Genomic DNA, 144,179 nt, shown 5'->3' with positions numbered 1-144,179 from the left:
CTGAGTATTTTTCATTAGCAGATAATCCTGGAATTAAGAAAGTACGTACATGTGTATGAATTTGTGGGTAATTTTAATGTAAAATATACTTTACATTTATTAGTAAGATTAATTTCAGCTAGCTGAGAAAGTTATAGTTCCTTTTATAAATAAGGTTTCTTAACCTAAGCACAATTGATATTTTAGGTCAGATAATATCAGACTGATATTTTGTTGTGGTGGCCATCCTGTGAATTCTAGGAAGTTTATCAGCATCCCTGGGCTGTGCCCACTATATGACACTAACACCCAAATGCAACAACCAAAAATGTCTCCAGCCATTGTCAAATGTCACCTGGGAAGGGAAAAAATCCAAACCCTGCTGAGAATCTGAATCACTGATATAGATGGAAATAAAGAAAAAAAAAGAATGAATTTTTCATTTACCAAATCATCTTCCATATAGAATTATCTCTGCAAAAAAAATCACTATAGTTAAAAACTAAATTAAGAAGCCAATTATTTTAGATGATTTCATTTCATTAATATATTCTTTGTTGCTTTTAGAGAATGATTTCAGCTTCCCTTAAACGTGAAATTTATTATAAACTGCAAAAACTGAAGATAGACTATGACTATAATAGCCAACCTTTATTTAATATCAGTAGTTAAAACTGATAATGGTATAAAATATTGGCCAAAAATATAGAGGATCCATTACAAAAGAAAATTTAATGCAACAAAGCGTTTTTCCCCTTCATCCTAAAAAGACATGAACCCCTTCCTATACATGGAAGCCCATAGATTTAGGAAAACACCTTGAAATACTAGAAGAACTACAAATGTCTTTAAATACAGAGTTTAGCTGGCAAAAAAAAAAGAAAAAAAAAAAGTAAAATCATCAGGGGAAAGAACCAAAGTGAAAGAAGAAACTATCAATAGTAGGTAAGCACCTAAGCAAAGCCCCCTATTGGGCCCACACAAGATGAGGTGCTTAAACTGAACTTTCTGAATAAAGCTAGAACACCTGAAGGCTACAATATTAGCATAAGTGTGGGAAAGAAAAGTCTTATCAGCCAGCTAAAAGAAGAGGAATTGACAAAGTAACTGTCATTATGGGCCTTGATCACAGCTGGGGATAGAGCAAACTAGATAAAGAAAATTAGATAGAGCTGAGAGAATTAGCAAACTAAATATAGTTCTGAATGTAGAGTGAAAAGTAATGGTAATATGGAAGAGAGGCTTAGAAATGGAGAAAACAGAATAAAAAGTTCTAATATCTGAAATCTCACAAAGTTTCCATATAATAAAGGTAATGTGGGAAAGGTTATATTCAAAGAAATAATGCCTGAGAGTCTCCCATGACTCATGAGAGGAATAATTTTTTTTTAGATTCAGAAAGGACAAAGCGGAGTCCCAAAACAGATGCATACAAAGTAATCCACACTTAGATACAATTTAATAAACCTCAGAGTATCAAATACTAAAATAACCTTAAAAGGGACAGTGTGAAAATTCAGATTACTTACAAAAGCCCTAAAATCAGACTGAGAATTTTCAAAAAGAACATTAACTTCCAAAGGATACACAATGGATTCACATTATTCACAATCATTATGTATGTATCATGAAATGACTTCAAACACTGATTTAGCAAGTACAGAACCACTGCTCTAAGGGGAAATACAGGATTGGGTTTCTGCAAGGCTCTAGTCATATCATTTTCATCAACCTATTAATATATAACCTTGTTTTATGTGTGTTTCCATTTTTAAGTCTTTATTTAAATTCCAGGTAATATACCAGTGTAATATTAGTTTCAGGTGTACAACATAGTGATTCAAAACTTCCATACAACACCCAGTGCTCATCATAAGTGCATGAGTTAATCCCCATCATCTATTTAGCCCATCCCCCCACCCACCTCCCTTCTGGTAACCATCAGTTTGTTATCTATAATTAAGAGTCTGTTTCTTCATTTGCCTTGTTTCTCTCTTGTTTCTCATGCCTTTGCTAGTTTGTTTTGCTTCTTTTTTTTTTTTTAAGGTTTATTTTTATTTTTGAGACAGAGAGAGACAGAGCATGAACGGGGGAGGGTCAGAGAGAGGGAGACACAGAATCCAAAACAGGCTCCAGGCTCCGAGCTGTCAGCACAGAGCCCGACGCGGGGCTTGAACTCACGGACCGTGAGATCATGACCTGAGCCGAAGTCGGCCGCTCAACTGACTGAGCCACCCAGGCGCCCCTTGTTTTGCTTCTTAAATTGCACATGAGTGAATCACTTTTTCTGAATTTTTATTTAAATTCTAGTTAACATACAGTATAATACATTTTTCAGGAGTAGAGTTTACTGATTCATCAGTTATATATAAGACCCAGTGATCCTCAAAACACGTGCCTCCTTAATACCCATCACTCATTTAGCCCATCCCCCACCCACTTCCCTCCATCAATCCTCATTTTGTTCTCTATCTTTAGGAGTCTCTTATGGAGAGGGAGTTAAGATGGTGGAGAAGTAGGGGGACCAGGATTTTCCTCCTCCCTCAAACACAGCTGTATTGAGGTCAGATTACTTGGATTACAGATTACAGGAAATCAATCTGTGGAGTGACAGAAAGATCTCCACAGCTGGAGGGAGACAGCTTGGCAGGATTGAGGTGCATGTATGTGAACTGGGGGAAATAAAACAGCATAGGCATGGAGGGGAGGGAACCCTTTCTGTGGAAAGACACAAGGGAGAGAAAGAGAGAGGGGCTGTGAAAGGGCACCATCAAGTTAGCACAAGAGGAAAACCTCTCTGAACCATGAAAAGGGAACAAAAAATATGGAAAGTATATTTCTTTTTTTGAAAACAGCCTTAGGAGCTGTAACTCTGAAGTTCTGAAAGTGCCCAACTTTCTCTTGAGTGAAGCCAAGAGCCTTGGGGCACCCTCCTGTGGAGGAGAGATCCTGCCCTGGAGTGCATAGCACAGTGTAGCAAACTCAGGGGCACACTAGGAGAGACAGTCCCCTTCCAGGAATAATATGGGAAGAGCGTTTATTGCCTTTCAAGGACAAAACAAAACAAAACCCTGCAGGTGCGAGCCAACGGCCTTTCATCAGCAGGGCTGAGTGACTCTAGTTTGTAACAGGAGAGAGGAGCCACACTGATCTGGGTCCTTTAAGACTTAGGGTTTTGGGGGCACCTGGAGGGCTCAGTCAGTTTAAGTGTCTGACTTCGGCTCAGGTCATGATCTCAGAATTCATGAGTTCCAGCCCTGCATCAGACTCTGTACTGCCAGCTGAGCCTGGAGCCTCCTTGGGATTCTGTGTCTCCCTCTCTCTGCCCTTCCCCCACTCACACTTTTGATCTCCCCCCCCCCCCTCTAAGGAATGAATAAACACTTAAAAACAAAAGGACTTTCGGTTTTGAATCCCAGCTCAGTGCCTAGAAGGCAAGGCAGAACTGTGGAGAAGGGCAAATTGACCACCCTCACTATTCTGTGAGGGCTGCCTAAACAGTGTGGGTTGTTGGGGCGCCTGGGTGGCTCAATGGGTTAAGTGTCTGACTGCAGCTCAGGTCACGATCTCGCGGTCCGTGAGTTCGAGCCCCACGTCGGGCTCTGGGCTGATGGCTCGGAGCCTGGAGCCTGCTTCCGATTCTGTGTCTCCTTCTCTCTCTGCCCCTCCCCCGTTCATGCTCTGTCTCTCTCTGTCTCAAAAATAAATAAACGTTAAAAAAAATTAAAAAAAAAATAAACAGTGTGGGTTGATACACCCAGTTGGAAAAGAAGAGATTGGGGTATCGCCATTTTCCTGCCCCCACAAACACAGTGGGATTTCACACAGCAGCTCAGCAATCCCAGTGGAAGCAGGACACCAAACGCTGCCACTCCCAGCCTCACAACTGCTTATCTACAGGAAGAAGACTGGCCCAATGCAGGCATCCTCTCCTCCAGACCAGCACAGCACCAGTCCCAGGCACCAAAAGACGTTTTGCTTTGTTTTTCATTCTTTGTTGCTCTTTTTCTCTTTTGGAATCAGGGTCATAGTTTCTGATTTTTTTTTTTGGTCAATTCTTATATATATATGTGTATATATATATATATATATATATATATATATATATGAAACATATAAACATAAAACATATGTTGTTTGATCAGGCATTTTTATTCTATTCTTTCTCCACCTTTTCTCTTTTTCCTTCTTCATTTTCCTTTCTTTCTCTGCATTTAGCCTCATTTTTTTAAATGTTTTTATTATTTATTTTTGAGAGAGAGAGAGAGAGCAGAGCATGAGCAGGGAAGGAGCAGAGAGGGAGACACAGAATCCCTAGCAGGCTCCAGGCTCCCAGCCATCAGCACAGAGCCCAATGTGAGGCTTGAACTCATGAACCATTAGATCATGACCTGACCCGAAGTCAGATGCTTCACTGACTGAGACACCTAGGCATTCCAGCCTCATAGTTTTTTGATTCTCTGTTTAGTCTTCTTTTCTCCATTTTCATTTTTCTCTTTTTATGGGATCAAGGTTCTCCATGCTTTTCCTTTTTTTTCCCCAGGGTTACTTCAAAACACAAATCAATGCACAGGTGGTTGAAGGTCCAAAAACTCCACCACCACAAGCAAGGAGGAGCTCTGCATAGGACTGACCAGTGGGATGGAGCAGCCAAAATGCAACAACAGAGTGCACACAACATACACCAAGAACACTTCCTGAAGTGCCAGGCTCTGGACACTGTATGACCTCTTTTTAATATAATAGTACTCTCAGGTGCAGGACACATAACAAGCTTTTAAAATATGCAAAAGACAGAAACTTAGCCAAAATCACAAGACAGAGGAATTCTCTCCAAAAGAGAGCTCAAGAAGAAATCACAGAGTATTGCTCAAAACAGATAAAACAATATATCTGAATAAGAATTTAGAATAACAATCATAAGACTAATAGCTGGGTTTGAAAAAAGCATAGACACAACAGAGAATCTATTGCTTCAGAGATCAAATACCTAAGAACTAATCACAATGAATAAAAAATGCCATAATTAAGATGCAAAATAAAATATATACAGTGATAGAGAGGATGGAAGAAGCAGAGGTGAGAACAAGTGGAAGATAAACTTATGGAAAATAATGAAACTGAAAAAAAGAGGGAAAGGAAATTACTAGATCACAAAGGGAGAATTAGAGAGCTAAGTGATTCAATGAAATGAAATAATACACGTATTGTAGAAGTCCTAGAAGAAGAAAGTAGAGAGAAAGGGGCAGAAGGTTTATTTGAACAAATTATGACTGAGAACTTCCCTAATTTGGGAAGGAAACAGGCATTCAAGTCCAAAACGCACAGAGAACTCCCTTGACAATCAACAAAAACAGGAGCACCTAAGTGACTAGTTGGTTAAGGGTCCGACTTCAGCTCAGGTCATGATCTCATGGTTTGTGGGTTCAAGCCCATTATTGGGCTCTGTGCTGAAAGCTCAGAGCCTGGAGCCTGTTTTGGATTCTGTGTCTCCCTCTTTTCTCTGCCCCCGCTTGCACTCTGTCTCTCTCTCTTTCAAAAATAATAAACATTAAAAAAATCAACAAAAACAGGTCTATACCACAACATATCATAGTGAAACTGGCAAAATACAAAGATAAAGAGAGAATTCTAAAAGAAGCTAGGGACAAACAGGTCTTAACCTTACAAGGGTAGAAACATAAGGGTATTAGCAGACTTGTCCACTGAAACTTGGCAGGCCAGAAGGGAGTGGCAGGAAATATTCAATGTGCTGAAAAGGAAAAATATTCAGCCAAGAATCCTTTATCCAGCAAGGCTGTCATTCAGAACAGAAGGAGAGATGAAGACTCCCAGACAAACAATAACTAAAGGAGTTCATGACCACTAAACAAGCCCTGCAAGAGATCCTAAGGGGGACTCTTGTTAAGTGCAAAGCAGCAAAGACTACAAAGGACCAGAGTCATCACAACAAACATGAAATTTATAAATAACACAGTGGCACTAAGTTCATATCTTTCAATAATCACTAAATATAAATGGACTACATGCCCCAATCAAAATACATAGGGTATCTGGAAAACAGTGTGGAGATTCCTCAAAAAATTAAAAATAGATCTACCCTATGACCCAGCAATAGCACTGCTAGGAATTTACCCAAGGGATACAGGAGTACTGATGCATAGGGGCACTTGTACCCCAATGTTTATAGCAGCACTCTCAACAATAGCCAAATTATGGAAAGAGCCTAAATGTCCATCAACTGATGAATGGATAAAGAATCTGTGGTTTATATACACAATGGAATACTACTTGGCAATGAGAAAGAATGAAATCTGGCCATTTGTAGCAACGTGGATAGAACTGGAGAGTGTTATGCTAAGTGAAATAAGTCAGGCAGAGAAAGACAGATACCATATGTTTTCACTCATATGTGGATTCTGAGAAACTCAACAGAAGACAAGGGGGGAGGGGGAGGGGGGAAAAAGTTACAGAGAGGGAAGGAGGCAAACCCTGAGAGACTCTTAAATACTGAGAACTGAGGATTGATGTGGCATGGAGGGGGAGGGGAAAGTGGGTGATGGGCATTGAGGAGGGTACCTGTTGGGATGAGCACTGGGTGTTGTATGGAAACCATTTGACAATAAATTTCATTAAAAAATAGATAAATAAAATAAAAAACAAACATTAAATTAAAAAAATACATAGGTATCAGAAAAGATAAAAAACAAAAACAAGATCCATCCATATACTGCCTACCAAAGACTCATTTTGGAGCAGAAGATACCTGGAAATATAAAGTGAGGGGATGGAGAACCATGCATCATGCCAATGGAAAACAAAAGAAATCTGAAGTTGCCATACTTATATTAGAAAAACTGGATTTTAAAACAAATACTACAAAAAGAGATGAAGACTGGCAGTATATCATAATTAAGGAGCATATCCATCAAGAAGAGCTAAGAATTGTAAATATGTGTGCTCCCAAAGTGGAAGAACCCAAATATATAAAAAATTTAACCACAAACATAAGGAAATGTTTCGATAATAATACCATATTGTAGGAGACTAATATTCCACCTACAACAATGGACAGATCATATAGGCAGAAAATCAATAAGGAAACATTGGCTGTGAATGACACAATGGACTAGGTAAAATTAACAGATATATTCAGAACTTTTCTTCCTAAAGCAGCAGAATACACATTCTTCTCAAGTGCACATGGAACGTTTTCTAGAGAAGATCACATACTTGGTCACAAATCAGCCCTCAAGAGATACAGAATGACTGAGATCATACCATGCATATTTCAGATCACAATGTTATGAAACATGAAATCAACCACAAGAAAATATTTAGAAAGCCCTCAAATACATGGAAGTTAAAGTACATCCTACTAGAGAATGACTGGGTTAATAAAGAAATTAAAGAAGAAATAAAAAACATATATAGAAGCAAATGAAATTAAAAAGCCATGACAGTCCTAACCCTTTGGGACGCAGCAAAGGCAGTCCTAAGAGGAAAGTAGTTTGCAATTCAGGCCTATCCCAAGAAGCAAGAAAGGTCCCAAATACGCAACCTAACCTTATACCTGAAGGAGCCAGAAAACCAGCAGCAAATGAAGCACAATGCCAGCAGAAGGGAAATAAAAAATATTAGAGGAGAAATAAATGATATAGAATCCAAAAACACAGTAGAACGATCAATAAAACTAAGAGCTTGTTTTTTTTTTGAATGGATAAACAAAATTAATAAATCCCTAGCCAGACTTCTCAAAAAGAGAGAGGAACCAAATAGATAAAATCATGAATCAAAGAGGAGAGATCACAACCAACACCACAGAAATACAAACAATTATAAGAGAATACTATGAAAAATTATATGCCCACAAACTGGAAAATCTGGAAGAAATGCATAAATTCCTAGACACACACTCCAAGACTCAAACAGGAAGAAGCAGAAAATTTGCAAAGTGCCTGGGTGGCTCAGTCAGTTAAGCATCTGACTTGGGCTCAGATCATTATCTTATAGTTCATGTGTTCGAGCCCTGCTAACTGCTCAGAGCCTGAAGCCTGTTTCGGATTCTGTGTCTCACTCTCTCTCTGCCCCTTCCCTGCTCACACTCTGTCTCCCTCACTCAAATATATTTAAAAAAATCTTTATTAAAAAATAGAAAATTTCAGTGGAACCATAACCAGCAAACAAATTGTACAGTTATCAAAAATCTCCCAAAAAATAAGAATCCTATGACAGATGGCTTCCCAGGGAATTCTACCAGACATATAAAGCAGAGTTAATACTTATTCTTCTCAAAATGTTCCCAAAAATAGAAACAGAAGGGAAGCTTCCAAACTCATTCTATGAAGCCAGTATTACCTTGATTCCAAAATCAGACAAAAACCCCACTAAAAAGGAGAATCGAAGGCCAATATCCCTAATAAATATGGATGTAAAAATTCTCAAAAAGATACTAGCAAATCAAATTCCACAGTATATTAAAAGAATTATTCACCATGATCAAGTAATAAATCATGATCAGAAGGAATTTTCTAGACTTAAAAATTCACACTGGAAAGGGATACTGGGAAGATGGTGTAGTAGAAGGATCTTATGCTCACCTTCTCCCAAGGATATACCTAGATAAGAGCTAAATCAGTGAAACTAACCCAGAAAACAGGACTGGCTTCCATGGTTAATCCTAGAAAGGAAACCACATCTAAATCAGGAGGAAGGGTAGGAAAGGAAGATGGGTGTTGGAATATGAGGACGCTGGGTTTGTTTCAACCCATGAATACAACTAGTTAACTATTGAATCATCCTAAATATCCCAGAAATCAACCTGAAGACTGAGAGAACAAACTCCACAACTAAAGGGAGAGAAAAGGCCACACTGAAGAAGGAAGGAAGTATGGAGACATGGTTTAGGAGAGAAACAGATCATGGATGCTGTGGAGGGGAGAGAGCCATGGTCACAGAGAAGGGGGAGAGAGAGAGAGGGGAGCACACAAGAGAACATACAAGGAGAACATTTTCCCCAAACCATTTGAATGGAAAATGAGAGGGGCTAAATTTTGTCATTTCTTGCAACCACTGGGGCTTAAAGTGTATAGTTTTAAAGGTCAGCAGGCTTGGTGTGGACAGAGCCCGGTAGACACTATGCTGCTCCTATAGAGAAGGCAGGCAAAAAACCCCAGTCATATAGTGTGGAAACAGCAATCTGAAGAATTCCTGGGCCACACAGAGGGTAGATTATTTTTTTCTTCTTGGAGCACAACCATAAAAGGCAGCATTCATGAAGACTCATCTCTGGGAAAAAAGGAGCTGGCTAGCATCATTTGCCTTCCTTGCCCCTCAGCATAAGCACAGAGCCACCTGCAGGCAGCAGCACAGCACCAACAATGGTTGACTAGTTTACACCAAGACCCACTCTACTGTACCCTGGTGGGATTTCCCTTCTCAGTGAAGCTTACCTCAATCCCAGTGTGGAGGGCCCCTCCCCTAGAAGACCAACACAAACTCCTGCCCACACCATTTTCCTGACCACAGAGTGCTACAGGGCCTCAGTTCTGGTGGGAGAGGTGTCAGGTCTCATTTCATAATCAGACTAGAGCACACCTAGTTAAAACTCACCACATTCAGGCCAGGGAACAAATACTGCCCATAGCAGTCAAGGAGAGCTTCTGCAGATGACTGGCCTGAAGAGTAGATCAGCACAGTATCAGAGCATGCACAGGACACCAGAGACACACCCTAAGGTGCCAGGCCATGGGCATTATATGACCTCTTTTTCACAAGGCCATTCCTTTCAGGTGCAGGAAACATAAGTGGCTTTTCTAACACAGAGAGAAAGGTAGAGACTTAGACAAAATGCCACGACAGAAAAATTTATCTCAAATGAAAGAAGAAGTCCACATCTAGAGATCTAAGCAAAAAAATATATAAATAGCATGCCTGATGGAGAATTTAAAGCAACATGCCTGATGGAGAATTTAAAGCAACAATCATAAGGATGCTCACTGGGCTTAAAAAAGAATAGATGAGGAGGAAGTAGTGAAGATGGCGGCATAGGAGGACGCTGGGCTCACCGCACATCCTGCTGATCACTTAGATTCCACCTACACTTGCCTAAATAACCCAGAAAACCACCAGAAGACTAGCAGAATGGAGTCTCCGGAGCCAAGCGCAGACGAGAGGTCCACGGAAGAGGGTAGGAAGGGCGGAGAGGCAGTGCACGCTCCACGGACTGGCGGGAGGGAGCCGGGGTGGAGGGGCAGCCCACCGGCCAAGCAGATCCCCCAAGTCTGGCTTGCAAAAGCGGAGGGGCCGGACGGAGCGTGTTCCGACAGCAAGCACGACTTAGCATCTGGGAGGTCATAAGTTAACAGCTCTGCTCAGAAAGCGGGAAGGCTGCAGGACAAAGGGAGGGAGAGTTGCTGAGCCCCAGGACTACAGAGCTCAGTTTGGCGGGGAACAAAGGCACTCGCCAGCACCATCTCCCTCGCCCATCCCCCAGCCAAAATCCCAAAGGGAACCAGTCCCTGCCAGGGAACTTGCTTGCTCCCCGCAAACACCCAACGCTGTGCTTCTGCGGAGCCAACCCTCCAGCAGCGAGTCTGACTCCCTCCTGCTGCCACAGGGCCCCTCCTGAAGTGGATCACCTAAGGAGAAACGAGCTAAGCCTGCCCCTCCAGCCCCCGTACACCTTGCCTACCCACCCCAGCTAATACGCCAGATCCCCAGCACCACAAGCCTGGCAGTGTGCAAGTAGCCCAGAGGGGCCACGCCACCCCACAGTGAATCCCGCCTCTAGGAGAGGGGAAGAGAAGGCACACACCAGTCTGACTGTGGCCCCAGCGGTGGGCTGGGGGCAGACAACAGGTCTGACTGCGGCCCCGCCCACCAACTCCAGTTATACACCACAGCACAGGGGAAGTGCCCTGCAGGCCCGCACCACTCCAGGGACTATCCAAAATGACCAAACTGAAGAATTCCCCTGAGAAGAATCTCCAGGAAATAACAACAGCTAATGAACTGATCAAACAGGATTTAAATAATATAACAGAAAGTGAATTTAGAATCATAGTCATAAAATTAATCGCTGGGCTTGAAAACAGTAGAGAATCTCTTGCTACAGAGATCAAGGGACTTAGGAACAGTCAGGAGGAGCTGAAAACCGCTTTAAATGAAATGCAAAATAAAATGGAAATGACGACAGCCCGGATTGAAGAGGGAGAGGAGAGAATAGGTGAACTAGAAGATAAAGTTATGGAGAAAGAGGAAGCTGAAAGAAAGAGAGATAAAAAAAATCCAGGAGTATGAGGGGAAAATTAGAGAACTAAGTGATACACTAAAATGAAATAATATACGCATAATTGGTATCCCAGAAGAGGAAGAGAGAGGGAAAGGTGCTGAAGGTGTCCTTGAAGAAATAAGAGCTGAGAACTTCCCTGAACTGGGGAAGGAAAAAGGCATTGAAATCCAAGAGGCACAGAGAACTCCCTTCAGACGTAACATGAATCGATCTTCTACACGACATATCATAGTGAAACTGGCAAAATACAAGGATAAAGAGAAAATTCTGAAAGCAGCAAGGGGTAAACGTGCCCTAACTTATAAAAGGAGACCTATAAGACTCGTGACTGATCTCTCTTTTGAAACTTGGCAGGCCAGAAAGGATTGGCACGAGATCTTCAATGTATTGAACAGAAAAAAAAATATGCAGCCGAGAATCCTTTATCCAGCAAGTCTGTCATTTAGAATACAAGGAGAGATAAAGGTCTTCCCAAACAAACAAAAACTGAAGGAATTTGTCACCACTAAACCAGCCCTACAAGAGATCCTAAGGGGGATCCTGTGAGACAAAGTACCAGAGACATCGCTACAAGCATAAAACATACAGACATCACAATGACTCTAAACCCGTATCTTTCTATAATAACACTGAATGTAAATGGATTAAATGCGCCAACCAAAAGACATAGGGTATCAGAATGGATAAAAAAACAAGACCCATCTATTTGCTGTCTACAAGAGACTCATTTTAGATCTGAGGACACCTTTAGATTGAGAGTGAGGGATGGAGAACTATTTATCATGCTACTGGAAGCCAAAAAATAAACAAAATTGACAAACCTCTAGCGAGGCTTCTCAAAAAGAAAAGAGAGATGACCCAAATAGATAAAATCATGAATAACAATGGAATTATTACAACCAATCCCTCAGAGAAACAAACAATTATCAGGGAATACTATGAAAAATTATACGCCAACAAACTGGACAACCTGGAAGAAATGGACAAATTCCTAAACACCCACACTCTTCCAAAACTCAATCAGGAGGAAATAGAAAGCTTGAACAGACCCATAACCAGCGAAGAAATTGAATCAGTCATCAAAAATCCCCCAACAAATAAGAGTCCAGGAACAGATGGCTTCCCTGGGGAGTTCTACCAGACGTTTAAAGCAGAGATAATACCTATCCTTCTCAAGCTATTCCAAGAAATAGAAAGGGAAGGAAAACTTCCAGACTCATTCTAGGAAGCCAGTATTACTTTGATTCCTAAACCAGACAGAGACCCAGTAAAAAAACAGAACTACAGGCTAATATCCCTGATGAATATGGATGCAAAAATTCTCAATAAGATACCAGCAAATCGAATTCAACAGCATATAAAAAGAATGATTCACCATGATCAAGTGGGATTCATTCCTGAGATGCAGGGCTGGTTCAACATTCGCAAATCGATCAACGTGATACATCACATTAACAAAAAAAAAAGAGAAGAACCATATGATCCTGTCAATCGATGCAGAAAAGGCCTTTGACAAAATCCAGCACCCTTTCTTAATAAAAACCCTTGAGAAAGTCGGGATAGAAGGAACATACTTAAACATCATAAAAGCCATTTATGAAAAGCCCACAGCTAACATCATCCTCAATGGGGAAAATCTGAGAGCTTTTTCCCTGAGATCAGGAACACGACAGGGATGCCCACTCTCATCGCTGTTGTTTAACATGGTGTTGGAAGTTCTAGCATCAGCAATCAGACAACAAAAGGAAATCAAAGGTATCCAAATTGGCAAAGATGAAGTTAAGCTTTCACTTTTTGCAGATGACATGATACTATACATGGAAAATACGATAGATGCCACCAAAAGTCTGCTAGAACTGATAAATGAATTTAGCAAAGTTGTAGGATACAAAATCAATGTACAGAAATCAGTTGCATTCTTATACACTAATAATGAAGCAACAGAAAGACAAATAAAGAAACTGATCTCATTCACAATTGCACCAAGAAGCATAAAATACCTAGGAATAAATCTAACCAAAGATGTAAAAGATCTGTATGCTGAAAACTATAGAAAGCTTATGAAGGAAATTGAAGAAGATATAAAGAAATGGAAAAACATTCTGTGCTCATGGATTGGAAGAATAAATATTGTCAAAATGTCAATACTACCCAAAGCAATCCACACATTCAATGCAATCCCAATCAAAATTGCACCAGCATTCTTCTCGAAACTAAAACAAGCAATCCTAAAATTCATATGGAATCACAAAAGGCCCCAAATAGCCAAAGTAATTTTGAAGAAGACCAAAGCAGGAGGCATCACAATCCCAGACTTTAGCCTCTACTACAAAGCTGTAATCATCAAGACAGCATGGTATTGGCACAAAAACAGACACATAGACCAAGGGAATAGAATAGAAACCCCAGAACTAGACCCACAAACGTATGGGCAACTAATCTTTGATAAAGCAGGAGAGAATATTCAATGGAAAAAAGACAGTCTCTTTAACAAATGGTGCTGGGAGAAGTGGACAGCAACATGCAGAAGATTAAAACTAGACCACTTTCTCACACCATTCACAAAAATAAACTCCAAATCAATAAAGGACCTGAATGTGAGACAGGAAACCATCAAAACCCTAGAGGAGAAAGCAGGGAAAGACCTCTCTGACCTCAGCCGTAGCAATTTCTTAATTGACACATCCCCAAAGGCAAGGGAATTAAAAGCAAAAATGAATTACTGGGACTTTATGAAGATAAAAAGCTTCTGTACAGCAAAGGAAACAACCAACAAAACTAAAAGGCAACCAACGGAATGGGAGAAGATATTCGCAAATGACATATTGGACAAAGGGCTAGTCTCCAAAATCTATAAAGAGCTCACCAAACTCCACACCCAAAAAACAAATAACCCAGTGAAGAAATGGGCAGAAAACATGAATAGACACTTCTCTAAAGAAGACATCCGGATGGCCAACAGGCACTTGAAAAGATGCTCAACGCCGCTCCTCATCAGGGAAATACAAATCAAAACCACACTCAGATACCAGCTTATGCCAGTCAGAGTGGCCAAAATGAACAAATCAGGAGACTATAATGCTGGAGAGGATGTGGAGAAATGGGAACCCTCTTGCGCTGTTGGTGGGAATGCAAACTGGTGCAGCCACTCTGGAAAACAGTGTGGAGGTTCCTCAGAAAACTAAAAATAGAGCTACCCTATGACCCAGCAATAGCACTGCTAGGAATTTACCCAAGGGATACAGGAGTACTGATGCATAGGGGCACTTGTACCCCAATATTTATAGCAGCACTCTCAACAATAGCCAAATTATTGGAAGAGCCTAAATGTCCATCAACTGATGAATGGATAAAGAAATTGTGGTTTATATACACAATGGAGTACTAAGTGGCAATGAGAAAGAATGAAATATGGCCCTTTGTAGCAACGTGGATGGAACTGGAGAGTGTTATGCTAAGTGAAATAAACCATACAGAGAAAGACAGATACCATATGGTTTCACTCTTATGTGGATCCTGAGAAACTTAACAGAAACCCATGGGGGAGGGGAAGGGAAAAAAAAAGAGGTTAGAGTGGAAGAGAGCCAAAGCATAAGAGACTCTTAAAAACTGAGAACAAACTGAGGGTTGATGGAGGGTGGGAGGGAGGGGAGGGTGGGTGATGAGTATTGAGGAGGGCACCTTTTGGGATGAGCACTGGGTGTTGTATGGAAACCAATTTGACACTAAACTTCATATATTGAAAAAAAAAAACATAATGCTTGTTGTAGGATATTTAGATACCCTTTGTCAAATTAAAGAAGTTCCTCTCTGTTAACAGTTCACTAAGAACTTTTTTAGCATTAAAGGATATTAAACTTGAAAAAAAATAAAAAATAAAACAAAGACTGTGACAAGAGACAAAGAGAGACAAAAAACGAACTATATCATAATAAAAGAGACAATCCCACATGAAGATATAACAATTGTAAATATATATGTACCTGACATAGAGCACCAAAATATATAAAACAATGACAAACATAAAGGAACTAATTGATAATAGTACAATAAGATGAGGGGATTTTAACACCACACTTAAATCAACGGATAGATCATCTAAACAGAAAATAAAGAAATAATGATTTTGAAAGACACACTGGACCATATGGACTTAACAGCTATATTCAGAACATTCTATCCTAAAACAGGAGAATACACACTTTCTTCAAGAGTATATGGGACATTCTCCAGTATATATTATATATTAAATAAAAAGCAGGCCCCTGCAAATACAAAAATAACTGAGATCATACCATGTATATTTTACAACTACAACGCTATGAAACTAGAAGTCATAGAAGAAAAAAATTTGGAAAGACCACAAATACATGAAGGTTAAACATCATGACAACAGATAACGAATGGGTCAAACAAGAAATCAAAGAAGAAATAAAAAGAATACATGGAAATAAATGAAAATGAAAACAAAAAAAGGGGCGCTTGGGTGGCTCAGTTGATTGAGCGTCCGACTTCGGTTCAGGTCATGATCTTGCTGTCCATGAGTTTGAGCCCCGCATCGGGCTCTGTGCTGACAGCTCAGAGCCTGGAGCCTGTTTCAGATTCTGTGTCTCCCTCTCTCTCTGCCCTTCCCCCACTCATGCTCTGTCTCTCTCTGTCAATAATAAATAAACATTAAAAAAAATTTTTTAAATGAAAACAAAATGGACCAAAATATTTAGGATTCCGCAAAAGCAGTTCTAAGAGGAAATTATATAGCAATACAGGCCTATATCAAGAAGGAAGAAAAATCTAAAATAAACAGCCTAACATTGTACCTAGAGGAGCTAGAAAAAGAATATAAATGAAGTCTAAAGCCAATAGAAGGAAGGAAATAAGAAAGATTAGAGCAGAAATAACTTACAGAGAAACTAAAAAAATAGAACAGATAAATGAAACAAGGAGCTGGTTCTTTAAAAAATTAACAAAATTGATAAAACTCTAGCCAAACTTATCAAATGAAAAGAAACCCAAATAAATACAAATCACAAATGAGTATAACAAGCAAAATGACAGAACTGCAATTATGAGACTATTATGAAAAAGCATATGCCAACAAATTGGACAACCTGGCAAAAATGAATAAATTTTCAGAGACATATAAACTACCAAATTTGAAAAAGGAAGAAATAGAAAATGCAAATACACCAATACCAGCAAAGATATTGTATCATTACTCAAAATACTCCCAGCAAAAGAAAGTGTAGGACCAGATGGCTTCACAGGCGAATTCTGCCCAATATTGAAAGAAGAATTACTAGCTATGCTTCTCCAAGTATTCCAAAATAGAAAAGGAAGGAAAATTTTCAAATTCACTCTATGAAGTCAGCATTACCCTGATTCCAAAACCAGATTAAGAATCCACTAAAGGGGTGCCTGGGTGGCTCAGTCGGTTGGGCATCCAACTTCAGCTCAGGTCACGATCTCACAGTTTGTGGGTTTGAACCCCATGTCAGGCTCTGTGCTGATAGCTCGGAGCCTGGAGCCTGCTTCAGATTCTGTGTCTCCCTCTCTCTCTGCCTCTGCTTGTGCTCTCTCTCTCTCAAAAGTAAACAAACATAAAAAAAACTAAAAAAGAATCCACTAAAAAAGAGAACCATAGGCCAATATCCCTGATGAACATAGATGCAAAAATTCTCAACAAAATACTAGCAAACCAAATCTAACAATACATTAAAAAATTATCCACCACCATCAATCCACCATCATCCACCACCTGAGTTGCAAGTGTAGTTCAATATTCACAAAACGATGTGACACATATTAAGGATAAGAACCATATGATCCTCCAAATAAGTGCAGAAAAAACACTTGACAAAGTACATCATCAATTCTTGATAAAGACCCTCAACCAAGTAAGTTTAGAGGAAATGTAACTCAAAATAACAAAGGCCATATATGAAAAACAGATGGTATGTGCAATGTGTTGGAGAACACGAAGCTGGAAGCACCATAAGAATGTCCTGAAGGAAAGGGACAGAGCAGCAAGAAACTAAAAGAAGTTTCATTCCCAGGACGGAAGGCTGCCAGGACTGCTCGTTCTCTCCAGAAGGACATCACATGGGCTCCAGGCCTAGGGATAAGAATGTTTTGTCTGGCGCCAAATGTACTCATGATCCAGTATGAAATACACTGCAGGTGCATGACCTGTCAAGATGCCAAATAATATGTTGTATGTGCTTTCTGTTATCAGACAATTTGCAAAAATAAAAGAGGCTTGAGCCAGGGGACCGATGCTTCAGCTCCTGGAGAGTCTTTGTCCCCTGCTTTCCAATTCTCTCGTCCCCACACCTTTAGGACCTGTCTCTCTACAGCTGGTGCCCAAACAGGAACTTGAAGGTGAAAGTGTGTAGCACCGCTGAAGAAGTGCCGAGGGAACCGAAGGGAACTTTAGAGCTGGGGAAGCTCATCCTTCGGGATTTCTGCAGGGTAAGTATGGAGAATTCCACCTCTAGTTATAACTCATCTAGTTATAACTCATCTAGTTATAACTCATATATGTAGCTCTTGCAGACTTTATTAAAGAGCTCAGGGGTAAAAGTGAAACATTCTGCATTTGAGAATTTGTTTTATTTAGTAAAGAAACATTGTCATTGGTTTACGCCCTCTGGCAAAAATTCTTTGAATCAGAAACAATGGAATTTGGTTTTACATGCTTTGTGTCATGCTCATCAACATGAAGTAATCCCTCTCTCTCTGTAGGGTCTTTATGTAATTTAATTTCCCTGGCTTTACAGCCCTTGCAGTCAGAATCAGGGGAAGAAGGGGGTATTGGTCCTCACAATCCCTCACTGGCTGAAAGTGATCATGAGCTTGTGGATAATGAGGACTCAGAGCCTGAGCCCCTACCCCCACCACTGGAGGAATGGAAATCTACAGGGTCCGGGGTTAATGGCCCAGAGATAGTCACAACTCAAGCTCCCTGGTGGTCTAATGGTTAGGGTTCGGTGCTCTCACCGCCATGGCCTGGCTTTGATTCCCGGCCAGGGAATCATGTCCACTTAGGAATCATAGATGCTGGTTTTAAACATGAAATTTTAATAATGATTAGTACTTCTTCTCCTTACCATGTCATGGCAGGAGATCGCATTGCTCAACTATTGTTGTTGCCTTACATTGCTTTAAGTTCCCCGCTGATAAAACTACAGGGAGGGTTTGGATCTACCGGCAAACAGGTATTTTGGCAAACATTTCTAAAGGACAGAAGGCCTGAGATGACCTTACAAATTAATGAAAAATTGTTTACTGGCCTGGCAGACTCAGGAGCTCATGTCACCATCATTGCTTCTAAGTTTTGGCCTAAGAATTGGCCACTTCGACCTGTATCCGCAGTCTTTACAGGTGTAGGAAAAGCTACTGATATCCAACAGAGTGTTGAATTTTTTCTATGTAAAGGGCCTGAAGGCCAGGCTGCCACTATCTAGCCTTATGTTACTAATATAGCTATTAATCTGTGGGAAAGAGACCTATTAAGTCAATGGGGAGCATATATTAATATTCCTTATGTTTCTCCTGCTGCAATCAATATTATGTCCAAAATAAATTATAATCCATTAAAAGGGCTTGGACGACCAAAAAAATGGACATATGGAGCCAATTACCGCTGAAATGTGGCCTCCTTGTATGGGACTTGGATATCCTGTACAGAATTCAAATTTAATGTAAGGGCCACTGTTCCTGAACAACATTATGCCTTACCATTAAAATGGTTAACAACTGCCCCGGTGTGGGTGGAACAGTGGCACCTTCTGAAAGAGAAATTAGAGGCTTCTTATTAGTGCAAGAACAATTGGATGCAGGTCATATAGAAATGTCCACCAGTCCATGGAATTCTCCTGTGTTTGTGATAAAGAAAAAATCTGGGAAATGGAGAATATTAACTGACTTAAGGAAGGTAAACGAGGTTATACAACCTATGGGACCTTTGCAACCTAGGCTCCCATCTCCTACTATGATTCCTCAGAACTGGTCATTAATTATAGATTTAAAAGATTGTTTTTTTCACAATTCTCCTACAGCCAGAGGATAGAGAAAAATTTACTTTTTCTATACCTTCATACAATCATATGGTTCCTGTGCAACGCTATCAATGGAAAATGCTTCCACAAGGTATATATGCTTAATAGCCCTACTATGTGTCAGCATTTTGTTTATCAGCTGCTGTCACAATTACATATTCAGCTCCCACAGGCACTGATTATCCATTACATAGATGATATTCTTTTTGCTGCAGAAATGCCTACACAGGTAGAAGATCTTTATCAGGCCACTAGATTATTGTTACCCAAATACGACCTAATAATAACAGAGGATAAAGTACAAACCCAAGATCTCTTCCTTCATCTTGGTGCAAAAATTCACAAGGCAACCATCATTCCCCAAAAAGTACAGATTCGCTAAGATAATTTAAAAACTTTAAATGATTTCCAGAAATTATTAAGAGATATAAATTGGTTGCAACCTGCTTTGGGAATCCCAACTTATACCTCATCTCATCTTTTCCAAACATTAGCCAGTGATCCCAACCTTAACAGCCCTAGGGTCCTCACAAAAGAGACAAAAGCTAAATTACAATGGATTAAAAATCACATTCAAAATTGTCAGCTCACTCGTATTCAACTTAATATTCCTATTAAATTATTGATTTTTCCTACTCCACATTCTCCAACTGTGGTCTTATGGCAGGATGGGGGAATCATCGAATGGCTGTTTTTACCAAGTAAGGACACTAAAATTCTTACCATATATCTGGATAAAATTAGAAATATAATTTAGAGAGGCCAATCCCAATTACATATGCTTAATGGTTATGATCCCTCCTCTATAATTATTCCCTTAACATATCAACAAATTGATATGGCTTTCCAAACTAATATACAATGGCAAATAACTTTATCTGATTATGTAGGAAAATTAGATAATCACTATTGAGAGATAAAATTTTGTCATTTCTCAAGGTTACATCATGGATTTGGCCAAATAATTTGAGACTGGCATTTGGCAGATGCTGACACATATTTTACAGATGAAAATGGTCATAGTAAAGCTTCTATACATGGTACTATTTCTAAGGCCTGGCAGACACCCTATACATCTAATCAAAAAGCTGAATTAGCAGCCATTATAAAATTATAATGTTGCATTATAAAATTGTTGCATATTGTACCTGCCTCCCTCAATATTGTGACAGATTCACAATATGTATGGCTGGTTCACAGTCCTAAATATTGAAACTGCACATATTGTTCCACAAAATGAATTACATCATGTGTTTGGATTTACAAAAATTAATATGGCATAGGCAACACCCTTTATATATCACTCATATTCACAGTCATTCTAACCTTTCTGGCCCATTAGCCTTAGGAAATTCCATTGCTGATGATTTATTACAAGGTACCTTACAAATGGCACAACAGGAACATATGCTTCACCATACTAATGCTTGAGGACTTGCCCATAAGCACACTATAACATATACTCAGTCAAAAGACATTGTTAGTGCCTGTCCTTGCAAGCCCCTCACTGTGGCTCCATACACCTCCGGAATGAATCCTCGTGGACTACAGGCAAATGAACTTCGGCAATATGATGTTACCCATATCCCTGCTTTTGGTAAGCTCTCTTATGTGCATGTTACTGTGGATACCTTCTCCAGATATATCTGGGCCACAACATGTACCGGAGAAAAGGCTATGCATGTTATTGCTCATTTTCTTTAAACCTTTGCAACTCTAGGTATCCCACAATGCATTAAAACTGATAATGGCCCTGCATATGTATCTCATAAAGTAGCCTGCTTCTTTGCAACCCAAAAAATTACCTATCTTACTGGCATTCCCTGTAACCCTCAAGGTCAAGGGATCATAGAACACACTCATCAGGTACTTAAAAACATGTTAATTAAACAAAAAGGGGGAGAATAAAGACTTAGACCTACACCATGAGAACAATTACATCATGCTTTATATACTTTAAACTTCTTAGACATATGAGGTCCCCATACATGTTCTTCTGCTGAGGTACACTGGCACAAGCAAAAGGTCACCCCTGTTCATCAGCTGGTATATTGGAAAGATGAGATGGGACACTGGGAAAAGGGAGAGGTTGTTGTGTGAGGCAAAGGGTATGCTTATGTCTCTACAGATCAAGGCTACCAGTTGTTACCCAGTCGCTGGTCAAAACCCAGGCTTGAGCCGATCCAAGCAACCTCGGTTCGACATGACCCCACCAGTCAAAGAGTTTCACAGAATGTCCATCCAGAAACAGATAATTGTGCCCAATGTGCCACGCCCTATTCCGAGGCACACTAGGACCACTTAACCTCCTACCTGGGGACAAGTTAAGAGGCTGACATGTGATGCTGAAAAAATATTGATGCAAACTTGCAGCCCACAAACTCCTGCTCAGCTTTCCCTTGCGATGCTCGCGGTTATCACTATTATGGTAAGTGCCAATAACTATACTTACTAGGCTTATATCCCTCATCCACCTCTCAATCAGGGCATAAATTGGTATAACTCCCCCGTGCTGGTATATACAAATGACACCGAATAGACGCCTGGGCCATTTGACAGCAGAGGACCACATAGACCAAATGAAGAAGGTACTGTTATGGATAATTATACTATAGGGATTGAAGGTCCTCCTATATGTTTTGGTTATGGGAAACATTGCCTCAAAAGTAAGCCTCAAGCATGGCTATCTATTATTAAAAATGGGACCCAGCACAAACATATTTTCTTACTATCAGCCCATTCTTTGATTGGCTCCAATATTACAATTAATGACACTCCTCCAATGCTTCTGTCTTGTGCTACTCGCATATTGTCAGAATGGGATGGATGGGTGACTTGGGAAGCATGTAGAGGGGAGATAGGGTGAGTTCTTTTAAATACTTTCTATGGAAGCATCATTTATTGGAGCTCTATGGTCTCAGCTTGCCTTAAACGTTTGTTACAAAATCTACGATGGTGTGTTCATAATCATACTATCAAGCACCACTGCTAATGGCTCAATTGTTTGGCACAGTGGGGGATTTTCTGTGACCAGTCCTCATTTACAACAAAGACCATTACAAAAGCACTTATGAAAATTAACTGCTGCCCTCCACCCTTTCTGAACAATGGCAACATTGTTCAGAAATGTATCTGATGGAATTCTCTGTAAAGCATGATAAAGAAAAAAAATTTTAAGCAGCAAGAGCAAAGAAACCAGTTACATACAAGGGAAAACCCTTAATATTACCAGGGGATTTTTCAGCAGAAACTTTGAAGACAAGAAAGGAAGTGGCATGATATAGTCAAAGAACTGAATGGGAAAAATCTGCAGCCAAAAATACTCTGTCCAGGAAGGCTACTATTCAGAATAGAAGGAAAGAAAAAGAGTTTCTCAGACAAACATAAACTGAAAGAATTAATGTCCACTAAACTAGCCCAAAGAGAAATATTTAAGGGGACATTTGGAGTGGAAAGGAAAGAACATGAGTTAAGAGTATGAAAACTAGGAATCATGAAAGCAGTAAAAATATGCATACATCTGTAAAAATCAGCCAAGGGATTCACAAACTAAAAGGATGTAAAATTTGACACCATACACCTAAAATATAGGGAAGAGAGGAGTAAAGAATGAATTCCAACTTAAGTGACAATCAACATAGACGGTTATATGCAGAAGGTGTTATACACAAACCAAATGTTAACCACAAATAAAAAACCAATGATATGCAAAGAATAAAGAAAAAAGAATCCAAGTGTAGTGTATCAGTAAAGAAAATAAATTAAAAAAAACATGAATGAGAGCAATAGAATGATCAGAGAAAACTTTAAAACAACCATAAAATAAGAAAGAAAATTGCAATGAATATATATCTATTGATAACTAATTTGACCGTAATGGAGTAAATGCTCCAATCGAAAGGCATATGGTGACAGAGAAGATAAAAACCAAGCTCAATCTACATGCTGCTTAATAAAGGTGATTTTAGATGTAAAGACACCTGCAGGTTGAAAGTGAGGAGATGGAGAAACATTTATCAGGCAAATGGAGGTCGAAAGAAACTCAGGATAGCAAAACTTATTGCAGACGAAATACACTTTAAAATAAAGACTGTAACAAGAGACAAAGAAGTACACTATATAATAACAAAAGAGACATTCCAACAAGAAGATATAACACTTGTATATTTATGCACCCAACATGGGAGGACCCAAATACATAAGGCAGTTAATAATAAACATGAAGGAAATAATCAATAGTAACATGATAATAGTAGGGAACATTACTACTCCATTTACATCAATGGACAAATAATTCAAACAGAAAATCAACAAGGAAATGGTGGCTTTGAATGACACATAGGAACAGATGGATTTAATAGATATACCCACAACGTATCTTCCTAATACAGAAAAATAAAGATTCTTGTCAAATGCATATGGAATATTCTCCAGAGCAGATCACCCATAGGCCAGGAAACAAGTCCCAACAAATTCAAAAACACTGAAGTCATACCATGCATCATTTCTAAACATAACATGAAAACTAGAAATAAACCACAAAAAGATCTGGAAAGAACACATATACATGGAGGCTAAATAACATGATCCTAAACAATGAATGGGTCAACCAAGAAATCAAACAGGAAATCAAAAATAACATGAAACAAATGAAAATATAATGTTTCAAAATTTTGGGGATGTAGCAAAAGTGGTTCTAAAAGGGAAGATCATAGCAATATAACCTACTATGAGAAGCAAGAAAAAATTCAAATAAACAACCTACCCTTACACCTAAGAGAGGTAGAAAAAGAACAAACAAAACCTAAAACCAGAAGAAGGGAGGAAATAACAAAGATTATACTATAAACAAATGATATAGAAACTAAATAAACAGAACAGATAAATGAAAACAGGAGCCAACTGTTTGAAAAAACAAAATTAATAAACCTCTAGCCAGACTCAATAAAAAAAAAAGAGAAAGGACTAAAATCAATGAAATTACAAATGAAAAAGGAAAAATAACAACAAACTCCCCAGAAATACAATTGTAAGACAATATGAAAATCTATATGACAAAAATTTCATGACCTAGATGAAAAGGATAAATTCCTACAACATAAAATTTACCAAAATCTGAAGCAGCAAGAGGTAGAAAATTTAAATAGACTGATCATAAGCAAGGAGATTGAATCAGTAATCAAAAAGCTCCCAAAGAACAAAAGTCCAGGATATGATACTACATTTAGAAAACCCTAAAGACTCCACCAAAAAACTACTAGAACCAATAAATGAATTCACTAAAGTTGCAGGATACAAAAATCAATGAAGATAAATCTGTGGCATTTCTATACACTAATAATGAAGCAGCAGAAAGGGAAATTAAGAAAAAAAATCTTGTTTAAAATTGCACAATGAGGGGTGCCTCGGTGACTCAATTGGTTGAGCATCCAACTCTTGATTTTGGCTCAGGTCATGATCCCAGGATTGTGGGATTGAGCCCAGTGCTGGGCTCCACACTGAGCGTGGAGCTTGCTTAAGATATTCTCTCTCTCTCTCTCTCTCTCTCTCTCTCTCTCTGTCTCTCTTCCCCGCTCTACTGCCCTCCCCGATTTGTGTTATCTCTCTAAAAACTAAAATTAAATAAAAAATAAAATTGCACAATGAATAACAAGATATCTAGCAAAGAGCTTAAGCAAAGAGGTGTAGTACCTGTATTCTGAAAATTCTAAGACACTTATGAAAGAAATTCAAGATGACAAAAAGAAATGGAAAGACATTCCATGTTCATGAATTGGAAAAATAAACATTGTTAAAATGTCTACACTACTGAAAAGCAATCAACAGATTTAATGTAATCCCTATCATAACACCAACAGGATTTTCACAGAACTACATGAAATAATCCTGAAATCTGTATGGAAACAGAAAAGATCCTCAATAGCCAAAGCACTTTTGACAAGGAAAAACAAAACCGCAAGTATCATAATTCCAGACTTCAAGTTATATTAGAAAGCTAGAGTAATTAAAACAGTACAGTACTGGCACAAATACAGATAGATAGATCAAATGGAACAAAAGAGATAACCTAGAAATAAACCCACAATTTTATGGTCAATTAGTATTTAACAAAGGAAGAAAGAATATGCAAGGGGAAAAATACAGTCTCTTCAACAAATGGTGTTGAGTAAACTGGACAGTTACATGCAAAAGAATGAAAGTGGACCACTTCCTTACACCATACACAAAAACAAACTCAAAATGGATTACAAACCTAAATATAACACTAGAAATCATCAAAATCATAGAAGAGAGCTCAGGCAGTAACTTCTCTGACATTGGCCATGGCAACATTATTCTACATATTTCTTCTGAGGCAAGGGAAATAAAAGCAAAAGTAAACTATAGGGACTACATATAAATAAAGAGTTTATGTACAGCAAAGGAAACAACAAAATTAAAAGGCAACCTAATGAGTGGGAGAAGATATTACAAATGACCTATTCACTAAAGGGTTGGAATCAAAGATGTATAAATAAGTGATACAACTGTAAGTCCAAAAAACAAAATAATCCAATTAAAAATTGGGCAGAAGACATGAACAGACATTTCTCCAAAGACAAAATCCAGATGGCCAACAGACACATGAAAGATGCTCAACATCACACACCATTAGAGAAATGCAACTCAAAACTACAGTGAGACACCACCTCACCCCTGTCACAATGGCTAAAATCAAAACCAAAAAACAAGTGTTGGCACAGATGTAATCGAGAAAAAGCAACCATTTTTCACTGTTGGTGGGAATGCACATTGATGCAGCCATTATGGAAAAGAATATGGAGATGCTTCAAAAAGTTAAAAATAGAACTACCCCATGATCCAGCAATCACACTACAGGGTATTTGCCCAAAGAATACAAAAACACATTTAGATTACCAACAGGATACATACATTTGTATGTTTATAGGAGCATTATCAACAGTAACCAAATTATAGAATTAGTCCAAGTGTCCATCAATTGATGAATGCATAAAGATGTGGTATATGTACACACAATTAAACATTATTCATCCATAAGAAAGAATGTAATCTTGCCATTTTCGACAATATAGAGCTGAAGAATATAATACTAAGGGAAATAAGTCAGAGTAAAACAAACACCATATGATTTCACTCATATGTGGAGTTTAAGAAACAAAACAACTGAGCTAAGGGGGAAAACGATAGAGGAAGGGAGGGAGGGAGGGAGGGAGGGAGGGAGGGAGAGAGAGAAACCCAACACACTCTTAACTACACAGAACAAAATAATGGTTGCCTGAGGAGAGGTGGGATGGGGAATTGGCAAAATAGGTAATGGGGATTAAGGAGTACACTTATCTTGATGATCACTAATATATAGAATCAGTATATTGTACACATGAAACTAATAGAACACTATGTTAATACTGGCATTAATGTAAAAATTAATAGAAGAGTAAATGAATAAAAAGAGCAGACTAGTGAGCTGGAAGACAGTGACAGAATGCAACCAAGCTGAATAGGAAAAAGAAAAAAAACAAATGAAAATAGGTTAAGGTAACTCAGCAACAAAATCAATAATAATAATATTCACATTATAAGGATCTCAGAAGGAGAGAGAGAAAAGGGGGAAGAAAATGTATTTGAAGAAATAATAGCTGATGATTTCCAAATCTGGGGAAGCAAACAGACATCTAGATGCAGGAAGCAGAGAGAGTCCCCCCCAAAAATCAACCCAAGGAAGTTCACACAAAGACACATATTAAGATGCCAAAAGTAGTGACACTTTTAGAATTTTAAAAGCAGCAAGAGAAAAGAAAGAAATTATATACAAGGAAAATTCCATAAGGCTATCAGCTGATTTTTCACCAAAAATGTTGAAGGCCAGAAGGGAATGGCATGATACATTCAAAGTGCAAAAGGGAAAAAAAAAAAAAAAAACCTGCAACCACAAAAACTCTATCCAGCAAGGCTATCATTCAGAACAGAAGGAGAAACAGAGAATTTCCCAAAGGTTAAATAAGTTCATCTGCATTAAATAAGCCTTCTAAGAAACACTAATGCAAATTTTTGAGTAGAAAGAAAAGGCCATAATTAGGAGTAAGAAAATAAGCAATGAAAAAACATATTCACAGGTACATACAAACATAATTAAAATACTAATTTAATTAATTACAAAACCAGTACGGAGATTAGAGGAAAAAAACAAAAAACAAAAAACCAGTAAAACCAATTACATCTACTAAGACCAGTCAAGGGATTCACAAAGTAAGAAGTTGTAAAGTATGACATCATGTATGTAAAATGTGCATGGGGAGAGTAAACATCTAGGAATTCTAGAACTGATCAAATATTAAGTTACCATCAACTTAGTATAGACTGCTACATGCAAAGGATGTTATATACAAACATAATGATAACCACAAATCAAATGCCTGTAATACATATGCAAAAATCAAGAGAAAGGAATCCAAGTATATCACTAAAGAAAGCCATAAAAACACTATAAAAGCGCACAAGAGAAGATACAGTGAACTACAAATATAATCATAAAACAAGTGACAAAATGGCAGTAATTACATACCTATCAATAATTACTTTCAATGTAAAAGGGTACAATTCTCCAATCAAAAGTTACAGGATGACTTAATGGCTACAAAATATAGACACATCTATATGCTGCCTACAAGACACTCACTTCAGATCTATCACACATGCATACTGAACAGGAAAGATGGAAAAACATTTATCATGCAAACGAAAGTGAAAGAAAAGCTGGGGTAGCAATACTTATATCAAATATGCTAGACTTTAAAACAAAGATTGTGAAGAGATGTATTTGGGGAGGGAGGCACCATAGGGGAGAAGTTCCTGCCTCTCTCAAAGAAGTATTGAAGCCAAAGGACTTTGAACCCCAAGAGTCTGGGAGGAAAAGAAACTGAGTCACTACCAGGGATACACTGGGACAACCTGATGGGCCATAGGTGTGTGATCAAGAACTGGGAGAGATAAAATGAATGGAGAGGAGGAATCCCCTTCTGGGGAGAGACAAAAGGAAGAGAAAGAGAGGCTGGGGAAGCAAAAGACTGTATCTGAACAAGAGAGAAAGCTTGGTCCCAGATGGAGAAAGATCCAATCTCTAACTGCGGGGCTTTCACTGGACTGGGGTGGGCTGGCTGGCTGCCTGTTCACAGACCTAGGGAGGAGGGGAGCCAGCCCCCAGTCTCGGTGGCTAGGTCAGGGGCACAATGGGCAGGAGAAAGCGATCCCCTCCCTAGAGTGGTGTGGGACAGGACAAAGCCTGGCCCAGGACCACATATCAGGTGCAGAGCTGCGCTTCCCCCGTACTGGGGTGAACTGGGTGGGAGTTTGAATCCCAGCCAAGCATTGGGGAACAGGAATCGGTGGAGCGAAACAGACTGCCTCTCCTGTGCCTATGGCACAGTGAGGATGGCTCGAACAGAGTGATTGGGACACGGGTGGGTGGAGGAGAGACTGGCGGTTCGCCATTTTTCTCCCCACCACCACCAAGGTGAGGCCTCAGGGATGGGACCCCTGGGCCCACAGTGGAGGCAGGACCCCCTACACCAAGCCATACCCCTCCACACCTGGTAACTGCATACCTACTGAGCCCGATAGACACTGAGGAACCAGAGGGCCCCCTCCTCCACACGAGCGCTGCTGTATTGCCTGGATTCTCAGACAATTCGTGTTATATAGATATATTTTTCCTTCCTTTTCTCCTCCTTATCTCTTCCTTCCTCAAGTCTGGTTACTCTGGTTGTTGGTTTGTTTAAGCAGACATTAATCCATTCTCTTCATACATGTTCTACACCTCCTGCTTTACTTTCCTTTCTCTCTCTCTGTAATCATTAAGCTGCAAAGTTTCCCTGGGCAACTTTATCTTCTTTTCTTTTTCCCTACCTCCTTCTTTATTTTCCTTTCTCTCTCTGGATTAAGCCATTTAGTCTCTCTGCCTGGTCAATGTTTATTTTTTTCTTTTTCCCTGACCCTGTCATTTCTCTCTTTGTATGTGCTCTTCCATCAGCACCGCCTCCACCCTGCTCTTTACTTGTAGCTGGTGTTTCTGGTTTTTTTTTTCCTTTTAGTTTGTTTTTTTTAATTTTTTTAAAATTTGTTCATGTGTTTGCTTGTTTTCTTATTGTTTGTTTGTCTATTTTCCTTTCCAGGGCTACTACAAGGAACAAAGCAAAGCACACCTGGTGGGGGTCCAAAACATCACTACGAGTATGGAAATAAAATAACCAAAGTAACAACACCAGACAGCAAGTACCATTCTCCAAAAAAACACATGCTGAAGGGCCAGGTCCTGGACAGTGTAGGACCCTCCTTGAAAACAGCAGTGCTTGCAGGTGCAGAGCATGTAACAAGCTTTTAAAACACATAAAGGAAAGAAGCTACCCAAAATGATGAAATGGAAGAATTTTCCTCAAAAGAAATTCCAGGAAGTGACAGCTAAAGAATTGATCAAACAGATATAAGCAATATAACTGAACAAGATTGTGAATAATAGTCATAAGATTAATCACTGGGCTTGAAAAAAACATAGAAGACAGCAGAGAATCTATTCCTGCAGAGAGCAATGAACTATAAAATAGTCATGATAAATGAAAAAATACTATAAATGAGGTGCAAAATAAAATGGAGCCAGTCACAGCATGGAATCAAGAGGCAGAGGGAAGAATAGGTGATTTAGAACACAAAATTATGGAAAAAGACGAAGATGAGAAAAAGGGAGATAAAAAAAAATTCTGGATCATGAGGGGAGAATTAGAGGACTAAGTGATTCAAAAAAATAGAATGATATCCGTATCATAAGAGTTCCAGAAGAAGAAGAGAGGAGACAAAGGAGTGGAAGGTGTACTTGAACAAATCATAGCTGACAACTTCCCTGATCTGGGGAAGGAAACAGGCATTGAAATCCAAGAGGCACAGAGAAATCCCTTAGGACGTAATGTGAATCAATCTTATGCACAACATACCATAATAAAACTTGCAAAATACAAGGATAAATATAGATTTCTGAAAGCTGCTAGGGATAAACGGGCCTTAACCTACAAAGGTACACAAAAAAGGGTAGTAGCACACCTATCTACTGAAATTTGGCAGGCCAGAAAGGAATGGCAGGAAATCTTCAATGTGATGAACAGGAAAAATATGCAGTCAAGAACCCTTTATCCAGCAAACCTGTCATTCAGAATAGAAGGAGAGATAAAGGTTTTCCCAAACAAACAAGAACTGAAGGAATTCATCACCACTAAACCAGCCCTACAAGAGATCCTAAGGGGAACTCTGTGAGTGAAATGTTGCAAGGACCACAAAGTACCAGAGACATCACTACAATCATGAAACCTACCGATAACACAATGCCTCTAAAACCATATCTTTCAATAGTAACACTGAATGTAAATGGACTAAATGCTCCAATCAAAAGACATAAGGTATCATAATGGATAAAAAAACAAGACCCATCTATTTGCTGTCTATAAGAGACTCATTTTAGATCTGAGGACACCTTCAGATTGAAAGTGAGGGGATGGAGAACTATCTATCATGCTACTGAAAGTCAAAAGAAAGCTGGACTAGCCATACTTATAGCAGACAAACTAGACTTTAAATTAAAGGCTGTAACAAGTGACCAAGGGCATTATATAATAATTACAGGGTCTGTCCATCAGGAAGAGCTACCAATTATAAATGTCTATGCACTGAATATGAAAGCCCCCAAATATATAAAACAATTAATCACAAAAATAAGCAACCTTATTGATAAGAATGTGGTAATTGCAAGGGACTTTAATACTCCATTTACAACAGTGGATAGATCATCTAGACAGAGAATCAATAAAGAAACAAGGGCCCTGAATGATACATTGGATCAGATGGACTTTACAGTTATATTCAGAACTCTGCATCCCAAAGCAACAGAATATATTTTCTTCGTGAGTACACAGGGAACTCTCCAAAAAGATCACATACTGGGTCACAAAACAGCCCTGAATAAATAGAAAACAATTGAGATAATACCATGCACACTTTCAGATCACATTGCTATGAAACTTGAAATCAACCACAGGAAAAAGTCTGGAAAACCTCCAAAAGCATGAAGGTTAAAGAACATCCTACTAAAGAATGAATGGGTCAACCAGGCAATTAGAGAAATTAAAAAATATATGGAAACAAACGAAAATGAAAATACAACAACCCAAACCCTTTGGTTGCAGCAAAGGCAGTTCTGAGAGGAAAATACATTGTAATCCAGGCCTATCTCAAGAAACAAGAAAAATTCCAAATACAAAATCTAACAGCACACCTAAAGAAATAGAAGCAGAACAGCAAAGACACCCCAAGCCCAGAAGAAGAAGAGAAATAATAAAGATCAGAGCATAAATAAGCAATATAGAATCTAAAAACACAGTAAAGCAGATCAATGAAACTAAGAGTTGGTTTTTTGAAAAAATAAGCAAAATTGATAAACCTCTAGCCAGGCTTCTCAAAAAGAAAAGGGAGATGACCCAAATAGATAAAATCATGAATGACAATGGAATTATTACAACCTATTCCTCAGAAATACAAGCAATTATCAGGGAATACTAGGAAAAATTATATGCCAACAAACTGGACAACCTGGAAGAAATGGACAAATTCCTAAACACCCACACACTACCAAAACTCAACTGGGAAGAAATAGAAAATTTGACCAGACCCATAACTAGTAAAGAAATTGAATCAGTTATCAAAACTCTCCCAACAAATAAAAGTCCTAGACCAGATGGCTTCCCTGGGGAATTCTACCATACTTTAAAGCAGAGATAATACCTAATCTTCTCAAGCTGTTCCAAAAAATAGAAAGGGAAGGAAAAGTTCCAGATTCATTCTATGAATCCAGCATTACTTTGATTCATAAACCAGACAGAGACCCAGCAAAAAAAGAGAACTACAGGCCAATATGTCTGATGAACATGGATGCAAAAATTCTCAACAAGATACTATTAAATGGAATTCAATAGCATATAAAAAGAATTATTCACCAGGATCAAGTGGGATTCATTCCTGGGCTGCAGGACTGGTTCAATATTCGCAAATCAATCAATGTGATACATCACATGAATAAAAGAAAAGATAAGAACCATAGGATCCCGTCAATGGATGCAGAAAAAGCATTTGACAAAATATAGCATCCTTTCTTAATAAAAACCCTCGAGAAAGTCAGGATAGAAGGCACATACTTAAACCTCATAGAAGCCATTTATGAAAAGCCCACAGCTAATATCATCCTCAATGGGGAAAAATTGAGAGCTTTCCCCCAAGATCAGGAACACGACAGGGATGTCCACTCTCACTGCTGTCGCTTAACGTAGTGTTGGAAGTCCTAGCATCAGCAATGGGACAACAAAAGGAAATCAAAGGCATCAAAATTGGCAAAGATGAAGTCAAGCTTTCACTTTTCGCAGACAACATGATACTCTATATGTAAAACCTGACAGACTTCACCAAAAGTCTGCTAGAACTGATACATGAATTCAGCAAAGTCGCAGGGTACAAAATCAATGTACAGAAATTGGTTGCATTTTTATACACCAATAATGAAGCAACAAAAAGAGAAGTAAAGAAACTGATCCCATTCACAATTGCACCAAGAATCATAAAACACCAATCACAAAACCCAACCAATGATGTAAAAGATCTGTATGCTGAAAACTATAGAAAACTTATGAGGGAAATTGAAGAAGATACAAAGAAATGGAAAAACATTCCATGCTCATGGATTGGAAGAATATTGTTAAAATGCCAATACTACCCAAAGCAATCTACACATTCAATGCAATTCCAATCAAAATTGCACCAGCATTCTTCTCGAAACTAGAACAAGCAATTTTAAAATTTGTATGAAACCCAAAGACCCCAAATAGCCAAAGGAATAAAGAAGAGAAATAAAGCAGGAGGCATCACAATCCCAGACTTTAGCCTCCACTACAAGGCTGTAATCATCAAGACAGTATGGTATTGGCACAAAAACAGACACATAGACCAATGGAATAGAATAGAGACCCCATAATTGTACCCACAAATGTATGACCAACTAGTCTTTGACAAGCAGGGAAGAGTATCCAATGGAAAAAAAAGACAGTCTCTTTAACAAATGGTGCTGGGAGAACTGGACAGCAACATGCAGAAGGATGAAACTACACCACCTTCTTACACCATTCAGAAAAATAAACTCAAAATGGATGAAGGACCTGAATGTGAGACAGGAAACCATTAAAACGCTAGAGGAGAAAGCAGGAAAAAACCTCCTTGACCTCAGCCACAGCAATTTCTTACTTGACACATCTCCAAAAGCAAGGGAATTAAAAAGCAAAAATGAACTATTGGGACCTCGTGAAGATAAAAAGCTTCTGCACTGCAAAGGAAACAATCAACAAAACTAAAAGACAACTGATGGGATGAGAAAAGATACTTGAAAATGACACATTGGACAAAGGGCTAGTATCCAAAATCTATAAAGAGCTCACCAAACTCCACACCCGAAAAACAAATAACACAGTGAAGAAATGGGCAGAAGACACGAAGAGACACTTTTCCAAAGAAGACAACCAGATGGCCAACAGACACATGAAAAGATGCTCAACATCACTCCTCATCAGGGAAATACAAATCAAAACCACACTCAGATATCACCTCACGCAGGTCAGAGTGGCTAAAATGAACACATCAGGAGACTATAGATGCTGGCGAGGATGTGGAGAAATGGGAATCCTCTTGCACTGTTGGTGGGAATGCAAACTGGTGCAGCTGCTCTGGAAAACAGTGTGGAGGTTCCTCAAAAAGTTAAAAATAGATCTACCCTATGACCCAGCAATAGCACTGCTAGGAATTTACCCAGGGGATACAGCAGTGCTGATTCATAGGGGCACTTGTACCCCAATGTTTATAGCAGCACTTTCAACAATATCCAAATTATGGAAAGAGCCTAAATGTCCATCAACTGACAAATGGATAAAGATGTGGTTTATATATATAATGGAGTACTACTTGGCAATGAGGAAGAATGAAATCTGGCCATTTGCAGCAGTGTGGATGGAACTGGATGGTATTATGCTAAGTGAAATAAGTCATACAGAGGAAGACAGATACCATATGTTTTCACTCTTATGTGGATCTTGAGAAACTTAACAGAAGACCATGGGGGAGGGGAAGGGGAAAAAAAGTTACAGAGTGGGAGGGAGGCAAACCATAAGAGGCTCTTAAATACTAAGAACAAAGTGAGGATTGATGGGTGGGGTGGGGGAGAGGGGAAAGTTGGTGATGGGCATTGAGGAGGTCACCGGTTGGGATGAGCACTGGGTGTTACATGGAAACCAATTTGACAATAAATTATATTTAGTATAAAAAATAAATAAATAAAAGCATCAGGTTAAAAAAATAAAATGTTCACACTTTAAAAGCATAAAAGTACTTAAGGAGACATAAGCCAATATTTAAATGTTTCTTTTTGGAAAGACATTCTATGTAAACAGTTATTTTCCTGTATAATCAAATTATTTTTAATTCTTATCAGGAATATTTTGTTTTTGAAAGAATATGGAGCTTAGTAAATAGTCTATATCCTTGAGTACTTATAAATTAAGTTTTAAAACAGCTCAAATAATTGAAAAAGTAATTTTAGTTGTCAGGAGGAATATTTTAACTATGAGAATTACTTCATGCAATTCAACGACTAGTAAAATAAAGCATGAGACTATTAATTATATAAACAATTACTAAATTATTATTTCATTACTTATTTTAATAAATTCAGAGTAACAACTCTGTCCCACAAAAGCAGAAAATGCATGTGTCTACACACACACACACACTCTACAGTCAAGTTCTGTTCAATTTAAAAAATTTTAAATTTCAATTTAAAAAACATTAACTAACATGAGGCTAACATTTAGGGTATGTGAATTTTTACCAGTTCTTATTACAAATAGTTCTATACATTCAGAAATGAATAAGGAGATGAATTTCCTAACCTCAGTCTTACATCATACTCTGATAGACAAGATTACCAATAGTTTTAGTACAGTTTAAGTATATATAAATATAAGCACATGAATCCACAGAGAACTACGTATTTAGACTGCCATCATTGCCAAATATATTCATATATGTCTACATAACCCAGGCAACTTTTAACACCAGTGTTTTCTTGATGATGAATCTTTTTGCCCAAGGCTGGAAATCAAGACATTCCTGGGTCATCCCTTGCCTCTAACACCTAGATACTTTCTACAGGCAGGGTATGAGATCCTTAAATTCAGGTGTCTGCTATTCAAATAGTCACCCTCTGTGTATACTACAATAAGTGAACATCCTCTGTATTGAGTGGGGGAAACTGATTGCTGATATGGCAAATAACGGCATCAATTCAACTACTAAATTGAGCGACGAACCAGCTGACATATTGTGCAATACTTCGGATATTTTAGTTGACTATAAACCCCTGGAGTATTTTTCTATTTGGAAAAACAACATTGGCAGAATAATCTCCTTTACTGACTAATCACAAACTCAATTTGGCAAAGTAGTTGCTATTAAGACAGCATTTATTTTTCTTTGCCCACTGAAAGACAATGGCTGAAGTACTCTATTTTTAATGGACTGAAAGTTTAAAAAAAGATTGAACAGTAACGTTTATTAACGTGTTTATTAATGTGTACAGAATGATGCAGAAGGTCCTAAACTGGATGTTGGGTAATCCCAGGCTCCAGCACCTTGTGCTTCAGGGATGTTGGCCTCTACCAGTTACCTCTCTGCTTTTACATACAATTCCTTTGCCTAGTTTACCCTTCTTCCTCCCCTTTCTACCCTGTTCCTCTTAACTCCTATAAGGTTTAAGACATACCACCATGCTTGCTTTTTGGCTAACATAAACAATAACACTGACTCTGAGAAACTGTTCTCAAAGAACTCCATTAATGGCAATAGGTTTCCCTCCTACCGCCTAAATCCATGTAAAAACAAAAAACAAACTCGTGTGGCCCTTGGGATTGAATCATGTCAACATTTCAATTTCAAAGTTTCAGAAAGTAGTAATTCTCCTCCTTCCAATTCTACAAAATTAAAATGTAAAACATAACCTCATCTAGGTATATCTTTTACTAGGATATGTCTTCAAGACCAATCTAGGTTAGGCTTCTCTAAAGCAATTGTGTAGATTCATGGTTTCTCAAACTCTTTTTAAAGCAAAATCTCAAGTGGAATGTCATTATATAGAAAAAGTATCTCTGCATAACCCTAGGATTCCACCAAACATAACTGAATTGTGCTGTATGTGGAGGTACCATGTTAAAGTGAACACAACAGACACACTGGAGTCCAGCCCAGATCCTTTACACTGTGCTTATAAGTAATGTGGCTTTCTTAGCTTTAATTTCCTCTTCTATAAAATGATACTACCACCTGTCTTCCAGTGTTGTTTTGAGAGTCTAAGATAATATATACAAAATCCCTAGCACAAAATTTAGCACATTATAGGTGTTCAATAAATTTTCATTACCACCTCACTAAGTCACATATCTTAATTGGACAATATGGTTATTCAGGGAATAAAAAGTTCCATTGTCTCTTTAAAACATTCTCTGTGAGTTAATATATTTGCAATTACACTGCTGACAGGCAAGGAATGAAAATCACCTGTGTCTTATTATATTACTGCTTTAAATTTCAATAAATAAGAATCATTAGGGTTCAACATATTCATTTTGCATACATAATGAAGTCTTGCTTTAAGATTTCAATCTGCTACCTCAAGAAAATTGTTATGGTCAGTTTACTAGAAGAATTTCATAGTAGAAATCTCACGTCCTGTCTGCCTCTCTGAAGTGGCGGAGCAACACCAAGTAAAAGTAAATTATCCAAACACAGTAAGGCAGAAAGCTATTTGATTCCAAGTGTTAACAGTAGGATTATGAGTCCTTTGGGCAGAAAGAAGTAAAGGATGGGGAAAAAATGGAGGTAAGAGGAAGGAAATAAAAATATTCCACTAGCACCTGCCTGCTCTAGAACAAAGCAGTAATATCAATACCATAGATTGTTTATTCATACATTTGGAGAAGACGTGGCACTATGAATCCAATTTTCCTCTTTTTCAGCTCCCAGCATTTTGATCATCCCTTGTATATCTCTGGTAGGTAGAGTTTGGGATCCCAGAAATACAGGGAGATCATCAGAATTGAAAGGAACCCTAGGGGCACCTGGGTGGCGCAGTCGGTTAAGCGTCCGACTTCAGCCAGGTCACGATCTCGCGGTCTGTGAGTTCGAGCCCCGCGTCAGGCTCTGGGCTGATGGCTCGGAGCCTGGAGCCTGTTTCCGATTCTGTGTCTCCCTCTCTCTCTGCCCCTCCCCCGTTCATGCTCTGTCTCTCTCTGTCCCAAAAATAAATAAAAAACGTTGAAAAAAAAATTTTAAAGAATTGAAAGGAACCCTAAAAATCACTTGTCAACTTCCCTCTTGTTACAGATGTGAAGACTAAAGCCTAGAGCTAGACAATTGAGCAGTAATTACTGAATAAAAGAACAATAAGGAACCCAAATCCAGCATAACTCATTATTTCCCTCTTTGCATTTTAGCTTTCAGAGTGAATTACTCAGAATTGGTCCTTAAATGGCCTCAAATGATTAGCCGTAAGTAATCCTTACATGCAATACTTCTTGTAAAACACAACATTCTACTAGCTAGCAAGGCCATAAATTATGAGACCAGTGTCAGGTAAAGATATTTACAAAGCACATTTGAGGTATTATTAATATTTAGCCCAAAAAATATCACAACACTTTTGTCAATACTATAAAAGCCTCAAGAGATTCTGATATGTAATTAGTTCTGCTTTAGGATATAAAGCCATTCATAATGGCAAACAGGCATTCTTAAGGCAGCTGGTATTCTCTGCCTGTAACACAGTCTCATCTTTCTGGGTGACTACAACAGGAGACAATGATACCAGTCCAGTTCACTTATTTTTCTCTACTCTCAGAATGTCTATAGTACCTATTATCTACTTCATTACTTACCAACCTTTTTCAGGTTGGAACCCCTTGGAAAAACAGATGTCAGCTACATATATTTTCCCCCAGGAAAAGGCACATACTAACATAGAAAATCTTACATACGGTTTCAAGTTTAGCACACATATGATCAAGAATCACCGCTCAGGCATTCACCTCAGTTAGCATGGGCTACCTTGTATTGATATTTATCCCCACTCATGTATGTCCTGACTCAGATCAAAATGTGGTAGAGGGGCTCCTGCATGGCTCTGTCTTAAGGTTAAGCATCAGACTCTTCATTTTGGCTCAGGTCCTGATCTCACGGTTCACGAGTTCCAGCCCTGAGTTGGGCTCTGCACTTACAGCATGGAGCCTGCTAGGGATTCTCTCTCCCCTTCTCTTACCCTCCCCCACTCACTCTTTCTCTCTCAAAATATGTAAGTATTTTAAAAAGGTGCTAGAAGTTAGGAATAAGTCTTACAATCCTCTGTATCAAAAGCTGGGTGCAGGGGCGCCTGGATGGCTCAGTCGGTTAAGCGTCGACTTCAGCTCAGGTCACCATCTCGCGGTCCGTGAGTTTGAGCCCCGCGTCGGGCTCTGGGCTGATGGCTCAGAGCCTGGAGCCTGCTTCTGATTCTGTCTCCCTCTCTCTCTGCCCCTCCCCCGTTCATGCTCTGTCTCTCTCTGTCTCAAAAATAAATAAACGTTAAAAAAAAAATTAAAAAAAAAAAGCTGGGTGCATTCCTCAGCACATAGTATTGACTCAATATATGTTAATAATTCTTAACAAAAGGTCATTTACCCATTTTGTGTCCATTATGAGCCAAATACTGTGCAAGAAAATGAGGATTCAAAGATGAAAGACAAGGATCCAATCCTCAAGGAACTCACAGTCCAATGTAAGAGATAAAGAGGTAAAACTATAATTACAATAGTGGGAAAAAATGCTAAAGTGGAGGGGAAAACAGATGGGGAAAGGAGTACAGGAGAGGAACTGGTGCTCACAGATTTTTAGGTTTGTTGAGGATGGTGAGTTGGGAAATTACGATGACATCAAAAGCTTCCTGGATATGAAGCATGCTTGAGCCAAGTCCAACAAAAACAACAAAATGCCAGAAAAGGGGTAGACTTAGAGAAGGAAGGAAAAAAAGTGGGGCAGCTTGGAGTAGGAAGTATCCCTTAATTTCTCTTCTATTGTTTCATTCCTGTAAGTTAATCAAACACTACTGAAACACCTGTATTAATATTACACACATATTGCTCTTAGTTCTACACTTGTAAAACACCTATACAAACACATTACAACAACTATATTTGGCCATTCCATCAAGTTCTTTAAAGTGAAATTTAATCTAGTCCACCACGATAAATTCAGTGTGTTTAACAGAAAACAGAAGTCACAATTACCATGCTAATTCAACTGTTAGCACATTTGGTCTTCCTATATACTGTAGTAATGAGATTTTTGCATTTTATATAGGTGACAAATGTTACTCAAGTTTCAGCTCAAATCTTTTATTTATGGAAGACAGGCCTGAGTCCATGTCATTTTACTCCTCTATAAGGCAAAGGTCTGGATTCTACACTTCTTTTGATAGAATGAAGGGTAGTTAATAGATCATTTTAGGTATAAAACTATTGATAACAGTACTACTAATTTGAATTATAGTCAGGCATACATGCTTTTCAGTAAAGAAAATTAGTAACTAATTATCTTGTTATTGGAAATCACGTAAGGTGGGCTTAGGAAGAGCAAAAATAACTTGCATTATTCGAGTAGGAAACAAAAAGCAATTTTAGAGCTTTTACCTCAAATCCTTCCCAAAGTTCTGGGGAAAGAGATAGCAATCTGTACTCTATTTCATAATACTTAACTGTATGTTCAAAACTTTACAATTTATAAGCCCTTCCATTTCATTTTACCTTCACAGTAGCTTTATAAGGTTGGTAGGTTAGTATGTCTACAAATGAGTAAAGGTTGTCTTACAGAGGCTTTATGACTTGCCCTAACTCACTTCTTAAGAGGCAGAACTGGGATTAGAAATTCATCTTCTGACTCATAGTCCCGTGCTCTTTCCTTTATGATGCTGCTTTTAAAAACAATCATCTAACACAACTACACTTCCATAACTCATATCCTTTAAACTGCAGTGATAACTGGACCTTTCTGTTATCTACTCTGTTCATGAAATAGATCATTTTATTCTTGGTTCATCTTGATCAGTCTGCACAGAATAGGTTATCAATATTCTCAGTCTGGCTTATATAATTTTATCCTCCCAGCAGAAGTCTTCCTTTTTATCAGATTTACAAAGTAATTAAGACAAAAGAGCTTTAACATGAGCTATCAAACAATAACAATTACCCACATTTTGCCATTTTGCCAAGTTTCATTCAGTGGCAGAATACCAAGCTACTCTATTTTCTACAATGCCAACTCCTGGAAGAAGGCGAAATTACAGAGAAATGAAAATCCTGTGATGATATTTCAGTTGTAAAAAACGATTTCATCCTTCAATTCAGGGTGTCACACAGCTTGGTTCCTAACCCTCACCTGACCTTAGTGCTGAAGTGGAAACACCAGTTGCAACTGATGAACTTTTATAGCTTTGGGGAACTATGAGTTTCCTCATGTGCTAAATCAAATTATTAACAACAAGCACTCACTCAATTTAGTTTGCGGGGCCGCTATTAAGGACTTCACCTCATTACCAGTCACCTAAGCCCAGAAAAACGAAGAAATTCCACAAAAACTATTTGCCCTCGTATTGCATTCAAAACCTATACCTCTGCTCTAAACCTCTAGCAAACTCCTGCTGCCTTTTTCCATACAACTCCCCCTCAATTTCTAAGAAGCGGATAAAGTAACTGAAAGGACAGGTGACAGCAGCCCTGAACGACAAGGGTTCACGCTCAAGAATCATTTCAAGCCAGTCCCCCCTACTCCTCTGACTCTCGCGAAAGCAGTCCCGCTTCCTGGATAAAGGCGGCTACCAGGAAAACAACAGCAACAACAAACAAAAGTTACAGGCGCCTATCAACCAGCATCAGTGCCCCCATCCTTCCACAACTAGACCTAAAAGGTCACCAGGCCCTGCCCTTCTCCCATTCCCTAAACCCTGGCAGCAGCTTTTCAGACGGGAAAGGATACTCTCCATATTCGACATGGTCCCACAACTTTTCTCGTGAGGCGACAGCCCAAAGCAGTGACACGAGTTTCATAAGAAAGCGTTCAGGGTACCGCCCTGGGTCCGACCTGCTGCTCCCCAAGCTCCCAGATTCGCAGTCCCACTTCCTGTTTCCGCGCAAAGCCTGCGGGGGTGGGGGGTTGGAGCGGTCTGAGACGGAGGGGCGGAGCTTGTATAATGCCAAAATGGCTGCCTCCAAGAGAGGCTGTTAGGGTGGGCTGCAGTCGCTTGGGGGCGTCGGCGGGCTCTAGAGGTTCTGCCCCTCCCCCTTGTGTTCTTAACCCAGCCCCTAACGGATTTCGTCCTCCAGCTAACCGTCTAGCTCTTTCTTTTGTTGTACTCCGAACTCTACTTAATCTTCCACCCCAACTCTTTCCACAGATTTCACACTATCCTTGGCCCCTCACTTCTGTTTTCAGAGTTTAAGTCTTACGGAGGAAGGAAAAGGTATAGGGCTTTTAAAATACTTTAAAAATATGTATAACCGTATGAAATGAGGGCCTCCGGGATTAGCGGGGTTGGTAATTTTGATTTGTGAGGTTCAGTTGAACTTTTAAAAAGGATCATGATCCTTAAAGTTTTAAGTTAGAAGGGGGGACAAAATAAGTAAGCGCAGGTTTAAGAGGTGAAGCTGCTGTGAAGTATAAATTCGTACAAAATAGATTATTCTTATTTTTCACAGTAGATGGTGTAAATTACGAAAATTACTATGAAACCTTTCCAAAATATAATCGGTGGCGGGTTAACTGAACCACTAAGTGGTCGGCGGTATTTATATGCGATATTAAAATATCCAAAGGTAATTTATTAGACACCATCTCTAGATTTGTGGGAAGGAAGGGGGGATCTTTACCGGTATCGCTGCGTTTCGATTTAAAACTCTTGGAAATTCCAAGATCTGCTTTGGAAAAAAAATAGCTAGGATAATTGTTCTCTTTCTGAGGAATTTTATAAGTTTGGCTTTAATTTTTTTCTCATCTTTAAAATTTCAATATGTGGGAAAATAATGAATACATAATTGTCTTTTTATCTTTAGGATGGTTTCCTGGTGCACCAAAATGGTCCTATAAGGTCCAGACTGTTACCTAATTATAAATGCTCGATGCTGGAAAAACCTTTTTTGGGGGAATATATGGTTTCGGGGAAAGTACAATTTGGAAACCACTTACATAAATGAAACTGTATAAAGATTATATTTATTTTTTGATCCTGCTCTGTTTCTATACGTTTCAGATGAAGGTTTACCTTTATAGAGACAAAAAAAATGGCACATTTCGTCGTTGTTTCATCACTTTCCGTGCTAGATAAGCAATTGCATTTCACTGTTTGAGAACTTTTTTTTTTGTATGAAAATGAAAAATATTTTTAAATAAGTTCTTTCCTATATGCTTAATATGTATTAACACAGCTCTTACAATAAATCCACACGTAGACCAAAACAATTCACTAAAGCTTCAGGATTTCCATGTTTTGTGTAATTTTTAGTTATATGTGCATAGCCTATAAAATAAGCCTTTAAAAAAAAGTGTTTTTAAAGTGTTTTGCATCTCATAGAACTTCTTAAGAGAGGAATCTTTAGGATAGACTAGGGTTTTTAGTAGAATTAAGATATAAAGATTTTTACAATTAAGAAGTTTGTTATTGTTGTCCATGTTAAGTAAAAAAAATGCATATCCTGTATCTTTGATTGATTAACCACTTAGAAGATTAAGAAATTGTTATGAGTTGTGAACTAATGTTGATTCCAAAACTTGCCCGGTTTTTTGTTGGATATCTTATGTCTTAAAGTTAGCTTTATAATTTATTTTTTGATTTTAGACATAGTAATAGAAGTATTTAAAGTATATGTATAATTCCTGCTGCTGAAGCAAGGAATTGAAATGTCTTAAAATCATAAACTTCTTTTATTACAAAGAAATATAGAAAGCAAAGACATCAAATTTCAATTGTTTTTATTAAATATTGAATATGTATAAAATAATATTTGTAAAACATGAGTATAGAATAAACAAAAGCAATACAGCAAACATCTGTGACCCAATTTAAGAAAACTACCATTCCTTTTAAATTCCTGTGTGTACCCCTTCCCTAATCACATTCCTTTCCTTCCTTCCTTAGTGGCAACTGCTGTCTCAAATCTATATGTAATTTCCTTGCTTTTCTTTATAATTTTATCATAGTTTTTATATCCCCGAACAATAGTTATTGTTGTGCAAATAAAAAAAGTTATTTAGTTGTGCATAAACTCTGTGTAAATCATACTGCTTTTTCGTCTTTGACTTGCTTTTGTAATTCATTGTAATGTTGCTTGTCTGTATTACTGCTTGTAACCATAGTTCATTCATTTTCACTGCTGTAGAGTATTCCACTATATGAACATTTTGTAATTTCCCACTCATTATTCTGATGATGGATATCTGGGTTGCTTCCAGGTTATATAGCCTCTAATAATATATTAGCGTTATATTAACACATACTCTAAACACTTAAGATCCATAACTTACTTAACTCTCCTAACATATTAGGATGAAATCTGGCAATGTTTATTTTATTATAGTGATGATTAAAGTTAACCTTTTTAAAGTCAGATATAATCTTTAACAATATAATTTTACTCTCTCACCCTAGGAACTATTATTCATTTATTTTTTTTTAATTTTTATGTATTTATTTTATTTTGAGAGAGAGACAGAGTGCGAGCAGTGGGAGGGGCAGAAAGAGAGGGAGACACAGATCTCAAGCAGGCTACAGGCTCCGAGCTGTCAGCACAGAGCCCAATGCAGGGCTCGAACTCACAGACTGAGACCATGACCTGAGCTGAAGTTGGAAGCTCAACTGACTGAGTCACCCAGGCACCCCTCATTTATTGTTTATTGTATTTATATTTCTTATTATTTTGGGTTATCTTGGATCTTGGCTTTGGTTCTTCCACTCTATCAGATTAATACCTCCAACTCTGTCTCACCTAAATAGGCAACTACCTTGTTCTCCTTTCACCCTTTGAACAGGGCTATAATGATAAAGATGGCAAGTATTGGACCTCCCAAATTGTTCTTTTGGATTTTAGTTAACTCTAGATATGAAGGTTTAACTGAAGCAACATTAGTCACATATTGATAAACCGGATGTGGTAAATTTCATTATGGATACTTATATGTGTTTTAAAATATCTGTGCATTTTTACTATGATAATTGACATATAAAGAGCCAATATACTATCTTAACTCAGCATCTATTGAATATATTAAAATTTGATATTATTCAAATAAAGTTAATGTAAATTATACTGATTCCCACTGTAAATTGAGTTATATTCGTGGTTAATCAACTATGTTTACAATCTGTGTTAAAAAAGAACAAGCTTTGCTTTTTAAAGTTAAAAATATTTATTAAAAATTGCAGTTAAAACCTAAATTAGTTAATTTTTTTCAATTTAATTTTAGTTCTTTTGTGACTACACAGCATTTTTGTTATATTTTAACAAATGGTTTCAAGATGATCAGAAAATCAAATGGTAAATATGGTTAAACTTTCACTGAAGTATGAAGTAAACTCTCATACACTATGAATGAGAATGTTGTACTATATGTAGTATTTCTCAAAGTTTGGTGTTCTTGTTAAAAATACAGATGGCTGGGACTGATCTCTATAGATTCTGATAGAATAAATTTGGAATAGGTCTCAGAAGTCTGTATTTTGCCTCTGTTTGTGTAATTGAAATGAACATTTTAATATAGAGTAACATATATCCTGCATTGCCTAAAATAGCTCAATGTGGATGCAACTTCATAGTTTACAAAATGCTTCTTATACATCATTTCATTTGATACTTAAAAGTAATGTAAGGCAACCTCAGCAGGCATTATGATCCTCTTTTTACCAATTAAAAGAAAAAATTAAAAACCAAAGCTCAGAGAGATCATATGATTTGCCCAAGCAAGTTTTTTTTTTTTTTTAAAGTAAGCTCTACACCCAAGTGGGGCTTGAACTCACAGCCCCAAGATCAAGAGTCAAATGTTTGATCAACTGAGCCAGCCAGGTGCCCCTGTCCAAGCAAGTTTTGAGCAAATGGAGTCTATATTCAGTTCAGGACTCCTTGATTTCTAATCCAGTACTTTTGAATGAATATAGCAGATTGGCAAATAGGAATCATTAGACCACTTCTGTTTCTTGCTTTCTATACTTTAGGTGCCCATTGGGTATAGGATTAAAATGAACAGTTATTCCAGTTGGTCAGCAGTCTTTCTGGTTTCTATAAGAAGATTCAGTTTTTTAGAAATCCTAGAGAGGTAGAATCTAAGGGTTTTTTTTAGTTTTTGTTTTTTGTTTGTTTGTTTTGTTTTTTTTTTTTTAGTTTTTATTTAAATTCCAGTTAGCATAGTGTAATGTTAGTTTCAGGTGTACAATTTAGTGACTCGACACTTACATACAACACTCAGTGCTCATCACAAGTGTCTTCCCTAATCCCCATCATTTATTTAATCCCTCCCCCTACCTCCCCTCTGGTTACCATCCATTGTTTCTATATAGTTAAGAGTCTTTCTCGGTTTGCCTCTCTCTTTGTTTTCCCCCTATGATCATTTGTTTTGTTTCTTAAATTCCACATGTGAGTGAAATCATATGATATTTGTCTTTCTCTGACTGACTTATTTCACTTAGCATAATACTCTCTAGCTCTATCCATGTCACAGGGTCTTTCTTTGCTCACAATGGAAAAAGTTTTTCCCTAGGCTGGTATCATTTGTCTCCTGGGTTTCCTAGTCTATAACTCTTCAAGTGACAGAAGAAAGAAATTAGAGCACAGAAGAGGTAAAGTTCTATTAGCTGAGACATATAGAAGGTGAGGTAGGAACAGAAGTTTAAAGACAAGAAGATGGGTTTGAGTGGCTGCAATAGGTGACCTGAAAAATATCCAGTTTGTGATTAGCAAGTGAGAGATAAACATAAGAAGACCAGATAAGAAGCTGAGTGTAAGAGTCAACTGAATAGAAACAGAAAAAAGTCTTGGATAATTAGGAAAAATACATCCATTTATTTACCACCTTTATAAGTGATCATTCCTAAGATTTCATTGTTATTTTAGTAACAAATGGTGATATTTGGTGATTGTAGTATATAGTTATCAGAAAGAGAATTTTTCTGGAAAGCTTTGATTATAACAGAGCACTCAAGACATTAAAATTTGCTTTTGCCAGGAAACCTTTTTAAAATGTGAATAATCAATACAACTATATCTTATCATTAGATGAGTTGATTGATTCTTAATGAGTGACATGAGAAAGAATAAAGTATTTTCCATTATTATTAGAGATGCTTTCCCCTTTGGGATGATTCCAAAGTAGTTTTGAGAGCTGTATAATTCAGAAATTCTTTAATATAGGTATAAATGCTTATAAAGAAATTCATTTTTAATATGCCTTTTTCTTGTCTCTGTTATTTTACCATCCAGGAGCTGTTTGAAGAAAACTCAAGAGAAGAAAAAGCAAAAATAAGAGATTTTTATCAGAAGGACAAGTGAAGGCAAGGTAAAAAACAAAGTGCTTGCTCTCTTAAAAAGCTACTGTTCTGTACTCCTATATCCCATTTTACTGACCACGGCACCTACACACTTAGTTCTAGACACTGCTTTTATTTACTTTCTCACCATAGACCGGTTGTAGAATTTCAAGTCAAAATTCTGTCAGTCATTCCTATGGTTTTAGAAATTTATCTGGTAACTGGTTAGTACAGAGCATGCTTTGTAAATCCTTTTAGTTTTCTATATTTTAGTACACACATTCTATCTTTTAAAGTTTTTTTTATTTTAATTCCAATGTAATTAACATACATTCTATTATTTTTGCATGTTATTTTTTTCCCAAAATCATCTATAATGTGGCCCATAATTCTTAACCTCTGGGTCAGGGTTTCTCAACCAGCACTATGGACGTTTTCGGCTGGTTAGTTCATTTGTTTTGGAGGGCTGTCCTATACATTATAGGACTTTTAGCAGTATCACTGGCTTCTAGATGCCAGTTGCTTACTCCCACCAACAAAGTTGTGACAACCAAAAATGTTTCCAGAGATTGCCAAATATCCTCTGGAGGATAAAATCTCTAATTAAGGACCAGTACTCTAGCTCTAACATCAGCTAGTGCTGCCTTATGTATAAAACCAACAGACATACAACAGCAATAACCGCAAAACATCTTTAAGCTTACTCTTTTTTAGGAATAACTGTGGCAAAAGCAATGCAACAATAACATCTCTAGATTTTGAACTGTTTTACTAAAATTGCTAAAATTGGATCCAGGACAGGGGTTTTGAAGTCATTGTAAAATTTTTCTGTATGGAGGCTTTTGAAACAGCAGGACATTTAGAGTCATTCAGAGCTAGGTTTGAATTTCTGGCTCCTATATTTAATAGCTGATTATTTTGGACAAATTATTTAATCTCTGTGTTTCAATATCCTCATTCGCACAAACAGGGGTAATAATATTTATTTCCTAGGTTTATTATGAGGATTAAATGAGATTATTCTGAATGTTAAAATACTTAAAATAGAGGCTCTCAGAAATCATAGCTTAGTAATGTCTTCTGCAGCCAAAACACCCTAAATAAAGAGGTAACCATCAAGAAAGGTATTTGAAACAAAGGAGAAAATCATACTGATATAAAAGCATGGTACCTTGGTGCTTGGAAAAATTTTGGCATTTCTATTCACCACTTCTTGAGAAAGAATTAATGTCAATAAAGTGGTCAGAGGGGCACCTGGGTGGCTCAGTAAGTTAAGCATTCAACTTCGGCTCAGGTCATGATCTCCTAGTTTGTGAGTTTGAGCCCCAGATTGGGCTCTGTGCTGACAGCTCAGAGCCTAGAGCCTGCTTAGGATTCTGTGTGCCCCTCTCTCTGCCCCTCCTCTGTTCTCTCTCTCCCTCTCTCTCTCTCTTCAAAAAAATAAATAAACATTTAAAAGAAAAGAAAGGGGTCAGAGAAGAAGTTACAAAAAGTGTCAGAAGGGCCTTGATCAGAATGGACTATTTAATATTCTTCTGTCTAGAAAGAATGGGTACATGTTGATTGAATCAGCATAAATGGTGGAGTGTATGGGTAGAGTAAATATGAATTTTTTCCTAGGATCTTGAGCAGCAAAGAGTGGGCTATCTTCCTGTGACTCAGCCTACTCGATGATAGAGGGAGGTATTTATTTTTTGTTTGCTTTTAATAATTTTATAGTATATTCTCTCAATATTACATGATTCTCTTTGTATGTTTTATAAGAAAATTTTTTTAATGTTTTAATGTTCATTTATTTTTGAGAGAGAGAGAGAGACAGTGTGTGAGCAGGGGAGGGGCAGAGAGGAGACACAGAATCTGAAGCAGGCTGCAGGCTGTGAGCTGTCAGCACAGAGCCCAACATGGGGCTCAGACTCACAAACTGCGAGATCATGATGTGAGCCAAAGTTGGGTGCTTAACTAACTGAGGCACCCAGGTGCCCCAAGAAAATTTATTTATATGAGAAAATTTTAAAATATAAAGGTTATAAATAATAATATATTAAATATCCATGTTTCCACCTCCAAGAGTTTACAATAGTCAATATTTTGTCCCATTTGTTTCCAGTTCTTTTTAAAACCAAGTAAATAAAATATAGTGAAGTTGAAGTCTTCTTTGACCACGCTCACTAGTATTATTCTCTGCTCTCCCTCCTGGAGACAACTACTTTCATGAGGTACTAGGTGTATCCTTTTCCACGCATAAATATGCATTCAAGTAAAATTTACAATATTTTGGGGGCATCTGGGTGGCGCGATTGGTTGAGTATCCAACTTCGGCTCAGGTTATAATCTCACAGTTCATGAGTCTGAGCCCTGCGTCAGGCTCTATGCTGCCAGCTCAGAGCTTGGAGCCTTCTTCAAATTCTGTCTGTCTGTCTATCTGTCTCTCTCTCTCCGCCCCTCCCCTGCTCTCACTCTAGGTCTCTCTCAAAACTAAACATTTAAATAAAATAAAATATACAATATATTTATGTTTTTAAATTTACATAAATATTAGTATATGTCTAGGTTTTGTACCCTTTATCAAACATTACTTTTGATATCTACCCGTGTTGATGTATCTACATTTGTATATGTAATAATTTATTATACAAATATGGCTCATTTTATTTATCCACTCCCTCTTCATGGACATTTATAGGTTGCTTTCATTTTTTTCCCCAATTACAAGAAATGCTGCAGTAACTAACTGTATAATGCTGTACACATTTGCAAGAGTTATCTAAGGTATATACTGAAAGTAGAATTACTGGGTCATTGGGTAGAAATATCTATCTTAAGATAAGTGGACAAGTAGTTAAAAAGGTTTTGTATACTGGAAATGAAGTTTCAAAAAGGAGTTAAATTTGCATGCATTTGATGGAAGCATTTTATGGCTTTTATTTGGGATGCTTTAGAAGTCAGATATGCCTGCTTATTTCAAAAACAGTTTAATGACATATTGATTGCCTAGTATGTGCTTAGAACTGCACAACTGATATTATGAAAAACAGAATACTGAGCTGGATGAACTAATCCAGGGTGGCTTTTATTATGCTCTTATTCAGTCAAAAGGAAAGACTACAGGCCAAGATCAATGTACCACGCAAAAGTATACGAAGTGTGAGTATATCAGGTTCATTGCCTGTTTGATTTGCGTAGCTCTGGTCAAGAAGGTTTGTCACATGCTTTCCTCCTCTCTGAACCTCACATTTATAAGACCATTATTGATTAGTTGTAGCTGAGATATACTGAAAGTTAACATTTGTCCTAAGCTGAAGCTTAATCAGATCTAGGCAGTAATCCAGACTACATAAAAATTAATAGCCTGTTCCTTTTTTCAGATTTAATTCTTTATAAAAGAAATCACTGAATATTTCACATCTATCTAACTGAAGTTACCTTAACTGGAGGTAAGATACAAAGTTTAGAGAGGCACAAATATATGACTTGGAGGAAAAGAGAGAGGTTGTGGAACTTGCTAAAGATCATACATTAGATTGTTGTGAATTTAGCCTTTCATTTCTTATTTCACCTTTCAAATAACTCCTCATTTAATGTGTATTTATGAACAGGGTAGAAAGGATCATCTTGAAAATTCCCTTTGACAATTATGTTAATAAATAAAGTATGGTTTTAGTAAGTTTAACTTTGTATAGAGGGAAGGAAAGAAAGATTATGGGCATATATTTGATAAGCATATTTTCCATTATATTATTATTTTATAGTTCTTAATTTTTTTATTTAAAGCAGTAGTAGTTGTTAGCGTTTCTTTCTCCTTTTGTATTACCCTTTCCCTAATTTTTTTAAAAAAAATTTAATGTTTATTTATTTTTGAGAGAGAGAGAGAGAGAGACAGAGCGTGAGCAGGGGAGGGTCAGAGAGAAAGAGAGACACAGAGTCTGAAGAAGCTCCCGGCCCTGAGCTGTCAGCACAGAGCCCAATGTGGGGCTCAAACTCATGAACTGTGAGATCATGACCTGAGCCAAAATCGGATCAAATGCTCAACTGACTGAGCTATCCAGGTGCCCCTCTCTAATTTTTTATTTTTTATTTATTTTACTCATTCTCATATTCATCCTTAGTACCAACCCTTTGGAATACTTTAAAGTCATGCCTGATCAAGGAATCTCAAGCTCAACTGAGATTTCTATACTTAGACTCAGAAGGGTTTACTAGAATTCATAGGATACAGTGCAACTTTAAGGTGAAGATTTAGTTAACTAGAATTCATAGGATGCACTTCAATTAAGTGAAGATTTAGTTAATAGTCTTATATTAGGCAAAGAGGGACCACATCAGGTGCATGAATGTATAAATGTTCCAATACTTCATGTTTTTTAATATTTACTAGAAATCTATCAACTTCTAAAAAGTTACCGTTTAGAAATTCGGTGTCAATCAAAGTGATACAACCACTTCTAGTAATCACTGCGATAAACAACTTTGGTTACTATATAAATTGTTATTATCTTATTATCTGTGTGCCTATCTCTTCGTTCAGTTTATAAGCTTCTTTAGGACCAGGTCATTTTATTACTTATGACTTGTGACCCCTGGAACCAACTGATTTCCTTGCATATAGTTGAAACTTAGTACATTTTTAATATTGATGAGGTTTTATTAATTTTTAAATTAGAGCTATTTCTTTTATTCAGAGAGATGACTTCATAACCAGTTACATGTCTGTGATTGGGAAACATATGCAAATATTTGAGGAGTAAGAGATTTGTAAATGATTAATTAGCTGAGAGTAAGAGATTTGGAAAAGATTAATTAGCTGAAGAGAGAAGACAAGAAACTCTTATTTTCAGCAGGCAAACATGTCTGTTAAAATAATCTCTGTCTAAGTGAATATATCTGAAGTTGAGAACTGCCTGTTCAATACAAATAGCAGATTATTTATGTTTATACGTATTAGATGCTTTTGATACCAGTCAGTAACTGAGCATGAATGAGCTTCCAACAGAATTAGCAGTGGAAACTACTCTCTTATGAATCTCAGGTATCTCTGTTCTGATAATGATAAAAATTAACTAATTTTAGTGCTCGCAAAGTTGTTCCTGATTTTATGACCCTGATATCTTTATAAATGGTATAGGTTAGTTGATTGATGGTTCTGTAATTTTACAGTTATTAAATATCATATATTGAAGTGTCCTTCTGATTAGAATACCTTTCAAGAGAAATATATCCACCCCCACCACAAAAGATAATTTTCATTGTGAATGACTAAAAAAGAAGACCTTGTCAAATACCATGTAGTTAAGTGTTACAGGAAGCAAGTCCTGGTTTATTATTTTTTAACTGTGTCTGAAGCATTTTGGTCATAGAGATGTAGTAAGAACTTTTAAATACTTGTCTTCTCTAAAACTGAATGGGCAAAGAACTATCTTCAAGCTTATAATCATAGGACAAATTGATATCATTATACACAAAGAATACACTGATTTTATTAAATCAGTAGTTTTCTTCATGAAGCAGACTTGTGGTTTTAATTACTCTTTGGGAACTTTTTTATTTTTGGAGAAAGGTTCTAATGTCTTTGTACTAATGTAGTAATAGGAGATGTTTTTGTTGAATCTAATTAATCAATTAATGAATATTTTTGCATACCTTCTTTTTCCCACAACTCTGGATGAAAAAGAAATGTAAGACATGAATGTGTCCTCAAGGAAGTTATAATTCAGTTGTGGAAATCAAACCAGCATATATTGAACAATTAGAGAACACTAAGTGTTAACTTTGCAACACTGGCTTGATGTAGAAGATATCAATATTGACTAGAATGCTCAAGGTTTCATGGAAGACATCAGACTTAAAAGATTAGGGTAGACCATGGGAGAAAGGAAAGTAATTCCAGATAGGTAGAATGACATGATCGAAAACATAGGGATAAAGATTAATACCTATTTACCCTCCAGGGGTATGTCTGTGTTGGTATAGTCAGTAGCCCCACTTTAAATCCTAACTGGGAGACTATGAAACTCTAGTGTTTATGTAGTTAAGTAATGTATTTCTTGTTTCTTCCATGGCATGTTTTCACTGACTGAAAATGCTACCAATCAAATAAGCATATCAAGGGTAATATATTAGTAACATTTTCCTAGTTAACTCTGTCCTGTGTAGTAGAGATTAGAGATGTCAGTCTTTGAAAGATAGTTTAGAGAGGCGCCTGGGTGGCTCAGTCCGTTGGGCATCTGGCTTCAGCCTAGGTCATGATCTCGCCATTCCAAAGTTCGAGCCCCACGCCGGGCTCTGTGCTGACAGCTCAGAGCCTGGAGCCTGTTTCAGATTCGGTGTCTTCCTCTCTCTCTCTGCCCTTTCCCACTCACACTCGGTCTGTCTCTCTCAAAAATAAACATTAAAAAAATTAATAAAAAAATAAAAGATAGTTTAGAGCTGTGTGATATTAAAATAATTTTAGAAGGTCCAGAACCAGATGAGTGAGACTGAGAAATCAATTGCCCCTGGTTTATTGGTTGATATTTATGGCTTCATTAAACTATCTTACACATAAGCAAACACAAATGTACAGCTTTTACTATACTGCCTATAGCGACACCATTATTTTTTTTTTTAGTTTGCACTTAATATGATACAATAGCAATAATGCTGCAATAAGATCTTATTGCTAAATAACTCAATGGGCAGATGAATAATGAGATAATTTATAAGTTGTGAATAAAATTTTTGTTTTGGGTATTGAAAGATGTGTTCTTTTCTTTTGAATGAATTTTAAGCTAATATCTTATTGGATGGGCTATCAGTTACCACACAGTTCTAACAGAAGGGTGAAAAAATCCAATTAAGGCATTTGAACCAAAAGAAATACTATTTTGATTCAGGTGCATTTGGAGAATATCTTGATAGTTTGAATCATTAATTTTAGAATTTGGTAGTGTTGGTTCCTGTTCAGACTGGTTAACTGTACGTGATTTAAAGCTGAATTTTGGTATAAAAAATGAATTTTCAATTTGATATAAGCTAGAACTAGAAAATATGTTTCAGTAAATAGTGACTTTTTTTCTTAAAGTACAAAATAAAGTTCAACTCAAGTTCTTAGTCTGTTGAAGTTACTAGGAGGAATGCAGATTGTTGGTTGCACATGATATGGGAGAAATATCATTTGTGTGTGATATGTGATAGTGTATTTTCAGGGAGGTTACAGAGCAATAGTCAGCTTATTTGGATATTTGTGATAAAGGCATATATATTAGAAGAACCAAGGGAACTCTTCACTAATAGCTGTACATGTTGAAATAAAACTGAAAAAGATAATGAACAGAGTTCCAAATTGAGCAAAGTAGTTCTGCGCAGTGTCCTTAAGATAGCTGACCTTCTGTTTTTGTAGAATAAACTCATATAAAGTTAGAGATACTAAGGGTCTTTTTTTTAAGTTTACTTATTTTGAGAGAGCGAGAGTAGGGGAGGGGCAGAAATAGAGGGAGAGAGAGGGAGTCCCAAGCAGGCTCTGCACTGACAGTGCAGAGCCCAATGCAGGGCTCAAACCCATGAACTGAGAGATCATGACCTGAGCTGAAATCAAGAGTGGGACGCTTAACCAACTGAACCACCCAGGTGTCCCAGGGATGCTAATGTTATTAACCTAGTCCAACCCTTTAATTGCACAGAGGAGACTAAAGTTTCAAAGTGGTGAGGTGACTTGGCAAGTCCCACAGACAGTATTAGAGTCAATATTAAAATCTAGGTATCCTCCTTTCCAAATCTAGTCTTTACTATAACTTATTACCGATATGAGACAAGATATGATTTGAATGTTGCTGTTAAAAAACATGCTAGCCCTGGTAAATCTTATCATTATCCTCTCCTATACCAGAAATTCCTAATATTAGTGATTCTTATGTAATCCTGTAATCTCTCTCTCTTTCTCTCTCTCTCTCAAAATTAAATAAACATTTTTTTTTATTTTTTAATATATGAAATTTACTGTCAAATTGGGTTCCATACCAGACATTTAAAGCAGAGATAATACCTATCCTTCTCAAGCTATTCCAAGAAATAGAAAGGGAAGGAAAACTTCCAGACTCATTCTATGAAGCCAGTATTACTTTGATTCCTAAACCAGACAGAGACCCAGTAAAAAAAGAGAACTACAGGCCAATATCGCTGATGAATATGGATGCAAAAATTCTTAATAAGATACTAGCTAATCGAATTCAACAGCATATAAAAAGAATTATTCACCATGATCAAGTGGGATTCATTCCTGGGATGCAGGGCTGGTTCAACATTCGCAAATCGATCAACGTGATACATCACATTAACAAAAAAAAAGAGAAGAACCATATGATCCTGTCAATCGATGCAGAAAAGGCCTTTGACAAAATCCAGCACCCTTTCTTAATAAAAACCCTTGAGAAAGTCGGGATAGAAGGAACATACTTAAAGATCATAAATAAACATTTAAACAGATTTTTTGTAGGATCAGAAAAGAATTACCAGGAATTATATTTCCAAGTTTTTGAACTACTTTTTATGTTTGTTAATGGTAAAATGAGTGGTGTTCTTAATATTAAGAAAACATGTCTGATACAGAGTAAATATTCTCATTTTTATGTAAGAAACATCAGAATCATCCACTGCATAAATTTCCATGTCTTGGTTTTTATTTTAAAAATTTGTAAAAGAAACAAGATTTATGGTGTTTTATATATTTATTGTAGCAGTATAAGACAAATGTTCCCAGAGAAATTAGGAGGCAGTTTTAAAAACCATGGGCTTTATTTTTTTTTTAATTTTTTTTAACGTTTATTTATTTTTGAGACAGAGAGAGACAGAGCATGAACAGGGGAGGGTCAGAGAGAGGGAGACACAGAATCCGAAACAGGCTCCAGGCTCTGAGCTGTCAGCACAGAGCCCGACGCGGGGCTCAAACTCACGGACCGCGAGATCATGACCTGAGCCGAAGTCGGCCACTTAACCGACTGAGCCACCCAGGCGCCCCAAAAACCATGGGCTTTAGAGTTAACCTGTTTTTAAAAATATTTATTTATTTTTGAGGGGCACTTGGGTGGCTCATCTGACTTCGGCTCAGGTCATGGTCTCATGGTCAGTGAGTTCAAGCTCCACGTCAGGCTCTGTGCTGACAGCTCAGAGCCTGGAGCCTGCTTTGGATTCTGTCTCCCTCTCTCTCTGCCCCTCCCCAGCTCATGCTCTGTTCTCTCTGTCTCTCAAAAATGAATAAACATTAAAAGAAATAAAAAATTAAATAAAATATGTATTTATTTTTGAGAGAGAGAGAAAGTGCACACACACACACACACACACACACACACACACACATGCAAGTGGGAGAAGGGCAAAGAGAGAGGGAGACACAGAATCCCAAGTGGGCTCTGAAAATGCTGTCAACACAGAGCTGGACAAGGGGCTCAAATCCACAAACTATGCAATCATGACTTGAGCCAAAATCAAGAGTCAGAGGCTTAACCAACTGAGCCACATGAAAACCCTGAGTTAGACCTGGTTTTTATATCCTGACTCTGACAACTGTGCCTTTTGGCAAGTTAGTTTCTTTATCTATAAAACAAAGGTGGTTATACATTCTTCATACAGTTGTTGTGAGGATTAACTGAGACAAAATAGTTAAAGGTATTTAGCAGACTACAAGAAACCCAATTAATATTCAATAAAAGATAAGAGTCATTATTTTATTGTTAAGAGCAGCAGCAGCAGTAGAATAATTGTAATAGTAATTGTTGCTTTTGTCACCATACTCTGTTTTGTCATAGCAATATGTTGTGTCATAGCTAATGTGAAATCTCTTCAGGCAGACATTGGGTTCAATGATTATTTCATAAGTTTCACTTGCACTGTTTAATAGTTTCTCAAGGTATGTTAAGAAAAGTTGAAAGGATTGTCAGTGTCATTATTTATACTACTAAACAGATTGTCCCAGTGGTAGGAGGGGTGGGGGAGAAAGAGAGAGAGAGAGTGAGAGAGAATGAATGAGTGCTTTCCTTATGGAATTTATTCCACAAATGTATTATGAAACCTTAATAATAGTGTCAGTGTTTTTATTGAGAAAATAGTAAAATGTCTTATTTTTCTAGCTCTTTGGCTTTAATAGAGATCTTAATATTGTTTATTGTACAGATAACTTTAGAATTTTGTCCTTTTAGTAAAATTCATTTAAAGTAGTAGTACTTTACAAAACAAGGTTAAAAACAGCATTTTTGGCTATAGCTTATATTTCATTTTTTTGATAAGGACTTTCTCAGTTATCCTTTTGTATCACAGAAGACGTAAGAGCTAAATGTCTTTATTTTTTATGTTTTTATTTAAATTCCAGTTAGTTAATATGAAGTGTAATATTAGTTTCAGGTGTACAATATGGTGATTCAACACTTCCATAAAACACCCAGTGCTCATCACAGCAAGTTCACTCCTTAATCCCCTTCACCTAGAGCTAAGTGTTTTTATAGTGACATAGCAGATATGCAGTTTTTTCTTTCTCCAATTTTTTATTTAAATTCCAATTAGTTGACATACAGTGCAATATTAGTTGCAGGTGTACAATTTAGTGATTCAAGCCTTACATATACCACCCAGTGCTCAAGTACAGACAGTCCTTAATCGCCATCACCTATTAAACCCATCCCCCTCCACATCCCCTCCAGTATCCTTCAGTTTGTTCTCTGTAGTTAAGAGTCTTATTTCCTGGTTTGCCTCTTTTTTTCCCCCTATTTTCATCTGTTTTGTTTCTTAAATTCCACATATGAGTGAAATCATATGGTATTTTCTTTCTCTGACTTATTTCACTTAGCATAATACTCTCTAGCTCCATCCACATCGTAGCAAATGGCAAGATTTCATTCTTAATATTCCATTCTATTTTCTTAAGAGATAGCTATACATTATATTTGATTTTTGAGAAAAGGTAAGAGAATGAATGCTTTATTGAATGCTCACTGTGTATTTTCTTATTTAATCATTGAATAGCCATGTAAAGTATATTATCATTGTTGCCCTCACTATAGATGAGAAAACAAAGATACAAAGATTAGACGACTTACTCATGGTAACATAGTTGATAAATTATAAATACTCAGATTCAAGCCCTGATATATTAGGATTCCAAGACTATAATATTATTTTTCTACTAGATCATGCTGCTTTCAGTATTTATTGAACACTGTAATGTTTAAGGTACCACGATGGGTACTTTACATAGTACATTCTCTCTTTTTAATTTTCATAGCATCCATGTTTACTAAAATTAGATATTTTATAAATAAAAGATGTGAGACTTTATGAATTTAAGTAATTTAACCATGACTGCTTAGTTATTGAGTGGCATAGCTGGAATTTGAATCTGTATCAGTCTAATAATTCCCAAACCTAAAACCTGTCATACCTTTACACCCAGATAGCTAATGTGAAATAACCACAATCCAGTAATTTTTTATGTGATGTTAATAATAATGTAAGCTGATCCCTTTTGTTGTGAATTTTAAAATGTGTCTCATATTTACAGTTCAATTCTGATTAGAATTCTGATTTTATATTTCTTAGTTCATTTTGACATAGTACAGAGATTAATAATACCTCAAGAAAGTATGGTTCCAGAGGAGTCTCAAATATACCAAGAGGTTTTTTCGATTTACAAAATATTTTATTCATTATTTTAAAGTGTTTTCTGATGTTGTTAAATGTGCTATGCATAGTAGTTTAATCTTCTTTGTTTACAGGTGATGATGAAACACCCATTAAGCAAATCCAGCATAAAACTACAAAAAATTACAAAAAAAGTACGAGAGAGAATTTCTAATAGTGTTTATCCTTCCAAGACATGAAATAAAAAAGGCTAAAAGGACATCTAAGAAAAATATAAATATAAACTCTTTTAACCTGTTTTTTTAGATTACTGAGGATTAAAAAAAAACATTTTTTAATGTTTATTTATTTTGAGAGAGATAGAAAGCATGAGCAGGGGTTGGGGGGTGTTGCAGAGAAAGACACACAGAATCCAAAGCAGGCTCCAGGCTCTGAGCTGTCAGCACAGAGCCTGATACAGGGCTCAAACTCAAGAACCACGTGATCATGACCTAAACTGAAGTCAGTCGCTCAACAGACTGAGCCACTCAGGTGCCCCTAGATTACTGAGGATTTTAAAAGTCAGAATTTCTAGATAGTCCATCTAAATGCTAAAATATATCCAGTGCTTGGGGCGTCTGGGTGGCCCAGTGGGTTAAGTGTCGGACTCTTGATTTCAGACTAGGTCATGATCTTGGGGTTTGTGAGTTCGAGCCCCATATAGGCTCTACACTGACAGCATGGAGCCTGCTTAGGATTCTCTGTCTCCTGTCTCCCTCTCTCTGCCCCTCCTCTGCTTATGCTCTCTCTCTCTCAAAAATAAATAAAATATTTAAAAATATGTATATATATATATGCATTATGTGTGTGTGTGTGTGTATATATATATATATATATATATTCTGCTCTAGTATATCTAGTCCATCATGCCTCCTGATTTTCTAATATACTTGCTATTGTTGCATTGCACTATTTCCTCACCTAGTAATTTAGGTTTGAGATGTAAAAAAATTGCTCAAAGTCAGATGGTTATTAAGGCAATTTTTTTTTACTTCACAGTACAATATATTCAACTACAAACATAATTATAATAGCTAATAATAATAGCAGCTCAAAAGGGATTCCCAGACTAAATGTAAGCTTCTATAACAGTATTTTTGTTGGCTATCATTATCCCTTACTGTCAATTGCTTTTATTTTTTTTTAATTTTTTATGTTTATTTTTGAGAGAGAGACAGAGCGTGAGCGAGAGAGGGGCAGAGAGAGGGAGACACAGAATCTGAAGCAGGCTCCAGGCTCTAAGCTGTCAGCACAGAGCCCGACGCAGGGCTTGAACTCACAAGCCATGAGGTCATGACCTGAGCTGAAGTTGGATGCTTAACCGACTGAGCCACCCAGGCACCCCATACTGTGGATTGCTTTTAGAGAGTGACAGTAAAATGTGAGGATAGCAATGATTTGAAGGATACACTTGCTAAAATAAGACTTCCCTTTAAAAAAAAAGTAATAAGAGGAGTATTTTATTCACATTTTGTGGCAAGTTAGGCACCTAAATATTTTCAAAGTAGCAAAGAATAGTAGTAAAGATTGGTAATATCTAGAGAGATCCAAAGATTTAAAAATTTTAAATTGAAATCAAAGAATCCACTTATTAGAATAACAACAACAAGGGGTATTAATAGGAAAACAAGTATTCAGAAGTAACTAGGAGCTTTTTAACCATAAAGAATAAGACAGATACTAAAATGGAGAAACTCAAGCTGAAAAACAAAAATAATACTGGAAAATATGGAAAGTCTTTATCTTAGAAAGAATATGGAAAACCTAGGGTTCTTGGTGAAAAAGTCCAAGAGTTATAGGAATATAGATGCATATAATCTGCTGAATCTGAGATTTGGTTTACTAGATAGACCCAGGAAAGCATATTTCCAAAGTAAGGAGATAATAAAATGAGATATCTTGGAGAGTAATGGCCTTATGAAGAAGAGGTCCTGTAGTGCCCTGCCATGTAGTATCCCCTGTTCTCCAGGTCCTGGTGCTTCTGGAAGTGTCTCCAATGTGTGCTGCATGTATTCTGCCTTTTGCTCTGTCCTTCAGGGTAGTTATCTACAGAGGTACTCTGCCTGTTGTGGGCAGTGTTTGGTCCCTGCCATAAATGTAGTATGTTTTAACTAGACATGGTCTGGTCTGCTTTTGAAATGAGACCTGTTGCTACCACCGCTGAAACTGAGACTCTGCAAAATTCCCAAGTCAGGAGATGCACTGTGGGCAGGGGTTTGGGCCAGTCCTCTGGGGTAGGGGGCCTACCACATTGGGGGCTGAAGCAAAGGAGGTGGAGAAGGGCAGTTCCACCAGAATATGGGGGGAGAGGGCTTGATGTAAGCAAGTTAGATAGCAAGTTTTGGAGCTACACGTGTTCCCACAGGTTGCCCTGTGCTTATGCTGAGGGGCAGGGGAGGGAAATGGCACCTGCCAGTTCTTTTGTTCCCAGAGGTGTCTCTCCATGAACACTGCCTCTCTGCGACACACTCTGAAATGAGAATATAACCTCCCCACTGTGTGTCCCAGTACTCTTCAGATCACTGATTCCACACTGTATATCTATGGGTTGTTTTTTCTGCCTTCACCCCAGGAGCACCACAGTGCCCTCCGGCCCCTATCCCAGCCTGTCTTGCTGACCTTTAAAACTCCAAACTTTAAGCCCAGATGGTTGCCAGAAGTCACAAAGTTTGGCCCCTCTCCCTTTCCAAGCCAGTTTCTATGAGGATTTATTCCCCACGCTCTGAGCTCCCCTGTGTGTTAGTCTTTCTCTTGCCACTCTCCATGACTGCAGCTCTCTCGCCACCACAGTGGCCAAGATCTGTTTCTGTCCTAAACCATGTCAGAATTCCTACCTTCTTCTATGTGGCCTCTTCTCTACCTTTAGTTGTAGAGTTTTCTCTGCCAATCTTCAGGTCAATTTCTGGGGTATTTAGGATGATTTGTAGTTATCTAGTTGTATTTCTGGGACAGAGACTAGGGTCCTCCTACACTGCCACCATCTTCCAACCTGTCTATCCAATACAGCTTCATTTTAAATCTATTTCCTTTCCTCTTGTCATTTGTTAAGATGGGTAAAAATAAAGAAAGTAAAAAATAATCTAGGTTTTTGGTTTTCCTGGAGCTCAGCTGATTCAGGATTATGGCGTTTTGTGTGTGTGTGTGTGTGTGTGTGTGTGTGTGTGTGTGTAAATATAAAATCTTCTCTCTTCCTCCTAATTGAGAATATATTTCCTCTCTCTAACCAGGAAAATGGTTGCAAATTATTTCCTTAATTTTTTGATATTCCCCATTAAAATTATTCTTCTCCATTGTCCAGAGTATTGGTGAGATAGGCACCTACCCACATGGTAAAAGCAATATAAGGAAAGGCAGCCATGTTATTTTGCCCAGTATATGGTATCATGCTTGTCAAATGAAACATACTTAATAAATCACTGTTGAAGAAATAAAGGAATTTATGGCCCACTGGAGTCTAAATTTTCTTTTCCACTCCACAGAAACTACTTATTGTTATTTATCATTATAGTTATTTGTCTAATTTCTAAGTCTGATGAACATTTTAAAAATGTCTTATCTTACTAGATAGCACAACTTCATTCCACACTATTGATCACATTTTTCTCTTTGAAACTTTCTACTTCATAACACTCTTTAACATTTTTTGGCTCTCCTTGTGTATATTTAACTGTACTTTCTCTATGCTTTTCATGGACTTCTCTCCACTCTCTCAATGTAGGTGTTCCCAGGATTCTCTTACACATTTTTTTCTGATTTTGCACTCTTTCCTTGTGTGAACTAATTTATACTTTATCTTTGATTAATCTATATGACAAGTCCACATTTCTCTCACTTGAACATCATACTCACCACTTGCTCATCATCCAACTCTTGCTAGATAGCTCTGTCTCACAGGCACTTCAACATATTTAAAATTGACCTCAGTTTTTCGCTCAAAAGACTTCTTCATTCAGTATTTTCAGTCTCATTTGGAAACACCATTTTCTTCCCAGTTACTCAAACTAGGATTTATCTTTTACTTCTTCTCCTTTATATTTTACATTCAATCAGTCACTAGATCCTGCTGATTTGATGTAAATATTTATTGAACTGTTCCTTATTTTCTATTCCTACTACTATAGTCATAGTTCAAACTCTCACCTTCTCTTTTTGGGACTATTACAGGATTATCCGTCCATTAAATCATTTTATTCAACAAATATTTTCCTTACCTCTCTTCTTATCCTTTTCAAGTTCATCTACTCTACAGCTACCTGAAAGTTCTATCTAAAATAGAAGTCTGATTATGCCACATCTCAGCTTAAAACTCTTTAATGGTTCCTCATTATTTTCAGCATAAGATTCAGGCTCCTTTAACATAATCACATAAGGTCCTTTATGACTATTCTTCTTCCTATCTCTTTTATCCTTATATTCTACAATTGCTTTATATATTATTTTATAGGACCAATTCAGAGCTTTGTCTCCAAGTCCACATGATAATATCTATCACTTCTGTAGATTTGCTTTGGGCTTTCAATCAGCCTGGAATTCCATCTTCTCCTAAACCCCAGTAATTCCAATTCATCCTTTAAGACTTGGCCCAGTTGTCATCCATAGGCACCTTTTCTTGACCGCTTCACTATCTCCTTATCTAATTATATCATTCTTTGTACTGACTGATTGTATTTATAATTTTTGGTTAATGTTCCATTATATTAAACTTTTTGAAGGTAGGGACTCTATCTTTTATCGCCTGGGCCTGTCATAGTGCCTGGCACCTAGGAGGAACTTCAAAATTATTATAGTCAATTGATATACATTGTATGTATATCTTTGCCAAAGCTATACACTTTTTACTGGTGATTCCCTTGGGAATCGAGAGCTCTGTCATTGCAGGTGATCCCTGTTTTTATTTGCAACAAGAATTGACTATAGTTTAATAAACTTTCTCATTTACTTAAAAGTGGTACTTAATTTATGAAAGTTACTATTTTTATGTAGTTGCTCAGTCAGCGACACTGAACTTGACAACTACTGTTATGTGGGGTTCATGGAAATTTTTGGTATTAAAAAGAGGTCTTTATACTCAAAAAGCTTGAGGACCATTACCCTGTACTGTAAAACTTATAGAATTCAGGAATTTATTTCTTCTATTAATCTCTTTTTCCTCAAAACACCAGTTACTAGCACTAGTGAATGGTAATAATTAAATATGATAGTTATGCTGTTTTACTCAATGTTAATTAAGCTCTTATTTTTTGCCAGAACTTTCTTTCACTGGGTGCTATTAAGGGAACTCAGAGATATGTACTTGTATATACATACATAGGATTTTTGCTTCAGTTATCTGATAAGAACAGGTACAAGTGATTTGGAGCACTTGGATTGCTCAAATAGTATCCTATTTTATTTGAATGCTGTTTCCATTTCTGTTAGAAACATCTTAATCAAGAAGATTAAAAAGGAAGTTTTTCATGGTCATGAACATTGTTCATTCTTTATCCTGGTTAAAAGGAAAGAGATGTTTCATAACAAACACAAATGTTCTCAAATAGAAATTATAAAAAAAAAATCCAAATGTAAGGAGAATCATACTAAGAATTGTACTTAGATTTTACCTTTGTTCTGAAGAAATACTCCATTCTGGATGTCTGAAATGAAGGGAATTTTGAAAATACATCAATACACCCAGAGGCACCTGGGTGGCTCAGTCAGCTAAACATCTAACTCCTGATTTCAGCTCAGGTCATGATCTCATGGTTCGTGAGTTTGAGCCCCACATTAGACTCTGCATTGACAATGTGGAGCCTGCTTAGGATTCTGTCTCCCCTGTCCCTCTGTCCCTACCCTACTTGCTCTCTCTCTCAAAATATATACACTTTAAAAATTATTTTTAAAGAAAATACATCAGCAAAAGCTCAAGACAGAAATATGATAGACCCTTAACATTTAAAATAAAGTTATCTAGCATTTAAAAAGAAACTTTATATACCAGTTAATATATTCTAAAGAAAATGATTTTGGGATACTGTTCATCCTTATCATCTAGCATTATGGTTACCTAGAGTAATTTCTTCATAAACATTTATTGATCATAAGAAGCAAATAAAAACAGTGCAAAAATTTTTGCATTCAACTTCAATGTGATATACCACAACTAAACCTCAAGTTGATGATTAAATTATTATATACTTTTTATTGAATTAAAATACTTCTTATAACCCAAATTATATTGTATTACTTTTCTATCTATGTATATATTATGTATATCATATTTTTCATAATTTGCGTCATAGTATGTAACATTTTATATCCAATTTTAACATCTTGAGCATTTTCCAATACTATTAAGTACTCTTTTAAAATGATTTTATTTTATTTTTCATGATCATGTTCCATGATCACATACTGGGTCACAGAACAGTCCTCAATAAATATAAAAGAATTGAGATCATACCATGCACACTTTCAGATCACAATGCAATGAAACTTGAAATCAATTACAGGAAAAAAATTTGGAAAACCTCCAAATGCATGGAGGTTAAAGAGAATCATACTAATGAATGAATGGGTCAACCAGGCAATTAAAGAAGCAATTTAAAAAATACATGGAAACAAGTGAAAATGAAAACACAACAATCCAAACCCTTTTGGATGCAGCAAAGGCAGTCTTAAAATGATTTTAAATGTCTGCCTAACAGTCTGTTATCTATAATGTATCCAACCTTTCTTTTATTGAATGTTTAATTTTCATGGAATATCTTTGTGCCTAAATCTTTGCTTCCATCTCATTTTTAAATTACTACTTTAAGAAAAATGCTATCTCATTATTTTATTTTTCTTGATATGTTTCAGGAATTATTAGATGTTGGGAATGAAATAAGATGATCCTCTACCTCTAGTACTTGAGGGTCCATTGAAAGAGACAGACATGGGGCCCCTGGGTGGCTCAGTAGGTTAAGCGGCGGACTTCAGCTCAGGTCACGATCTCGCGGTCCGTGATTTCGAGCCCCGCGTCGGGCTCTGGGCTGATGGCTCAGAGCCTGGAGCCTGCTTCCGATTCTGTGTCTCCCTCTCTCTCTGCCCCTCCCCCGTTCATGCTCTGTCTCTCTCTGTCTCAAAAATAAATAAAACGTTAAAAAAAAAGAGACATGAAAGCAAATGATGTGATAATAAAATAGGAGGTGTTAACAATATTAAGTAATACATATATGTAGAAAGTGCTATGGAAACCAGAAGAAGCAACTATAACTCTATATGAAACTATAATTCTGTGACTTCATTTTCTCACGTAAAATTTTACAAAATGTAGTTACTTGCGGGTGCTTTCATGAGAACCATTCCAAATTGTAGTGTATACACATTCCATTTCGATGGATTTTTTCCCCATTTCCTAAACCAGGGATTCTCAAGGTAGGGTCTTTGGACCAGCAGTATTAGAATCACCTGCAAGTTGGAAATGCACATTCTCTGCCACTACTCCAACCTTCCCAATCAGATATTCTGGTAGTTGGGTCAGCAATCTGTGTTTAAGAAACCTTCCAGGTGATTTTAATGTAGGCTAAAGTTTGAGAACTACTGCTCTAGATAAAACGATGTCTGCCACCAGTATATCATTCTCCTTAGTCAGTCACCCAAGTTTGAAATCTTCAAGCTATTGCATCATGGAATCATTTTAGATTTGGAATGAACTCTAGAGAACCTTCTCATTATAATAGATAAGGAAACTGAGGCACAGAAGGTTAAATAATTTGACCAAAGCCATGTATCTAGTCCTCTTGGTTAATTCTTTTCTCCTGATTTTCTACTGTCCTAAAGACTTTATATATGACTCATATAATCCTCTTTACAGACATTGAAACCTATTCATAGGGCTGCAAATTAAACCTTAAGGCCAGGCAACTAGTAAGTGCTAGAACCAGGAAATAAACCCAGTTAGTGTAACTCCAGAGCGTCATACCTACTTTTATTTTTGAGTTTTTATTTAAATTCTAGTTAGTTAATAGTGTAATATTAGTTTTTGGTGTACAATACAGTGATTCAATACTTCTATTAAATACCTGCTGATCATCACAAGTGCATTCCTTAATCTCCATATATATTTAGCCTATCCCCCCCATGAAATGTGGGTTTACTTATGGACTCTTTATTCTGTTCCTTTGATACATGGGTCTATTTTTTGTGCCAGTACCATACTGTTTTGATTACCATAGCTTTGTAGTATATCTTGAAGTCGGGGATTGTGATACCTCCAATTTTGTTCTTTCTCGGGATTGCATTGGCTATCCAGGGTCTTCTACGGTTCCATAAAAGTTTTAGTATTATTTGTTCTAGTTTTGTGAAAAATGCTATTGGTATTTTGATAGGGATTGCATTGAATCTCTAGATTCCTTTGGGTAATATGGACATTTTGACAATATTAATTCTTCCAATCCATGAGCATAGAATATCTTTTCATTTGTTCTTTTCATTTGTTCTTCAGTTTCTTTCATGAATGTTTTATAGTTTTCAGAGTATATGTCTTTAAGTTCCTTAGTTAAATTTATTCCTAGATATTTAATTGTTTTTGTTGCAGTTGTAAATGTTTGTTTTTAAATTTCTTATTTTTCTGACTTCATTTTTTAGTGTATAGAAATTCTACTGATTACTAAGTATTAATATTGTAGCCTGCTGGTTTACTGAATTTATTTCCAGTAGTTGTTGGTGGAATCTTTAGAATTCTCAATGTATAATATCATGACTTTTGCAAATAGAGATATTTTAATTTATTTTTTTGCCAATATAGATGCCTCTTATTTCTTTTCCTTGTCTGATTACTGTGGCTAGGTTTCTAGTACTTTGTTGAATAAAAGTGCTAAGAGTGGGCATCCTTGTCTTGTTCCTGACCTTAGAGGGAAAGCTCACAGTTTTCACCACTGAATATGATGTTAGCTGTGTTTTCCATATATTGACTTTAATATGTTGAGGTATGTTCCCGCAACCCTATTTTGTTGAGTTTTTATCATGAATGGATGTTTAATCTTATCTATTTCTGTATCTATTGGAATGATTATATAACTTTTAACAATGTGGTGTATCACATTGTTTGATTTGCAAATTTTGAACCACTCTTGCATTCCAGCAATAAATCCCACTTGATCGTGCTGAATGATCTTTTCAATGTTGTATGTGGTTTGCTAGTATTTTACTGAGAAGTGTATGCACCTATGCTTATCAGGGACATTGGCCTGAAGTTTTCTTTTTTTTTTTTTTTTTTTTTTTTTTGTCGCGTCTTTGTCTGGTTTTGGTATCAGGATAATGCTGGCCTTGTAGAATGTATTTGGAAGCTTTGTTTCACTTCTATTTTATTTTGGAATAGTTTGAGAAAAGTAGTTATTAACTCTCCTTTAAATTCTTTATCAGGCATATTGTGTATTTCCATTTCATTTAGTTCTTTTTCTGAGGATCAACTCTTTCTTTTGGAATGCTTTCCTGTTTTCTCCCCATTTTGCTTGACTTTCTGTTCTTTTAATTTTTATAGATTAGCTAGAACAGCTACTTCTCTAAACTTGAAAGAATGGTCCTTTGTATGGTTGTACCCTATGTAGACTTTGTGTGCTTGGTGACATTTTCTGGCTGGTTGGATCTGTGGCTGGCATGGACTGAGGGTCCCAGGGCTCTCCACATAGTGGGCCTCCTGGTAGGATAGCTAAAGCTGAATTGGGTGCAAATCAGTGTAGTTCCTGGCCTTTCCATGCAGTGGGTGTCCTGGCAGGACAGCTAAAGCTGATGTGGATGCAAGCCAGTGTGTCCTGAGGCTCTACATATAGAGTGAACCTTGTCAGGATAGCTGGAGCCAAAGTGGAGGTTATGTGGGACATCCTGGGGCTCTCTGTGCAAAGGGTGCCCTAGCAGGTTAGCTAGAATTGATATCAGTATGGGCCAGCTGTTCCTGGGGCTTTCAGCATATTGAACACTTTGACAGGACACCTAAAGCTGTAGTGGGTGGAGGCCAGGGGTCTTGGTATTCCACATGTTGGGGGTACCCAACATGTCCTGGAAAGACAGCTGAAGCTGATGTAGGTGTAATTCAGAGGATCCTGTGGTGATCCACAGTGGGGGTGCCCCAGTGGGGCAGCTGGAGCTGAAGCAGTGTGCAGCTGGGAGGTCCCTGGGCTTTTTGTATAGAAGGTTTCCTTATAGGTTAGGTAAAGCTAAAGTGGATACAAGTTGGGGAGGGGGTCACAGGACTCTATGTTAATAGGGCACCTTGGCAGGGAAGCCAAAGCTGAAATGGGTGTAAACCAGGTTATTCTAGGACTCTCCATATAGAGTGTGCCCTAGAGTGCCAGTGTAGCTGAAGCAGGATATAGGCTGGGAGTTTCTGGGGTGCTCTGCACAGGGGGCACCCTGGCAGGACAGCAAAAGTGATCCTGGACCATTGCAGTTCCTGAGCTCTACATGAAATGTGCCTTGGCAGGATAGCTGAAACTGAAGTGGTTGCAAGCTGGATTGACATGAGGCTCTTCACACTGAGGGCACCCTGGTGGGACAGCTGAACCTAAAGTGAGTACAAACCAGGGTGGTCAGTTCAGGAGGTGTTATGCCTGGGCAACTGGATCCAGAGTTGGCATGGGTGGGGGTGTTCCTTGGCGCTTTACACAGGGAGCACCCTGGTGGGTTGGCTGAATCTGAAGCAGACATCAGGTGGGAGGTACTGGACCACTTTGCAGCAGTCGTACCCTAGTATGCTGTCTAAAGCCAAAATGGTATGGGCCTGGAGTGTTCCAGGGTACCTTGTACTTGTGTCACCTTGGCATGAAGACTGAAGCTGTAGTGAGCACTAACCAGGGGTGCCCTGTTGTACACAACCCTGTGGCTGCCATGGTAGAATAGCTGGTACTGGTGTGTGCTAGGGGCCCAGGGCTCATTGAGATGGCATACTGGTTTGGGTGCCTGGACACTGGTCTGTGATTTCAAGGTGGAGGAGGATTGTAGACTGTGTTTATCATCCCTTCCAACTCCAGAGAGAATTCCAGAACTCTTACCACTTGAAAGAGTTCTAGAGCTTTCTCTTTTATATAAGAGCTTGTTTTTTTATGCTGAGTGAAACAGGAAATCACTAAAGGGTTTTGAGTAGAAAAAGGGACATAATCAGACCTCTATTTTTAAAGGTTAACTCTGGGTTCTATATTGAAAAAAATGCAAGAAAGTAAAGGTAGAAGGAGGGAGACCAGTTAGAAGGATCTTGCGATAATCCAGGCAAGAGATAATGATTTGTTTAGGCCAGATTGGGGACAGTGGGGTGTTAAGAGGTGGTTTGACATCTGGATATATTTTGAAGGGACAGCTCACAGCTTTTGTTGATAGGTTAGATTTAGGTGTGCTGAAAACAATGAGCCCATGATGACACACACAGTTACTGAGATGTGTGAAACCTTGCATAGGGATATGTTTGGGGTTTTGAATACTATCATGAATTCAATTTTGGAAACATTAAATTTGAGAAGAATTAGCACTTAGAAGTGTTAGCAGTTAGATGTACAAATCTGGAATTCAGGATAGAGTTCAGCCTGGAGATTTATATTGAAGAGCCATAATCATAGATAATATATAAAGCTGTGAAACTGATAAGATCACTGAAGTAATAAATGTATCTTTAAAAAATTCCTAGAGCTTAACTCAATCCAAATTTAAAGAAATGAAAAAGAAAAGAAGAATATTAAGGAGTGACCAGAAAGGCAATGGAAAACCAGATAAGTGTGGGATTGTGAAAAACAAGCAAAAAGTGTTGTTGTTGTTGTTGTTGTTTTTAAATACAATTTATTGTTAATTTGGCTAGCATACAGTGTGTACAGTGTGCTCTTGGTTTTGGGAATAGATTCCCATGATTCATCACTTACATATAACACCCATCCAGTGCTCATCCCAACAAGTGCCATCCTCAGTGTTTTAAAAAGACAAAGGGATCAGGGTGCCTGGGTGGCTTGGTTGAACGTCCGACTTTGGCTCAGACATGATCTTGTAGTCTGTGAGTTAAAGCCCTGTATCAGGCTCTGTCCTGACAGATCAGAGCCTGGAGCTTGCTTCAGATTCTGTGTCTCCCTCTCTTTCTTCCCCTCGCCTGCTCATGCTGTGTCTTTCAATAAACAAACAAACAAACATAAAAAATAAAAAGTAAAATTAAAAAGACAGAGGGATCAAGTGTACCAAATGCTGGTAGGTAGGTTCACTAAGATGTGGCCTACAGAATGAGTATTGGATTTAACAACTTCAACATCATTAGAGAATGCTTTAGTGAACTGGTGTGAGGAGATAAAATGGAGATAAGACATACATACAGCTTACTTTAGAAAATGTATTTCTGTAAAGGGAAGAGAAATGGGATGATAGCTAGAGAGGGAAAAGTCATGAATTTTTATTTAATCTGCAAGAAATAACAGTAATATTCCATGGGGGTTTTAAAAATAGTAATAGGTTTATTTCATGAAAGTTAGGCATATTAACACTAAGGAAAATTCTATGTTGATGAGAATAAACTTAGTAAAGTGGGAAAGAATGATGTTCCAGGAAGGAGGATAGAATATCCAGGACAATATCCTTGAGTACTGGAAAGGATGGGATAGGATACTGAGGTGGTGGGGTTTGCTTTGGCCAGAAATGTGTGCAAATCATTCATACTAAACAGGAGAGAAAGCAGCATACATAGGCACAGAGACAGATATAAATGAGTAGAAATCAGTTGTAGATGCTTATAAAAATTATCTTTTGTTTCTGATTTATCATTGTGGTGGGAAACAAGGTGCTCTGATAAGCATGACAACTGGAGAGAAGGTGTTAAAAGATTTGAGAAGAGAGAATTATATATAGTTGTCTAGGAAAGTGGAAGAGAACTAGGGAAGTTCAGTATGATTGGCTGGCAACATTACAATTATACTCAAAATTGCTGGTTAATTAATTTTAAAGTGAGACTGGTCAGAATATTTTGTGTTTTTTTTTAACACATGTTCACTTGTACATGTTCAGGCAAGAAATAAGCAGAGAGTTGGCTTTATTTTTTTAACATGAAATTTATTGTCACATTGGTTTCCATACAACACCCACTGCTCATCCCAAAAGGTGCCCTCCTCAATACCCATCACCCACCCTTCCCTCCCTCCCACCCCCGATCAACCCTCAGTTTATTCTCAGTTTTTAAGAGTCTCTTATGCTTTGGCTCCCTCCCTCTCTAACCTCTTTTTTTTCACCTCCCGCATGGACGTCTGTTAAGTTTCTCAGGATCCACATAAGAGTGAAAACATATGGTATCTGTCTTTCTCTGTATGACTTATTTCACTTATCATAACACTATCCACTTCCATCTACATTGCTACAAAAAGTCATATTTCTTTCTTTCTCATTGCCAAGTAGTATTCCATTGTGCATACAAACCACAATTTCATTATCCATTCGTCAGTTGATGGACATTTAGGCTCTTTCCATAATTTGGCTATTGTTGAGAGTGCTGCTATAAACATTGGGGTACAAGTGCCCCTGTGCATCAGCACTCCTGTAGCCCTTGGGTAAATTCCTAGCAGTGCTATTGCTGGGTCATAGGGTAGATCCATTTTTAATTTTTTGAGGAACCTCCACACTTTTTTCCAGAGTGGTTGCAGCAGTTTGCATTCCCACCAACAGGGCAAGAGGGTTCCCAATTCTCCACATCCTTGCCAGCATCTATAGTCTCCTGATTTGTTCATTTTAGCCACTCTGATTGGCATGAAGTGATATCCGAATGTGGTTTTGATTTGTATTTCCCTGATGAGGAGCGACGTTGAGCCTCTTTTCATGTGCCTGTTGGCCATCTGGATGCCTTCTTTAGAGAAGTGTCTATTCATGTCTTCTGCCCATTTCTTCACTGGATTATTTGTTTTTCTGGTGTGGAGTTTGGTGAGCTGTTTATAGATTTTGGATACTAGCCCTTTGTCCGATATGTCATTTGCAAATATCTTTTCCCATTCTGTTGGTTGCCTTTTAGTTTTCTTGATTATTTCCTTTGCTGTGCAGAAGTTTTTATCTTGATGAGGTCCCGATAGTTCATGTTTACTTTTAATTCCCTTGCCTTTGGGGATGTGACAAGTAAGAAATTGCTGCAACTGAGGTCAGAGAAGTTTTTTTCCTGCTTTCTCCTCTAGGGTTTTGATGGTTTCCTGTCTCACATTCAGGTCCTTTATCCATTTTAAGTTTATTTTTGTGAATGGTGTAAGAAAGTGGTCTAGTTTCAACCTTCTGCATGTTGCTGTCCAGTTCTCCCAGCACTATTTGTTAAAGTGACTGTCTTTTTTTCCATTGGATGTTCTTTCCTGCTTTGTCAAAGATTAGTTGGCCATACTTTTGTGTGTCTAGTTCTGGGGTTTCTATTCTATTCCATTGGTCTATGTGTCTGTTTTTGTGCCAATACCATGCTGTCTTGATGATTACAGCTTTGTAGTAGAGGCTAAAGTCTGGGATTGTGATGCCTCCTGCTTTGGTCTTCTTCAAAATTACTTTCATTATTTGGGAACTTTTGTTGTTCCATACAAATTTTAGGATTGCTTGTTCTAGCTTCGAGAAGAATGCTGGTACAATTTTGATTGGGATTGCATTGAATGTGTGGATAGCTTTGGATAGTATTGACATTTTAACAATATTTATTCTTCCAAACCATGATCACAGAATGTTTTTCCATTTCTAGGTATCTTCTTCAATTTCCTTCATAAGCTTTCTATAGTTTTCAGCATACAGATGTTTTACATCTTTGGTTAGGTTTATTCCTAGGTATGTTAGGATTCTTGGTGCAATTGTGAATGGGATCAGTTTCTTTATTTGTCTTTCTGTTGCTTCATTGTTAGTGTATAAGAATGCAACTGATTTCTGTACATTCATTTTGTATCCTGTGACTTTGCTGAATCCATGTATCAGTTCTAGCAGACTTTTGGTGGAATCTATCGGATTTTCCATGTATAATATCATGTCATCTGCAAAAAGTGAAAGCTTAACTTCATCTTTGCCAATTTTGATGCCTTTGATTTCCTTTTGTTGTCTGATTGCTGATGCTAGCACTTCCAACATTATGTTAAACAACAGCGGTGAGGGTGGACATTCCTGTAGTGTTACTGATCTCACGGGGAGAGCTCTCAGTTTTCTCCCATTGAGGATGATGTTAGCTGTGGGCTTTTCATAAATGGCTTCTATGAGGTTTACATATGTTCCTTCTATCCCGAGTTTCTCGAGTGTTTTCATTAAGAAAAGATGCTGAATTTTGTCAAATGCTTTTTCTGCATCGATTGACAGGATCATATGGTCCTTTTCTTTTCTTTTATTCATGTGATGTATCAGATTGATTGATTTGCGAATATTGAACCAGACCTACAGCCCAGGAATGAATCCCACTTGATCATGGTGCATAATGCTTTTTGTATACTGTTGAATTCTATTTGCTAGTATTCTGTTGAGAAATTTTGCATCCATATTCATCAGGGATATTGGCCTATAGTTCTCTTTTTTTGCTGGGTCTCTGTCTGGTTTGGGAATCCAAGTAATGCTGGCTTCATAGTATGAGTCTGGAATTTTCCTTCCCTTTCTACTTTTTGGAATAGCTTGAGAAGGATAGGTATTATCTCTGCTTTAATGTCTGGTAGAATTCCCCCAGGGAAGCCATCTGGTCATGGACTCTTATTTGTTGGGAGATTTCTGAGAACTGATTCAATGTTTTCGCTGGTTATGGGTCTGTTCAAGTTTTCTATTTCTTCCTGTTTGAGTTTTGGAAGTGTGTGGGTGCTTAGGAATTTCTCCATTTCTTCCAAGTCGTCCAGTTAGTTGGCATATAATTTTGCCTAGTATCCCCTGAAAATTGCTTATATTTCTGAGGGATTGGTTGCCATAATTCCATTTTCATTCATGATTTTATCTATTTGGGTCATCTCCCTTTTCTTTTTGAGAAGCCTGGCTAGAGGTTTATCAATTTTGTTTATTTTTTCAAAAAACCAACTCTTGGTTTCATTGATTTGCTCTACAGTTTTTTTTTAGATTCTATATTGTTTATTTCTTCTCTGATCTTTAATATTTCTCTTCTTCTGCTGGGTTTGACGTGTCTTTGTTGTTCTGCTTCTAGTTGCTTTAGGTGTGCTATTAGATTTTGTATTTGGGATTTTTCTTGTTTCTTGAGATAGGCCTGGATTGCAATGTATTTTCCTCTCAGGACTGCCTTTACTGCATCCCAAAACTTTTGGATTGTTGTATTTTCATCTTCATTTGTTTTCATATATTTTTAAATTTCTTCTCTAATTGCCTGGTTGACCCACTCATTCGTTAGTAGGGTGTTCTTTAACCTCCATGCTTTTGGAGGTTTTCCAGACTTTTTCCTGTGTTTGATTTCAAGTTTAATTGCATTGTGGTTTGAAAGTATGCATGGTATGATCTCAATTCTTTTATACTTATGAAGAGCTGTTTTGTGACCCAGTGTGTGATCTATCTTGGACAATGTTCCATGTGCACTTGAGAAGAAAGTATATTCTGTTGCTTTGGGATGCAGAGTTCTAAATATATCTGTCAAGTCCATCTGATCCAATGTATCATTCAGGGTCCTTGTTTCTTTATTGATCCTGTTTCTAGATGATCTATCCCTGTTGTAAGTGGATTATTCAAGTCCCCTGCACTTACCACATTCTTCTCAATAAGATTGCTTATATTTGTGATTGTTTTATATATTTGGGGGCTCCCATATTTGGTGCATAGACATTTATAATTGTTAGCTCTTCCTGATGGATAGACCCTGTAATTATTATATAATGCCCTTCTTCATTTCTTGTTACAGCCTTTAATTTAAAGTCTAGTTTGTCTGATATAAGTAAGGGTACTCCAGCTTTCTTTTGACTTCCAGTAGCATGATAGATTGTTCTCCATCCCCTCACTTTCAATCTGAAGGTGTCTTCAGGTCTAAAATGAGTCTCTTGTAGACAGAAAATAGATAGGTCTTGTTTTTTTTTTGGTCCATTCTGATGCCCTATGTCTTTTGGTTGGAGCATTTAGTCCATTTACATTCAGTGTTATTATAGAAAGATGTGGGTTTAGATTCATTGTGATCTGTGTAGTTTTCATGCTTGTAGTGATGTCTCTGGTACTTTGTCTCATAGGATCCCCCTTAGGATCTCTTGTAGGGCTGGTTTAGTGGTGATGAATTCCTTCAGTTTTTGTTTGTTTGGGAAGACCTTTATCTCTCCTTCTATTCTGAAAGACAGACTTGCTGGATTAAGGATTCTCGGCTGCATATTTTTTTTTTCTGTTCATCACATTGAAGATTTCCTGCCATTCCATTCTGGCCTGCCAAGTTTCAGTGGATAGATCCATCACTAGTCTTACCGGTCTCTCTTTATATGTTAGAGTGTGTTTATCCATAGCTGCTTTCTTTCAGAATTTTCTCTTTATCCTTGTATTTTGCCAGTTTCACTATGATATGCTGTGCAGAAGGTCGATTCAAGTTACGTCTGAAGGGAGTTCTCTGTGCCTCTTGGATTTCAATGCCTTTTTCCTTCCCCAGATCAGGGAAGTTCTCAGCTATGATTTGTTCAAGTATACCTTCAGCCCCTTTCTCCCTCTCTTCCTCTTCTGGAATCCCTATTATACAGATATTATTACATCTCATTGCATCACTTAGTTCTCTAATTCTCCCCTCATACTCCTTGTCTTGGTCATGACCTTGGGGGAAAGCTCTCCATTTTTACCCTTGAGGGATGATGATAGTTGTGGGGTTTTTGTATATGGTCTTTATTATGTTGAGGTATGTTCCCTCAAATCCTGCTTTGTTGAGGGTTTTGAGAATGAATGTTGTACTTTCTCAAATGCTTTTTCCACATTTATTGAAATGATAATATGGTTCTTATCCTTTCTCTTATTGATATGATGTACCTCCCTGATTGATTTGCAAATACTGCACTACCCTTGCAACCCAGGAGGAAATCCCACTTGATCATGGTGAATGATTTTTTTTTAATTTAAATCCAAGTTAGTTATCATATGTGTAATAATGATTTCAGGAATAGAATTTAGTGATTCATCACTTACATATAGCATCCATTGCTCCTCCCAACAAGTGCCCTCCTTAATGTTCATCATCCATTTCCCATTTAGCACATCCCCCTACCCAACACCCCCCCAGAAACCTTCAGTTTGTTCACTTATATTTAAGACTTGCTGGATAGTTTGTCTCCCTCTCTTTTTTATCTTATTTTTCCTCCCCTTCCCCTATGTTCATCTATCATATTCCTTAAATTCCACATGAGTGAAATCATATGATATCTTTTTCTGACTGTCTTATTTGCTTAGCATAATAAACTATTTCCATCCATGTTGTTGCAAAGGGCAAGATTTCATTCTTTTTGATCACCAAGTAATATTCCATTGTATATATTTACCACATCTTTTATCCATTCCTCAGTCAATGGACATTTGGGTTCTTTCCATACTTCGGCTATTTTAGATAGCACTGCTATAAACATTGGGATGCATGTGCTCCTTTGAATCAGTGATTATGTATCCTTTGGATAAATACCTAGTAGTACAATTGCTGGGTTGTAGGGTAGTACTATTTTTAACTTTTTGAGGTACCTCCATACTGTTTGCCAGAGTGACTGCACCAGTTTGCATCCTATCAACAGTGCAAAAAAGTTCCTCTTTCTCTGCATCCTCGCCAACATCTGTTGTTACCTAAGTTGTTAATTTTAGTCATTCTGACAGGTGTCAGGTGGTATTTCATTATGATTTTGATTTGTATTTCCCTGATGATGAGTGATGTTGAGTATTTTCATGTGTCTGTTAGCCATTGGATGTCTTCTTTGGAAAAGTGTCTATTTATATCTTTTGTCTACTTACTCACTGAATTATTTGTTTTTTGTGTGTTGAGTTTGATAAGTCCTGAATAGATTTTTGATACTAACTCTTTCTGTGATATGTTTTTTGCAAATATCTTCTCCCATTCCACCAGTTGCCTTTTAGTTTTTCTCATTGTTTCATTCACTGTTCAGAAGCTTTTTGTGTTGATGAGGTCCCAATAGTTCATTTTCGCTTTTTTTTCCCTTTTCTCTGGAGACATGTCAAGTAAGAAGTTGGTGCAGCTGAAGTACAGGAGGTTGCTGCCTGGTTTTTTCCTCTAGAATTTTGATGGCTTCCTGTCTTACAGTTCAGTCTTCCATCCATTTTGAATTTATTTTTGTGGATGGTGTAAGAAAGTGGTCCAGGTTCATTTTTCTGCATGTTGCTGTCCAGTTTTCCCAACACCATTTGCTGAAGAGACTGTCTTTTTTCCATCGGATATTCTTTCCTGCTTTGCCAAAGATTAGTTGGCCATATGTTTGTGGGTCCATTTCTGGGTTCTCTGTTCTGTTCCATTGATCTATATGTCTGTTTTTTTGCCAGTACCATACTGTCTTGATGATTACACCTTTGTAATACAGCTTGAAGTCTGGAATGCCTCCAGGTTTGGTTTTCTTTTTCAACTTTGGCTTACTTTGGCTTTTCAGGGTCTTTTCTGTTTCCATAAAAGATTTAGAATTGTTTGTTCTAGCTCTGTGAAGTATGCTGTTGTTATTTTGATAGGGATTGCTTTGAATATGTAGATTGCTTTGGGTAGTATCTACATATTGTTGGATTCAGTTTACTACAATTTTGTTGAGGATTTTTTGCATGTGTGTTTGTAAAGGATATTGGCTGGCAGTTCTCTTTTAGTGGAGTCTTTACCTGGTTTTGGTGTCAGGATAATGCTGGCCTCATAGAATGAATTTGGGAGTTTTGATTCCTTTTTATTTTGGGGGAGTACTTTGAAAAGAATAGGTATTGGCTCTTTTTTAAATGTTTGGTAGAATTCACCTGAGAAACCCCCTAGTCCTGAACTTTTGCTTGTTGAAATTATTATGATTACTGATTCAATTTCTTTGCTGGTTATTGGTATGTTTAATTTTTATTTTTGTTTCAGTTTTGGTTGTTTATGTTTCTAGGATCTCATCCATTTCCTCCAGATTGTCCAATGTGTTGCTGTTTAGTTTTCCATAATATTCTCTTATAATTGTTTTCATTTATGTCATGTGATTTGTTATTCCTCCTCTTTCAATTGTGATTTTATTTATTTTAGTCCTTTCTTTTTTTCTTGGTAAGTCTGGCTAGAGGTTTATCATTTATTTTTTTCAAAGAATCAGGCCTGGTTTCATTGATCTGTTCTGTTATTCCTTTAGTTCTATATCATTTGCTTTTGATCTAATCTTTATTACTTCCTTCTGGTTTTTCAGGTTTTATTTGTTCTTATTCCAACTCCTTTGTGTGTAAGGATAGGTTGTGTATATGAGATTTTTCTTGATTTTTGATGTATTGCTATAAACTTCCCTCGTGAAACTGCTTTTGCTGCATACCAAACATTTTTACCATTGTTTTCATTTTCATTTTTTTTCCATATAATTTTTTTTATTTCTTTTTATTTTCTTGTTGACTCTTTCATTGTTTAGTAGAATATTATTTAATCCCATGTATTTGTGGTCTTTCCAGTTTTTTTTTTTTTTTCTTCTGGTTGGCTTCTCATTTCATTCAGTTGTGGTCAGAAAATCTGTATGGCATGATTTTGTTGTTTTGTTTTTCATTTGTTGAGGCTTGGTTTGTGGCTTAATATGTGATCTGTTTTGGAGAATGTCCCATGTGCACTTGAAAAGAATGTGTATTCTGCTCTTTTAGGATGTAATGTTTTACATGTATCTGTTAAATCCATGTGTTCCAATGTGTCATTCAAAGCCATTGTTTCATTGTTGATTTTCTGTTTAGATGATCTGTCCATTAATGTAAGTTGGGTGTAAAGTCCTCTACTATTATTGTACAAGTATTGATTAGTTCCTTTATGTTTGCTATTAACTGTTTTATGTATTTGGGTTCCTTCATGTTGGGTGCATATATATTTACAATTATTATATCTTCTTGTTGGATTATCTTCTTTATTATTACTATACAGTCCTTCTTTGTATTTTGTCATTTTTGTTTTAAAGTATATTTTGTCCAATATAAGTATTGCTACTCTGGCTTTCTTTTGACATCCATATGCATGATTGATGTTTCTCCATACCATCACATTAAATCTGAAGCTGCCTTTAGGTCTAAAAAGAGTCTCCTGTAGACAGGAGATGATTCTTATTTTTTATCCATTTGTTACCCTGTTTCTTTTGATTGGAGCATATGTAATCCATTAACATTCAAATAACTTTTTGATGGATATGTATTTAATGTCATTTTATTACATATTTTGTTGTTTCTGAAGATTTCTCTGATCCTTTCTAATCTTTCTCTCTTTTATGGTTTTCTAATTTTCTTTACTGATATATTTGGATTACTTTCTCTTTATACTTTGCATATTTATTAGTGGTTTTTCATATATGATTACCATTAGGTTTGTTTATAACCTTTTCTGCATATTAGCAGTCTGTATTAAGTTGGTGGTTGTTTAAGTTTAACCCATTCTTTACTTCTCTCCTCCTCACATTTTAGGTATATTGTCATATTGTATATCCTTTCATTTGTGAGTTCCTTAATTGATTTTTTTGAGAAATATTTATTTTTACTGATTTTGTGTTCCCTACCTTCATAATGTCACTTTTGGTCTCTCCTTTCCACTCAGAGAGTCCCCTTTAATATTTCTTGCAGGGTGGGCTTAAGTGGTCATGAGCTCCTTTAGTTTTTGTTTGTCAGGAAAACTCTTTGTCTCTCCTGCTATTCTGGATGATAGCCTTGGTGGATAGAGTGTTCTTGGATGCAAATTTTTTCCCATTCAGCACTTTGAATATATCATGCCACTCCCTCCTAGCTGGCAAATTTTATGCTAGAAAATCCCATACTAGCTTTATGGTATTTCCTTGTATGTTACTCTCTTCTTTATTCTTGCTGCTTTAAAATTTTTTTCATCACTATTTTGCCAGTTTAATTACAATATGTCTCATTGTGGATATGCTTTTGTTGATTTTATTAGGGGTTCTCTATACCTCTGGATCTGGATATCCCTTTCCTTCCTCAGATTGGAGAAGTTTTCAGATTTTATTTCTTCAAATAAATGTTCTGCCCCCTTTTCTCTCTCTTCTTCTGGGACTCCTATAATATCAGTGATATTACATTTTATGGAGTCACTGAGTTCCATAAATTTATTATTTTGCATAATTCTTCTTTTTTATTTTGTTCCGCATGATTAGTTTCCAGTAATCTGTCTTCTAGGTCATTAGTTAATTCCTCTGATTCTTCCAACCTGTTCTTCATTCCATCAAGCATGTTTTTCATTTCAGTTTTTAGCCCTTTATTTCTGCTACATTATTCCTATCTCTGTGTTAATGGTCTCACTCATGCCTGCTACTCTTCTCAAGTCCAGTGAGTATCCTTAATATCACTGCTTTAAATACTCTGTAAGGCATGTTACTTATATATGTTTTGCTTATATCTCTGGTCATGGTCTTGTCCTGTTCTCTCATTTGAGATAAATGTCTCTGTCTTCTGAATTTGTCTAAGTCTCTGTGCCTGTTTCTCTGTGTTAAAAAAGTCAGCTATTTCTCCTCCGTTTTTAAGGTAAATGGCCTTTTGAAGAAGTCCTGTAGTGCTCTGCCATGTAGTTTCCCTGTTCCCCAGGGCCTGGTGCTTCTGGGAGTATCTCCATTGTGTGCTGACTGTACTCTGCTGTTTTGTCCTGGCTGCTTTATCCTTCAGGTTAGTAGTCTGCAGTGGCTTTCTTTACCTGTTGTGAGCAGTTTTTCCTCCCTGGCCTGAATGTGGCACATTTTAAGTAGGTGTGCTCTGATCTTCTTGTGAAATGGGAGCTGTTACCACCACCACTGGAACTGTGATTCCAAAGAACTCCCAAGTTGGGGGACATGGCGTGAGCAGGGGTCTGGGCCAGTCTTCTGGAGAAGGGGACTGGCTGCCTTGGGACTGAGGTAAGTGAAAATGGAAAGAGTGGTTCATGGGATTGCAGGTGGGTGGGACTTGGTGTAAGCAATTAAGTAGCAAGTGTTGGATCTGTGCAGGTTCCCATAGGTGGCCCTGTGCTTATGCTGAGGGGCAGTGGAGGGAAATGGTGCCTGACAGTTCCTTTGTTCCAGTAGTGGTCTCTCCATGAATGCTGCCTCTCTGGAACACACTGAAATGAGCAAATTACCTCTCTACTGTGGGCCTCAGGTGCTGTTCACATGGCTGTTTCCACACTCTATATCCACAGGTTGTTTGCCTTCCTTCTTTCCAAGAACAGTACAATGCCCTCTGAGTTCTATGCCAGCTAAGCCCACTGACCTTTAAAACTCCAGGTTTTAAGCCCTGCTGGTTGCCAGAAGTCATGAAATTTGGCCTCTCTTGCTTTCCAAGGCAACGTCTATGGGGATTTTTTCTTCCCTGTGTGTTCCTCTTTGGGTTGGTCTATCTCTTGCACTTCTCGATGACTGCACCTTCCTCTCCACCATAGTGGCCAGAATCCCTTTCTCTCCCATACTTTGTCTCCATACTTCCTGTCTTCTTCTTCAGTGTAGCCTCTCCTTTAGCTTTTGTTGAGGAGTATGTTATGCCAATATTCAGGTGAATTTCTGGGTATTTAGGATGATTTGATAGTTGCCTAGTTATAATTGTGGGACAGGGTGAGCCTAGAGTCCTCCTACTCCACTGCCACCTTCCAACCCTCTCAGCTTCCTAAAATTCATTCATGCATTTATTCATCAAAAATTTTGAGCACCTATTATATACTAGGCCTTTGTTAACTTTTATGGGCATATAATGTTCAGAAAACATCCAGGGTATTCATTTACCCAGGGCTTTTAGTCTGTCAAGGTGAGGTAATCCAGAAATTGCCCACAAGAGAGCAGAAATACATTGTTAATTGACTTATCAGAGTTCTTGTTTTAAATAGTACACAGCTGAAATATACATACTAACTAGGGAGATAAAGTAAACAACAAAAGGACATATTCAAACCATTAGTAGTTAACCCAAAATGTGAAGTGTCAGGACCTCTCTAGAGTTATGGTGAAATTATTCTTATTAAAACTAGAAGTTTAAGTTGCTGACAAGGTTAACATTGTATGAAGGAAAAGATTGTTTGAAAACAAGTGTGAGGGGTTCCTCATTGAATAGAGTAGGATTCTATATAGTTTGGACCCTGTGGGTATCTAATATTAGGTAAGCCAAAGAAAAATGGATACTTTAGCTCACATTCAATTTATAGAAATAATTTTGAACAGATATTTGAGTGTTATTTTTGAAACTCTGAAAACATATGTATATTACTACATAGAATATAGAATAACTTTATTATACATCTTATTAAAATATCTACCAAGCATCTATGGAACTTATGTTAAAGTAATAATGTCATTTCCTTTTGGTGCTCTTCAGCAGCCTTCAGTGCTATTTATATGCTATAAATAATACCCTCACTAATTACACAATTACCCAAAAGCCAAATATTTTTATAATGAACTCTGTGTTAGTTTACTTTATAAGTTCATATTGCAAACTAAGCAGTAAAAAGAGACTCTTATTTATTTTTTTGGTGTTTTTTATAATTATAAACGTGTTTAAAGTCACTTGGTTTATTTATAGATGTAGGTTGTCTAAGGTTTGGATTAATATTGTTACTTTTTCACCAATATCTATTTATTAAGAGATAAAAGCAAATAAGTAGTAGTTAAACATACCTTAAACTAAATAATACTTTGAAAATTTTCCCTTTATATTTTATTTATTTACTTTAATTTTAATGTTTATTTATTTTTGAGAGAGAGAGAGCAAGGGAGGTTCAGAAAGAGGGAGACAGAGGATCTGAAGCGTGCTTCGTACTGACAACAGAGAGCCAGAGGCAGGGCTCGAACTCACAAACTGAGATCATGACCTGAGCCGAAGTCAGACGCTTAACCAACTGAGCCACCCAGGCACCCCTCTCTTTATATTTTAACCACTCTCAACTATGACATAACATAAAGCTCATTACTCCGGCTCTAAATAAAAAACTTCTTTCTAAATTACTGTGCATCCTTATTTTTTTAATGTATTCCTAAACTGATCACAATTTCAACATGAATTCTGACCATCTTGGCATTAAAATCCTACTGGGATATATACTTCATTCTTCTTTATAAATGATATTGACCTCACTTTTGCAATGGTAGTAAAAAATATATCATGTCTGAAAAAATGAACCCTAAGTGTGTAAAGAAGGTATACACACATTATTTATGAGATAACAGAATTATGTACTGAACATCCATTGAAACCTAGAAGACATAATAAAACAAAAAGTATTATCATATGAGAAAATGCAGGCTAAAAATAAAATGAAAAATTATGATTTTTTTTATCAGAGTAGTTTTTATCATATGTGGGATATCCCAGACCCCATTTGAAAAGGTTTAGTTGAAGTATCACTAGGCATTAGACATATTCACTCATAAAGCAGCCTTATTCTTGTGTGACCAAGTATAGGTTATTATAGCAAATCTCTTGAAAAGCAGGTTGCTTTTATACAAAGTATTTGGTATTTGGAACCAAATAGGCCTAGGATTTTTATCTTATTTCTACCACTTGAAATCAATGTTACCTGGCACCAGTTACTTAATATATTTAAGTATCAGATTTCTCATCTTTGAAATATTAATAATATCCACTTAAAATTATTATGAGACTTAAATGATATAAAATATAAATAGTCTATTAATATCTGAAACTTAATAGTGGCTTGACAAATATTAGTGCATTTCACTTTTCTCTTCAACTCTGTGTAGTAAATTTAGGAATGATTTAGCTCACTTAGCTATTTTATTTTATTTTATTTATTTTATTTTTTTTTTTTTAATTTTTTTTTCAACGTTTTTTATTTATTTTTAGGACAGAGAGAGACAGAGCATGAACGGGGGAGGGGCAGAGAGAGAGGGAGACACAGAATCGGAAACAGGCTCCAGGCTCCGAGCCATCAGCCCAGAGCCTGACGCGGGGCTCGAACTCACGGACCGCGAGATCGTGACCTGGCTGAAGTCGGACGCTTAACCGACTGCGCCACCCAGGCGCCCCTCACTTAGCTATTTTATAATGATTGCATAAAAAATCTATAAACCTGTGGGAACTTGAAATTTATATTTTAAAAGTAACATCATGCTTTTCTACAAATCACTTTGGGATAATTTTAATGGCCATTATCAATGGTCCAATGCCTAAGGTCTTTAGTGGTTCAGGATTTTTAAAATATTTTTTCATGTTTCATCCTCATTTTATTTCTAAAATGTATCTATACTAAGTTTATTTCTTTGTCCTATAATGAGATAAAAAATTTAGTGGCGCCCATCATTTACATGATTAAAAACTGAATTTTTCCCTCATTTTATACTTCCTCCAACCTAATTTGCACTATATTTCATGCAGTTGTATGCATGTCTTTGAAAGATTTCATAAACACTATTACTGGTTAAAGAGGATACAACTATGTATGTATAAAACTGAGCAGTGGTTTAGGAAGCATACATTTTATGGAGAAAGATTTTGGTTCTTTGTGAATCACTTAACAATCAACTGGTTGGTTGAAAGTGTGTGTGTGTGTGTGTGTGTGTGTGTGTGTGTGTGTGTGTTTACTCTGTGTTGTTTGAGCTTTTTGAATTTGTGATTTATTGTACTTCACTACTTTTGGAAAATCCTCATTTATTACCTCTTCCAGTATTTCCTCTGCTCCTATCATATTCTCCTTTTGGGATTAAAATTACATGTATATTAAATCATTTGATATTGCCCCACAGCTGTTAGACACACCATTCTCTATCATATTCACTCTCTGTCTCCCCATTTTTCTCTCTTTTTTCTTCTCCCTCCCTTCCCCTACATTGTGTTTAGTTTGGATAAGTTCTGTTGATCTATCTTCAAGTTCATTGGCTTTTTTTCAACTGTGTCATGTCTACTGATGAGCTTGCTAAATACATTCTTTATCTCTGTTATCTTGGTTTAATTCCTAACAGTTTAACTTGATTTTTTTTTTGAGATATTCTGGGTTTAGTTTCAGACTACTGCAATAAAGCAAATATTGCAGTAAAGCAAGTCAAATGAATTTTTTTGGTTTCCTAGTGCATATAAAAGTTGTGTTTATTGGGTATTGAATTTGATAATTTCTTTATAGATTTTGGATGCTAGCCCTTTATCTAATATCATTTACAAATATCTTCTCCTACTCCATCAGTTGCCTTTAGTTTTGCTGATAGTTTCCTTTGCTGTGAAGATTTTTATCTTGATGATGTCCCAATAGTTCGTTTTTGCTTTTGTTTCCCTTATCTCTGGAGACATGTCAAGTAAGAAGTTGCTGAGGCTGAGGTAAATGAGGTTGCTGTCTGTTTTCTCCTTTAGGATTTTGATGGCTTCCTCTTACATTTAGGACTTTCATCCATTTTGAATTTATTTTTGTGGGTAGTATAAAAAAGTGGTCCAGGTTGATTCTTCTGCATGCTCCTGTCCAGTTTTCCCAACACCATAGAAACAAATAATCCAGTGAAGAAATGGGCAAAAGACATAAATAAACACTTCTCCAAAGAAGAGATCTAGATGGCTAACAGACACATGAAAAAATGCCCAACATCACTCATCATCAGGGAAATACAAATCAAAACCACAATGAGATACCACCTCACACTTATCAGAATAGCTAAAATTAACAACTCAAGCAACAACAGATGCTGGTGAGGATTCTGAGAAAGAGGAACCCTTTTGTACTGCCGGTGGGAATGCAAAGTGGTGCAGCCACTCTGGAAAACAGTTTGGAAGTTCCTCAAAAAATAAAAAATAGAACTACCCTATGACCCAGCAATTGCACTACTAGGTATTGCTGATTTGAAGGGGCCCATGCACCCCAATGTTTATAGCAGCAGTGTCAACAATAGCCAAAGAATGGAAAGAGCCCAAATGTCCATTGACTAATGAATGGATAAAGAAGATGTGGGGTGTGTATACACACACACACACACACACACACACACACACACACACACTGGAGTATCATTTGGCAATCAAAAAGAATGAAAAATAAATATGTGATTTCACTCCTATGTGGAATTTAGGATACAAAACAGATGAACACAAGGGAAGGGAAGCAAAAATAATATAAAAACAGAGAGGGAAACAAACCATAGAAGACTTAAATACAGAGAGCAAGCTGAGGGTTGCTGGTGGGGTGTTGGGTGGGGAGATAGGCTAAATGGGCAAGGAGCATTAAGGAGGACACTTGAGATGAGCACTGGCTCTTTGTTATATGTGAGTGATGAATCACTAAATTCTATGCCTGAAACATTATTACACAATATGTAAACTAACTTAGATTTAAATTAAAACAAATTTATGTTTACACTATACTGTAGTCTAAGTGTGTAATAGCATTGTATTTTAAAAAAACAATGTACATACCTTCATTAAAAATAGTTTACTGCTGGGCACCTGGGTGGCTCAGTCAGTTGAGCGTCCGACTTCAGCTCAGCTCATGATCTCACGGTTTGTGGGTTCAAGCCCCACATCAGGCTCTGTGTTGAATGCTTGCTCAGAGCATGGAGCCTGCTTCAGATTCTGTGTTACCTTCTCTCTCTGCCCCTCCACTCACGCTCTGTCTCTAAAGAGACAAAACAGATGAACATAAGGGAAGGGAAACAAAAATAATATAAAAACAGGGAGGAGGACAAAACATAAGAGACTCTTAAATATGGAGAGCAAACAGAGGGTTACTGGAGGGGTTGTGGGAGGGAAGATGGGCTAAATGGGTAAGGGGCATTAAGGAATCTACTCCTGAAATCATTGTTGCACTATATGCTAACTAATTTGGATGTAAATTAAAAAAAATAATATTAAAAATAAATAAATGATAAATGTGAACAAAATTTTTAAAAAATTGGTCATTGCTAAAAAATGCTAACTATCATCTGAACTTTCAGTGAGTCATAATCAGTGATCAGATTACCATAACAAATATAATGATAATGCAAAAGTTTGAAATAATTGCTAGAATTACCAAAATGTGACACAGAGATGTGAAGTAAGGAACTGCTATTGGAAAAATGGCACCGATAGACTCAGGGTTGCCACAAACATTCAATTTGTAAAACTGGCAATATCTGCAAAGTGCAGTAGAGTGAAGGGCAATAAAACAAGGTACGCCTGTAGCTTCAATCTGGCTGCTGAGATCACCCATCTGTTCATGAATGTTGAATGATGTCCACCTTTTCTACTGGAGTATTTTACTGTAGTTATTTTAACTCTGATGGTCTCACCATTTACATCATTTATATTCAAATCTTTCTGTTGTATTGCTTTTTTCTTCCTTTTTTTGCTTTATAATCGAGTAGCATGTGTAGGACAGAACAGATTAGAGTGAATAATATTTATGCCTAGAAATGGGCATGTATGTTCTGTCAGGCCTTTAGTGTGGGGGTTGGGATATTGTAATTGAGATAATCACATTACTACAATCTAGAAATTCCAATTAAGATAATCTAATCAGGTAATTGAAGTGGATGTAGGTTTTGTTCTTGATGTGATTATTCTCAGTATACTACCAGATTCAAATCCCTGTAGTTACCTTGTACTTAGAGTGAATGCTACATTGCTGGAGGGTTTTTCCAATATTCATATTACACCCTCAGGTTTAGCCTTTCCCTGTTATCCTGTGCGTCAGAAAAACATCTCTCCTCATTTTTCCTTGAAACATGATATTGGTAGGAGTAGGGGAAAGCACTCTCTGTCATCTTTGCTTTAGCTTCTGTCCTCTATTGCCCTGTGCTTCTGGTTCTCCTAAAGAGGACTTTCTCAGTGATCCTGCCCTTCCCCTAGTGGTATAGTTTTGTTGTTGTTTTGTTGTTTGTTTTTGTAAATTTTCTTTATCCACAGTGAGTCTTCAAATGTGCCACGAGAATGACTAATTTTGCTGCATCTTAGGTATTTGTTCCATAGGGGAACAAATGGAACAGTGATACAGAAATTTATGTTTTTCCCATATCAGTAACCACTCCCTTTCCCCAAGCCTGTACCATGAGGTAGGTTTCCTCTGGCCTCCTGATCTTCCTTAAGTATTTTTTTGTGGGGGCGGGGTGGGGGGGTCGATGATGATGAAGCAGCCAAGAGGAAAGTGTGTTTGAGCTCTCTCCATAGTCTACAGGTCTCAGGGGTTCTGTACTTTCATGCTAGTTCAAATTTTCTTCATCAATTTGTTAAAAAAATTCATCTGAAAATTTTCTTGCTTTTATGGCTGCCTATTACCCTTCCATGCTCTTCCCCAAGTTACTCAGTGCTCATGTCTCATTTCTTCTTGGAAGCACCTGGCTTTCCTTACATTTCAGTCCAGTTTGTTGCTCTGTGACCTTGCCTCTGTGATAGGTTCATGACAATTTATGATTTTGTATATTATCCATTTTTTCTTGTTAGAGTGGGAATGTTACTCTTTGCAACTTTCCATGTACAAGAACAACCTCTACAATGTGTTTCTTAGAATAATAAGATCTAGGAAGATCTAAAAGTTATAGACAGAATGTCAGAATCGTAGGAAGTAAACATCACTACAGCAGACAGAGCACATTTGGATAAGTATTGTATTAGGAAATTAGAAGGGAAAGGAAATAGAGAAATTAAAAAAATTTTGGTTGTAAAGTGTAAATTCTTTAAACTTTGGTGATGTTAAAATAATTATGATTACATAGGTAATAACGGTCATGAAGGAGATGAAATGTCATTATATTAATATCATTGTCTTTCATAGCTTGGAATCAATAAATTCTGACAAAGTTAAAATTGGTAATTAAAAATACAAAAGTGTTTTAATGTTAATGTAGTATGATTGTTTTACTTAATTTTAGAGGAATCTTTTTAAAATGAATCTATCTTTCTGTGAAGAAGTATTTGTCTGATATTTAGCAATTTCTTCAGTTTAACTTCAGTTTCCTTGTCTATAAAAGTAACTAAAATTACATTTGACATTTAAAATAATATCGTATGATCTTCTTGTAGTAAAATTACTTACTTCTAACCTTCCATATGATATATACACAGAGAGAACAAAGTATTCCAGAGTGTTTTTCCTTAAATGTTAACCCTGGTAGGATTCAAGGTAATTTGTTTTTATGCTATTTGTATTTTTTACTGTCCTTAAATAGTTTTAAGTGAACATGTATCATTTTTCTAACATAAAGCTACTGGGATAAAAAATCATTTAAATTCATTTTAAGTAAAAATTAGACATAATCTGATTGCTTCTTAGAGTTTAAAAAATTGAATCTGCCATAAAAATCAGCAAGATGACATTGTGAAATATCTTTAATATACTGTTAATTACCTCATAACATGCTATAATTTCCCTTTCTTAAAAACCAGGAATTTCTGATAGTTTTGCAAAATAGAATCTTATAGTTTTAAAGACCTTAGTATCCATTACTAGAAATACTTCTTATTGAATCTAAATAAATATCTGTGTACTTTAGGGCTGCCTGGGTGGCACAGTTGGTTAAGTGGCTGATTTCAGCTCAGGTCATGATCTCATGGTCCGTGAGTTTGAGCCCCGCGTCAGGCTCTGTGCTGACAGCCCAGAGCCTAGAGCCTGCTTTGGATTCTATGTCTCCTTCTCTCTCTCTGTTCCTCCTCTGCTTGTGCTCTATCTCTCTCTGTCTCTCAAAAATAAATAAATGTTAAAAAAATTAAATAAATTTCTGTGTACTTTCTAATAACACAGGGTTTCTCAACCTCAGCACTGTAGACACTTAGGTTGAATAATTCTTTGTTGCAAGAAGCTTTCCTGTGATTTATAAGATGTTTAGAACATCTCTAGCCTCTACCTACTAGATGCCAATAGCAATCCCCCTGCCTACAGCTGTGACAACCAAATATGTCTTGAGACATTGCCAGATATCCACTTGGGGGCAAAATTACTCCTAGTTGAGGACCACTGTTATAACAGCACTTTGGAGGAACTATTCATTCCTATATGACCCTATCATCAGCCATAACTGAGAGAGAACCTAAATAAACCCTTGCTCAAAGTCTTCCTCTGATCTTATTATCTGAGTCATTATACTTTTTATTTACCAACATATCATTCTATTTTCATCCTTTATTTTCTTCCAACAGATGATAAGAGCTCATAAGTCAAGAATGGTCTTATAGTTCATATATATATTGCCTAGCCTATGTCTCACACATTATATGGGTTCAGTAAATGTTTATAGATTCCCTTCAACCTAACTAAATGTTTATAGATTCCCTTCAACCTATTCTTAATGATAAAATTATTGTGACTGGCCTTGAAGGGTATACAATTATGGGAAAGAATAGTCTGCCCCTTCAAGAAACATTAGTAACAGGGCTAAAATAAATATATAAAATCATTAATAGGGAGAATATGCTGAAAACCATAAAAAGGACACAGAAAATGCCAAAAGTAAGAGGAACCTGGAAAGACTCCAAAGATGAAATGGCTTTTGAAATGGGTCTGAAGAATGACTGTCAGGTAGGTTTGGAGAGAGTAGAGGGTATGAAAGGGTTTGTAATAGGCATAAATTAAGGGAAGCATTGAGGTGTGAAGAACAAATCGTTGGGGTCAAAAAAGCCTAAAGTATGTTCTGGAAATACCAAAACCTGTTGATAATAGAAAACCTGTTAGATATTGTCTGATTAAAGTCATGTTCTATTTTTTTTATTTCTGCCAAACTAAGACATCCTTGTCATCAAAGAGATTGTGATATTTTATGCAAGCGATCTGTACTAATTTCTGAGGTTTATTAGTATAGTAAATATTTAGAAAAAATGATATTAAAGCAAAGGGATTCTTGTGTAACTGTATCATTTTATTAAACATATATTATTTATCTGCAGCTTTTCCCCTAGTTCCAAGTTCTTATTTAAATTCCAGTTAATTAACATACAGTGTAATATTAGTTTTAGCAGTAAAATTTAGTGATTCATCACTTACATACAACACCCAGTGCTTTTCACAATTGCCCTCATTAACACCCATCACCCATTTAATGCATCCCTCCCCACCTCCTCTCGAGCATCTCCCACTGTGTTCTCTATAGATAAGTCTGTTTTATGGTTTGCTACTGCCTTTTTCCACCCTATGTTCATCTGTTTTGTTTCCTAAATTCATTATATGAGTGAAATCATATGGTAATTGTCTGTCTCTGACTGTGTTATTTCACTTAGCATAATATTCTCCAGCTCCATCCACATTGTTGCAAATGGTAAGATCTCATTCCCTTTTTTATGGCTAATATTCCATTGATATATATAAACCACATCTTCCATTCATCAGCTGATGGATATTTGGGTGCTTTCCATAATTTGACCATTGTTGATAATGCTGCTATAAACATGAGGGTACATGTATCCCTTCACATCAGTATTTTTATATCCTTTGGGTAAATACCTATAATGGAATTGCTGGGTCATAGGGTAATTCTATTAAGTTTTTGAGGAACCTTCATACTGTTTTCCAGAGAAACTATACCAGTTTACATTCCCTCCAACTGTGTAAGAGGGTTGCCCTTTCTCTGCATCCTCCCTAACATCTCTTGTTTTTTGTATTGTTACGTTTAGCCATTCTGACAGATGTGAAGTGATATATCTTATGGTAGTTTTGATTTGTATTTCTATGATGATGAGTGATGTTGAGCATTTTTTTCATGTGTCTGTTAGCGATCTGGATGTCTTCTTTGGAAAATCATCTATTCATGTCTTCTTCCCATTTTGAACTGGATTATTTGTTTTTTGGGTGTTGAGTTTTAGAAGTTCTTTATAGATGTTGGATACTGGTCATTTATAAGATATGTCATTTGCAAATATCTTATCCATTATGAAAGTTGCCCTTTAGTTTTATTAATTGTTTCCTCCACTGTGAAGAAGCTTTTTACCTTGATGAAGTCTCAATAGTTTATTTTTTCTTTTGTTTCCCTTGCCTCAAGAGACTTATCTAATAAGAAGTTGCTACAGCCAATATCAAAGAGGTTACTGCCTGTGTTCTCTAGGATTTTCATGGTTTCCTGTCTCACATTTAGATCTTTCATCCATTTTGAATTTATTTTTGCATATGGTATAAGAAAATGGCCCAGTTTTATTCCTTTGCATGTTTTTGTTCACGTATCCCAACACCACTTATTGAAGATACTTCCTTTTTCCCATTGGATATTCTTTACTGTTTTGTCAAAGATTCGTTGACCGTATAGTTGTAGGTCCATTTCTGGATTTCTATTCTGTTCCATTCATCTATGTGTCTGTTTTTGTGCCAGTATAATACTGACTTAGTCACTACAGCTTTGTAATGTAACTTCAAGTTTGGAATTGTGATGCTTCCAGCATTGTTTTTCTTTTTCAAGATTGCTTTGGCTATTTGGGGTCTTTTGTGGTTCCAAACTTTAGGATTGTTTTACTCTGTGAAAAATGCTGGTGGTATATTGATAGGGATTGCATTACATGTGTAGATTTCTTTGTGTAGTATACACATTCTATCAATATTAATTCTCCAATCCATGAGCATGAGATGTTTTCCCACTTTTTTTTATCATCTTCAATTTCTTTCATCAGTGTTTTATACTTTTCAGAATACAGATCTTTTACTTCTTTGGTAAGATTTATTCCTAGGTATCTTATGGTTTTGGTGCAATTGTAAATGGCATCAATTCTTTGAATTCCCTTTCTGGTGATTCATTATTGGTTTATATAAATGCAACACATTTCTATACATTGATTTTGTATCCTGAGACTTCACTGAATTTGTGTAACAGTTCTAGCAATTTTTTTGTGGAGTCTTTCAGATTTTATACATAGAGTATCATGTCTTCTGCAAATAGTGAAAGTTTTACTTCTTCCTTGTCAATTTGTATCTTCTTTCTTTCTTTCTTTTTTTCTTTTCTTTCTTTCTTTCTTTCTTTCTTTCTTTCTTTCTTTCTTTCTTTCTCTTTTGGCTGATTGATGAGGCTAGGGCTTCCAGTAATATGGCAGTAACAGTGGTGAGAGTGGACATCCCAGTCTTGTTTCAGACCATAGAGTAAAAGCTTTCAGTTTTTCCCCAATGAGGATGATAGTAGTGTGGGCCTTTCATATATGACCTTTATGATGTTGAAGTATGTTCCCTCTCTCCCTACTTTGTTGAGGGTTTTTATTGTGAATGGATACTGTATTGTGTGAAATGCTTTTTCTGCATCTACTGAGAGGATCATATGGTGCTTATCCTTTGTTTTATTAATGTGGTATATCACATTAATTTGATTGACTTGTGGATATTGAACCACCCCTGCAGCCCAGGAATAAATCCCACTTGATTGTGGTGAATAATTCTTTTAATGTGCTATTGGATTTGATTTGCTGGTATTTTGTTGAGAAGTTTTGCATCAGTGTTCATCAGGAATATTGGCCTGTAGTTCTCTTTTTTAGTCAGCTCTGGTTTTGGAATCAAGGTCATGCTGGCCTTGTAGAATGAGTTTGAAAGTTTTACTGCCATTTCTAGTTTTTGGAGCAGTTTGAGAAAAATGAGGTATTAACTCTTCTTTAAATGTCTGCTGGAATTCCCCTAGGAAGCAATCTGGCCCCGGACTATTGTTGGTTATCAGTCTCTTCAAGTTTTCTATTTCTTCCTGTTTCAGTTTTGGTAGTTTATGTTTCTAGGAATTTATCCATTTCTTCCCAATTACTCAATTTGTTGTCATATAATTTTTCATAATATTCTCTTGAAATTGTTCATATTTCTGTAGTTTTGGTATAATCTCTCCTCTCCCATTCATGATTTTATTCATTTGGATCCTTTCTCTTTTTCTTGATAAGTCTGGATAGAGGTTTATCAATTTTATTATTTTTTTCAAAGAACTAGCTCCTGGTTTCATTGATATGTTCTGTTTTTGGTTTTGGGTTTTTTTTCTTGTTGTTTCTATATCATTTATTTATGCTCTAATCTTTATATTTTCCCTTCTTCTGCTGGATTTAGGCTTCATTTGTTGTTCTTTTTCCAGCTCCTTAAGGTATAAGGTAAAGTTAGGTTATTTGAGATTTTTCTTACTTCTTAAGGTAGGTGGGCCTGTATTGCTATATACTTCCATTTTATAACTGCTTTTGCTGCATCTCAATGGTTTTGGACAATTGTGTTTTCATTTTCATTTGTTTCCATGTATTGTTTTATTGCTTCTTCGTTTTCCTGGTTGACCCATTCATTCTTTAGTACCGTGTTGTTTAACCTCCATGTATTTGTTGTCTTTCCTATTTTTTTCTTGTGGTTGACTTCAAATTTCATAGCATTGTGTTCAGAAAATATGTGTGGTATGATCTCAGTCTTTTTGTACTTGTTGAGGCCTGATTTGTGACCTAGCATGTGGTCACACATGTTTTAGAGAATGTCCCTTGTGCACTTGAAAAAAATGTGTATTCTGCTGTTTTGGATAAAATGTTCTCAATATAGCTGTTAGGTCCATCTGGTCCAGTGTGTTATTCAAAGCCATTGTCTCCTTGTTGATTTTATGCTTGATGATCTGTTCATTGATGTAAGTGAGGTGTTAAAGTTTCCTACTGTTATTGTATTATATTCAGTTAATTCCCTTATGTTTGTTTCATATAGTTAGGTTCTTTCAAGTTGGGGCCATAAATATTTACAATTGGTAGATCTTATTATAGAGACTCTTTTAAGAAAAGTGCCCTTCTTCAGCTCTTGGTACAGTCCTTGGTTTAAAGTCTAGTTTGTCTGATAGAAGTATTGCTACTTTGGCTTTCTTTTGAAGTCCATTTGCATCATAAATATTTCCCCATCCCATGACTTTCAATCTGCAGGTGTCTTTAGGTCTAAAATGAGTCTTTTGTAGGCAGCATATAGATGGGTCTTGTTTTTTTATCCATTCTGGCACCCTGTGACTTTTGAATGGGCATTTAGTCCACTTACATTCAAAGTAATTGTTGATAAATATGAATTTAGTGCCATCTTATTGCTTGTTTTGTCATTTCTACAGATTTTCTCTGTTCCTTTCAGTCTTTTTCACAGAGTCCCCCTTAATATTTCTTGCAGGGCTAGTTTAATGGACCCAAACACCTTTAGTTTTTGTTTTTCTGGGAAATTCTTTATCTCTCCTTCTCTTCTGAATGATAGCCTTGTTGGATAGAGTATTCTTGGCTGTAGATTTTTCCCATTCATCACATTGAATATATCATGTCACTCCTTCCCTTCTGGCCTGCCATGATTTGTGGAGAGATCTGCTGCTAAACTTCTTTGTTTTCCCTTGTAAGTTAGGGACTTCTTTGGTCTTGGTGCTTTTTAGGATTTTTCTGTATCTCTGTATTTTGCTAATTTAACTACAGTACATCTTGGTGCTGGCCTGAATTTGTTGATTTTGATGGGAGTTCTGTGTGCTTCCTGGAATTTGAAGTCTGTTTCCTTCCCCAGATTAGGGAAGTTTTCAGCTATAATTTCCTCAATTAAACCTTCTACCCTCTATTCTCTCTCCTTCTCTGGGACTCCTATGCTATGAATGTTATTACATCATGGAATCATTCAGTTCTCTAAGTCTACTTTTGTGATCCAAATTTTTCTTTCCTGCTTTGATTACCTTCATTCTGTCTTCTGTTATTCATTCTACCTTCTATTATTGTATCGCCCATATAACTTATTCATTCCTCTGCCTCTTCCATCCTTGTTGTCATTGCATCCAGTCAGTTTCAAATCTCATTTTTCATTGCGGCCTGATTGATTTTAAGCTCTTATCTCTGTAGTAAAGGACACCCTGGTGTCTTCTGTGCCTTCTTAAATCCAGCTAGTATCCTTATGATTGTTGCTTTAAATTCTGGATCAGGCATATTATTTATTAGTTAGTTATAGTTATTATAGTTAGTTATAGTTATTTAGTTAGTTATAGTTATTTAGTTAGTTAGTTATTTAGTTAGATCCCTGACCATGACCTTTCCTTGTTCTTTCTTTTGGGATGAATTCTTCCATCTTGGCATTTTGTCTTGGTCTCTGTCTTCTTCTCTGTATTAGGAAAGCCTCTCCTGTTTCCTACTCCTGAGAGTAATGCCTTTATGAATATGAGGTCATGTATTTTCCAGGGCCTGGTGATTCAGGAAGTGTCTCTGGCTTATGCTGCATACACTCTGTGTCTCTGTTATGGCTGCTCTGTCCCTCAGGTCAGTCTTCCACAAGGTTCTGCTTGCCTGAAGTGGGGAATGTTTGGACCTTGGTGAGAGTGTGGTGACTTTTAATGAGGTATGCTCTTATCTCCTTGTTAAAAAGAGACCTGAAACTATTTCCACTAGAGCTGAAGTTTTTCAGAACTCTACTGTCAGTAGACATGATGTGTGTGGGGGTTTTTGCTATTCTTCAGGTAGTGGGCCTACTGCACTGGTTCTCAGGCAAGTACCAACAGTGTACACGGTGGTGGCACTTGGTTAAGCAGTTTAAGCTGCAAGTGTTATCAATGTATTATTTACTGAAGTTAGTTTATGCCTGAGGGGTGGGAGAGGGAAATGGTACCAGCCAGCTCCTTTGTCCCCAGAGAGGGCAGTTTGTGCTCGCTGCTATCAGGGAAGCCCTCCCAGAAGAGCAAATAATTTCCCCTCATTCATCATAGGTGTTTCTCAGATTGCTTTTTTCACACTGTCTGTGTCTGCATTGCTTGCCTGCCTGGACCAGTGCAGTACACTTTGGGGTCTATCCCAGCCAGGCCCACTGAGTTTTAAATCTCCAAACTTTAGGGACCTGGTGTGGCAGGAACTGCACTAGTCTTCTGGGGGAAGGTCTCACTGCACTGGTATTGATACAGGTTTAACTCACAAGAGCAGTTGCACCAGACTTCAGGAGTGTGAGGTTTGGAGCAAAGTGTGCTAAAGAGCCATTCTCCAGGTTAGCCACCTTCAGCAGGTGTCTTTAGGCCTATGCTGAGGAGAAAAGGAGGAAAATGACACCTCGTGGCACCTCTGTCCCTTGAGATACAATGCCACCTCTATCAGATGTATTCCAAGAAGAAGGAACTGTCATCTTTCCTAACATGTCTCAGGTGATCCACAGATCTTACCCTCTGCTCCCAGGTTACCTGCTTGTCTTCTGTACAGAAGCACTGCAGCACCCCCAGGGCTTTATACCAGCCATTCCACAAACCTCTAAAACTCCAGTTTTTGAGCCCTAATGGTTGCAAATACTCACAAAAATTATCCCCTGGGGAAAAGTTTTCCCAGTCGGTGGCTTTGGGGAAGTGTTTTCCTTGTGTGATTTCCTGTGTGTTCTTCTCTCTCTCTCTCTCTCTCTCTCTCTCTCTCTCCCTCTCTCTCTCTGCAACCAGGGCTCTCTCCCCTCTGCAGTACCAGCCATCCGTTTCTTACCCAAACCATATCTGCGCACCTCCTACCTTCCATGATGTGGCCTTCTCTCTCCTTCTAGTTGTGTAGTTTGTTCTGCCAGTCCTAAGATTTATTTTTTAGGTATTCAGAATGGTTTGATACTTACCTAGCTGTATTCGAGGGGTGAGGCAAGAAGCCTGGGGTCCTCCTACCCCTCCTACTACTCTGTCATTTTAGCTCCCCTGCAGCTTTTTTTTATCTCATAAAAACAAAACTTATTTAAAATTATTCTTTATGAGTATTATAGAGTTTTCTTTCTAATTGTTTCATTTAAATTACCACCATACACCATGAACTATTATTTTATATTTACTAAATATTTTCCATTCATATTTGCTCTCTCTTGTAATGTGAGTTTGCTGTAGCCAAGTGTCAGTAGAGAGTTATATGGTCCTCAATTATAGATGAATTTGGGAATAGAAAATATCCACTAGATTGTAGTTCCCCTTTTCCCATAGGAACAAAAGAAAAAAAACTTTTCATTCAATAAAAGTATTTACAATTTCATTAAGAAAACATACAGTAAGGGGCGCCTGGGTGGCTCAGTCGGGTAAAGCATTTGACTTCAGCTCATGTCATGATCTTCTGGTTCATGAGTTCAAGCCCTGTGTTGGGCTCTGTGCTGACAGCTCACAGACCATAACCTGCTTCAGATTCTGTGTTTCCCTCCCTCTCTTCCCCTCTCCCACTCATTTCTCTCTCTTTCTTTCAAACATAAACATTAAAAAATTAAGACAATATACAGTAACCTAAAATAAGCTTTGGCTTCAAATAAAAATGAATGAGAAATTCAATGCTCTTAGGTATAGTCCTTTGTAGCAGTTCTCAAAGTATATTCCAAGGATCCTAGGAGTCCCTGAGACACTTCTGTGGGTCCATGAGGTCAAAACTATTTTCATAATACTAAGACATTATTTTCATTATACACTGTGTTGACATTTGCACAATGGTGTAAAAGCAATGATAAGTGAAAGTACTAACACTTTAGCATGAATCAAAGAACTGGTACTAAGCTCTAGTAGCCATCATTTGTATTCTTTACCAGAGTACACTCATAGGGGCAGAAAAGCCGATTTCATTTAATGTCTGATGAATCACTAAAAATTATTAACTTTATTAGATCTAGATGCTTGAGTATATATGTCTTTAATAATCTATAAAATTGAGTATAAAGTGGACCAAAAGTACTTCTTCCTCATACCAAGAATGATGGTTGTCTCCAGAAAAAGCACGTATAAGATCAAGTGAATTATGAGACTTTCCTAGCCACTTTTTTTTTATGGACCACCATTTTTACTTGAGCTACTGAAAAACTGGTAATTCTGTCTTGCATATTTGGCAGACAGTTCTTCCAAAGTGGATAAAGTGAATCTCTCACTTCAAGCAAGGTAAATGGCAGTATTCATTGCCAAGGAACAAATGTAAACTTGCAACTGAAAACTGTAATTTGTTTTTCTTTTCATTTATCAGTGTTCATTTCTGATGGGTAAATCTGGATGAATATAATCCACATAAACAAAATATCTTGGGTTCCTCAACTCCTAAGCATATAATGATATCCTGAGGCCGACATGTTTGAGTATTGGTGGTCTACTATACTACCTACCTTATAGGACACCTTGTTAAGAAGAGGTCAATTAATTTTATTTCATAATATTTGTCACTTATGTTCCACCTCCCTTCTTTTTTTGATATTAATCCTAAACTGGATATAAGGACAACTCAGCCAACTTAGCTATATTTGTATATTTACAGGTCCCAGTTTATTTTCTGTGTTTTTTTCTCTCTTAAAATACACCTCTGATGTCAGTGACAGCTTGATTTTCCTTTCCCCCCTCTTTACAACATAAACACCTAAATTTTTTCCACACATCTGCTCACTAAGCCATTTATGCTGCTTATCTAGTAAAGATAAAGATTGATAATATCTTTATCAATATGTCACATTGTCTAGAAACCTCACAAACTGTTACATTGTTGAACTTTTTGGCAATTAGGAGTTTTAAGTTATAAAATTGGATTAAGGCATAATATCCAAGGAGGCAACTTGTTTTACCTTACAAATTACCACCTAAAACATGTTACTTTGTTTAAATTTTCTACCAGCAGCTTTTTCTTAAATACTTTTCTACCAGGTGAGCACTTCCTCTCTTAAAAATAGAAGACAGTGGTTACCAATAAGGAAACAATGTATACTAAAATACATAATTTAAAACAGGAATGTCTGTAATGTATGCTGTACTTTTAAAGGGGTCCCTAGACCAGTTCCCATCACCGAACGTGCTTGCACCATGCAAATGCCCAATGCTGTGCTTCTGTGGATCCATCCCTCCGAGAGTCCTGCCTCCCTCCCAGTGCTGCAGGGCCCCTCCCGCAGGAGACCACCAAGGTCAAAGTGAGCTAAGCTTGACCCTCCCACCCCTGTGCACCTTGCTAATATGCCCTTGGCCAGGTCCCATCAAAGCAGCACCACAAGCCTGGCAGTGTGCAAGTAGCCCAGACAGGGACCACACCACTCCACAGTGAGTCCTGCCACTGGGAGAGGGGAAGATAAGGTACACACCAGTCTGACTGTGGCCCCAGTGGTGGGCTGGAGGCAGACATCAGGTCTGACTATGGCCCTGCCCACCAACACAATTACTCTGGACAGCACAGAGGAAGTGCCCCAGTTTGGAGCTACTGCAGGGACTACCCAAAATGACAAAACGGAAGAATTCTCCTCAAAAGAAACTCCAGGAAGTAGCAAGAGCTAACTAATTGATCAAAAACGATTTAAGCAATATAACAGAACAAGAATTTAGAATAATCATAAAATTAATTGCTGGGATTGGAAACAGCATAGAGGACAGCAGAGAATCAGTTGCTACAGATATCAAGGGGCTAAGAAATAGTCATGAGGAGCTTAAAAAATACTATAAATAAATGAGGTGCAAAATAAAATGGAGGTAGCCATAGCACGGATTGAAAAGGCAGAGGAGAGAATAGGTGAATTAGAAGATAAAATTATGGAAAAAGAGGAAGCTGAGAAAAAGAGAAAAATTCCAGGAGAATGAGGGGAGAATTAGAGAACTAAGTGATGCAATCAAATGAAACAATATCATAGAAATTCCAGAAGAGGAGGAGAGAGAGAAAGGGCTGAAGCAGTACTTGAAACAATCATAGCTGAGAACTTCCCTGATCTGGGGAAGGAAAAAGGCATTGAAATCCAAGAGGCACAGAGAACTCCCTTCAGACGTAACTTGAGTCAATCTTCTACCTGATATGTCATAGTGAAACTGGCAAAATACAAGGATAAAGAGAAAATTCTGAAAGCAGCTAGGGATAAACTGGCCCTAACTTACAAAGGTAGACACATAAGAATAGTAACATACCTATCTACTGAAACTTGGCAGGCCAGAAAGGAATGGCAGGAAATCTTCAATGTGATGAACATAAAAAATATGCAGCTGAGAATCCTTTATCCAGCAAGTCTGTCATTCAGAATAGAAGGAGATATAAGGGTTTTCCCAAACAAACAAAAACTGAAGGAATTTATCACCACTAAACCAGCCCTACAAGAGATCCTAAGGGGGACTCTGTGAGTGAATTGTTGCAGGGACCACAAAGTACCAGAGACATCCTACAAGCATGAAACCTACAGACATCACAATGACTCTAAACCAATCTTTCACTAATAACACTGAATGTAAGTGGACTAAATGCTCCAACCAAAAGACATAGGGTATCAAATGGATAAAAAAAAAAAAAAGACCCATCTATTTGCTGTCTACAAGAGACTCATTTTAGACCTGAGGACACCTTCAGATTGAAAGTGAGGGGATGGAGAACTATTTATCATGCTACTGGAAGTCAAAAGAAAGCTGGAGTACCCTTACTTATATCAAACAAACCAGGCTTTAAATTAAAGGCTGTAACAAGAGATGAAGAAGGGCATTATATAATAATTACAGGGTCTATCCATCCGGAAGAGCTAACAATTATATATGTCTATGTGCCGAATACGGGAGCCCCCAAATATATCAAACAATTAACCACAAACATAAGCAACCTTATTGATACGAATGTGGTAGTTGCAAGGGACTTTAATACCCCACTTACAGCAAGGGATAGATCATCTAGACACAGGATCAATAAAGAAACAAGAGCCCTGAATGATACATTGGATCAGATGGACTTGACAGCTATATTTAGAACTCTGCATCCCAAAGCAACAGAATATACTTGCTTCTTGAGTGCACATGGAACCTTCCCTAAGATAGATCACATACTGGGTCACAAAACATCTCTTCATAAGTATAAAAGAATCGAGATCATACCATGCATACTTTCAGACCACAATGGTAGGAATCTTGAAATCAACCACAGGAAAAAGTCTAGAAAACCTCCAAAAGCATGGAGGTTAAAGAACACCCTACTAAAGAATGAATGGGTCAACCAGGCAATTAGAGAAGAAATTTAAAAAATATATGGAAACAAATGAAAATTAAAACACCACAATCCAAACTCTTTGGGATGCAGTGACCGTAGTCCTGAGAGGAAAATGCATTGCAATCCAGGCCTATCTCAAGAAACAAGAAAAATCCCAAATACAAAATCTAACAGCACACCTAAGAGAAATAGAAGCAGAACAGCAAAGATACCCCAAACCCAGCAGAAGAAGAGAAATAATAAAGATCAGAGCAGAAATAAACAGTATAGAATCTAAAAAATTGTAGAGGAGATCAATGAAACCAAGAGTTGGTTCTTGGAAAAAATAAACAAACTTGATAAACCTGTAGTCAGGCTTCTCAAAAAGAAAAGGGAAATGACCCAGATAGATAAACTCATGAATGAAAATAGAATTATTACAACCAATCCCTCAGAAATACAAGCAATTATCAGGGGATACTAGGCAAAATTATATGCCAACAAACTGGATAACCTGGAAGAAATGGACAAATCTTAAGCACCCACACATCTCCAAAACTCAAACAGGAAGAAATAGAAAACTTGAACAGACCCATAACCAGTGAAAACATTGAATCAGTTCTTAGAAATCTCCTAACAAATAAGAGTCCAGGACCAGATGGCTTCCCTGGAGAATTCTACCAGCCATGTAAAGCAGAGATAATACCTATCCTTCTCAAGCTGTTCCAAAAAAGGGAAGGAAAACTTCCAGACTCATTCTAGGAAGCCAGCATTACTTGGATTCCCAAACCAGACAGAGACCCAGCAAAAAAAGAGAACTACAGGCCAATATCTCTGACGAATATGGATGCAAAAATTCTCAACAAGATAATAGCAAATCGATCAAGTAGAATTCATTCCTGGACTGCAGGTCTGGTTCAATATTTGCAAATCAATCAATGTGATACATCACATGAATAAAAGAAAAGAAAAGGACCATATGATCCTGTCAATCGATGCAGAAAAAGCATTTGACAAAATTCAGCATCTTTCTTAACAAAAACCCTCGAGGAAATCAGGATGGAAGGAACATACTGAAACCTCATAGAAGCCATTTGTGAAAAGCCCACAGCTAATATCATCCTCAATGGGGAAAAACTGAGAGCTTTCCCCCTGAGATCAGGAACACGACAGGGATGTCCACTCTCACCGCTGTTATTTAACATAGTGTTGGAAGTGCTAGCATCAGCAATAAGACAACAAAAGGAAATCAAAGGCATCAAAATTTTCAGTGATGATGTCAAGCTTTCACTTTTTGCAGATGACATGATATTATACATGGAAAACCCAACAGACTCCACCAAAAGTCTGCTAGAACTGATACATAAATTCAGCAAAGTTGCAGGATACAAAGTGAATGTACAGAAATCAGTTGCATTCTTATACACTAATAATGAAGCAACAGAAAGACAAATAAAGAAACTGATCCCATTCACAATTGCACCAAGAAGCCTAAAATACCTAGGAATAAACCTAACCAAAGGTGTAAAAGATCTGTATGCTGAAAACTATAGAAAGCTTTTGAAGGAAATTGAAGAAGGTATAAAGAAATGGAAAAACATTCTGTGCTCATGGATTGGAAGAATAAATATTGTCAAAATGTCAATACTACCCAATGCTATCTATACATTCAATGCAATCCCAACCAAAATTGCACCAGCATTCTTCTCGAAGCTAGAACAAGCAATCCTAAAATTTGTATTGAACCACAAAAGGCCCTGAATAGCCAAAGTAATATTGAAGAAAAAGACCAAAGCGGGAGGCATCACATTCCCAGACTTTAGCCTCTACTACAAAGCTGTAATCATCAAGGCAGCATGGTATTGGCACAAAAACAGACACATAGGCCAATGGAATAGAATAGAGACTCCAGAATTGGACCCACAAAATTATGGCCAACTAATCTTTGACAAAGTAGGAAAGAATATCCAATGGAAAAAAGACAGTCTCTTTAACAAATGGTGCTGGGAGAACTGGACAGCAACATGCAGAAGAATGAAACTAGACCACTTTCTTACACCATTCACAAAAATAAACTCAAAATGGGTAAAGGACCTGAATGTGAGACAGGAAACCATCAAAACTCTAGAGCAGAAAGCAGGAAAAACCTTTCTGACCTCAGCCACAGCAATTCCTTACTTGACACGTCCCCAAAGGCAAAGGAATTAAAAGCAAAAATGAAGTGTTGGGACCTCATGAAGATAAAAAGCTTCTGTACTGCAAAGGAAACAATCAACAAAACTAAAAGGCAACCAACAGAATGGGAAAAATTATTTGCAAATGGCATATCGGACAAAGGGCTAGTATCCAAAATCTATAAAGAACTCACCAAACTCCACATCCGAAAAACAAATAATCCAGTGAAGAAATGGGCAGAAGACATGAATAGACACTTCTCTAACGAAGACACCCAGATGGCCAACACGCACATGAAAAGATGCTCAACGTCGCTCCTCATCAGGGAAATACAAATCAAAACCATACTCATATATCACCTCACGCCAGTCAGAGTGGCCAAAATGAACAAATCAGGAGACTATAGATGCTGGAGAGGATGTGGAGAAACGGGAACCCTCTTGCACTGTTGGTGGGAATGCAAATTGGTGCAGCCACTCTGGAAAACAGTGTGGAGGTTCCTCAAAAAATTAAAAATAGACCTACCCTATGACCCAGCAATAGCACTGCTAGGAATTTACCCAAGGGATACAGGAGTACTGATGCATAGGGGCACTTGTACCCCAATGTTTATAGCAGCACTTTCAACAATAGCCAAATCATGGAAAGAGCCTAAATGTCCATCAACTGATGAATGGATAAAGAAGTTGTGGTTAATATATACAATGGAATACTAGTTGGCAATGAGAAAGAATGAAATATGGCCTTTTGTAGCAACATTGATGGAAGTGGAGAATGTTATGCTAAGTGAAATAAGTCATACAGAGAAAGACAGATACCATATGGTTTCACTCTTATGTGGATCCTGAGAAACTTAACAGAAGACCATGGGGGAGGGTAATGAAATAAAAAGTTAGGGAGGGGGGAAAACCATAAGAGACTCTTAAAAACTGAGAATAAAGTGAGGGTTGATGGGGCATGGGAGGGAGGGGAAAGTGGGTGTTGGGCATTGAGGAGGGCACCTGTTGAGATGAGCACTGGGTGTTGTGTGGAAACCAATTTGACAAAAATTTTCATATTAAAAAAAAAATAAAAAATAAAAAAGTGGTCTCTAGACATGAGAGTTACCTTAGTAAAATCTGTTGAATACATAAACAGAAAAACAGGAGAACTAGAGCATGTTCAGGATATTATGATCAGTATGTTAAAGAGATTCAAAATCATAGAATATAAAGCATTGTTGGAGGAATTAGGTTATTTATTTGCCTAGTGTAAAGATACCCCATGGGAGACCTGAACACAGTCTTCATATAGTTGAAGAATTTTCATGGTAATGAAGGATAACTTCTTGTCTACCCTTGTAAGCAGTAGAACTAGAACTACTAGGTAAAAGCAATATAAAGACAGATTTCAGTTCAGTATAAGTTTCTGGGAGAACTGTCCAAAGCTGAAATGGGTTGCTTTAGAGTTTTTTACTTGTCAATGGACAATGTTTAGGGTTGGATTAGTATGCGTGTTAGGCAGGCCTGTATTGCGTGGAGAATTCAAGAGTTTGTTGGATGATTGGACTTCATGACCTTTTAGGTCTTTTATAACTCTTAGATCTTGTGCTTAATAACTTTTAATTTTTATTTCTGAGTGTAATTTTTTATGAGATGAAATTCAGCTGCAAGACATGACTTGTGGCAAAAGTAAAGCATAATGAAGAACATTGTGTTCTTTACTAAGGAAAAGTATGTGTACCAAATAGTACCTACTGCTTACATATGTCTCTACTGGAAATACTGATTAACAAATTGATGAATCACGGTTCTGGTTACATTTTTTTTTTCTGTGAGTATAATGAAGTATGTCTCAAAAGTCCAGTATAAAGCTGTATCTTTAAGTAGAGGAAGGCATCTCTGAGAGGCCTTGCATTTGGCCTTAAGGCACTAAGCATGCAGGTGAGCATTCCTTAGCCATTCCGTCATAGCTTTCTACTTGTTGACCTACCTACAATGTTTTGTTTTTTTCTATACACGTATTCAGCAATGATCATTTATATTGGTCACACCTACAAAAAGACCCTGATAAAACAACATTGGACAGTTGATAAATAACAACCATTTATCCTTAGGAATGTATTTTCTCATCCATGAAATGACATTGTAACAGCTACCCTACCTACCTTTCAGACTTAGGAGATAATGTATATAAACATAATTTGTAAACATTAGAGAGTTGTTGAAATACAATGAATTATAATTATAAGTTTGAGTGATTGTAGTCTCAGATAAAATTTCAATATAAAAGTGTTGACTGTGTGCATGGGTTCCATCAATGAAATTCAAATGCAATTATAAAATTCAAACAAGTATTTATCACAGAGATTGTAAACAAAACTCTGGCTTTGAATAATGGATGTATAAATAGAAATTGGTATTATTGACTTTCTTGTTTTTCTTGGCTAGAGATATTCCCAATGAAAAACCAGACTTTATATACAGATCCACATTTCCTTATCCACAATTGAGAAATTTGTTTTAAATTTTGAAAATCTAAAATGTTTTCATAATTAATCTTGGTTGCAAACCCTGACCTAACATGAACTTGTTTGGTAGCAAACCCTAGAAATGTGAGGTGTTAATTAGTATATTTATTTATTCCATTTGGTGTGAATAATCAAGTTTCATTGAAAAAATATTAATGTATTGGATTAGAGGATGCTACTCCAAATCCCAATGGAGGTATTATATTATATTTGCTATATACTCCAATATTGCATTTCTAATATCTGAAAAAAATTCTGACATTGAAAAGATGCCCTGTTACCACCCAAGCATTTCAGATAAAGTACTGTGGTAATGTTTACATAGTCCCAACTTTAGCTGCACTCCCAGTGCACATCTAGCTGTTTTAAAAAATCAGTAGAGACTACTTGATATACAAAGAAATATTAGAAGAGAAGAGCTTTGTATTGTGTCACAATAACTTTACATTGTTTAAATTACTCTAATTTCTTCCTGAAGATCTTTTGATACCTTCAGTTTGTTCTTATTCATTTCCTTTCCCAAAGTGATATTAAATGGATATTGGGATCTGGATTTTTGATATTAAAATTGTTCACCAAATATAATCTTTGAGTTTACTCCAGTGAGTATTTATTTTTAAGCACCAATCTGAATCAGTGAAATAAAAAAACAAAAATACATATTAAAATCAGGCTGAACCTGCCACTCTAAAATATAGTGTAGCTTTTAAAATATAGCAACATTTTACTGGTAAAAGAAGGTGAAGTGAAAAATCCTAGGGAAACTGTTCTTCATCCTGATAAGCCTACCATGAAGGAGATGTTCGTGCTTTTTATCTGAGTAGCTCAAGCTAACGACAGATAGTTTCCATTCAGGATAGAGGTCAATGGTCAAGGATGTATCCACCTATGTACTTCAGATATTGAGTGTTTTTGGTTACTCTACTAGAGGTTTATTTTCAGAAAACCATTTAAGAATGATTTTTCACTGTCTATACCATATTCAGTGTTCATTATCCCAATTTCTAACCTTCTGGCTCTTCACAGCATGATTCCTCTACAACTTTTCTTTGGAGCTCATGGAAGAAATTCAGTGTTTTGTCCTAAAATGTGACAGTTCCCACTCAGTTATTTCTAAAATCACTCATATTTGAAAAAAAAAAAGTATATTTAATGAATTTTTAAATGTATCAAACTAAGTCAAAAGAGATATGGCACAATTAATCAAGTTGGGAATTGTAACCTTTGGAGTGAATGGGACTTAAATAAGACATTTGGATCACTAAACAGCTACTTAATGATAGTTGTCTTTTGACTTTTGTTTTGTCTTTTTATTTTCCCAAGACTCCTTCCATCATCTTCTTCACTGTTAAATGTGCTGTCTTGTTTTATTACTACATTGTTTTATTTTTTTAAATTCTACTTAAAACCCCGTCCCCCGACTTGTACCTATTGATCTCTTCGTTAATCCTGGGCTATTATATCTATTACTCTACTCACTAATTTATTTGTATAATTTGTTCTTTGTTTTTGTCATCTGAATCTTGGGCCTTTTGATTTTCTTTACATTTTTTTGAGTGAGAATTACATGACTTAATTAAAGCACTTAGTACCTGACACATTATGAGCATTATATAATTTTAGTTATTATTACCACTTAATTACATGTTTAAATGTTCTACACTCAAAAAGTTAAAATTTTAAAATCTATATTCAGTATTACATATGAAATGTCATGTAACTTATGTATTTTTCCTTTAGAAAATGAACAGATATATTTTCCTATTCAAATTAAGCTCTGATTTAACATGATCTCCTTCATGTACATAATGTGTATTGTTAGATGTTATTCAAAAATTGTTTCTTCTTCCTCTGACATATACTTTAGTGCCAGGAAAAAATTGAGCAAGTGTCTTGTTTGATCTTTGGCCCTTCCAAAGTGTACTTATTCCCTTCTACATTTCACTGCAAAATGACTACATGGACTATCCAAAACATCTCCTTTGGATCACTGGCTTTCACAGATATTTCCTATCTATAATCTATTTGCTTGCCTATTTTCTCAATTTTGATAATTTCATTAAAAAATTTATAAAAATTTGTCTTCACTATTTTTATTAAAGTCAAAGTAACTTAAGAATGCATTTTTAATGTTTAAAATGTCTCATGTAGCTTTGGATTCTTTTGAGATTTCAGACTTAGAATTTCCTTATATAAATTTCTCATTTAAAAATATTTTTATAAGAGCATTAATGATGCAACAGTAATATTCTTGGTTTCCTGGCAACAGTATCCATTGTGTTGTGGCAAGTGAGTTTCAGAGAATGTGGGGAGATCAGTTGATGGGGAACTCTGGAGAAGGAAGTTAATCTTCAGAGTAGTAGTGTTGTTAAATTCAAAAAAGTGTGCTACAAAAAGACACGGTGATAAATCCCATAAAAAGGTAGTTTAATTACTTTTTCCTTTCAGTTTCAGCTATGAGTAGTCATTGAAATTGACATTGTGATTACATTTCATTTGAAAACTTACTTTACTCAACTAAAATATGCACTGAATTTCTTAGAAAATTAGCTATTTTGTTACTAATTATGTCTATAATTAGAGCTGTGGTAAAAAATAGAACTCAGTTAATGTGATGAAAAAGGCATCAGTAATTGTTTTTATATCTTACTCTCTGTGCTTATGTCAATAGTGATAGATGAGAGACAAAATATAACTGATATGTTGATGTAGTATAAAGAATTATGTTTATTCACAACTCCAGGGTAAGGGAATTACAACTTTCTCCAGATTAATCGACTAACACATTTGCGTTGCAATAAATAGCCAGATAGTGAATGATTTTGAAAACTTTAACTTCACACATTTCTCAAGTGAAGTATTAAAGTCTGTACCTCACTTTTTTTAGGTATCAAGTGTGTTTACTACATACCAGTGAAAGAATATTGCAGCCAGGTAATCAAGCATATTTACATATATATTTTTTCTATAATACTGAACTTCCTTTCAAGATTTACTTTTCCTTTTATAAACCACCCATTAGTTGTCTCTTTTGTATAGTCTTGAGGTACCCTTAAAAGTGAACTTTATTTTATGTTAGTAGAAGAATTTAATGGAAGTAAAGTTTGGAAACAATAATCAGATTAATACTTTTAATGTTACTAATGATAAACTTAGTGGATTTCATTAAGGCAATTCTACTTTTAAAAAAAAGAAACAAATGAGGAAAGAAAAAAAAAGGAGAAAGACAGGGGTACAAACCAAGAAACAGATTCTTAACTAGAGAACAAACTGATGATTACTAGAGAGGAGGTGGGTCGGGGGATGTGTGAATTAGGTGATGGAGATTAAGGGGTGTACTTGTTGTGATGAATACTGGATGATATATGGAATTGTTGCATCATTATATTGTCACAGTATGTTAACTATACTGGAATTAAAATTAATAATAATAGATTAATACATTTAATATTACTGATTATAAACTTAGTGGATTTCATTAAGGCAATTCTATTTTAAATTATCAAAGATTGCATTTTGAAATTGTCTCTTTAAAAAATTCCATCCAGGGGCACCTGGGTTGCTCAGTCAGTTAAGCGTCTGACTTTGGCTCTGGTCATGATCTCATGGCTCATGAGTTCAAGTCCCAAGTTGGGTTCTGTGCTGACATCTCAGAGCCTGAAGCCTGCTTTGGATTCTGTGTCTCCCTCTCTCTCTCTCTCTGCCCCTCCCCTGCTTGTGCTCTGTCTCTCAAAAATAAATAAACATTAAAAACAATTTTTAAAAATGCTATCCAGCTGTTTTCTCTTGTTAGAAGTAGCTATAGATACGGGAGAAACTATAAGGACCTATATTTCTAGCCAAACCAAGAGCAGAAGGTATATTTTTAATGTTTGTTTATTTTTGAGAGAGAGAGCATGTGGTGGAGGGACAGAGAGAGAGGGACTGAGGATCTGAAGTAGGCTCTGTGCTGACAGCAGCAAGCCCAATGTAGGGCTTGAACTCATGAACAGTGAAATCATGACCTCAGCTGAAGTCAGATGCTTAACCGACTGGGTCACCCGTGTGCTTCCAGGGGCAAAAGGTATTCAGTGAGAGAGGGAAGTGCTCATGATGGAGAGACTTAAGGAAAAAAGAGAACATGAGGGGAAAAAGCCACTTGTTTCAGAAAAACTGCCCTCTGAGCATGAATTTAAGTTTGTGTTTATGTTGCCAATGATTGAAGAGGTATAGGAAGGAGGAAGATATATGGTAGGTGTGTGTTTTGGAGAAAGACATGTCAGACAGTATTTGGGGAGATGATAGGAAATTGGTTTTCTGTGTGGGGAGGGAGAAAAAGTAGTAGTATTCCACTGGAGAAAGTTCAGCACTAAAGGAAAAAGGAAAGTAATGGAGAGATCACTGGCATGGGGAAGGTAGGCTCAACACTATAGGCCACCTTAAATTGTGTGCCTATAGGTTGCCATAGAAGTGGTCTTACACTACAAGGGGGATTAGCCTGGGAGGAAGGGAAGTTTGTAGGGTAGGTGAGTGGAGCTAGAGGGGTCTGTTGGGGGAAATACTGTCCCTATCCACTTGCCCTTGGACAGCAACAGCTGATACAAGTGCTTGCTTTCTGTACACTTTCTTTCTTAATCTCTTTCCTTCCTTCTCCCTTTATTCCTTTCCTTTTAATTTCTACATTTCTCATTCTTTCTCTTTGGCCACCCTTTCCCTTCTTCTCTGTGCTTATCAGCAGCCCCCCCTCCCAAGCCTCATTGTAGCATGGCATCCCTGCCCCCCTCCAGTTGTCTGGACAGATTTGAAGAGACCAATAGTTGGTGAAGTGAATTCTTATGGCCAAGAAGGTGCTGTGAAGGGAGAAGGGGAAACAGGCTAACAGATTTTTTTTTTAATACTGAGGCTTTTTCCTTGAGCATTTTAGTGAGTTCCTACTTTCCTCCTTCTTCAGGTAGTGTTCCTGAGTCATATGGAAGGTATATATGTTGTTGGCTATAATTCTGGAATCGCCTTTAGTCTCCAGAGCATCCTTGATCTGTGTGTGTTGACAGGGTTATCTACAAAGAGGCAACAGATCTGTAATGACTTGTAGAATGTTTACCTGGTTACTGGATTTATTGTGAGAGTCATGGTGAACTGAGCAGGGTCAGTGCTAAGGGGATGGAGCTTTGTTCTCACTAGGTAGCTTTAGCTCACAGCTTGCCCAGAAGCCTGTTGTACTTCAGAGCCTTCTCAGTGATCTCTGCACCCTGTCATTCCCTCCAAAGGGAAATAGAGTTCTCTCTGGCCAGCTCCCCTATTTGAGGTTAATGACAGTTTGGAGAGGCAGCAACTCTTTGTATCAGGTACATTAGAAGCAAAAGAAGCCTGATTTGGTTGAATCTGCATAGCTATCAGCCTTTATCAGCCACTTATATAAAGAGCAGAAGGAAAAAGGAAGAAAGAAGTATTACTGAGAGCTCTCTCACTTCCCACTGTAAGGGATTGGCACTAAACCTGAAAGGATTTGGGAGATGATTTCCTTAGAACACTGCACACTTTTAACACTTTGAAGCAACAAATAATATCCACAGCAAGTTAAAAACTATAAACAAACACAAAGTATATTTATGGATTGGGGCAGAATGGGAAGGAAATGATAAGATTTCTCTGGAATTAGAGGCAGAGGTTTAACCTGGGGGAAGGTAGCTCGTTTTTAAGCTTCTGAGCATCATGCTTTTAAATCCAGAGCTATTTCTCATTTAGGCTTTTGTATTGTTTTCTCTAGGTGTCTGGCATGTTGATCTTTTTTTATAAATTTTTTTAATGTTTATTTTTGAGAGAAAGAGACAGAGCATGGGTGGGGGTAGAGAGGGGAGAGAGTGAGACACAGAATCCAAAGCAGGCTCCAGGCTTTGAGCTGTCAGCACAGAGCCCAATGTGGGGCACGAACCCATGAACCACAAGATCAGGACCTGAGCTGAAGTAGGACACTTAACCCACTAACCCACCCAGGCACCCCTGGCATGTTGATCTTAATTATTCCAATGCACCTTTTATCTTAGCTTTTTAACTCAAAAACCCTCTTTTAGCATGGTTCTATCTACATGTAAGAATTTCAAGAACAAGTTATTTCCCTAATCATCAATGGCAGGAAACCAAGAATTCATGCAAATTTTCTGTAAAAACAGTATTAGAATGAAAATTAGAGCTAAGCAGTGTTTGAAAAGAGATGGACATAAAGTGAAGAGAATGACAGACTAGGATATTAATAACACCAAAATAGAATCTACCTGCCTGCGTTTTTATGAGTATGAGTAGAAACTAGAAATCTTGAACACTTCTACTATCTTTTGGTACATGAGAAGTTGACATTTTTCTACTCGCTCCATGGCCCAAGCCTATTTTTTTGTTGTTGTTTATTTTTGAGAGAGCGAGAGAGAGAGCAAGTGGGGAAGGGACACGGGGGGAGAGAGAGAGAGAGAGAGAGAGAGAGAGAGAGAGAGAGAGAGAATGAATCCCAAGCAGACTCCGAGCTGTGAGCGCAGAGCCCGATGTGGGGCTCGAGCTCACAAACTGTGAGATCATGACCAAGAGTCAGACACTCAACCGACTGAGTCACCCAGGTACCCCTAAGCCTAATTTTAAGTCCAGTGACATCTCTGAGCACTTTGCCACTTCTATTCACTGAAAATATAGTTATTACACGTGTTTTTAACATAATTAAAACATTTTTTAATTCAGAAAAAAATTTAAATAAACATCTTTTTCTTAAGTTTCATCATTGTCTGAAGTACATTTGTAAGAGGCTATAACTTTGAAAAATAAACCCATTTGTTTTATTAGTAGAATTCTGTACTAATAAAATAGTTTTTGAAGTAATGTAAATTGGAACTGTTATAGCATCAATGTGATGAGATTTATTCTTCAGAACTAAATTTGAAAATGACTAATGCCAAAAGTGAACTGATAGTGAGAAGTCACTTCCAAATCTTTAAATGCTATAGAATTGTAACATCAACAGTGCATTATGGCATTAATAATATAGTGTTTTGTGATACAAGATTTGTTCTAGAACTTAAGCACTGTGGTCAATCATATAAAAATTGCATACACACAATAATAGAGGCTTCATATAAGCATTCTAAATTAGATTATAAACAAATATTAGAATTTTTATCTATATTAAAAACTTTGGAAATACACAGCTTCCCTTTCAAATGTTTACACTTTTTCTTTAAAACATTCATCCTTTGCTAAATTTTACCTGAAATTAAAATTCAGGTAAAATTAATTCTTTGTAATTAAATCTTTTGAATGTAATGGCCTAACAGAAAAATCCACAAAGATGAACACGCAAATACTTTATTATAATCAATGACTTTTAGTCAAGATATTTATTTTTAACAGATTATAAAATAGCTGCCTATTTAGATTGATAAATATATAGTGATTATGATGTTTATAAAAATAATTTTATGGGTTGTCCACAGAACTTAATGTTATTATTTATTATTAAGAGTGCAATGGAATATTATCCAGCCATAAAAAGAATGAAATCTTGCCACTTGCAGTGACATGGATGGAGCTAGAGAGTATAATGCTAACTGAAATAAGTCAGTCATAGAAAGACAATACCATATGATTTCACTCATGTGGAATTAAAAAAAAAAAACGAGCAAAGAAAAATAAAGAGACAAGCCAAGAAACAGACTCTTAATTATTGAGAACAAATTGATGGTTACTAGAGGGGAGGTTGTGGGGGGATGGGTGAAATAGCTGATGGGGATTAGGGAGTGCTCTTGTCATGATGAGCCCTGGGTGATGTATGGAACTGTTGAATCACTATATTATACACCTGAAACTAATATAACACTTCATGTTAACTATACTGGAAGTAAAAGAAAGTAAAATTGAATAAAAAGAATGAATTTACTTTAAAATATTTTGCATCTATAGTTAGACTCTATACACAGGCTTATTTCTATGTCTCCTTGTAAGCAAAACATACTCTGATTTTAGCAGAACAAAGAACTAGTGAATTGAAAGGAAAAACTGGTTCTTTTAGAGTTTTTTAACTTCCATCTTTCTTTATATACATTTTTAAAACTTCACGTATCCCATTTTAAAACCTTCAGCTATCAGCACTTGTGCTGAGCATAGCATAAGTACAGATAAGTTGAATCACTGTTGTACACCTGAAACTGTCTTTCTCTTTATCTGTCTGTGTATATATATGTCTCTGTGTGTGTGTGTGTGTGTGTGTGTGTGTGTGTGTATTATTTGTAGGACTACTGGCCAAGGATCACTAGATTACTTGTACATAACATTTTTCAAAGAACCCCATCGTTGCATTTTTTTCTGCCTGCAGTTTTCCTGGTTGATTCATTATTTTGTTCAGTGATAAAATGAAAATTCCTATCTTCATTAAAGGATCCACTGAATCATCGCATTAATTCAACTGTATTGCATTCTTGAGGTAGTCTTTCCAGCGTAAGTCTTAAGCCTTTTTTCTCTCTCTTTGGAAATACTATTCTAGTATTAATACAAATTGAAAGCAGTGGCTAAGTTTTCCTTTTTTTCCTGTAGTCAGAAGGACCATAAGGTGATGATAGGGAGAACAATTATGCTTTATTATATAAGTATCTATTTGCAATTCTTTGTGAAATCTTGGCAGCTTACTCACCTTGCCTTGCACTCCAGTGAATTTAACCAATTGAATAATGGAAACCACGTTCTTTGTTTACTATAGTTGGATACATTTGGGGCACACTAATATTAGTTAAAGTAGATGGAAAAAGTGATAGCTTTAAGGATGAGTAAATTGGGAGAAGTCAGAGAGAACAAGATTTATATACTCTGCAAAATAGTGAACTACTGCTGATTTCCTCATTTGGAGATGAATAGGAATTTCAGATTTTGTACTTCTGTTTGAGTTTACATGATGCATTATTGAAGGATTTCTGCCTATAATTTGAGCTGTTAGTCTTTGAAAATATAGCTTTATATTTTATGTTCAATAAACATACTTTCAGTAACTAAGAACTGCACTGTATCCAAGATAAACTTAAGCATTGTGAATGGTTTTGTTGGCATTTTACCACCTTTAATATGATATCCATCAGTCATCCAAAGTTTATATTTAGCCATGATCTTTGGTTCAGCAATTCAAATTAAATTTTCCAAGTTTTATAATTTTTTTATTGATGTATAAGTATTTTATTTTGCTATATGAAGTTAACTGCTGAGCCATAACCCACACATGAAGATAAGTCTTATTATTTTAGTGCCATGTGTGAAATCTGTAACTACAACATTATATGGATATTGTGCATTATGCTAAAATGGTAGATGTGCCAGGAAAACATAACATTACTCTCAAATCTTGATTATCCATGTTTATAGTGGTGAGCATTGATGGAGGCATATATAGATTCCAGATCAATATAAATCATGTATATTTATTCCATTGTGACATATAGTTCATAATATTTTGTATGCTCATGTATGTCTATATGTATATATGTGTTTTTGTGTATCACAGATTTATTTTCATAACTATGCTTTTCTCTAAAACTGTTTTTTAAAATTCTAATTTGCATTTCCTGTATATTTAGCTGTAGAGGTGATTGGTGAGATGGTAGCTTGAAATTCCTCAGCTGGTAATAATGTTAATTCAGTAGAGAAGTAGGCTTGATTTAAAAAGTATGCTTATGGGGGCGCCTAGGTGCCTCAGTCAGTTAAGCATCCAACTCTCAGTTTTGGCTCAGGTCATAATCTCACGGTTTTGTGGGTTCAGCCCTGCATCGGGGTCTGTGCTGGTGGTGTGGAGCCTGCTTGGGATTCTCTCTCTCTGCCCCTCCCCTTCTCATGCTGTCTGTTCCTCTCAAAATAAATAAATAAACTTAAGAAAAAGTATGTTTACATAGTTGTGCATAGAGAAACATGAGAGAAAATAGCTGTTTATCAAAGCTCCAATTTTTATATTTAAGTAATATATTGCTCAACCAAAGACAGTTTTCCTACATTTTAGCAAGTTGGTGTCACTGTTACTTTTGTAACAAGAAATACCAGGCCTAAAATATTCTGTATGTGTATTTTTTTAAAGCTCTCTAGATAATTCTGAAAACCAGAAATTTGGGTAATTAACATAGGGTATCATTAACATAGGGTAATCAAGCAGCAACTCTATAGTTGTTCAATGAAGATCAATTTCCCTACACCACTTCTCTAGTGTAAGGTAAAGTTAACCTTTGGACAACATATTTCTTGTCCTTGAAAGATCATAGTATTATTCTGCCTGGGAAACAAAATTCTGACCCTTCCCTTCCTCCTCTTATATCTATGAGCAGATTCAAGATACAAAGTAAGACTTCCTATTTCTTGATTTGAAGGACACCTTTTGATCAAGGACTCCCGCATTCTGACAGTTAACTTAGTCATGTCTTTGGATGGTTTTATTTGCACATAAATATCCTGGAAACTTCTGTATGGATAAGAATGCAGTAATTTTTTTTAAATTTTTTTAACGTTTATTTATTGTTGAGAGAAAGAGAGAGACAGAGCATGAGAATGGGAGGGGCAGAGAGAGGAGGAGACACAGAATCCGAAGCAGGCTCCAGGCTCTGAGCTGTCAGCACAGAGCCCGACATGGGGCTGGAACCCAAGAATCGCGAGATTATGACCTGAGCCGAAGTGGACACTCAACTGACTGAGCTACCCAGGTGCCCCGAATGTGGTAATTTTAATAACGTCAGTATATCAGTGTAAGTGATCTTTATTTTCAGATGATTGGTGATTAAAGGTTTAGGTTCACATGGGGATTGTAGGCCTGGTAATAGACCATTGAATTTTAAACTTTTAACTAATATTAACAAAGGAAATTTACCATTACCATTAAGGTAAATTAAGGAAATTTACCATTACCATTAAGGAAATTTACCATTAAGGAAAATTGCCATTTGCAAAAGAAATTTACATATTAAAAAGGAACTTGGAAACTTTTTCTATATCAATTAAAGTTAAATAATTTACATGTGATATTTCTAAAATATTAGGTAAATGCTTGATCTTCCTTAGGCCCTTACATGAAGCCAGCCAATGTTATGAATTATCATTTTTCTAGATTGAGAATTTGAGGATAACAAACTTTGTTAGCTTGAAACAATTCAGTGACAATTCAGGAAGAGAAATTAGGTAATAGGCATGCCAGTTTTTACTGCATATTCTATTCTTCATGTAACATTTTATTTTTTCTAATGTTCTAAAGTCAATATACATACTATTTCACTTGATGGATGAATAACCAAACTCCAACAGCCTGGTGTGTAGTCAGTTCAGCCCATTCATCTTTAAGGATTGATTTGGATATTGACATTGTTAATAAAACTTTCTGAGCATTAGTAATTAATGTGGCTTAAAATGAAACAATACATTACATGGCCCATTTCATCACATAATAAAAATAAGTACTTTTATTCATATATATGGTGATTTCATATACAGAAACAATAGATTTAGTCTTATATTCCCACTGACATAGATTTGCCATTCCTTAATTGATCTTGGACTACCAAAGTCAGTCTGAGAAAGCCAAATACCATGTGATTTCACCCATAAGTGGAATTTAAGAAACAAATGAAGAAAGAAATAAAGAGACAAACAAAAACACAGACTCTTAAACTCAGAACACAGAGAACAAACTGGTGGTCACCTGAGGAGAGGTGGGTGGAGGGATGGGTGAAACAGAGGAAGGGGATGAAGAGTACACTTACTGTGGGCTCCTGGGTGGCTCAGTTGTTAAGCATCTGACTTCAGCTCAGGTCATGATCTCATGGTTTGTGAGTTCAAGTACACATTGGGTGAGCTCGAGCCCTGCTTCAGGTGAGCACAAACCCCACTTCAGGCAAAAAACACAAGGCCCACTTCAGGTGAGCCCTGCTTCTCTCTCTGTCTTTCTCTGCCCCTCATGGGATTCTCTGTCTCTGTCCCTCCCTCCTTTGTGCCGTCTATTTCTGTGTCTCTCAAGGAAAAAAAAAGACTACATTTATCATGATGTGTGATGAGTACTGAGTAATGTATAGAATTGTTGAATCACCATATTGTACATCTGAAACTAATATAACATTGTATGTTAATTATACTGGAAATAAGCAAATAAAAAAAGCAAAAAAAGAGAAAAAAGCTGATTCTACAGATGTCAAATAAGATGATAATATTTAGTCTACTAGGGAAATATACAACACTAAATTCTAAATATTGATATTCTGTTCTAATACCTCCTTACATGGGAAAAGTATGAATACTATCTATACACATTTATATGGGAAAAATATGAATACTATCTATATAAATCTGCCTTAAACTTCATATGTTTTTTTAAATTTCTAGTATTCATGAAAGAAAGCCTAAACCCAAAGCTACATCCATAACTAGCTTTATTTATTTTCCTAGATATATCTGCTTGACAGCTTACTAGAGTATTTGAAGATCCATTTAACAACTGTAATTGTACCTAATTACATAATAGACTTATATTTAACAATTGCATATATAGTATTTATAACTTTAAATTTCTTAACTCCAAACTGTAAAGTTTCCTGAGCATATCATACTGTACATCTGCAGAAAACAGTTTTTAAAGCTCAGGAATCTTACAGTTTTTTTATATCTTTGCCCCCATTTTGGAGAAAAATATAGTAGTCTCATTTGTTTTTCATTTTATTTATTTATTTTTTTTAGTTTTTTCATATTTATTATTTTTGAGAGAGAGTGCAAGATGGGGAGGGGCAGTGAGAGAGGGAGACACAGAATCCAAAGCAGGCTCCAGGCTCTGAGCTGTCAACACAGAGCCTGATGCGGGTCTGGAACCCAAGAACTATGAAATCATGACCTGAACCTAAGTCAGACACTCAACTGACTGACCCAGGTGCCCCTGTTTTGCATTTTTTCCCTGTTCTTCATCTTAAAATGACATTTATTATTTCCTTCAACATTTATTTTTTTTATTTCTTTATTTTGAGAGAGAAAGAATGTGCAAGCAGGGGAGTGGCAGAAAGAGAAGGGGAGAGAGAATCCCAAGCAGGCTGTGCACTGTCAGCATAGAGCCCAAGGTGGGGCTTGAACTCACAAACCTTGAGATCATGACCTAAGCCAAAATCAAGAGTCAGACACTTAACCGACTGAGCCACCCAGGTGCTCCTCCTTCAACATTTCTTAGAGTTACTGGGCACATAGAAGAGATGATAAGTTAGGTACTATCCTTATATCCTCAGGCAATTCAAGGAATTCATAACCTAATGGACTTCAGTAATCTTTAAAATGAGAGCAGTAATATATATGAAACCATAATGCCTTAAATCTTTTGGATTAAAGATTCTATGCATTGCTTCCAAACATCATGCCTTCAGTCAGCTGGGTCTAACACACACAGACATGCTCTTTGATCTCACTTGAAATTAGCGACAACTAATGTCAGTGATGTACTATGGTTATTTCATGAAAAAAAAATTATACCAAATACAATCATTATAGTATTTACATGAAGAAAGATTGAGAAAGGCCACCATCTTACATAACAAAATAATTACATTTCTAACAATTCCTTGAGAATGTCTGTTTGTATGCACCAGTGGATCTAACAATTTTGACATAATCATAGTGGCTTTTATTTCACTTAGCTATTAAGAACGACTTATGGTTACCAGAGGGAAGGTGGGTGGGGAAATGGGTAAAATAGGTGATGGGGATTAAGGAGTGCATTTGCTGTGATGAGTACTGGCTATTGAATGAAAGTGTTGAATCACTATATTGTACACCTGAAACTAATATTACACTGTATGTTAACTAACTGGAATTTAAATAAAAACTTTAAAAAATAGATTTAAACACAATTAGGAACAGTGACAATTTACTTCCTAGTATTAGTTTTGTTTATGAGGGTAAGTCTATTTTTAACTTTTTCGTATGCTTTAAGTATAACACTGATTTTGTGATGCTAACATTTCCTCTCAATATTTGCTTGCTTTCTAGTTGATCTCCTGACCTTACAATGTCTGAAATCAGATTTAGCAATCTCACTTGGGATCAAGTTATAATACTGGATCAAGTGTTAGATGAAGTAATTCCAATTCATGGAAGGGGAAATTTCCCCACATTGGAGGTAAAACCAAAAGATATCATTCATGTTGTGAAAGACCAATTGATAGAGCAAGGAATTATTGTTAAAGATTCCCGATTGAATGGTTCCACAGCAAGTTATATACTTGCAAGCCACAGTGGAATCAGCTATAAGGATCTTGATGTTATTTTTGGTGTTGAATTACCAAGTGATCAGGAATTTCAAGTTGTTAAGAATGCAGTTCTAGGTTGTCTTCTGGACTTTTTACCAAAAGGTGTGAAAAAGGAAAAGATCACCCTAAAGACCATGAAAGAGGCTTATGTGCAGAAGATGGTCAAAGTTTGCAATATGCATGATCGTTGGAGTCTCATTTCTCTTTCAAACAACACTGGAAAAAATGTAGAGCTAAAATTTGTGAATTCACTCAGACGACAATTTGAATTTAGTGTTGATTCCTTTCAAATTGTTTTGGATCCCATGTTAGAATTTTACAGTGACAAAAATGCTAGGCTAACCAAAGAATGTTATCCTGTTGTGATAGCTGAAAGCATGTATGGAGACTTCCAAGAAGCAATGACACATTTGCAATACAAGCTTATATCTACTAGAAAACCTGAAGAGATTAGAGGTGGTGGCCTTCTGAAGTACAGCAACTTGCTGGTTCGTGATTTTAAACCAGCTTGTGAAGCAGAAATCAAGACACTGGAACGTTACATGTGTTCTAGATTCTTCATTGATTTTCCTGATGTAGTAGAACAGCAAAAGAAGATTGAATCATACCTCCGTAACCATTTCATAGGTGAAGAAAATAGCAAATATGACTACCTTATGACCTTGCGTGGAGTTGTGAATGAAAGCACTGTTTGCCTTATGGGTCATGAAAGAAGGCAGACACTCAATATGATCACCCTTATGGCTTTAAAAGTACTTGGAGAACAGAATATTCTACCCAATACAGACAATGTAACTTGCTTTTATCAGCCTGCTCCATACTTTGCTGCTGAGGGAGGGTATCCTAATTATTATGTAACATCTGGACCACCACCGATTTTTTTCCAACCATACCAACCACTGCACTTTCATGTGCCAAATGGTATGGTCTAAACACACACACACACACACACACACACACACACACCAGAAACTTTGCTTTAATTAAACACCTCTTAAAAGCAAGTTTCTAAAATCCATAAAATTAAAATCTATTTTTTATATTTCTTCAGTTATCAACTATTTTCCATTAATTATAGCTTAAACCATCATAGTAAGTACAATATCATCTATAAACTGACCACTGTAAATGATTTTCAAGTGTTATTAATTAGCTATAATAACTTTCAAATGTTGTGGACCACTTAAAATGATTTTCAGATCTTACTAAGTCTTAAGTAAGACTCAAATTTGTCCTGAAAAATACATAACAGATGCCTGAATCTTTGATTAAAATATAAGAGACTCATATTTTCAAATTCAAAGGTACAGTAAAGATAAGTGCCAACATTTTTTTATTCAATCAATTCCTGTGTTTCATTCACTTCACCATTTTTTTTCCGGTGAATATTACCATCACTGAGTTTTCAATACTTAACAAAAATGCCTAATTTCAAAGACAACAGATTCAGAAGAGATTAAAACTCTGGACTTTATAAGCACTTATTTTGTTTTCCAATTAAATTGGGTTAGATACAAAATCCTACTGTTATTTCAAGGAACACTGAAAAAAATATTTCTGAAAAAACACTGGACATTAACAATTTGTCAACTGTCAAATAGTGTTGTTGATCTGAAGAATAATACCATCCAGCTGGTAAAATCAATACTGCGATCAAAATTATATAAGTGTCTTCATTTTTTCCCCTAAATAAGTTGAAAAGAATGAAAATGACCAACTATGAATGTGAACATTTTTTATCATTATCTTTTAGAGACTCTAAATGGCAGATAGCAAAAAAACAGGCAATTTTTTTTTAGCTATGGATGGTATTTATCATTTTTAGGACCTATTTGTCTAATGTATTAATATATCTGGAGATAGTATCAGTAAGTTAAAATATTTTCATTATTGTTCATTGAAGTGCATTTTTTTCACTTTGCTCTTACTAAAGATCAGTTTCTAACATGCTACTCAAGTGCCTCTTTATGTGAGTTTTTGCATAATACTATAATTTATCCAACAATTGCATACATTCATCAGGTATCTGACTATTTGCCTACTACATCAGGTATGCTGCTAGCAGATCTACCAATAGAATTAAAACAATGTTTTTCTCATAATGAAGAAAATAATCCATAACCAATATTAATGGAGATGAGAGAGAAGATGAACTATCCTGAATGAATATGGAGAAGACCATCAGACAACTTCACCATTTTCACTTGCTTCTGATTTTTTGTTTTTTCCATCTCAGTTTTCATTGACCATCATAAGTTTTTTCATCACAGCATGATCCAAAAGGCATATTCTGAGAATTTGTCACTTATAAACTGTGCTTAATCTGTCTTCTCTGTATTACAGTACTGGACACAAAAAGTACATAAAATATGGCATTTTCAAATAAATATTTCCAAGATGTTTTATACCACCACACCACTGGCCATCAGTATATTGTTAAAGAATTATATTTAAAATGTATTTATGTGTATTTACACATGCACATATTTATCAATCATACAACCCTGTTTTAAACATTATATGGATTCGCCTCTTTGCTTGGGAAAATAAAGAATTTATAAATACTACATTAAAGAGAAAATTTAGTAATCTATTAACATAGTGTATTGGCTGAAAAATGATCTTTCTGTACTAAAGTATAATCTTTAGTTTTCAGTTGGGGGAGTGCTTGCACATAAAACTGAAATAGTATATGCTATGTTTAAGTACCAAAAAACAATTCCAAAAGATATGGGAAAAGTATTTAGGAATAAAAGAACTATAGTAGTTATGAGTCATGGGTAAAGATTCAGTATTTCCACAGAATTTTATGCTGAATAGCACAATTCTGAAGCTGTTTGGAAACATCCCTCATGTGCTCCCTTAGTTTCCTTTGGTTCTATTGAGAATTTGAACTCCTTTTTCCCTAAAGAGGAAATTCTCTATGGTGTTCTCCTAAAGCTTTACATACTGCTGGAAGAATGGCCTGAAAGCTACCAGCTTACTCCTAACATTTTCAAATATGTGTTTTCATTGTAGTATAAAAGCTCAGACTTGGTATATAAGATTTTCTCAAGAAAGAGAATCCAAACCTGTTGAATGGAAATGGTATCACTAAAGAGAAAGCTATAGTTTGATCTCTCATGGTTTTCTTTCCAAGCTAGGCTGTCCTTTGGTTCCAACCAAACAGAAAAATATCTATCTTTAATAGCGTATGAGTATCTCTCCAGGATTAGGCTAGTTTTCTTAAGATACAGTATTACCTCATTCTGTTCATTAAGATAATAAATGGGAAAATTTTCCTATAAAAATAGTTCCAGATTCTTTGCCTAAAGGAGTTAATTGATGTTAGTTAAATTTGACTCTAGAGCATATGTCATTTCATTACAAGAGAGAAATGTTGTCTTTTCCTCTTTTATTTTATACAAATTCAACACTGAGTCTTAGTTTGGGAATTGTTTTTTCTTCTCAGAAACCTAACCAAAACCAAAAAAAAAAATCGTTTGACATAGTTCTAGTATTCATATCAGTGGGACACAGTTGGTGTTAGTTATAGGTACATATTTTTTTAAACCAAAATATTCTTGCATTTCACAGATGTTTTCACATAATTATTAAAGTTATATTAGTAGACTATTTGTAGCTTTTAAATTCAGAGATATTCTGATAGTGACTGATGTCCAGTTTGTCAAGGAAAGTTGAAGACAAGTTATTTAAATTAAAGACAAAATAACAGAGATGGAACAGTTATGAACTTCTCCAAAAAACTGGGAAAATATCCTAGGCCCGAATTCCATTTGTTAATATCATCTCAGAAATGTTCTATTAAAATTCGTGCAAAATAAACAATTTTTAAAATTTGCCTTTAGCCATATTTTAGTTTTTAGGTATTGAGAAGGATCAATATGCAAAATGTCTGAGATATGATTAAAACTCTTTTCATGCATGGATCTATTATCTGGAAGGATTCATCCATCTTGGAAAATATAGAGAGTTAAAAGTTTACAATTGAGAAAAAATTTGAAGTTTTTAAAGTTTTTAATGCTTATCAAAATTATATTGATCTATGAATATGGCAGTTCCATTTATAGAGGATTTAAAAAAAATAATTGAGTCTGTAACTTAACATTAAAACAGGATTGGGAGGTTTGTGGGACTACAGTTTGAAAAGTATTCTTATAAAGACCATTTTGTCAAGTCCTAAAACCCAATATTTTAAAGTGCTTTAGGATTTATTTGCTTTGCATTGTAAAAGAAAATACTTTTAATGATGTTTTCTTTTCACTTCTGTTCTTTTGTGGTCATATTCTGTATGTTACAATGTTAAAAGTTACAAGTTTGGAAATTGTATTGCTGATACACTGCTCCCTTTTATGAACACTTTTTTAGCATGTATAAATGGAAGCAGCTAATTTGTTGAAATGTCATTGTATTGCTTTTAGGTGCTTTCTTAAGGAAACAGATTTCCTCAAATTTTGTCAGTTTGAACAAAAACATACCATTTAGAGTATATGGTGTCTGTAAATAAATTTAACTTGTAACAGGTGATCTTTAAGCTCAACACATTACACTTCTAGTTTTGTTTTTCTTTAATATGGGGGATGTGAAGTTATTTTTCACAAAATTGTTATGTCACAAGTAGTGCTAAATGAATTGAATTAGTGTTTGAAACAATAGAAACCCCTTTTTGTTTAGATGTAGTCTTTGAAAGAGCAAGAAAATAGCCCCTGTAAATGAATAAGTGTCCTAAGAAAGAAGTGTCTTCAGAGGGCCCTCTTTGCAAAATTTTCTCTTATGATTCCAAATTAAAAGTGATGGATTGAATAACCCTGTTAAATCCAATTTAAGTGGTTTCATGATGATTTATGAAAATTTACTTGTTATAAATTGTAGACTGGTGGTAGAATTTGAACTGTTCCCTAAAATTTTAGTGAGTAGTCCACTTTACATTATAAATAAAATGTGACCAAGTCACACTTGGTCCTTTGGCTCAACTAGAGAACCCAGGATCCTAAGATTGAATTCTTGTTTTAGCATTGGTATGCTAATAATCAGTGGGAGAGATTGGTCTCCATGAAAATGACAGTAGAGAGTGATATGAAAGTTCACACTCATATCTTATTCAGAAATTTCATTTTTATCATAGAAAGACAACATAAAAAACATTTCTATATAAAATGTGGCTTCAATACCAAATGGAAAAATAGTAAAGATATTGTAATATCTTTAAGTTATAAAGTCAGTTAAAAAAGGAATTCCAGTATATTTGTAGTGGTCACTAATAAAATGTTTTTAAATAAAAACTGGTATTACATAGTAATTTACATTTAAAATGTCTGTTTTAAAAGTTTTAACAAATGTTCACCTCTCCCCAATAAAATTATTCAACCCGAACATATATTAGTGGATATTTGAATAAAGAGGATTGGAAATAATTTTCTTTAAGACTTACATGTGACCTCCTTGAACAAAAGGATTTTTACATAAGTTATTTTCTTTATGGTTTTGGGGAGTTTTGTAGGGTAGCTTTGGGATACTTAGGATTAAATGCCTTCAAGGGGCACCTGGGTGGATGAGTCGGTTAAGCATCTGGCTCTTGACTTCAGCTCATGTCATGATCTCACTGTTTGTGGGTTTGAGCCTCATGTCAGGGTCTGCACTGGCAGTGCAGAGCCTGCTTGGGATTATTTCTCTCCCTCTCTGCCCTTCACTGGTCATGTGCTCTGTCTTTCTCTCTCAAAATAAATAAATAAATTTAAAAAAAATAAAGGCCTTCAAAAAGCAATGGTATCTCAGGCAATGAAGTCCAAATAACTTCTGTCTTACTGTAACTCCTCAAGATTTATTATCAGGTGAAATGCTTTCAGATCATGTCAGCAGGTAAAGAACATAAATTAAAAGAGTTTTTAAGGTTAAAAATCTACTTCTTGTAAAAGCATCTAAATATATTTTTAAAGGGAAAGTTATCATCTTCTAGGTACACAATATGTGTCCTGAAATGAAAATCATGCTGGGGAGGTTATGTGTTTTAGAAAGGTAGAGGACTATATTTAATATTCTATAAGTAGATTTATATTAAATTCAGTGTCTGTTTACTTAAGTCAAGGCGAATACCTCTGAAGAAGGGTTATGTGAATTGTAATCCTGACAGTTTACAAAAAGGGGGCACATAATCCATTTTCCTGAAGAACAAGTTTTTAATTCCTTCTGTTTTTGTGCCACCTTTCCCTTGTTTACTAAAATGATACCTCTGTGTGTTCATAGTGATAAGATGCAAAAAAAAATGCAGTCTAAGGGTTATTTATTACTGTTTTTAGTACCAAAAGACAAAATGACACTGTTCCAAGTGAGGGAAGAGTCTGGAAATGTCAAAAGTATTGACTCAAGATGGTAATCATAGATGATTCCATTCTAGAGAAGAAAATTTTCATGTGTGCATTGTGGAGAATCCAATTCTAGGATCTCCAATTTTTCAAGATTTCTCTTAGAAAACACAACACTTGAATTAAAAGGCCATGATTCTTAAACATTCACTTTTCAGTTCCTTAAGAATTTTAGGCAACTAAATGTGGAGAAATCACTTACATGACTATCATCCAGAGTTCAGACTGGGGTAAGTTATAAGTTAACTTTTAGTAAGAAATAGTCAAAATCATTTTAAGTGTTATGTGCTTTTGTATAATTCTTGGAACTTTTTAAAGTTAAGTAAGTTTCATTTCAACTTCATTTGTATATATGAAAATTGTAAATCAAACCAATTGAACTTTTAAAAAGGACAAAAGTCCCCCCCATAAACTTAGATTTAATACATAAAATTATACGTTAGAGTATATAAATTTATAAAATTTTTAAGTTCCTGTATAATAATGTTACATTAAGTTATAAAACTATTAATAGATGATTCACCTTCATTAATTATAATTGTGTATTACATTTATTGAAAATTTTTAGTATTTATTATTTTCACTCAAAGAGCGTAAGTGTCTTCCAGTAAATATTGGAAATAACCTGTTGGATTATCTGAATTTTCCAGATCTTAATCCATTATAATTGAATGATACTGTTTTGGGACTATCTTGTCCAATTTAAGTTCTTTAAGTTTTCACTTTACAAATGACTAATGCTAAAGCATAGGTGAAATAGCAAACTCTTACTTGCTCTTTAAATAAAAATATCCCACTATTTTAAAGCAAATCCTATATATCTCTGAAAAAAATATCTACTTTATATCCATAGAATGCTACTACATTTAGTTGGAGTGGAAAATATATTAGGATACAGTGTTTATTGGAAGAATTAAGAACTATGGTGAAAGGGATTGGAGAGAGAAACACCACTTGATATGGTTTCCTTGAAGGTTCTACAATTTTAGCAACAGCAACCCTAGGCTGGAGAATTCATTATTTTACATAAACTATAGAACAATATATAAGTAAATACACTCATGCTAAAGCTGGCACATTTTCTTTACATAATGTAAATTATCAGATTGCTAAATCTTAAAGCAAAATATATGATTACAATAAAGAAACAAAATGACAGGCGCTTGGGTAGCTCAACCAGTTGAGCATCTGACTTTGGCTCAGGTCATGATCTCAGGGTTCATGAGTTCGAGCCCCACATGGAGCTCTGCACTGACAATGCAGAGCCTACTTGGGATTCTCTCTCTCTCTCACTCTCTCTCTCTGCCCCTCCCCAGCTCATGCTCCTGCTCTCTCTCACTTTCTCTCTCTCAAAGTAAATAAATTTTTTAAAAAGAGCTGTTGAGACTGTCTTTATTCCATTGGATATTCTTTCCTGCTTTGTCAAAGATTAGTTGGCCATATGTTTGTGGGTCCATTTCTGGGTTCTCTATTCTGTTCCATTGATCTGAGTGCCTGTTCTTGTGCCAGTACCATACTGTCTTGACATACTGTCTTGATGATTACAGCTTTGTAGTATAGCTTGAAGTCCAGGATTGTGATGCCTCCTGCTTTGGTTTTCTTTTTCAAGATAGTGGCACTATCAACAATAGCCAAAGTATGGAAAGAGCCCAAATATAAAATAAAGAAAATATAAAAGAAAATATAAAAGAAAATATAAAAGAAAGACGATGAGTAGTGTTCTATTTCCCATCACTGCACACATTACATGTTGTCACAGCTGATTCCATATTTATCATATCCTGTGTTATTACAGAATTTCCATTTCTAAAATCACAATTATTTGCCGTGGAAAGAATTAAAACATTAAAAATATAATTTGAATAGCATGATCAAGCAACAAATTTGGTCTCCTTTAGAATACACATATACCTGTGAAATAATCTCCACGTTTCTTTCAGCTTTTTATTAGAGATTCCCTCTCCCCATCTCCATACATACAATGATACACAAAAGTGGCAGGTACTTAACATACATGTCATGGAGGAAAATCACCTCTTCAATTTCAAAGGGAGATATATATGAGAATTGCTTTAGGTTATAGCTAAAATTGTTGAAACTAATCTTTTTTTTTTTTTCCTAGACAAGAGATGGGATAAAACAGTGGCTGAACGGAGAGGCATTACCAACTAATATAGAAAATTGTAAAAAGAAAAAAAAAAAAGAAAAAGAAAAAAGCCCTCTGAAAGTAGTTCTATGGGAAGGTAATTTATCATATTCTTATCGGTTTCTAATGCCTTTGTAGATTCTAAAGGAGAATCAAAACTCACCTGAACAACCCTTGTCTTGGCTTGTCTGAGTATCTTCTTTTAAAACTCAAAGACCAAGTATCTCTGTACTGATTTAATTCACCCCACTGCTCAATATGAAATAATTTTGAGAATCCCCATTGGGGAAGCCCTAGGGAAAACTGTTAAGTATGGCTTAGTCACTCCCTTCCAAAGACTCGGACCCCTAAGCATTTGACTGCATCCTAGCCCCTATACTACCACCATTTCATCCAGCTCATACAAATGTGCATCCTTATATGATTCCCCCACCGTAGACTGTACTTCATACATCCCTAACATCAAAATGTTAATGGCCTATGGTATCATCTGCCAAGAAAGTTAATTCTTTTAACTTTTCTCTCTTTTTTAAATGTTTATTTATTCTGAGAGAGAGAGCATGAGAGGGTGGAGGGGCAGAAAGAGAGGAGAGAATCCCAAGCAGGCTGATGCAGGACTCCATCTCAGGAATCCTGAGATTGTAACCTGACCCGAAATCAAGAGTCCGATGCTTAACTGACCTAGCCACCCAGGCGCCCCCTTTTAAATTTTCTTATATCATGTGAAATGTCCAGGGTGAAGTCAATAAAAATGGTGGAATAAGAACTTACAAAATTTCAGTTTTTGATAAAAACAATGAAAAACACAAAAATTGTTAGAATTAACTTTTCCAGAGCTCAAAATTACCCAGAGGCTTGCAGCAATACAGGGAGAGAAATAGCTGAATCTTAGTAAAAACAGTGGCTTTTTTAAAATACTTAATTTTTAGAGAATTTTTAGGTTCACTGCAAAATTGAGGGGTAAGTGAAGAGAGCTCCCAAATATCCCCTGCCCCTATGCACACCCTGCCTTCTCCACTATTAGCATCTCAAACTAGAGTGATATATTTGTTAAAATCAATGAATCTACATTGCCACATCATTATTACCCAAATTCATAGTTTATATTAGAGTTCAACCTTGATAATGTGCATTCTGAGTTTAGACAAATTTTAAATTGCATGTTCCCACAATTGTAGTATTATACAGAATAACTTTAGTGCCCTGAAAATCCTTTGTACATTGCCTATTGATTCCTCTCTCCCCCTACACAATGACAACCACTGATCTTTTTACTTTCCACATTTTTTTTCTATTCCAAAATATCATATAGTAGGGATCTTATAGCATGTAGTCTTTTCAGATTGGCCTCTTTTACTTAGTAATATATATTTAAGAACCCTCCATGTCTTTTCATGGCTTAATAGCTCACATCTTTTTAGCGCTGAATAATGTTCTATTGTCTGTATGTATTACAGTTTATCCATTTACCTACTAAAGGACATATTCATTGCTTCCAAGTTTTGGCACTTATAAATAAAGCTACTATAAAAATCTGTGTGCAGGTTTTTGAGTGGACATACATATTCAATATTTGGGCACATACTAAAGAATGTGTTTGCTGGATCATTTGGTAAGTGTAGGTGTAAGTTTTATTTTGTTTTGTTTTGTTTTGTTTAAGAAACTGCCAATCTGTCTTCCCAAGGGTCTGTACCATTTTGCATTCCCACCAGAAAGGAACGTAAGCTCCTACTGCTCCACATTATGGCCAACATTTGTTGTTGTCAGTATTTTAGAATTTTGTGATTCTAATTGATGTGTAGTGATATCTCGGGGTTTTTTTTTAATTTTTTAATGTTTATTTGTTCTTGAGAGAGACAGACAGAGCATGAGTGGGGGAGGGATAGACTCTGAAGCAGGCTCCAGGCTCTGAGTTGTCAGCACAGAGCCTGACGCAGGACTCAAACTCATGAACTGCTAGATCATGACCTGAGCCGAAGTCCGACGCTTAACCAACTGAGCCACCCAGTCACCCCTCTCATTGTTGTTTTAATTTTCAATTTTCTAATGACATATAATGTTGAATATTCTTTACATATGCTTTTGTGCCATCTGTATATCATGTTGATATACAGTGAAGTGTCTGTTAAGATGTTTTGTTCATTTTTTTTCATCAGATTGCTCATTTTCATACTGTTGAGTTTTAAGAGCTCTTTGTTTATTTTGGATAACAGTTTCTATATTTTTTGCAAGTATGTTCTCAATGTCTGTGACTTGTATTCTCATTCTCTTGACTGTGTCTTTTATAAAGTAGAAGCTTTTAATTTTAATAAAGTCCAGCTTATCAATTATTTCTTTTATGTATTGTGCACTTGGTACCTTTGCTATTGATCACCAAACACAAGGTCATTTAGACCTTCTCCTATGATGTCTTACAGCATTTTTGTAGTTTTGTGTTTTACATGTAGATCTATGATCCATTTTGAGTTTATTTTGTGAAGGGTATAAGGTCTGTAACTAGATTTTTTTTTTGAATGTGGATATCCCGTTGTTCTAGCACCATTTGTTGAAATGACTATATTTTCTCCTTTGACAAAGTTTGTCAAAGTTAAGTTGACTATATTTGTGTGAATCAATTTCTGAGATGTTTTTCCATTGATCTATTTGCCCATTGTTTTGCCAATACATTGTCTTGATTACTGAGGTAGTCCTGAAGATGGGTAGTGACAATACCCTGACTTTGTTTTTTTTTTGTTTTTTTCAATCCTGTGGTGTTGATTCTGTATCTCTTGCCTCTACATATAAATATTAAGATTATTTTGTCTGTATCCACAGAATAATTTTCTGCGACTTTTATTGGAATTGCATTGAATCTATAGATCAAGTTGACAGTTTGAGAATATTGTCTTTCTATCCATGAGCATGGACTCCCCATTTTTTAAGCTCTTTCTTGAATTCTTTTATCAGAGTTTTATATTTTTCCTCATTTGTATCTTATACACATTTTGTTAGGTTTATACCTAAGTATTTCATTTTTTTGGTGCCAACATAAATGGTATAATGTTTTTAATTTTTTAAATTCCACCTGTTTCTTGCTGATATATAAGAAAGTGATTGACTTTTATATATGAACCTTCTATCTTTCAACCTTGTAATAATCACTTATTAGTTCCAGGTTTGTTATTGATTATTTTTAATTTCCTACAAAGACAGTCATTTCATCTGCAAAAAAAAGACACTTTTATTTCTTTCTTCCCATTCTGTATATCTTTTGTTTCATTTTATTCTCTTATTCCATTAACTAGGAGTTTCAGTTAGATGTTGAAAAGCAGTGGTTAGTGAAGACATCCTTGCCTTTTTTCTGATATTAGAAGGGAAGAGTCTAGTTTCTCACTATGTAGTCTGATTTTAGCTATACTTTTTGTACATATTATTAATTAAGGCATTCCCCTTACATTCCTAGTTTTTTAGGAGGTTTTTTTTTTAACATGAATAGGCGTTCTATTTTTCAAAAGCTTTTTCTTCATCTACTGATATGATCATGTGATTTTTCTTCTTTAGCCTATTGATATGATAGATAACATTAATTCTCAAATGTTAAACAAACCTTACATACCTGGAATAAATCCTATTTGTTTGTGGTGTATAATTATTATTTTTAAAGTTTTAAAACACTTTATTGAGGAATGGTTGGCATACAAAAACTGTGCATACTTAATATATAAAGAATCACGAGTTTGGAAATAAATACAATCACCACATTCTGTGCCACAAAAATATCCACCACCTTCAAAATCTTCCTAGCACCCACTGATTATTTTTAAATAAAAATAAGATACATTAATACAATAAGATACATTCTCTTAGTCAAATGTTAATTATGCAATATGGTATTGCTAACTATGGGCACTATGCTGCACAGATTTCTATTCCTTATTCATTTTGTATGACAAAAAAAAATTGTACTATTTGACTAATACCTTCCCTTTTCCCCCTTCCCCCAGCCCAGACAACCACCATTCTACTTGCTGCTTTAATTATTTTGACTCTTATATTCTTTATATAAGTGGTATCACAAAATATTTGTCTTTCTGTGTCTAGCTTCTTTTCAGTTAACTTAAAGTCCTCCAGATTCATCCATGTTGTCACTAATGGCATGATTTCTTTCTTTTAATTTTTTTTTAACGTTTATTTATTTTTGAGACAGAAAGAGACAGAGCATGAATGGGGGAGGGTCACAGAGAGAGGGAGACACAGAATCTGAAACAGGCTCCAGGCTCTGAGCTGTCAGCACAGAGCCCGACGCGGGGCTCAAACTCATGGACCGTGAGATCATGACCTGAGCCGAAGTCGGATGCTTAACCAACCGAGCCACCCAGGCGCCCCGATTTCTTTCTTTTTTAAGGCTGAATATTATTCCACTGTTTACTACATTTTTTTATTCACCCATCAGTGAACATTATAGTTGTTTCCATGTCATAGTTATTGTAAATGATGCTGAAATAAATATGGGAGTTCAGATATCTCTTACATAGATGATAGATAGATAATACATAGGTATAGATAACTATAGATATATAGATGATATAGATTAGATACAGATAGATGATATAGAGATAGACATAGAGATAGAGATAGATATAGATAGATATAGATATCTTTGGGACATATACCTATAGATATCTTTGGGATATATACCTAGAGCTAAGATTTCTGGATCATACCGTAGTTCTATTTTTCATTTTCATTTTTTTTTTTGTTAACTGCTGTACTTTCATCCATAGTAACTGCACTGAATTACATTTCCACTAAGATTATTCAAGGATTTTCTTTACATCTTCACCAATACTATGTATATACATATATATATATATATATATATATATATATATATACACACACACTAGTATATATATATATATATATACACACACTATATATATATATATATACACACACTATATATATATATATATATATATATATACACACACACACACACACACACACACACACACTAGTATATAATAAATATTTGATAGCCATCCTCACAGGTATTAGATGATATCTCCTTATGGTTTTTATTTTCATTTCCTTAGTTGTTTGTAATATTAAGCATCTTTTTCATACACCTGTTGGCAATTTATATATCTTCTTTGGAGAAATGTCTATTTAAGTCATTTCCCCATTTTTATTTTTTTTTAATGTTTTTTAACATTTATTTATTTTTAAGAGATAGAGAGAGACAGAGCACGAGTGGCAAAGGAGCAGAGAGAGACACACACAGAATCTGAAACAGGCTCCAGGCTCCAAGCTGTGAGCACAGAGCCTGATGCAGGGCTCGAACCCATGAACTCTGACATCATGACCTGAGCCGAAGTCAGACGCTCAACCGACCGAGCCATCCAGGCGCCCTATCATTTCCCCATTTTTAAATCTCACTATTTTCTGTTTGAGTTACAGGTGTTCCTTATATATTTTATATGTTAACCTGTTATCAGATATTTGGTTTGAAAATATTTCTTCCATTTTATAGAGTACTTTTTCATATGTTAATTGTTTCCTTTGCTGTGCAGTTTTCAAATTTGATACTATTTCACTTTTTCTATTTTTATTTTTGTTGCCTGTGTTTTTGGGGTCATATCCAAGAAATTATAGCCAAAGTCAATGTCAATAACATTTTTTCCCTAGGTTTTCTTCTAGGAATTTTATGGTTTCAAGTCTTATGTTTAAGTTTTTAAAGCACTTTGAGTTGATATTTTTTTATAGTGTTAGATAAAGGTTCAGTTTCATTCTTTTGCATGTGGATATCCAGTTTTAACAACACCATTTATTAAGGAGACCATGCTTTCCCCATTGTGTGGTCTTGGCACCCTTCTTGAAGATCAGTTGTTTATCAATGTGTGGATTTATTTTGGGGTTATCTGTTCAGTTCCATTGGTCTATATGTCTGTTTTTATTGTACTACCATACTATTTTGATTGCTGTAGCTTTCTAATTTGGCTTGAAATTAAGAAGTATAATGGCTCCAGCTTTTATTTTCTTGCTCAAATTGCTTTGGCTATTCAGGTTCTTTTATGGTTCCATATAAATTTTAGAATTTTCTCAATTTCTGTAAAAAAAATGCCATTGGGATTTGGATAGAGATGGCATTAAATCTGTGGATCATTTGGGGGTAATATGTACATTTTAACAATATTAATTCTTTTAATCCATGAACAAAGGATGCCTATTTTGTCTGCTTTAATTTCTTTCATTGGTGTTTTATAATTATCACATAAATCCTTTACACCCTTAGTTAATTAAGTTTCATAATGTTTTGCTTTTTTTGACTGTTGTAAATGGGATTGTATTCTTAATTTGCTTTGCAAATAGTTTTTTTATGAATGCATAGAAACAAATTAATTTTTGCATATTAATTTTGTCGCCTGCCACATTACTTAATTTATATATTAGTCCTAACACTTTTTATGAGTCTTTTGGGTTTTCTACATGTAGATCATGTTATCTGCAAAAGAAAATTTTACTACCTCCCTTTCCATTTGGGTGACTTTTTTTAATTTTCTTGTCTAAATGCTCTGGCTAAATATCCAGTACCATGTTCCATAAAAATGTTAAAAATGGGCATCCTTGTCTCATTTCTAATCTTAGAGGAAAAGCTTTTGACTTTCCACCATTGAGAATGATGTCAGCTGTAGGACTGTCATATATAGTTTCTAAAATGTTGAGGTGTATTTCTTCTATGCCTAATTTTTGAGGGTTTATCACTAAAGGATGCTGGATTTTGTCAAATTCTTTTTCTGTATCTATTGAAATAATTGTATGATTTTTATTTTTTACTCTGTTAATGTGGTATATCACAATTTTTGTCTGCATATGTCGAACCATTCTTGCATCCCAGGTATGATTCCCACTTGATAACTCTGTATGATCCTTTTTTTAATTTCTTTTTATTTAAATTCCATAGGTTAACATACAGTGTAATACTAGTTTCATGTTTACAATTTAGTGATTCAACACTTCCATACAACACCCAGTGCTCATCACAAGTATACTCCTTAATTCCCATCACTTATTTAGCCCATACCCCCCGTCACCTCCCCTCTGGTAAACATCAGTCTGTTTGCTGCAGTTAAGAGTCTGTTTCTTAGTTTGCCTCACTCTCTCTTTTTTATTCCCTTTGCTCATTTGTTTTATTTCTTAAATTACACATATAAATGAAATTACACACATGGTATTTGTCTTTCTCTGACTTATTTCACTTAGCATAATACTTTCTAGCTGCATCCATGTCATTGCAAATGGCAAGATTTTATTCTTATTATGGCTAATTTTATATATATATATATATATGAGTAATATCCATTGTTTATATATACCACATCTTCTTTATCCATTCACCAGTCAGTGGACACTTGGGCTGTTTCCATAATTTGGCTATTGTAGATAATGCTGCTATAAACATCAGGGGCATGTATCCCTTTGAATTAGTATTTTAGTATTTTTTGGGTAAATACCTAGTAGTGTAATTGCTGGGAGTTCTATTTGTAACATTTTGAGGAACTTTTTCCAGAGTGACTGTACCAGTTTGCTATCCCACCAACAATGCAAGAAGATTCCTTTTTCTCCACATACTATTGTTTATTTTTGTGTGTGTTGTTGATTTTAGCCATTCTGACAAGTGTGAGATGATATCTCATTGTAGTTTTAATTTGTATTTCCCTAATTATTGGTGAGTTGACCATGTTTCCACATGCCTGTTAGCCATCTGGATGTCTTCATTGGAAAAATGTCTATTCAGATATTTTGACCATTTTATAGCATAATTCATATTTTTGGTATTGAGTTTTATATATTTTTATATATATTTTGGATACTAAATTTTATGAGATATCATTCTCCATTATGTGCATTGCCATTTAGTTTTGTTGATTGTTTCCTTTGATGTGCAGGAGCTTTTTATTTTGATGAAATCCCAATAGTTTATGTTTGCTTGTTTCCCTTGCTGCAGGAGAAGTATCTAGTAAGAAGTTGCTACAGATAATGTTAAGGAAGTTACTGCTTGTATTCCCTTTTAGGATTTTTATGGTTTCAGGTCTCACATTTATGCCTTTAGTGCATTTTGAATTTATTTTTGTGTATGGTATAAGAATGTGGTCTAGTTTCCTTCTATTGAATATTGCTGTTCAGTTTTCCCAGCAACATTTCTTGAAGAGACTGTCTTTTTCCCATTGGATATTCTGTCCTGCTTTGTTCAAAATTAATTGACAATATAGTTGTGGGTTCATTTCTGGGTTTTCTATTCTGTTCCATTGATTTATGTTTCTTTTTTGTGCCCATACACAATAAGCTGTTTCAATAACTACAGCTTTGTAATATAACCTAAGGTCTGGAATTGTGATGCCTCCAGCTTTGCTTTTCTTTTTCGTGGTTGCTTTGGTTATTCAAGGTCTTTTGTGGTCCCATACAAATTTTAGGATGCTTTGTTCCAGCTATATGAAAACTCCTGCTGGCATTTTGATAGGGATTGCATTAAATGTGTAGCTTGCTTTGGATAATATAGACATTTTAACAGTTTTGGTTCTTCCAGAACATTAGCATGGAATGCTTTTCCATTTCTTTGTGTTATCTTCAATTCCTTTCATCAGTGTTTTATAGTTTTCAGAGTATAGTTATTTCACCCCTTTGGTTAGGTTTATTCCTAGGTATCTTATTGTTTTTGGTGCAATTGTAAATGGGATTGATTACTTGATTCTCTTTCTGATGCTTCATTATTGGTGTATAGATTTTCTGTGTCAATTCTAACAATTTTTTAGTGTTGTCTTTCAAGTTTTATTTATAGAGTATCATGTCATCTGCAAATACTGAAAGTTTTATGACTTCCTTGTCCATTTGCATGCCATTTTATTCTTTTTCTTGTCTAATTGTACCGTGTTTAATCAGTGGAGATATTCCCGTGTTGTTCCTGACCAGAGACATTCCTGTGCCATCCCTGACTATACAGGAAAGGTCTCAGTTTTTCCCCATTGAGGATGATATTCATGGTGGGTTTTTCATAGATGGCCTTTATTATATTGAGGTATGTTCCCTCTAAACCTACTTTGTTGAAAGCTTTAATCATGAATGGATGCTGTACTTTGTCAAATGCTTTTTCTACATCTATTGAAATCATCATATGGTTCTTACCCTTTCATTTACTAATGTGGTATATCACCTTGATTTGCAAATACTGAACTGCCCTTGCAACCCAAGAATAAATCACACTTGATCATGGTGAATAATTTTTTTAATGTATTGTTGGATTTCTTTGCCAGTATTTTACTGAGAATTTTTTCATCCATATTGATCAGGGATATTAGCCTGTAGTTCTTTTTTTTAGTGGAGTCTTCATCTGGTTTTTGTATTAGGGTAATGCTGTCCTCCTGGGATGAGTTTGGATGTTTTCCTTCCTTGTCTGTTTTTTGTAATGGTTTGAGAAGAATAGCTTTAGAATCTTGTGTAAATGTTCAGTTGAGGGACGCCTGGGTGGCTCAGTTGGTTAAGCATCCAACTCTTGATTTCAGCTCAGGTCATGATCTCAAGATTCATGATATTGAGTCCCATGTTGGGCTCTGTAGCACAGAGCCTGCTTGGGATTCTCTCTCTCCCTCTTTCTCTATCACTCCCCTGCTAGCTTGCTCACACTCTCTCAAAATAAATAAATAAATGTTTATATATATATATATATATATATATATATATATATATATATACACATATATATATTTGTTTTATATATATATAAATAAAATATATTTGTGTGTATATATATATGTGTATATATATATATGGTTGAAATTGCCACTAAAACCATCTGGTCCTGGAATTTTGTTTGTTGGGAATTTATTAATAATTGATTTGATTTCTTTGCTGGTTATCAGTCTGTTCAAGTGTTCTATTTCTTCCTGTTTCAGTTTTGGTATTTTATATGTTTCTAGGAATTTGTCCATTTCTTCCAGGTTGCCCCATTTGTTGGCATATAGTGTTTCATAATATTCTCTTATAATTGGTTGTATTTCTATGATGTTGGTTGCTATTTATCCTCTTTCATTTATGATTTTATTTATTTGGGTTCCTTCTCATTTTGATGAATGTAGCTAGAGGTTTATCAACTGTATTAATTTTTTCAAGGAACCAAATCCTGGTTTCATTGATCTGTTGTATTGTTTGTTTGTTTTTTGTCTTTAGTTTCTATATCATTTGTTTCAGATCTAATTTTTATTATTTATTTTTTTCTGCTGCCTCTAGCCTTCATTCGTTGTTCTTTTTCTAGCTCCTTTAGGTGTAAGATTAGGTTTTATTTGAGATTTTTCTTGCTTCCATTTTTTTCTTTAGTTTTTCTAAGCAAGTCAATCTGGGAAATACAAATACCATTTTATTTCACTCATATGTAGAATTTAAAAAACAAAACAGATGAACTTATAGGAAGGGGGGGGGAAGAAGAGAGAGGGAAACAAACCACGAGATAGAAAACAAACAGAATTGTTGGAGGGAGTTGGATGGGGGATGGGCTAGATCTGTGATGGGTATCAAGGAAGGCACTTGTGATAAACTTGGGGTGATGTATATAAGAGATGGATCACTTAATTCTACTCCTTTTTTGACATTTTTTTAAATTTACTTTTTTTTCAATATATGAAATTTATTGTCAAATTGGTTTCCATACAACACCCAGTGCTCATCCCAAAAGGTGCCCTCCTCAATATCCATCACCCACCCCCCCCTCCCTCCCACCCCCCATCAACCCTCAGTTTGTTCTCAGTTTTTAACAGTCTCTTGTGCTTTGGCTCTCTCCCACTCTAACCTCTTTTTTTTTTTTTTTTTCCTTCCCCTCCCCCATGGGTTTCTATTAAGTTTCTCAGGATCCACATAAGAGTGAAAACATATGGTATCTGTCTTTCTCTGTATGGCTTATTTCACTTAGCATCACACTCTCCAGTTCCATCCATGTTGCTACAAAGGGCCATATTTCGTTCTTTCTCATTACCATGTAGTACTCGATTGTGTATATAAACCACAATTTCCTTATCCATTCATCAGTTGATGGACATTAAGGCTCTTTCCATAATTTGGCTATTGTTGAGAGTGCTGCTATAAACATTGGGGTACAAGTGCCCCTATGCATCAGTACTCCTGTATCCCTTGGGTAAATTCCCAGCAGTATTATTGCTGGGTCATAGGGTAGGTCTATTTTTAATTTTCTGAGGAACCTCCACACTGCTTTCCAGAGTGGATGTACCAATTTGCATTCCCACCAACAGTGCAAAAGGGTCCCGTTTCTCCACATCCTCTCCAGCATCTATAATATCCTGATTTGTTCATTTTGGCCACTCTGACTGGCATAAGCTGGTATCTGAGTGTGGTTTTGATTTGTATTTCCCTGATAAGGAGCGACGTTGAGCATCTTTTCATGTGCCTGTTGGCCATCCGGATGTCTTCATTAGAGAAGTGTCTATTCATGTTTTCTGCCCATTTCTTCACTGGGTTATTTGTTTTTTGGGTGTGGAGTCTGGTGAGCTCTTTATAGATTTTGGAGACTAGCCCTTTGTCCAATATGTCATTTGCGAATATCTTCTCCCATTCCGTTGGTTGCTTTTTAGTTTTGTTGGTTGTTTCCTTTGCAGTGCAGAAGCTTTTTATCTTCATAAGGTCCCAGTAATTCATTTTTGCTTTTAATTCCCTTGCCTTTGGGGATGTGTCGAGTAAGAGATTACTACAGCTGAGGTCAGAGAGGTCTTTTCCTGCTTTCTCCTCTAGGGTTTTGATGGTTTCCTGTCTCACATTCAGGTCCTTTATCCATTTTGAGTTTCTTTTGTGAATGGTGTGAGAAAGTGGTCTAGTTTCAACCTTCTGCATGTTGCTGTCCACTTCTCCCAGCACCATTTGTTAAAGAGACTGTCTTTTTTCTGTTGGATGTTCTTTCCTGCTTTGTCAAAGATGAGTTGGGCCATACGTTTGTGGGTCTAGGTCTGGGGTTTCTATTCTATTCCATTGGTCTATGTGTCTGTTTTTGTGCCAATACCATGCTGTCTTGATGATTACAGCTTTGTAGTAGAGGATAAAGTCTGGATTATGATGCCTCCTGCTTTGGTCTTCTTCAAAATTACTTGGCTATTCAGGGCCTTTTGTGGTTCCATATGAATTTTAGAATTGCTTGTTCTAGTTTCGAGAAGAATGCTGGTGCAATTTTGATTGGGATTGCATTGAATGTGTAGATAGCTTTGGATAGTATTGACATTTTGACAATATTTATTCTTCCAATCCATGAGCAAGGAATGTCTTTCCATTTCTTTATACCTTCTTCAATTACCTTCATAAGCTTTCTATAGTTTTCAGCATATAGATCTTTTACATCTTTGGTTAGATTTATTCCTAGGTATTTTATGCTTCTTGGTGCAATTGTGAATGGGATCATTTTCTTTATTTGTCTTTCTGTTGCTTCATTGTTAGTGTATAAGAATGCAACTGATTTCTGTACATTGATTTTGTATCCTGCAACTTTACTGAATTCATGGATCAGTTCTAGCAGACTTTTGGTGGAGTCTATCGGATTTTATATGTATAATATCATGTCATCAGCAAAAAGCGAAAGCTTGACTTCATCTTTGCCAATTTTGATGCCTTTGATTTCGTTTTGTTGTCTGATTACTGATGCTAGAGCTTCCAACACTATGTTAAATGACAGCGGTGAGAGTGGGCATCCCTGTCGTGTTCCTGATCTCAGGGAAAAAGCTCTCAGTTTTTCCCCATTGAGGATGATGTTATCTGTGGGCTTTTCATAAATGGCTTTTATGATGTTTAAGTATGTTCCTTCTATCCCGATTTTCTCAAGGGTTTTTATTAAGAAAGGGTGCTGGATTTTGTCAAAGGCCTTTTCTGCATCGATTGACAGGATCATATGGTTCTTCTCTTTTTTATTGTTAATGTGATGTATCACGTTGATTGATTTGCGAATGTTGAACCAGCCCTGCATCCCAGGAATGAATCCCACTTGATCATGGTGAATAATTCTTTTTATATGCTGTTGAATTCCATTTGCTAGTATCTTATTGAGAATTTTTGCATCAATACTCATCAGGGAAATAGGCCTGTAGTTCTCTTTTTTTATTGGGTCTCTGTCTGGCTTAGGAATCAAAGGAATACTGGCTTCATAGAATGAGTCTGGGTCTGGACGTTTTCCTTCCCTTTCTATTTCTTGGAATAGCTTGAGAAGGATAGGTATTATCTCTGCTTTAAACGTCTGGTAGAACTCCCCTGGGAAGCCATCTGGTGCTGGACTCTTATTTGTTGGGAGATTTTTGATAACCGATTCAATTTCTTCACTGGTTCTCGGTCTGTTCAAGCTTTCTATTTCCTCCTGATTGAGTTTTGGAAGAGTGTGGGTGTTTAGGTATTGTCCATTTCTTCCAGGTTGTCCAATTTGTTGGCATATAATTTTTCATAGTATTCCCTAATAATTTTTTGTATCTCTGAGGGATTGGTTGTAATCATTCCATTTTCATTCATGATTTTATCTATTTGAGTCATCTCCCTTTTCTTTTTGAGAAGCCTGGCTAGAGGTTTGTCAATTTTGTTTATTTTTTCAAAAAACCAACTCTTGGTTTCGTTGATCTGCTCTACCGTTTTTTTAGATTCTATATTGTTTATTTCTGCTCTGATCTTTATGATTTCTCTTCTTCTGCTGGGCTTAGGCTGCCTTTGCTGTTCTGCTTCTATTTCCTTTAGGTGTGCTGTTAGATTTTGTATTTGGGATTTTTCTTGTTTCTTGAGATAGGCCTGGATTGCCATGTATTTTCCTCTCAGGACTGCCTTCGCTGCATCCCAACGCGTTTGGATTGTTGTATTTTCATTTTCGTTTGTTTCCATATATTTTTTAATTTCTTCTCTAATTGCCTGGTTGACCCACTCATTCTTTAGTAGGGTGTTCTTTAACCTCCTTGCTTTTGGAGGTTTTGCAGACTTTTTCCTGTGGTTCATTTCAAGCTTCATAGCATTGTGGTCTGAAAGTATGCATGGTATAATTTCAATTCTTGTATACTTATGAAGGGCTGTTTTGTGACCCAGTATATGATCTATCTTGGAGAATGTTCCATGTGCACTCGAGAAGAAAGTATATTCTGTTGCTTTAGGATGCAGAGTTCTAAATATATCTGTCAAGTCCATCTGATCCAAAGTATCATTCAGGGCCCTTGTTTCTTTCTCGACCGTGTGTCTAGATGATCTATCCATTTCTGTAAGTGGAGTGTTAAAGTCCCCTGCAATTACCACATTCTTA

General features: G+C 36.3%; 1 protein-coding gene across 9 annotated transcripts; it reads left to right on the top strand.

Moving 5' to 3' along the window:
• Positions 1-41,893: 41,893 nt before the first annotated feature.
• Positions 41,894-124,144, top strand: TENT5D (terminal nucleotidyltransferase 5D). 9 transcript variants are annotated; one of them, XM_081792461.1, is made up of 5 exons: positions 41,894-42,019; positions 47,022-47,097; positions 110,017-110,063; positions 115,459-115,580; positions 121,119-124,144. In XM_081792461.1, the coding sequence occupies exon 5, from the start codon at positions 121,138-121,140 to the stop codon at positions 122,308-122,310; it is 1,173 nt and encodes a 390-aa protein (XP_081648587.1). In that variant the 5' UTR covers positions 41,894-42,019; positions 47,022-47,097; positions 110,017-110,063; positions 115,459-115,580; positions 121,119-121,137; the 3' UTR covers positions 122,311-124,144. The 9 variants fall into 9 exon arrangements, with proteins under 9 accessions (XP_081648587.1, XP_081648588.1, XP_081648589.1 ...); XM_081792463.1 differs by lacking the exon at positions 41,894-42,019 and adding an exon at positions 46,325-46,381; XM_081792462.1 differs by lacking the exon at positions 115,459-115,580.
• The last annotated feature ends 20,035 nt before the right edge of the window (positions 124,145-144,179 follow it).

Source organism: Panthera onca, chromosome X, assembly GCF_046562875.1.
Source record: "Panthera onca isolate mPanOnc1 chromosome X, mPanOnc1 haplotype 2, whole genome shotgun sequence".
In the NCBI taxonomy this organism is placed as follows: domain Eukaryota; kingdom Metazoa; phylum Chordata; class Mammalia; order Carnivora; family Felidae; genus Panthera; species Panthera onca.
Note: the sequence above shows the minus strand (reverse complement) of the source record. Positions and strands in the feature narration are given on the sequence as shown.

Coding starts and splice junctions, on each gene's coding strand:
- TENT5D (XM_081792462.1), top strand. CDS start 121,138: ATGTCTGAAATCAGATTTAGCAATCTCACTTGGGATCAAGTTATAATA.